We start from the raw sequence: 119,692 nt of genomic DNA on the forward strand, positions 1-119,692 counted from the left end.
GGGATAATAAAAGAAAACAACTTACTTTAACTCTCCCATGGATGTTGAAGAGAATTGGCAAAATCTCTCAAACTATTCTTTATCTCGCCCCAGTTATGGTACAGCTCAGAGGAAACCTTCAATAGGCATTGGTTCTCCTGCCAAAATTGTCCTCTATTTCTTATGTCCAAGCAAATCAGGGGGAAGCCTTTTTCAAACCTAAAGCCATGCTTGCTAATGTTCTGAAGCAGGTCTATGACTGTTCCGTCTGAATTTTCCCTTGCATTGGCTTCCCTTCTCATTGGCTGTAAATTGATATCACTTCCAGTCAAAGCACATTTCACACTGCAGGACTTGGAGTCACAAACAGGTCTGTTAAATATTTCTCTGACATTTGGGCTTCTTTTTAGGTCTTTGAAAATTTACATTTGGAGTATTAAAATGATTGCCTGAACTCTTGGTACAGACATCATGACAACCATTAGGGGCCAAGAGTAAAGTAAAGTGCCCTTTCATTATTAAGGTCTCTCAATGCCACTGCTAGGACCTCCGGTGGGGGTCACAATTGGGCACAACACTGGTACTGCGGTACTGGCCCACTTCAAGCACTGGTATCATGGCTAATGGGCAGCAGTAATTTTTGATATGTAAGGACTGATTTGTGTCGTGTGCATTCAGTTACTGCCATGAATTTGCGTAAATTGTTGTGGAGTGTAGGAAAAAGGTGGACACTGTACAGAGAAGCCATTAACATCATGGGCTGCTGATTTATTTTGGCTGTCTATTTTTAAAATAGAAGTATTGTTTGAAGTGTTGTGTATAGATGTTTTAATTATAAGTTGTGTATGAATTTTGTTTTGGACATACTTTCACTATATCTGCTGCTCCTGTATATTCTGATATTCCTTTTTGTGGTACACCACAACTTAAGTAGTTGAGGACACACCTACGCAAAGTACCAAGCTGTAATACATAACCATAAACAAAGGAATCCAAAGCAAACAGCTAGCAACCTAAGAAAGTCTTTAGAGATGAGTGAAGTAAATGTTAACATCACAGCGGTGCAAGCCTCTGGTTGCTTCAAGGAACAAGGCATCTTGCTTGGAATATGTTAAAGAGCAAGCGTGTTAATAAATTAACTTAATTTGTGGATAAAATTGTTAGATAATACTAAAGTTGAATGGTTGAATTGTCAGTTTTCATGATCAGCAACTGTATCCCTAGCAAAAAGAGAGCCTATGAGAAAAAGAACATGCTGCCAACAGTTAAGCATTGTTAAGTATTGCATCTTTTGGTTGGGATGCAAACTTATAATTTTCTTGGTATAGTTTTCCTATGGTGTTGGAAATGTTTTTGTTGTTGTTGTTGTTTGTTTTGTTTTTTTGTTTTTCCCCAAAGCATTTCACAAACATTAAACAAGCGTTAGAGGTCTGAGAGTGTCTTTTTGGCCATTTTGGGACATTATGGTTCTTGTCCAAATCACATTTTAGTTTGCCTTTTAAGTTAAACGGTACTATGAATGTCACTTCCTATAACGGCATGCAGCTCTGTTGTCCTACCTCAGTCAGTTAATAATGTTTAATGCCTACTAAAAGCTTTAGGAACGTGTCACGAAACTGGAGGTTATAAGAAGCTGAAGTCAAAGACAGTTTTTATAAATAAATGAAATTAACTTGCAGACAAAATGTTTTTCTTTAGAGCAAATGATTGCAAAAATAATAAAATCTAATGGTTGTTGTAATTAATTTTGTAATTTTGTTGCTTAAGCTTAATACTGATTTTTAAATAGTATTTTAATGTTAACATTGTATCCATTGAGTTGAAAAGACTGCAGGAACCACGTGCATACAACTTGCTCTATTTGAACGCAGACCACAGCGTTTAAGATTATGACCGACAATCTCTAACATGTTACTGTCATCTAGTGGTAGCTACGTGTGGCATGCTATTTTTGTAGGTCGATTTGTGTAAGACAAAAACAGTGTAAAGAAAGTCTAAAAAAGGGCAGACTCGAAAGGAAGCCAGTGTGTCACTTGATCTACGAATGCAGATAAAACCTAAAACCATGTTGTGCTTGACTTGCGACATGGCTGCATGCATATACACTGTAACAACAATTTTACAAACTACAGGCCTACGTTCATATACGTGACGCTTTAACTTGATTCCTTTTTCATTTAAATATTGTATTTAATAGCTTTATTATCTTCCTGAAATAAGTTCTAAGATTCGGGCGTGGACATTTCCACGTGCATGCTGGGTGAACTTATAAATATTCATATATGGTCCACCCATTTATCTCAGAAAATCTTAGAAATCTCAGAACACCGGTGTGGACTGCTGTACCATTAAGTGCTGGATTTATGATGGAGTCGGAGGGCATCGCGGGCATTGAGCAGTTTGACAGCCCAGGGAAGGGCAGAGGACTACGGGTGAGCAGAGCGTATGGAGTCGGTGAATTGCTGTTCTCGTGTCCCGCATATTCATACGTACTGTCCGTCAACGAGAGAGGATTCATCTGTGAACAGTGCTTTACAAGGTCTGACTTTCCTTTTATGTGTGCATGTACGTATGCATGTCATGTTGGTACTTTTTTTATTATTTATTTTTTAATTTATCTTATAGACTGCTATGTTAGGCTGCTTATATCCTTATTATCATTATTTTGTAACAAATACTCTCTTGCTGGTTGTATGATATACACTGATAAATTAAAGGGAAAAAAATGTATTTATTGTTTTATTGGAACGTTCTGGTAAAGCTGAATGAATGAGAGGATGTGTAGGGGTTCGAACAAGCTTTGTGATCTACATATCTTTAAGAGTGTGTGTTTGAGTTTATTCTTTGATTTTAGTGTGAAGTATGTCTAAAGCATGGTCTTACATTTTTTTTAAGTTATAAAAGACAGAAATTACATTTAAATAAGCCCTTCTATAGTTTTGTATTTATCTCACTTTTTTGTCATGACCAGCAGATAAACTCTAAAAGGGCACATCTAAAAATACAGCAGCATGTCCAGAAGCAGCTGCCCAAACACAGGACATTTGCTCTGGCTCATGTGTGGTGACACTCATTGTGACAGCTGCCAAAGAGAGATTGCTGCTTTAGAATCTAATACCTGTCTCTATCACATTCTGTTCCAGTCTGTACTAGTTGTAAATGAACCGCAGTTATAGAAATAGAGTGAATTAATGTGTGTCAGTGAATGAATATGGGTAATATTGTCATGTCAGTAATAAACACACATAGTAATTTAGACATGAAACATGCTTACTGCTACATAAAAATATTGCTTGTTTTTTCTCACACACACATACATTTTTTTATCATTAGGATTTTTAATGAACATTGTTGGTTGTTTTTTCTCTTCCTCTCTATCATGTACAGGAAAAAGGGTCTTGCAAAATGTGGAAAGTGCAAAAAAGCATTCTACTGCAATGTGAACTGTCAGGTAACTCACACACTCACACTATGGTTTACATACTAACAGTGATATAAAGAACAAAGAAACAAATTACAAACAAAAGGACTAATAAGAACAATGGAAGAAGTACATTCATTAAGAGGTATCTGACAGCTTTGGAAGCTTGTTTCCACCACAATATTAAAAAAAAAAAATCCTGGGTTGTCTTGCTGTTTCCTCATTGTCTACAAATATATACTTTGGCACACTTTGCTCCCTATGAGACTCTGATTGGTGGAATTTACAGCATCATAGTAGTGTAGTTTTTCACCGCTAATTCTGTCTTAAAGGTTTATCAGTTATTGTTAAAAATCTATTTTCCTATAGAGAAAATGAATGATGAATGAAATATAATGAAATTCTGAAGGTTTTACTTCCAGAACCTGACTGTTGAACTCTATAGAAATTTGTGGCTGTCTTTACAGAGTGCTGACACACATACGCACAGGATTGTTTTAAAGCGGTCACATATCAGATGTGATAGTCGTGAGATGAAAAAGGGTAGTGAAACTGGCGTATAAGCAAAACATTTAACATCGTTGCAATATACACAATATTCCCTAATTTTCTATCATCAGCAAAAATATTGGGATTATATCACTAATATATGTATCGCAAAGCTCTATTATTCATACTACTCTAATAATATTGAGTCAATAACTCAATATTATTTTAATTTCTGAATAAAATAAAAGAAAATGGTATCCTGATGTTTTGTTCATACTGTAAAGTGTACATTAAAGGAGTAGTTCACTTCCAGAACAAATATTTACAGATAATGTACTCACCCCTTTGTTATCCAGGATGTTCATGTATTTCTTTCTTCAGTCGTAAAGAAATTGTGTGTTTTTTGAGGAAAACATTTCAGGATTTCTTTCCATAAAATGGACTTCTGTGGTGCCCCCGAGTTTGAACTTCCAAAATGCAGTTTAAATGCAGCTTCAAAAGGCTTTAAATGATCCCAGCTGAGGAAGAAGGGTCTTATCTAGCGAAACAATCGGTTATTTTCTAAAAAAAAAAGAAAAATTACAATTTATATGCTTTTTAACCTCAAACACTCATTTTGTCTTGGTCTGCATGAACTGTGTATTCCGGTTTATGATAGTGTATGTCGAAACACTCCCATCTTATTTTCTCCTCCAACTTCAAAATCATCCTACATCGCTGCAGAAGTACCGACCCAGTGTTTACAAAGTGAACATGCAAAGAAGACCAAACATCGTTCACAAAAAAAAGGTAAAACAGCGATGTAGGATGATTTTGAAGTTGGAGGAGAAATTAAGATGGGAGTGTTTCAGCAAACCCTAACTATCATGAACCGGAATACACAGTTCACGCAGAGCAAGACAAGAGGAGCATTTGAGGTTTAAAAAGTATATATATTGTACTTTTTGTTTAGAAAATAACCGTTTGACTAGATAAGACCTTGCAAATGCATTTTGGAGGTTCAAACTTGGGGGCACCATAGAAGTTCATTATATGGAAAGCAATCCTGAAATGTTTTCCTCAAAAAACAAAATTTCTTTATGACTGAAGAAAGAAAGAAAGAAAGAAAGAAAGACAAAAACATCTTGGATGACAAAAGGGTGAGTATAATAGCTGTAAATTTTTGTTCTGGAAGTGAACTACTCCTTTAAGTGTGAAATGTAAGAATCCTAACTGATGTTGTTTTCTGATTGCCCTGCAGGTGGCATAGGTTGGGTCCTTTTAATGCATTTTAGCAATCTGGGATTGCTCCAGACTCTAACTTTTGGGATATGTCTCGTAATTCTAAGATTTGAGTGATTGTTTTTTTGCAGTCTTGTTTATTAAAACTTGTTAAAGCTTTAAATAGTTTCCTTTATGATGCAGTGGTTGGCTCATTCCAGACAATTTCATTGGACTGAGTGATTTTTCCCACAATGAGTACTTCAAACAAACACAGACCAAACAAACTCAAAATTGAAGCAAGCTGAAATTACATCAAAAGGTGGTCTGTTTATGGTTTTGTTATAACAAGATGCTTATTTCATGTCTAGAGAGATTGCAGAATATTAAAAAAAAGTTATTTTTATGAAAAAATGGTTACTGATTTTTATGGAATATAATGCACTATAGTATGGACATTCACATGTGTATTGTGTATATGCGTTAGTGAGTGTTTCATGTGTCATTTCTGTGTGTATTTGACAGAAAAAGAACTGGCCCATGCACAAGCTGGAGTGCCATGCCATGTGTGCATTTGGAGAGAACTGGTGCCCCTCAGAGACAGTGCGACTGGTGGCCAGAATCATCGCCAGGCTGGTTAGGAACAAGCACCATTTCATTACTCTCTCTGTAGATACAGAATCAACGAGTGTTTGATTTTATTTATTGATTTATTTACTAATGCAGAGACACCAGAGAGAGAGAAGCCCATCAGAGAAACTGCTCTCACTGAGGGATATGGAATCCCGTAAGTACCAGAAATTATTAAACACATCTGACAGAGAGGGTCTGCTTTGTTTTGCATTTTTAATTTATTTTCTCGAATAAGCTTTCACGTATCGAGTGCCCTTTTGTGATGCTATGGGCATTGCTTTTACTTTATTATTTTTTATTTTGATCAAATTGAAGATTGTAAAAAGTCCTAAATATTGTAAATGGTATAATACAAATCTTAAAGGAGTAATTTACTTCTAGAACAAAAATTTACAGATAATGTACTCACCCCGTTGTCATCCAAGATATTCATGTATTTCTTTCTTCAGTTGTAAAGAAATTATGTTTTTTGAGGAAAACATTTCAGGAATTATCTCCATATAATGGACTTCTATGGTGCCCACGGGTCTGAATGTCCAAAATCCAGTTTCAGTGCAGCTTCAAAGGACTCTAAACAGTCCCAGCTGAGGAATAAGGGTTTTATCTAGCGAAATGATTGGTCATTTTCTAAAAAAAAGTACAAATTTAGATACTTTTTAACCTCATCTTGTCTATTTTATTTTTTGTAAAGGCCGTTTGACCTTCTTTGCATGTTCACTTTGTAAACACTGGGTCGGTACTTCTGCAGTGATGTAGAAGATTTTAAAATTGGAGGAGAGAGAAGGTTTTTTGGCATACCCTTTGATGTTAAAAAGTATATACTTTTTTTTTTTTTTTTTTAGAAAATGACAAATCGTTTCATTAAAAAGACCCTTATTCCTTGGTTGGGACTGTTTAGAGCCCTTTGAAGCTCCATTTAAACTGCATTCAAACTCGCGGGCACCATTGAAGTCCACTATATGTTGATAATTCCTGAAATGTTTTCCTCAAAAAAAATAATTTCTTAAACTGAAGAAAGACATGCACATCTTGGATGACAATGGGGTTAGTACTAGGGATGAGAGGAAAAAAAATGATTCTCCGTTGCTTCGCGATTCTCTCTTCAACGATTCTGAGCTTGTTTTTTTTTTCCCGCACTAGAGACGTGGCAGGCTTCATTGCACAGAATTTGCGCTGTGAGACACGTGCGCATTGCTTGATACCCTTCCACCCACAAACATCTGATATATCGAAATAGATCTGAGCATTAATGTGAATACAGTCTGTAAAAGCTGCCACTGTCCATAATCTCATCAGTAATAATCAAACGGCAATGATGCTGAGGAAAAAAGGAAAACCCATAACTATTGTCTGAAAACTTTCAGATACTTAAAGAACCCTTATTTTAAGTAAGTGATTGTTTTAAAAAGTAGCATGATAAGTAGCATAAAAAAAAAAAAATTGCACAAAATAAATTTAATATAAAATGTATATGAAAATGTAGCCATGTGCAGTAATATTGAAAACTGAGAATGTGACACATAGTGATACTGAGTTGATAATGAAAGTTGTAATTGAATTGTGAAACCAGTAAAGATTCACGCTCCTACTTTTAAGATGGCAGTACTGACATACAGAGATTCCAACTATAAACAAAAAGCAAAAAAACTGCAATTTTGGTTCAAATGTAAGGTTGCAGAGATGTATTTGCACAGCAAAAGAATTAATTTGGGGAAAAAATGTAGATCAAGAATCAGAATCGAATCGTGAAGTGCCTGAAGATTTTGACCCCTAGTGAGTACAGTATCTGTAGATTTTTGCGCACTACTGGAAGTGAAGTGTGGAAGTGAACTACTACTTTAACTACAACTCTTCAGATCTTAAATTTGGGGATAGTAAACTATATGAATGTGATTATTAGACTTTATAAGTTATTTTTCTAAACAAATGTAAGCTACAAGTTCAAAGTAAAAATGTGCCACTATTGCACATTCTACAGGTTTTAATGCAGTTCGCAATCAATGACTAATGCACCTTTATGACAAGCATTTGCTTATGATCTACTGCTGGTTAATTATGACAATGTTTATTTTATTGTTTTTATATTGTAATATGTCGATTTTGTTGTCAGTTCTATTTTATCTCCATCTTTTTTTTAAATGTACAAGCTGTCAACTCTTCTAGCATTTCACATTTCACAATAAATAACATAATTTTAGCTAGTTTCCAAAACAAATTTTCCTCAGTTTTTGTTCTTTTTTTTGTTTTGGTGTTGTCTTACTAATGTGTCTAAACGTATATGTGTTTCTGCCTGTGGAGTGTCTTCTTGTTTTGCTTTATTAAATTTCAAAAGCTGCTATAGGATCCATATCTTATCTTCTTGATCCTACTTCAAATGTGACAACACCAAACCAAAGTGTAGTGGATATGGATCTATATACTGCTGCTTAAGTCCACCCAGGGGACCAGGTTTTGAGCCTGCAGGGGGACATCCTCTTGAAGACAGTGTGGATGAATTTCTAAGCTTGTGTCATCTAGTGACCTGGAATGACAACGTGCTTGAGAGCTGTTTTTGGAGTGGACTCGACAACCATCTCCTCATTATCATGCCAAGGGGGACTCTAGCTACACGCTGCAACAATACATCATTGACTGTGTGGGTGGTTGAAGAAGACTTTGAAACCACAACCTCTGTGCTCACTCTCCACATTCCAGAGCCTGTCCATCCAGGCTCTACAAATACCCATTTTTTCTTTCAGTTTAAAAATGGTATTAGTCCTTAGTTAACACTCAAGAACAATATATTTAAGATGTCTGATTAACATATAGTGTTTTTTTTTTTTTTTTTTTAGTTTCAAATTTAGTAGTAGTAGTACTTTTATTTATCCCCTTGGGGAAATTCTGTTTCAGTCATGCATTTCACAAACAATAGAAAAACATTTCAACAAACACAAAATATAAGTAATAATTTATATTAAAAAATAATAATAATTTGTCAATTTTCTCTAGTTCTTCATTATTATTATTTTTTAATCATCCCAAAATTGGTTGAATTTTATTTTTGGATCAGTTATTGTCAGTTGTTTTTGGGTGTATTGTGCTTTTGAAACATTTAATATAATTCCCAGTGGTTACATTTATTTTTCTCTTGTTTGAATATCATTATCACTTTTTTATGTCATTTGAATATCATTATCAAATATTTTGTCTTCATCTTCTCACAGACATGGAGGATATGGATAATGAGAAAAGAGAGTTGAATGAAGCACATATAGCCGGTCTCCATCACTTCTACTCCAAACACCTGGACTTCCCTGATCATCAGGCCCTGCTCACACTTTTCTCACAGGTAAACACAGAAGTTTTGACTGCTGACCCTTTGCTGTGTTCTTCCTTACTGGATTACTGATCAGTCCTTTTTTAGGAAATAAGAACAGTGTCAGTTCATGTGTGATTTCGCTACTGAGCACAGGTCATGCAACAGAAAGCAGAACGTTTGCAGAGACTATAGATTGCAGGTAACGATGATGTAAATCAGTTTCAGGGTTCGGCACAGACCGGTCTTTTCGCTTCATAAGACCTCAGTATCTTATAAAGAGCTATGAGTGTATAGCAAGTTTTCATTTTGGGTGAACAGTTTATTTAAAGTGTGTTAAAATGTATAAAATTATTTAATATAGTGCAATGTTATTAAGCCCTCAATTAAATAAAATTTGGCCTTTACATTGTCATTGTGCTAAAAAATAATTTAAGTAATATTTGGGAAATATTATTACTAATTCAAAATAATTAATAATTCAAACTTATTTATATATCACTTTTCACAATAAATACTGGTCAATATTGGTAGTAACAAAATCAGACTGAATGTTTTGGAGCATTCTGCAAAACATGTCTAAGCCACTTAATGGTCCAAATGAATGTAAACAATTGTTTAGAGCAATGATACATGATGTGCTCTGTCTGCTTCACACAGGTTCACTGTAACGGCTTCACTGTGGAGGACGAGGAACTCTCGAACTTGGGTTTAGCTATTTTTCCAGAGTAAGCACAAGTAAACATACACATACACAATGTGCTCAATTCACAAGGCTTAATGCTGTTCTTTGTGTGTAAGTGTTTTAAATTAAGAAACTATTGGATGATGAATAATCGCATATGCTGCAGTAATTGGGAACATTAGACGGTCCAAGTCTATTTCTAGCCTCTTTTAGACATGGTTTGTGAGCAGTCCAGAATGCTTATGAAACAGTCTCCAGCGATTTGCATCAGTGACTGTCATTCACTTTGAATGGATTTTGTTCAGAAATGTGTTTGGCTAGATATTCTATCAGCAATATTAGATACAGTTATTCTATCTAATAATAATGTCACAAAATTTTGGCCAGTAAAGACGTGATAAAGTAAATAGTATGCTTAAAAACAAAACAAAACTGCGCTCCTGAAATAACATCCACCTACTGACAATAATTCAGCAAGTTGATATATATTTAAAAAAAGCACTTCATGTTAGTCACTAAATAAATTATTAATTGTTGATGTTATTATCAGTGATATAGTTGATGAACTGATTACTTAAAACAAATACTCACAGATACTTATGCATTTCATTTTGTGTCAGAAATAAATGGATCTTGAAAATGTTTGCATAACTGTGAAGTGTTGCATGTAAATGCAGTATTGCATAAGCCCTGAAGCGTCTACAGCATAAGGTAATATAGTATAATTGTACTGAATTAACCATGTAATTTCCAAATTTACTTTTCTAAGAAAACATTGTTAATGCATTGAAGTAGCTTGTGTTATTTTTGTCATCATATCTACATTAGAAATTCCTGTTTATACTTTTATCTAATCTTCTAATAATGTTGACAAAACAGAAATTGAAACATTTTCATTATTGATTTCATTAACAAAGTGAACACTGGACAAGAAAGATAAAACAGTAAGTAAGTCTGAAAAGTTTATTAATGTTTATTTTAGGACATTGTTGAGGGCTTGATTTTCATTTTCATTACCTTACAAACTCTGTATCCTTAATTAATTACTTTGTCAACAAGGTGGTAACACTCTCCCAGTCCGCTGTTTCACAGTCAAAAAAAGAAACTGATGAGATGGCAAACAACAAACTGGAGATGCAAAACCAACAGATACCTGTGATGACAAGCACTTGTTTGAGGGAATTAAAAAACCTGTGCCATCAAACTTTAGTTTAAATGAGTACAAACATGTTTTCTCTTGTTCACTTCTACTTCCTAACATACAATGGGTTACTGCTTACAGACGATTACCAACCTAAACAGGCACAAAAAAACCCAGCTTCATAACCTAATAGTTTCAACATAGCATTTGGGCTGAAACTGTAATTCACCATTTTGTGTACTTAGAGAAACATATCACAGAAGGTCTGAGTGGTCTACTAGCTCTCTAAACCTTCTGAGGTACTTTCTAACATTCTTTTTATCCACTCTTCACCTCTCACATTCCTGTATTGTGTTTCTGTTGCTCTCGTAGCATTGCCCTCTTGAACCACAGCTGCTGTCCCAACGTCATAGTCACATACAGAGGTATCAACGCTGAAGTGCGGGCTGTACAGGAAATCAGTCAAGGGCAAGAGGTCAGTGTGTCACTGTTTTCTTATAAGTGATAATGTAGTCAGTGAAATTTCTGACAAAGTGTACATTAACAGAGATTTTTTTGTATTATTTTAATTATTTTGTCAATGATAACAAAGACCAGGTGAAAAGGGCACATCATAGTGATAATTAAATTACAGTATTTCAGTTAAATAATACTGATGAAAAATATAACACCCAAGATATTAAAGAAGTCCACTTCCAAAACAAAAATTCACATATAATGTACTCACCCCCTTGTCATCCAAGATGTTCATGTCTTTCTTTCTTCAATCGTAAAGAAATTATGTTTTTACATTTCAGCATTTTTCTCCATATAATGGACTGCTTTGGTGCCCCAATTTTGAACTTCCAAAATGCGGCTTCAAACGATCCCAAATGCGGTTGTAAACGATCCCAGCCGAGTAAGAAGGGTCGTATCTAGCGAAACGATTGGTTATTTTCATTAAAAAACTACAATTTAAATACCTTTTTAATCACAACTCTCCCTCAACTTCAAAAATCATTTCAAAATCATCTTACATCGCTGCAGAAGTACCGACCCAGTCTTTGCAAAGTGACGTAAAGAAGATCAAACACCCTTAACAAAAAAGGTAAAACAGCGATATAGGACACTTTTGAAGTTGAGGGAGAACATGAGATGGGAGTTTTTTGACATACCCTAACTGTCATGAACCAGAAAAAAAAACTGTCCAGGCAGAGTAAGACAAGACCAGTGTTTAACATTAAAAAGTATATAAATTGTATTATTTTTATGAAAATAACAGATCGTTTCACTAGATAAGACCCTTCTTTCCTGTATCTGAGCCCCACAGTACATGCAATTTTTTTTTACAACAAATCATAGCACTAGCAAAGTTTGTCACCCAACAAAAACATTTTGTCACTTATAAAAGAATGATCTAAAAAATGTTTTGGTTACTAATTTAACCCTCATTGCCTGATAGAAGGAACAGAGATGTTGTGTCATATTTCCAGAACTAGGGGTCTCTCTTGGGAGCCTAAATACCTCTGACATATTCAAAAAGGCCACTTAAATTGCAGAGTGAAATTTGCATGCGAGGCCACTCGCTGGACATCCAGGTATAGAAGTTCTCACAGTAGGGGTCCCTATAAATGCCACATCTAATTTGTGGTAGCACAAATACTGCTAACAAGTGCACTAGACAAGCCTGGCCTCACTTCTTTATCGCCTCTAGGAAACTTACCATTACAATGGGAGGGGGTCACCTAGCCACATAGCCTTTTCTATGAGTCTCAAAACAGTTACATTTTTAACAGCTGAGTATATCTAGTTGTTAGCACTGGGAAGAGTTCACCTTCTCTAGTGAGAAAGGGACATAATGGAGACCACATCCCATCCGAAAATGAATCGACCAATAGTTTTTAAAATGGATACTGAACAGAAAATAGTGCTCTACTATTAAAAAAAAGGTAGCTTACTGAACCATACTTTGTAAATGAATAAAAATATTAATATTAATTATATATTGATCATTACAGGTAGTTCACTGTGTTATACTCGTGTTATACTCGTGCTGTATAACAAAGACTATAGGGACTTTTTGCCGATAACTGACAGTTCCGCCAATCAACTCTCTGTGCCGATTAATCGGGAAAACTGATACATCGGTCGACCTTAAGTTAATACCCAGAACCCATGGCGATCCAGATGTATGCATATACATGTCTCTGCAACAAAGACAATGCTGTGTCTCTTATCAGGAGAGATTGCTTTTTTATGGTTACCAATTGATCCCTGAAAGGGGTAGAGGAAACCTTAGACACACAGTCGGCCCGGGGTCTCAGGACCATGTGAGAGCCTCCGGTCCAAACTCTAGGGACGTTTCGTTAATGGAGAGGGCTTGTAGATCCCTACTTCTTTTCTGTGCACCCCTCCAGAAACTAATACTAAAATCATGCTTCTGTACCAATCTGCCATCCACAGTGTCTTGACTATCGTAGTCACGTATACTTTCAAAGGTGCCTTTCTAGGCTGTCCTGGAAGAAGGGAAGCACCACGATTCAATACCACATCTCCAGGGTTTTTCCCAGAGCACCAAGCAACTAACACGTGACACTTGGCAGAGCAGGATCTGATCTGAGTGATTAGTGATTGTGCCTATCATTGCTGGTGATAGCCCCCTGAATTCCTCCTTGTTCCGTACAGGGACCAGCCTTAACGGTTCCAGAGGTCTGGGCACGGGTGCCAAACTGTACCCTGCCTCTAAGAAAAAAGGCCCTTCACCAGGATTCACCAGGAGGGGGCTGATGCGAACAGCATGACCTCAGAGAACCAAGTCTGGTTGGACCAATAAAACAACCATGAGGACCTGTTTTGCATCCTCTCTGATCTTGCACAACAGCTGTGCAATGAGGCTCACTGTGGAAAATGCATACTCGTGCAGATCCCTGGGCCAGTTGTGTGCCAGTGAACAAATGTGCATTTTAATCCTTTTGGAAAGCCAATATTCTGCACAAAGAGAAGTCCATAGAGTACTATGAAATGAGGGGAAAGTCAGAAGGTCCTCCATTGCTACAGTTTCCTCCAGGATGATGCTGAAGTTTAGTCATCTCTTTGTTGTATGTGAGAGGTCATCCTCCATGACTTCAGGGATGCCCAGTTTCACTCCTCTTGCATAATTCTCCTCTAAATCAGTGTCCTAAGAATAATATAAATTTAATGTAAAATGGTTGAGAAAGAGTAAATATAAAAATCAAAGCTCAAATACACCCCTTTAATAGTGCATTATGTGATAATCTGTCGTAAACAAGAACCCACATGGAAACCATGTCAGCATCTTTCTTAAATGTAACCACACATTTCATAAACGAATGGTGACTAATGAAAATATGAGATTAACAATATTTAAAAACCTACCAAACAAATCTTGGATATTGCATCAGGGTAGAACAGAAGTCCCCACAGAGCCGTGTTGTGACTGTGTAATAGGATGTCTGTAGTAGGGGGAAAAAATATTTTTATTCTGATTTAATTCATTATAATTCCTTACAGATCATAATCAAGTGTCACTGAACATAATATTAGAGATGTTCATAGGGTCAGAAATTGCAACAAAAAAAAAAACCTAACTACAAAAAGCTTAAAAAAATTTAATGTAGGGACAGAAAAAATGATTTAGGTTTAATAAGTGTATTAAAATTAGCTGCACTGATTTTTCATGGATTTTTGCTGAGCCAACACAACAAAACTAGTCATTTAAACTTTTTTCAAGTTGGGTTTTTTACAGTGTAATGTGGTCTGATGATTCATGAGTGACCATGCTTTTGGATTACTCAACATGCCCAAAGTCGATATCAGGTAAAATTGCAGCTGTCATGAACCTGATGTCTTATACTCTTCAGTTATTTTCTAGTTACTGACAGCTTTCTCTATATTTTGCTCTGTGTGTGTGTGTAGATATATACCAGCTACATAGACCTGCTGTACCCTACAGAGGACAGGATCGAGAGACTCAGAGACGTCTACTACTTCAGCTGTGACTGCAAAGAGTGCTCAACCAAATCCATGGTGTGTGGAATGGATGGAATATTTTTACTCCTACTTGACTTTGACTTTGCCCCAATTACACAGCAGCCAGATACAAAAACATTTTAAAAAGCAAGGACTCATCAAATTAATCAAAAAGTTACAGTTAAGACAATTACATTATTACAAAAATTTATATTTGAAATAAACAATGTTTTTTTTGCACTTTCTATATATAAATATATATATATATATATATATATATATATATGTATATATATACAGTACTGTGCAAAAGTCTTAGGCCACTAGTATTTTCATCAGCTAAAAATGGTTTAAAGTCAGTTAAAGTCAGTGTGTTGCTGTAGTGTGTCAGTAAGAAATATCAGTTTACATTTCTAAACATTCATTTTGCCATTAATTATAATAATCCAGTGAGATTTTGGTGTGGATCACAGGCTGTTGTCAGACTCCTTGTGCAAACAGAGAGATCTGATCTCTCCATCATTCAATCCAGTCTGTCTTAAGAAACAGAAAAAACTGAGACAGACCAAATCCAGAAGAACTGTGGCAACATCTCCAAGATGCTTTAAGAGACCTATACCTACAAAGCTACATGACTGTTAAAATTTTTAGGCAGTTAGGCACATAAAATGAGGATGCTGTCAAAAACAATGTCATAAATAGATTTTCTTTATCAATGAACTTCTATTAACTAAAATAAATCAGCATTTAATGTGACCATCCTTTGCATTTAAAGTAGCTTTTGCCCTAGGTGCACTTGTGTGAGTTTTTCAGGTAGCTTTGCAGGTAGGTTACGTGAAACATCTTGGAGATGTTGAAACAGTTCTTCTGGATTTAGTCTGTTTCAGTTATTCTGTTTCTTCATGTCATTCCAGAGACAGACTGGATGATGGTGAGATCAGATCTCTGTGTGGAGCACTGGCTGTTGTCAGACTCCTTGTGCAAACAAAAATCTCACTAGATTATTACAATTAATGGCAAACAGAATGTTTGGAAATGTAAAATGATGTTTCCTACTGACATACTGCAGCAAAAGATAGAAATAACTTACTTTAAATCATTTTTTAGCTGGTGAAAACACTAGTGGCCTAAGACTTTTGCACAGTACTGTATATATATAGCAGCACAACTGTTTTCAACATTGATGATGTTTTTGAGCACAAGTCCATAATACTACAATGATTTCTGAAGGATCATGTGACACTGAAAACTGAGAAAAAATCAGATTTGCCATCACAAGAATAAATTGCATTTCTAAATAAAGTCACATGGACAACTTTTATTTTAAATTGAAGCAATATTTCACAGTGTTAGTGTTTTACAAAAGTTCTGTAAAAAATCTAATTCAGAACCTCTCTGGATGCCCCAAAGGCCTTGTTTTCACTACAGGTCTTGATGACCAATTCTGATTTGTTGCCTAAATCAGATTTTTTTGACCGTCCATTTATAATTTTTTTTCAGTTGTGACCCATATCCAGTTTATGTGTTTACAGTTGCCATACATTCTTGCACAACATACTAGCCAAGATGGACGAATGCAAAATGTGCTTGATGCTAGCTCTGCGGTATATGCAAAGTTCACCAAACATCACCATGATGTCATTTAATGCTCCTCACATGCTTCCTCCTGACAATAATATGACGTCATTAAGCCACGGAGTACCAGATTGTTGCAGTTTTAATGACATACAGAACAAAATGCCTCAGAAAATCTGATTTGCCCGTTTACGTGACAGTCGCATTGGCACATATCTGATTTATATCTGATTTATTTCCACATATGAATGAGGCCGAAATATGTGATCTCAAAATATCTGATTGCATGTTTTTATTTTTTTTCTGTTTACATGGTCATAAAACACATCCAATCTGAAACAATTCGACCACATTGTATACACCTTAAAGTGTATATACATCACGTGTACAAAAAAGAGATTGTAGTGAATAGCATATTGTTTTGTTTTGTGATATATAATTATAATATAATATGTAGATCATATAATTTTGCTCTTGTGGTTTTGTAGGATAAGCAGAAGTTGAAGGTGCGGAAACTGAGTGATGAGATCAGTCAAAAGGAGATCAGGGATATGGTGCGTTACGCTCGGAATGCCATGGAAGACTTCCGCAGGGCCAAACCTGAAAAAAATATCCTTTTTTGACCCTTTTGCTTTTTGTAGTGTCCAAAATTAATTGCAATGCTGATTTCTTCATTCATAAACCTGTCAGTTCAATACTCAGATATCCAATATATTATTATTTAGTGTATAATTTAAGCTAAGTCAAGCATCACTATTACTACTGCTTACAGGGTTGTGATTTAGAAGTGATTTAAACTAACCTGTCACTTTTTTAATACCTCAGTGTCTCAAATTATCTGGCTTTTTGACGAAAAGTGTTGCTTTCATTGACCAAAGCCATATCTAGCAAAATATTAAATGAAAAAGTACTTAGATCAGCTTCACAACAAACTAGCAACCACCCAGATCACCTTAGCCCACAGCTGATGTTGTTTAGTCAAAGGTCATTAAATAATTTGAAGCTTTAGTCAAATGTTTATTGAATCTTGACTCGGTCACGTCCTGCTGAGCTGCTAGAGATGTGTGAGCTCAGCATTGATAAGATGAGCACAGTGTTTGATGACTCAAACATCTACATCCTTCATATGATGTACCAGGCCATGGGCATCTGTATTTTCAATGAGGATTATGATGGAGGTGTTAGATATGGAGAAAAAGTCATGAAGCCATACACGTAAGAACATACGCATTCATGTATATAATACATAAATGTGAGATATTTGTGTGTATACCAATATATTAATGTCTGTTTTTTTCTCTAGTGTCCTTTACCCAGCATACTCTCTAAATATTGCATCTATGTATCTGAAGATGGGCAGACTCTACATGGCTCTGGACAAGAAGTCCACTGGCATAAATGCCTTTCAAAAGGTACAAACTCATCCAAAATTGACTGGCCCTTATGTTATTCCAGACCTGTACGGTATTTCTTTTCAAAGGAATTCCCGGCACCATTTTGGAAGCCTGTTTCCTGTTCATTTGTGCATTTAGTTTTCTCCAGCAGACCAACTGTAATCACAGGTCTGTAGAATGATGCAGCAAAAAAAATCATGAATTCATGGCACTCACACAACAGAAGCAATGACAGAGGTCTTGTGCTGCCTTCATATGCTATCGGAATTACTGTAGACTTGAGTTTCTTAGGGGAGAAACATAGCTGTAATGTATTGCTTTCTCCTGCTATTACAGTCATGTATATTTCCATATTTAAATAACCATTTGATGCATACCGTATGTATTGAGCACAGCAAATCTAGCATTTTATTTGACCGAAATTTAAGAATCATCCTGCAGCTTAATATCTAGATAGCGCAGTGAATGTTTATATGGATACCAATAAATGGGACACTACATTCATACACTGTGTGCATAATTATTAGGCATGTTGATAATCTGGTCATATTTTTTTACCAAGCACATTTTACCAATTCCAAACCACAACAATCTTAATAACTACTATTAATTTTGTATTTAATCATTTGTAAGTGATATATAACTGTCTGTGAAGGCTGGAAGTGAAAAAGTCGTTATATTCAGGTGTGCATAATTATTAGGCATGTTTTCTTTTACAGATAAAATGAGCCAAAAAAGATATTTAACCCAGACTGAATAGTCCGAACTATTAAATGCCCATGAGAAGAATGCAATACTAATGCATTACAAGAATTTGCAAAGTTAAGGCTTGACCATTGGACAGCGAAATGCTTGTTGAGTCTGCATGGTCAGAAAAAACAGGTGGAGAAGAAAAGACGCATGTTAACTGCAAAAGAATTAGGAATTAAGGTGAAGAATTAGGTGTGACACCATCAGGAACCGTTTAGTCTCCAGTGCCACCATTTTCCAGAACTACAACCTACCTGGAGTCTTCAGAAGTACAATGTGTCAGGTTCTCAGAGACTTTGCTTGGTAAAAAATCCTAAAAAATGCCCCTGACTTAATAAGAATAACAAGCTGACGTCTTGTGAAATACATGAAGACAGTTTTTTTATATGCTTTAGAGACAGATAAGTTGAGAGTGACTCTTGAAGGACAAGCATCACATTCTCTTGTACCTCTGATTCAAGAATTTATCTTCCAAAATCTGGCAGTACATTTTGGGAGTTCATGTTTAGTCTCCTATCCTGAAAAGTCTGACTTGCAGAGATGGACTAAAATGAACTCCCAAAACATGCGTATTTTCTTCTCCACCTGTTTTTTTCTGACCATGCAGACTCAACAAGCATTTCGCTGTCCAATGGTCAAGCCTTAATGTTGCAAATTCTTGTAATGCATTAGTATTGCATTCTTCTCATGGGCATTTAATAATTTGGACTTTTCAGTCTGGGTTAAATATCTTTTTTGGCTCATTTTATCTGTAAAAGAAAACATGCCTAATAATTATGCACACCTGAATATAAGGACTTTTTCACTTCCAGCCTTCACGGACAGTTATATATCACTTACAAATGATTAAATACAAAATTAATAGTAGTTATTAAGATCGTTGTGGTTTGGAATTGGTAAAATGTGCTTGGTAAAAAAATATGACCAGATTATCGACATGCCTAATAATTATGCACACGGTGTATTTAGTCAATATCATACATATTTAGTCAATATCCAACAAAACCTATTGGATATTGACTAAATATCTTCAATACCTTTTTGGCTTTAATAAGATTTACTCAAGAAACAGGCAAGATTGAACTCTTGAATGGGTCATCCACCATGATTCCTGTTCTTTCTGACAACAAAGCAACTTACAAATTTACAAAAAAAATTACAACTTAAAAAGCTGGAAGTAGGAAGTTTCAGATAGCACGTGAAGACAGCATAAGTCCAGGAGACAGAGGGAAGTTATCAAAGGAAAGGGCATAAAAATGTCAAATTTTTCATTCTATTAAAGTTGATGTTTTCAGTGCCAATGATTTTATATACAATTTTATTCCCTGACTCAGAATTAGTTATAGCCACATATTCAGTGTCATACACTTTAGTAGTTCATTGTGGTATCAACTCACTTTCTGTCAAATGACTACAATTTTGAAACATGTTGGTTTTCTGTTAAGCACATAAACATCTTTGTGGTAGTAGTAGTCACTATGTAGAAAATTTACTTACATTAACTTTAACTTACATTTTTAAATCTACAGCTTAGTGCTAATTCTCTTCAGGGTTTTAGAACTACAGACAAAAGTAACTTTTTTTTTTTTTTTTCTTTCAACTCTGTAAACGCCAGAAGTGAGTGATAATTGTTTTTGTGTTACAGGCTTTGGCCATCATGGAGGTTGTTTATGGAAAGGACCACGCATATGTAACAGAGCTCAAACAGGAAATAAGAGGGGAATAATGTAAATAGTGTGTACTGTTTATGATTGCACTTGAGTTTCACTTTGTAAAAGTAAACAATTGGACAGACTTTCTTCAGTAATATGCTTAAAAAAGGCTGATAAAATATTTCTGTACAAGATATACCTCTCAGAAAGAAGTGCTATTGTAACAAGTGTGCAAAAAGGGGGGGAAACAAAATAATTTATATGAATGGTTCTCAATCCTGGTCCTGGGGGCTCCCTGCTCTGCACATTTTGCATGTCTCCCTTATTTCACACACCTGATTGAGATCATCAACTCATTAGGAGAGAGATCCATGAACTGAACTAATGAGCTGATGATCTCAATCAGGTGTGTTTAATAAGGGAGACATGCAAAATGTGCAGAGCAGGGGGCCCCAGGACCAGGATTGAGAACCACTGATTTATATGATTTAAGCCAGATGTGTGAAACTCTGGTCCTGGAGGGCCGTAGCCCTGCAGAGTTTAGATGCGACCCTAATTAAACACACCTAATCTAACTTATCAAGTCCTTCAGGCTTGACTGAAAACTGCATAGTATGTGTGTTGGAGCAAGGATGGAATAAAACTCTGCAGGGCTGCGGCCCCCCAGGAACTGAGTTTGACACCCCTGATTTAAGCCAAGGGTGTCCAAACTTAGTCCTGGAGGGCTGGTGTCCAGCAGAGTTTAGCTCCAGCTTGCCTCAACACACCTGTTGGAAGTATGCCTAGTAAAAGCTTGATTAGCTGGTTCAGGTGTGTCTAATTGGGGTTGGAACTAAACTCTTCAGAACACCAGCCCTCCAGGACCAAGTTTGGGCACCCCTGATTTAAGCAGTTGGGAAATTAGAGCAGTTATAGCAGGTAAATAGTCAAATATACTGTAGTAATAGAACTGAGCAGACATTGATACACACATCATAAATCACAGGAAAATTAAAGGTGGGATAGACACAAGCAGAATTGGAGACAGGAACAGGAACCAAAAAAAAGAGAGATCTTAAATAGCTCCACTTCAACTCAGTACCTAACTCATAGCCTGGAAAAGAGTAACAAATTGATATAAACGGTAAAATGACAACAGGAAATTTACTTTACTAATCAAAGTTGAGGACTGGAACTATTTTCTGTATAAATGATCTATATACTAATTAGATTTTTTATTACAAATGCTATTTTTTTTTTTTTTTCTGAGATTATTAAATATAGAATGAATCAGTTCTGTTTTATATTGGTGGATGTTCAGTTTACTATTTGACTATTTGTGTTTGTGAATACGATATTTCGCAAAAATAATAAAAAGATAACTTACATTTTTTTATGAAGTGTTCTCATGTATCAGACATGAATTTCGGCAACGGATCAGCACAGGACAGAGCACACAGGGAGGATAACTAGGAAAGCAAAGCAGGTAATGAGGGAGAACTGGTGATGAAAATAAACCAATAATCACGTAACAAAAAGGGTGAGGGTAAAAAACTAGACAGTGAAGCACAAGGCTCAAAAACAAAGAAAACAGGGCCATGTCCTGATACAAAATATAACCCTATTTAGACAGTAATTATTTCACATGGGGACATAACCTATTTTCAGCATTTACAGAGGTTAATCTTTGATTTTATGACCAGGAAATCTGTGCTTTTCTCCCAGCACCATGTGTTAATTTAATTCCCATGCAAATACACATCTCTGTGTTTACACACTGTGTTTCTACACTGTGAATAAATTGGCATCACTGTATAGTTTTATCAGTGAGGTACCATATAAATTAATTTTTACAGATGTCCACATGGAAACAATTACTTTCCGAATAGGGCTTATGACACAAAAACATGCATATCCACAGTAAAAAAGAAAAGAAAGCATGCAGCCAAAGAAGATGTGCTGTGTACAACACAGACAAGAAAGCATGTGGCCAATCATAAACATGTGCTATATAGAACATGACAATACAAGAATGTCTAGCCAATGAAAATTGAAGCCAGGCACTCAACAAAGACACACAAGACAAGTGAACAGTGATAGGCTGATTTCGACAAACCTAAAGAAACATAAAGACAAGCAGATAGTTCAGGGGCTTTTTTTGACCCTAGCTGCAGTTATGAAGGAATTTTGTTCCATCTCTGTGGCAGCGATGAGGGCACATAGATTGCCCTCTATGGCTACATCAGGGCAAACAAGAAATTTGAGCATCTAGACGGACAGGAAACTTGAGAACAACCTCCGTGGTCACATCAGAACAGACAGGAAACTCAGGATTGATCTCCTTGGTCACTTTTAAACAGCCTGAAAACTCAGGAATGACCTTCGTGGAAAGACATCTAGACAGACAGAGGACATGGAAATGACCTCCATGGTCGCATCTGAACAGTGTGGAAACTCAGGAATTACCTCTTTTAGTCCTCTCTGGGCAAACAAGAAACTCGGGAATGACCTCCGTGCTGCATCTAGTCGGACAAAAGGCATGGAAACAGTTTTCATGGTCACATTTAAACAAACTGGAGTTAAACTCCGCAGGACAGTAGCCCTCCAGGACACCCCTGTCCCAGATCCCAACCTTACATGGTGGCATCATAAACACATTTGTATCAGAAGCTTGCCTGAAAAACACAGGTAACTTGGTCATGGCCCAAACAAGCCTCCGCCATGTGTAGAACTGAAACTGTCATCCACGAGAGGATGGAGATGTTCTGGAGTGCAACCTCAGTCTGAACAATACAACTTTTACGTCACTCCATTTTGTTGTCATTCTTTTGTGCATTCAGGTCAGTTCAGGACCGTCATTCATTTACGCCGGAATCTGTTATTAGACACACGTAAAAATGATAATGTGAACAGCCAAAAAAATCAGATCTGAGCAACAAATCAGAAGTGAGCACTTATGTTTGCAGTGTGAACGTAGCCCAAGAGTCTCAGTGCTTCCTAGTCCGGTAGTCCCGAGCCACTCTTAGTGCTTCCAAGCACACACTAACTCCTCCCAAGGCAGCGGCATCCACTACTGGTCCTCCTGAGGCAGCGGTGTTCACTACAGCTCCTCCAGAGGCTGCAGCCATTTCCTTGAATGCCCAGTGGCCACTCCCTGCCTGTTTGAATAGAACTCCAGAGACCTACCCTGACCTCTCTGTGCCTTTTGTTACAGTTCCATGTGCTCCACTGTGATAGTCTTCAGCTCCATTGTGGAAGTCTCCAGTCTGGTCAGTTCTGCTGAAGTGGTCTCCAGTTCTGCCTGAACTACCTTGGGAACTACTCCTGTCTCATCAGCATTAACTAATTCTGCTCCGCTTTCAAATCAAATCAAATAAAAATTTATTTATAAAGCACAATAAAAACAATGGTAGTTGACCACTGTGCTGTATAAAACCATACTAAAATAAACATAAGATGTAAATATGAACAATACAGGCTGCAATAAAATGAGAGGGAGGAGAATATTAAAACACTGAAAAGATGGAGCCTTAGACTCTAGGAACAGTTATAAGCCTGGGGAAATTGATAGGTTAATAACTTAGATTTAAATTCAGATTCTGATGAAATCCTAACCCTAATCTGAGGGAAAGCAGGAGACATTTCCACAGTTTTGGCCTAACAATAGAACAAGCATGATCACCTCTCGACTTTATCTAAATATACATTTACGAGCTGAGATGTTAAGAGCTTTAAAAGCTAAAAGTAAAATTTTAAAATCGATTATGTAGCAGACTGGCAGCTAGTGCAGGTCCACCTGGAGGTCCCGAGTCCCTTCTGATCTGCTGTGGTGGTCAGCTGCACCATCATGGGAATCTTGATTGGGAATCACCCCAGGCCTCCTGTTCTTGCTCTGCCGGCTCCACCTTGATCTCTAGCTCCTCTCTGGTCACCAACTTTTCTAGCTCCACCCTGGAACCCTGTTCCACCTCTGTCTCCAGACCCACTTTATGTTGCATCCCTCACTGTTTCTATTTTCATATGCTCTATTTCAATGGTTCTCAATTTCATTCCTGACAACCCCCCACTCTGCATATTTTGCATGTCTCTCTTATTTAACACACCTGATTCAGATTGCCAGCTCATTAGAAGAGAGCTCCATGCATGAGTGTGTTCCAATTGACAAGGTCCCTACACAGTGTTTGTTGCTCTCTACTCCCTAAGCATGGGAATTCCATTGCAGTTTATTTCACTTAAGAACATTTATTCATGAATTTGCGCTATACCTTTGCCTGCAACATCTTTACAGCGTCTAGACGAAACTTGCTAGAGAATTGTGAAGTGGGACATTCATACCTCTGTAGTCTGTAAATGAATACAATTTAAATTCATAAACACATATACAATCCCTTCAAACTGCAATCATGGCATAATATCCCTGTGAAGTTCACTTCGCAGGGCACTTATGGTCAAATAGAACAAACGTCTGAAGTGGCACAATTCCTACTTTGGAATTAGCCTTATAAGAGCTTCCTTGACTTCACTGGAACATTTCTGGTCCTCACAATGATAAACGACAAATTTTAAACAGTGGGGTACAGAGGAAGGTGGTCACATTTTATTTTAAGGTGGAATTCTTACTATTAACTAACTTTTAACTACAGCTATGAACTATTAACTACCTCAGTACACTAATAATTTGCTGCTTATTGTAGTTAGTAAGGTAGTTGTTAAGTTTAGGTATGGGGTAGAATTAAGGGATCTAAAATATGGTCATGCAGAATAAGGCTCTGTAACTGACAGGAATGTCAGATTCTGTCCTCTCCAGTTGCTAAAGGATGTGTTCCCGGTTGCTATGGCAACTCTACTCTCCTGCCACCAGTGCTATTTCATCAGTATCACATCAGCAAGAGTGCTGTTGTTCCAAATAGACCATTTCGCTAGATGTAAACAACACTGGTCCAGAAGCGCTTCCTGTTTTTTTTTTTTTTTTAATTTCACATATACAAATACATCTTAAAGGTGCTAATGTAACATTTTCATCCAGTCAAATGTTATGTTGGTTGTATTTTTTTGTGATGTTTGTGTAAAGTAAAAAAAAAAAAGAAACAGGAAGTGTATCGGGACCAGTATGTTTACATCTATACCAGTGCAACCATGATTTGACTGTAGGCAACAAGTAAAACGTTTTTGTAATGCCTCTCATTCTTAGTGGTCTGTGTTCAAACTCTTCCTAGAGCTTGTGTAAAAAAATGATTATTCAGTAATAATAATAATAATAATAATAATAATAAAAGATATATATATACTTAATAATAAAAGTTCATTGTTCCTTTACAAACTTAACACATCAGGACATATTAAATATAATTGGGTTAAAGTTTTGGCTGTGTGGACTTTGGAGAGACAGCTGAATGAATGGGTTTGGTGAGTAGGATGAATAAATGACAATTTTCATTTTTGGGTGAACTGAATCTTTAACTTTTAAAATGTTAACAGAGTATTAAACATGTTTAAATAAATTTAAGCTTCTAAAGGTTCATTGCATCCTGGAATACATTACAAACAGTAAGCATAACACTAGACATTCTACATGATTAAGAAAAGATACCAAATAAGGGATGTATTACCAAAACTGCTTTAACCAGAAGATTTTTTTTTAACCAGTTGTGTTTGTTCTGACTTTGTGATAGGCTACTAAGACAGAGCATAATGGTGTACTCTTCAGTTGCTTGAGGTGTTCCTGCTTCAAAACTTGCTTCAAAAGTGCTTATGTGTAACATGATCAACAAATCTTGGCTAAAAGAAACAAATGCTAAAACAAGCTAAACAATAATAATAATAATAATAATAATAATAATAATAATAATAATAATAATAATAATACTTTTCTTGACTGGACTAGACACGTTTTAATTAAACATTCAAAAAAAAAAGGTCATTAGAACTGACTAGGAGACGTAAAATACGTTACGTGGTATCTTGGAACATTATGAGGCCATATTACGACGCTGTGAGTTTGTTTGGTCCTTTGCGTTGGACTCAAGTTTCCACTTCGTAAAGTAATTAAAATGACCAAAATTTCGAATAAATTACTTGTCTTATACTTTGTGCGTAAGCAGGGCTGAGTCTGAGAGTCAGGAGCACAATTTTGTGATGGTTCAGAAATCAACCTGGTTCAAACCAACTACCTTTAGTTATGATTAAGATCCCGAACCACTCTCGCGCGTCTTGCGTCATTGGAGTCTGTGATCTACAGGAGGCGCGATTCATTTCCATCCGCTTTCACTCATTCAACAAGCTGTACGTTTTCTGAGTGGTTTCTGTCAGGTTTGCAGGAGGATTACAGCAATAACACGGGTCAGAAGAAATGGAGTTGCAGAAATTGAACCGAACCGCTGCACCCACACGGTAACGCGAGCATCGATGAGGAGAGGACTGAAGAAGTAAGTTACATAAACAGGAGCACAACCGGCTTTAAATACATCGGATGTGTTTTGTTATGCTTGAGTGTGTATGTGTGTGTGAATGTCTAAGACAGACAGGAGGAGACGATGCGCATGAATTTTAGAATTGATATAGTCTTTGAAATAAAAGCAGGAATAAACAGCATCCTAGATGAATATTAAATGACCACCGTTTCCGTGAATAATTTCCCTGGATCAAAAAGCAGAGCAGTCACATGGGAGAAAAAAACTGCAGCCTACAGAAATGGTTCATAAATTATCAATGTGTTGCGTATAACGAACTGCGTAATACATAGGCTACGCTCGTTTCGTATAATTTCATATCACCTAAACATTGCTCATGTAGATTTGGATAACTGTTTAACAATAGTGTTTATATGAATAAGACATGACTGAAAACAGATCAGATGTTTTGAGTTGAGGTTGCGATTTCCTAGGGCAGGGAGATCTCTTTTAATAGGCAATATTTTTTTTTTTCTAAAAATAAATAAATATATTAAAAACGTGTAGTTTATTTTAAATAATTTCTACATTTTTTATGATATCATTCTTTATAGCACTTAAAAAAATGTATTGGTTCAGCTTAGAAATTGTACTTCATTTGGTAACATCTACAATAACTGGTTTTGTTGATATGAAATAAATGATTTAAGATTACTGATTATAACTGAATTCAACCAACTTGAGAAAAAAAAAAAACATAACAGTCAGTAGATGTAACCTGATTTCTCCATTTAGGTAAAATTGTCACAACTGTTGAGATTCATGCACTGATTCTTGATCTTTGTGTGAGTCAAAAAGACACAACTCAAAACACTTCCTATTAGGGACACAACAATACAGTTAGTCCATAGTTCAGTATATACCTTGGTTTTTAACCACGGTTTTCGGTTCGGTTCTGTGGCATGCCACATCACTGGACACTGGAAAAAAGCATTGATTGTTATATGTCTGCTTAATATTTCTTTTGAGAAAGGTATTATTTTTCCGTTTTTTTACGCAAAATAGGATGGGTTTCATTCATACTAGATGCCAGAGGGCGCCCTCGTGCAGAAAATCCATATATGCGTCAAAGAGATAACACTGATGACGTTCCAGCCAGGAAATCTCTAATATGGGTAAAGGCATCGCTACAGAGGGTATGCATGTGATGTCACCGTCAGCTGGAGTGGCTGCGGCTCCGCCCACTGAGTGGCAAAAAGACTTGAGTGAATGGCAGCATTGGTTTCAATGCGAATGCTGCGACAGAACACACAAAACACAACAAGAATGAGCTTTGCGATTGACTGTAGAAAGAGATTTGACAAGAAACCTGAGGTATATTTTTACAGACTGCTGAAAGCTACTGAAAAGAGAAGCAAATTAATTGCTGCAATTCAAAGAAACAAATGGTCTCCAGGCAGCGAAACACGCATTTGCAGTTATCATTTCATGTTAATATGTTGAATTGTGCAGTAAAATCATATCCTATATATTGTATTGTAATATATCGTATTGACGAGTCATCAACTAAATATTTACCATCTTAAATTCTGCATAACTGGATGTTTTTAAATAAACACTGACAAAAACTATGTTTTATATCATTGATATAAGTGATCACCTAGATTTAGACCAACCTATTTTGTATTTACAAAATGGGTTCACAGGCAAATTTGCTTTATTTATTTCTTCCGGCGTCAAAATCAGACACACATACTGCATTAATGTCCATTGACCGCTGGATATTTGTTAAGTTGTTAGGAACCTTATCAGGTTCAGCAAGCTTTAGTTTAAACTGATTATCATTTGTTTTACTCATGTTTTCACATCTTCCCTGTTAAATCCATTCACGCTGAAAGCTCTTTTGCCACTCAGTCTGGCTTTCCGGCGGGAAAGTGATGTCAGTGCATACCCTCTATTGCTGTAACTGATTAAAAACTAAATGTAACGTTAAATGGTTTGAATGATGAAATGTAAGGACAATAAACACTCGTCTGCAATAATATATGGTTTATCTGTGTTCTTCAAGCCATCTCGGGTATTTTCATAATGATTAAGTATATTTGTAAGCCATTGCTAATCGACATACAGTATAGAATATACTGACTGCCTCATTCTATGATAAGAAGCCAAGTTATTTCAAACACTCAACGGATGCTGTGAAGTAAAAATAAGTTATAATGTTCTCATTTGTTGGACAAGAAGTTTAGAAAGGCTTATCATTGCATTTCATTAGAAGGGAAAATGCTCTGTAAGTGTTGCTTTTTCAAATATAAAGGGGAGGCGTTTCCTCATCTCAGCATGTGAAATCACAGGCACACACACAGCAAATTTAGAGAGAAATAAAACAAGGAAATTATTTAAATGCAAAACCGAAACACCGCAATTCACAAGCGCGTTTTGAACCGTGGATGTTGTACCGAACAGTTCGAAATTATATTGAGTACTGCAAGATCCCTACTTCCTATATAATAAAAGAGAAAAATCACAGTATCTGATTATCATGACATCATGAGACTAACAGCTAACATTCTCAGACATATGACTATTACATGATGACTAGGTCAATAAGTAATTAAGATCTGATCAGTTTCTCTCACAACTGTTGCAATAACAAATGTGCCTTAAAAATACACAGTTGCAGCAATCAGAGAAAAATTGATAAGTATTCAAGAATCAAGAGCCCACTTAAATCAAATGCTTATCTTCACAATGGTGACTTCAAACTTGATCATTTTCAATAAAACATCAACATCTAAACCTCAGTTCTCAATAAGAAGTTTAGTATGAAAGAAAAAAGTCAGACTGGATTGTAAAAAGTGTGAGAGAGAGATATGTTGGTGATTTTTTTTTTTTTTACAGTGGTGCTGAAGATTAGTGCTGTCCATTGAGATTTTCACTTTGCCGCAACTTTAAATATATAATCATTTCAAATAATTTCTTATTAAACCAACATTCACTAATCAGCATGGAGCAGGTGTGCATGTTTTGAATGTGTTTGTTCTGAGCATTATTGGAAGTTGTTGGGTCAATGGATTTAAGTTGAAATAACATTTCTCTAATTTTATGTTACATAACCTTGATTGAACTAGGTTATAACAACAAAACTAGAATTATAGGTAGTATCAGATAGAAATACCTCCTTAAAGCAACAACTGCATAGGTTCACTTTTTACAGTGAGTATGAATTGCACTTAAGAACATTAAAGGATTGTTCAGGCTTCTGAAAAAATACAAATACAAAAGATACAAGTAAAAATACAAATTAACCATTTAAACTTGTATAATTGACAGCATTGGTTAATAGTTGATTATTTGTAAAACATGTTGATTACCATAAAATAATTTCGTCTCTTTTTTAGAGAAATTCCAAGCAGAATATAAAACATGTTCATTAAAGCAGGTACACAAATATTAAAAGGCTTAAAGTCTAGAATTAAAATAATAATAATAATAATAATAAATAAATAAAATACAATAATTTAATAATAATAATAAAAAAAACATTTTAGTATTTAAGGTCTAAAGCTGTTGTCATTGTTTTTACAGTCATGGTGTTTACATTCATTTGCTAAAGTAATGAATCTGTAAAAATGGACAAATGTAACTTTACATAGAAAAAGTTATTAGCATTAAATGGTGTTGACATGCATATTGGACTTGTTTTATTAAAACAGTGAGTATTTCAATATTTATAAATCTGCTTTACTGAAGCCCAGATTTGTGTTTCTTAATCTGCCACAAACGTGGTCAGTTAATCTTAACTTGTACTGAGCCCAGAATATGCGTCACATTACGTGAGAGGAAAGGTACAGCACGATACCATTACCATATATGGGAACGTGAGGGAAAAACCAATACAAATAGTCCAGGGGTGTGACAGTTCTCCCCCCTTCCAGAAGGTGCGACCTCGTGCCATAGAGAAAAAAAAAAAAAAGATGGACGGAGGGGATTTAGGAGGTGAACAAATGAGTGGACATGGGATGGATACAGGAAGTCGGTGCAGGAGGAGGCTCTGGCGGAGGATGGAGGAGAACAGCAAACAAAGTCCATGGTGGTGACGACGGAGGAAGGAGCCAGGGTGGAGACAGAAAGGAACCCGGAGCAGGAGGAGCCAGGTGAGACCCAGGCCGCAGCCATGATGGTGGCCAACGGCAGAGCCGACAGAGGGAGGAGCCATGGTGGAGAAAGGGCTGACGACCCCAGGGGGAGCAAGTGGAGGTGAAGTCTGAGGCGGAGAGCCATCGAGCCCGGGCGACACAGAGGATCCGGAGGGCCAAGGCAGAGTCCAAGGCTCAGACAACCGAGCCGGAGGTCCGCGGCGGAGCCGGTACGACAGAGGACTGAGGTGGAGGGTGGAGGGTGGAGGGTGGAGGGTGGAGGGTGGAGGGTGGAGGGTGGAGGGTGGAGTCCAACGGAGCAGGTGGGATGGAGCAATGAGGCGCAGCTGGAGGAGTGGAGTCCTGAGGCAATGGCGGGATGATGACCGACCAAGGCGGAGCCGGAGGGACGAGGGGGCCGGTGGAGCTGGTGGGCTGATGGCGGACAGTGGAGTCCAGGACTCGGAGGCTGGAGGTGGAGACGAGGGAACCTCCAGCCATGATACCGATGAAAACTGGCAGACCCGTGGCGAACCCACTGCACAGATAGTAGGCTGAGGGTGAGCAGAGGGTCTGTCAGGAGACAGAGGTGGTGCGGCTGAGGCAGGGATGAGTGGATGAGGCAAGAGAGGGAGGGTGGGAAATCCAGGCAGGAAGACAGGTCAGGGCAGACAGAGGGCTCAGGGTAAACTGATAATTCTGATGATGATAAAAGGAGGCATGTCTGCATATATATCCTCAAAGTTTATCAGGTCCTTTTGTCCCAGTTCCAGTTTTTGCTCACCCTCAGTGGAGGTGCAGTGGGCGGGGCCTTCCTCTGCTTTCTTGCACTCCACTGAGACTTCCTCTGTCGCGTGCGACGTTTGCGATGGCTGTCCGTCCGCGGTGGGTGCTCGGTCAGGAGTGGGGCTGGCGTCATCATCCTCTATGTCCACAGTCATCGGTGATCCACAGGACACCAGCACCCACTCCACAAAGACAGTAAGGCTCTCTCGAGGACCTTCCCCGGACAGCTGCGCTCGTGTGATGGTGTTAAGTCCAGTTTGATAGAACAAGCGGAGGCAGCTATCCGGGTAGTGTGTCATGTTGGCCAAAAACACAAAGTCAGCGGTATGGTCCTCAAGAGAGCCATCCCCCTGCTCCAGCAGGAGGACGAGGACGGCCGGGTCATTCATGACAAAAGAAAAAGAAAACACTGATTGAAAATGGAAAATAAAACACAGGGTAACACGCCGCTTTACTGTTTGCAATCACAGTGCTTCTCACTTCTCACGTACTTCTGTCACAGTACGTGAGAGGAAAGGCGCAACACGACAGTGAAATGCAATGAAAAGCCTTTAATATAATCCACACAGGTATATCCACAAAAGGAAGGTAGGAATACACATACTCATAGACAAGACCAGACACCAAACACCGAACTGAATACAACTTATAAAGGTAGGCTAATGATAGACCGACAGGTGCAGGTGATTAACTAATAATGACGATAACAAGGACAGGAACAGGAACACCATATATGGGCACATGAGAGAAGAACCAATACAAATAGTCCAGGGGTGTGAAAATATCGTTTTTAGAATTCAAACTGTTTTTATTTTTTATTTTTTATTGTAAATCACCACATCTTAAAGATAATAAACATATAAATGAGAACAGCCTTGCTTAAAAAGACAGAGCACAATTTGGTTCCCAACACCAGCAGATTTGGGCTTTAATAAATCAAGGACTTGTAGTACTTTGACAGAATATAACTGTGAGTAAGTTAGTAATTGTAAAGGTAATCATGGTTCTGAAAATTTGCTTTTCATGGAAAATTAATAGAATCCAAGCTCTGTTTTATAACATGGTCGAACTGTGAGTTTGAGGTGAGCCACAGATGACCTTGTGCATCAGCATCAATCATGCATGTGTGTTAGCCTAAGGGAACATACTGTATGGCGTAAATCTGTTTTTGAGAACGAAAACATAAAATTTAAAACTGTTTTGTAAAGTATAGATTTATAGCCCACTGACTAAAATCTGTTAAAGGCTGTTTGAAACTGTTAATTTAATTTAAGATGTTATTGCTATATTCCTCCTTTGAATGAACAATCAGTGATTTGAAAGTGTTTTAGCCCTGATTTACTAAATGATTGCATGTATGAAATTGTGGGCACTTTATCCTAATAGCAGCTTGATAGCTTGATTACATCTTTTTAGCATTTCTGTTTAGCTGGTGTTTTTTTTATGGTTCTCATCCTATGTCATGTGCACCTTACCCACAGAGCATGTTGCATGATAGTCTTCTTAATCATGGCAGACAACATATTGTATTTTACACGGATGACAACGAGTAATCACCTGTCATTTTCAAATCTTACAACTTTCAAAACGGTTTTATGGAGACAATATCATCTTAAATCCTTATCATTTTTTCGTGCAAATACATTAAAGTAACTTGACATTATCATTGAAGAGCAGCAATAATCATTTTTATTTTGATTACATAATAATAGGAATATATACATGTCAAAGTCAGACATGCCCCTTTGCCAGCTGTAATGCTGTGATTTTTTGGGTCAGCACACCTTAATAGCTTCGACAATTGATTGCCAATTAAGTTTAGAATACAATGAATTTAGGCCCAGATTATGCAGAGCTGTAATAGCTGCTAATGGTGGATATTTTGATGAATCGAAAATTTAAATTTTTTCTGTGTATAAACTGTTTATGTAATAAAATATGTTTTCATAGTTTGTGTTGTACATTATCAGTGTAAAATTATCACAAATTAAAAAGGATTTATGCCAATATTGTCCAAAACCCAACTTTTCTAGGGCGTTTTTCTAAACTTTTGGAGGGCAGTGTACTTTTCACAGAATAATAATTTTAAAGGGATAGTTTACACAAAAAATTTAATTCTGACCTCTTATGCAGAGTCCAAACTAACATTTTGCTACATAAGCCAATGGCTGTTTTTTTTTTCCTGGCCATAAAACTGGTAATATCACCATTTTATATACTTATATACTTTATATACTTATACTATATATGCTGACTGTGATAAACATTTGATGCTTGGTGAGTGGTGAGTTCTTTCTTCAGTAGAACACAATAAGTAAATTTTTAAAAAGTCTGTTTATTGTTTTCAACAAGCTGTAGAGAACAGTGAGCAAAAGAAGCGATTTTTGCATCAACTCTTAACCTCCTGGGGTCGGCTAACCCGCAGGCGGGAGCACGCGCATATTTTCCAGATGTCAGCAAAAAGACCTTGAATTGCTCCCTCAATTTTAATTGGACACATAAAAGTAATACATCACCTGAATCTGTAGAAAGTTTACTTTTATTTGTGTACGCTCAACATATCAACAAATGTTTGTGGTTTTTGTAAATAAAGAAAATATACAGGGTGTCATTTCAGTCTTCTCAGTCTCCGTGAATATTCAGTTGAAATGCGTATGAAACTGCATAAAATTGCCTCAAACAGCATCACTGGGATGCAAGCTTTCTCACCCATGAGGACTTGAGTCTTGATGGTGAGAGTCTGCCCACATAAAGAAGCCTTCAAACATTTCTTTGTTTATGTTTTTCATTGCATATACACCAAATGACTCCTTCACTTACAGATCGGAACCCAGCGGATGATCTTTTTACCAGGTCTGTGGCTGCATCGCAGCTCACCGGCACTGTATGTTTTTCATTCCTGGTCCTGGGAACACACCGCTCTGCACATTTTGTAGCTCACTCTTATCATTACCCTTACCAAAAAGAATTATACTTTAAGTTTATTTTATTAAGTATACTTAAGTAAAGTTCAAGTATATTTTTAAGTGTGTAGCAAGTATACAAATATCAGTGTACTAGTAGTATACTTGTAAGTGTACACTTAATATTGTAAGTGTACTAAATTGGCCCACTTCCTAGTATATAAAAGTATAGCAGTAGTACACTTTGCGTACACAACTAGTTTACATCTATGTTTTTAGTTTGTACTGCAACTATACTAAAAGTAAACGTATAAGTATACTGATTGTGTTCTAATTAAATACTTGTAGCATTTTAGTACACTTTGAAGTATAGTTTCAGTAAATTACTAGTTTAGTAGTTTTATTTACACTTGAATGTGGGAAAGTTTCATAAATAATTACAAATAAAAGAAGAAATATATAAACAATATTTTGAACAAAAAGCTGAAAAAAGACTATGCATTGGATTCAGAATGATAATCAAAATGTAGATTGAGTCGATCAAGACTCCAAAGCTTGACGGTCATCATTACCTCTTCATGGGTCAACTTTTTATTCCATAAGGTTACACAGTTTTGATGCTGTTTTATATCTGATGATCGTGTTAGTTTAAATGTGGAAGCATCTGTTGTGTCAGTTTCTTCTTTGCTTGTGTTTTGGAAATTCTTTACAGAACATGTGTAATAGCGCCCCCTACCATATAACAATGAAAACATGGATTCTTGGAGCACAAGTGTAGCTCAAATATATTTTGACTTTTTCTAAGTACACTTAAATGTCATTTTAAGTATATTTCTGAGAACTACATAAAGCACTTTTCTGAGAAGTGCATGAAAAGTAGACTGAAAGTATATGTCCCTATTTTTAGTTTAAAAGAAGTATACCAATAGCACACTTGAATAAACTTTTTCGTAAGGGTATCTTGTAGAGATCTCTCCTAATTAGCTGATCAGAAGGGATACAAATGTGCGGTCCAGGATCCTCAACCTGAAGCACACAAGTTCTTTGGACTGGATAATGAAATGATTTCACGCATTCAGCACGCAACAAGTTTTGGTAGCCACATTAATGAAGTCAAGCTTATCTCTGAGTGGTTTCAGGGATTTTCCTACAGCAGAAATGTAGTGATTTTTAAAAGAATGGTTGTAAAGTAAATTCAACCCCCACCAAGGCCGGTTCTACGCAGGGGCAAGAGGGGGCAGTGCCCCCTCAAATAAATGTCTTGCCCCCTCAAATCAAAATTTTGAAAACTTGAGAAAGCACATGTTAATATACTCACAAAATGAATATATTACAAGTTGACAAAATGATCTGCGGTAGCGGAAAAATCCGCCGAAAAAGGTATTAGATTTTCCTCATGTCTCTGTCCCTCCGCTGTGTGTATTCATTCACAGGCTGCAGCGCACGCACACACGCGCACACATTTTTTTTTATTATTCATAAGACAACCTTTCAGTTTTGTAAATATTCTAGTTATAGTGTTAAGTCTTACTTTAGGTTAAACGTTTTTGAGAATTAGACCACCCAGCTAAGATAAATGTTATGTCGTTGATTGATAAAATCTGGATTAAGGATATTTTATTCTATTTTATTTAATTTTTATTTTTCAGTTTCCCCCCCTGAGGGATTGCCACCTTATTGTGGTCAGGGGGTTTGCGTGCTTCAGTGACCTTAAGAGCTATACCAGCAGGAGCTTAGTCTTCAAGTGGGACACCCAAGTTGGACAGGTCTGAAGGTAGAGGCCTGACAAAGTGCAATCCACTTCTCCAGGCTTTGGACACAGCTAACAACACAATTCAGCAAGGAAAATACTGTTACTATAAGCACAGGGAAAAAAACAGTGCTCGAACATGATGTGTACACATGATGCCCCCTTCACATTTCTGACTGCCCCCCCATATGTGCCTGTCTAGAACCGGCCCTGACCCCCACATAACTCACACACGGAAACACGCGTAATGCTAGAGAGAAAAATACATGCTGCTGACTTTAAAGCACTGTAATGACAGAGGTGTTAATTATAATTGCGAGATTAAATGAGTGTCTGCAAGAAAAGTAAAAAATCACTACTTTCAGGGACAGAAAAAAGAAAAATTTATATCGAAGCATTGGAGAACACTTGTAGGACAACACCCTTCAGACATTGCAGTGTGTGGGAGAGAAAAGAGAGACTCACTGCACCCCTGCATGTAACCGATAATAAAAAAGATACAGCAAGCTCATCCTTTAGACATTTAAATTAAATTCAACTTTCACTTTTTTGTGTCATTGTTAAATTGAGGGTTGGAAATGTACACTGATCATTCAGTTGAATGATGACATGCAAAATCTAATTATCTAAATATCTATTACTAAGTGTCTGGATTGTGTTACTTTCGGGTCTAGTTTATTCTAAGATTGGTGACAGAGTTCTGACACTCCTGTCATCTTGTTTTGTGTGAGTGTGTGATTTCAAGCTTGGGCTGTGTCTTCTTTTGTCCTCGTGATACATTGTATGTTTGGAGCCTGATGTTCAGATTCCCTGCACTTCTGTCAGTTTGGTTTCGGTTCAGTGTCAGTTCGGTTTCTAACACTGCCTCTCTTGATAACTGATCATTGGTTAATTTTTCCTACCTGTCTTCCTTTGTTATCCTTACTCTTTGCTTTTCTATGTATTATCCTTGTTTTTCAGTCCTGTGCCAGTTCTTTGTTGTTTATACCTTTGTGTGTGGTGTCTGGGATAGTTTGTTTCTTTTTTGAAATAGCTTAAAAAATGCTCTACACATAAATCCCTTACCTCAAACCTGACAGTCTTCTTCCAAAGCCTTCTTGTTTAAAGAGGATATGGTTCTTTGAAATAGATAGATAACTAGATAGATAGATAGTATAGAATAGTGTAGCTCAAGCAAATGTTCCTGTAGTAGAAGCATCAATGCCAAGGTGTTAGGTTTGAGTCTGGAAAATACATGATAACTGTGTTGTGTATGAATGCAATATAAGTTATTTTGGGTAAAAGTGTCTGCTGAGCATAATAGTAGTTTGAGACTACTACTACTTAAGTACAAGACCTCTGTAACCTTTAGCACACTGAAGGCACATAAATTGACTGCCATTACAGACATTACAGTTTTATTCTGTATGACCTGATTGCACACATACAAAATTTGTTTATTGGTAAAGTACTGCTGGACTACTGATGAGAATGTGTATAATCTTATCTTATGCTCTTTCTTTCTTTTTCTCTTTCTTTCTTTTTCTTACCTTCCTTTCTTCCTTTTCTATCCTGTCTATTAGTGGCTGCTCCTGACCTCCTTGATCCTAAAACAGCCACTCACAACTCCAAACCACGTCTGTCGTTCTCAGCTCAGCCAGTGCTGCGGAAATCTCCAGATGACTTTGAGCCTCGTGTGACTGTTATGCGCTGGAAAACAGTGCTGAGTGTCTTCCTGCTGGTGGTGCTGTACTTGATTCTTGGAGCGACTGTGTTTAAAGAGCTGGAACAGCCTCATGAGACATCCCAGAAACTGGCCATCCTGGTGGAAAAACTGGAATTCCTTGAGCAGCATCCATGTGTCAACTCATCAGACCTGGAAAACTTAGTGAAGGTGAAAGAGCTGACTTGCACACAAACCAAATATTGGACAACTGGATTACGCACTTTAGGTTTCTTATTTATCTATCCCAAATGTCATACTGTTATACTGACTTGATGTGGGGCTCATTTTATACTTATTATTTTCATCTTTAAAATGAAAGACCCAAACATTAAAATGTTGCCTCCTGTCAAACTAGTGTAAGGATCAAGACTTCATACTAGACTGCAGTCAAGGAAACTGTCAATACTACAATTATTTAATACGTTGTGTTGCATACCATTTGTAGCTTGCTTGCATGTACAGTAGTTTGCATGTTTTATATTAAATGAGTGTGCCGATGTTTCTGCAACCTTATTATGATGCTGGTACAGGCACGTATTGCTGGATTTTTATTCCATTGCTTCAGATACTTATTGAAGCGGTCCAGAATTCAAATGTCTCGGGAGTGTCGGTTCACACTGCGCAATTTTAAGATGTGGCGAATCGCTGTTGTTCTCACACTGCACAACAGTCTGAGGTACCGTCTAGTTGCTGTTGTGTGCACACTAAACGATGGATGGGTGTCACACATTAAACACATTAATCACACACTAAACTTTTCAGCAGGAAGAATCTGCAACAACTCTGCATTGTCTACGAACTACATTTCACAACTAAACACGTGATAACTAATATGGAAATAACATAAGCTCACGCAAGACAGAAGAGACTTATTCCTATCAAAAACGGTAGCCCACAAAAAGCTTACAATCCAAGTTGTCAGTACAATGATTTGTAGTAAAAAATAAATAAATAAATAAACAAATAAGAATATGAAGGAGAGAATGATTGCTTGCAGAAGCCATGCGTGTTGATGTTTTGTTGCAGATGCAGATCTATTATGACTCATCCCCCTGAACTTTCCCTTGCCCTGTATCTTGCTCTCTCATTGGCTGTAGGTCGTCAATATACAAAATGTACAACAGTGGAAGTTGACAAGCATGTTGGCCAAGGAAAATGCAACAACACTGACCTATGGACCTGTAGTAAAGGCACTGGTCATCAGTACATAGCACTATTCACTACCTCAAAGGTTGGAAACTTCAGTCACATTGCCTAGGAATTTGTTCCAGAGGACAACACTACAAACAATATTGGGAATTTCTTTTTAAATTAACCCTGAGTCCAACACTGATGATACCAAGAAGGTGGTGGCTTCATCCCAGGTTAAAGGGAGGTTTTTCTGATGACTTTTTAGGCCACAGTCAACTGCTAAACTGGGGAAGGCCCAAAACCCATACAGAGGGATCTGCTTATGCAGAGCAAACCAGCACAACCTATCCTCCTACCTCTGAAAAATAGTGCCAAAGCTTGGCCAAAGCTTCAGAGGGCTGAGAAGGGTAAATGCAGCAGCTCCCTGAAAACAAAGGCTGAAGCTGTACCTTTCTGTGCCACCAATAATGAGTCAGATCCATGTATTGCATCCAGATGCAGTGATGGAGTTGGCAAGCTTAAGAACTACAGACATGTGAAAAAGTTAGGACACCCTATTGAATTCCATGGTTTTTCATATCAGGACATCATTAAAAAAAACGTCCTTGGCTGGTCTTAAATCTTGGAGAATAAAACCTCAGATGAACAACAACACATGACAAATTGCACTGTGTCATTATTTACTGAACAAAAATAAAGCCAAAATGGAAAAGCCATGTGTGACAAAGTTAGGACGCCATTACTGTTAACATTGGAATTAAGAGGGTAAATAACAGTCAAGTACTGCTAATCAAATACCTTTGATTAACTGATCGTCAGCAAGTCTGAGCACCTCTATAAAACATAAGCTTTGGCAGTTTGCTGGTCTGGAGCCTTCAGGTGTGTGTTAACATGATGCCAAGGAGGTAAGACATCAGCAATCATCTTAGAGAAGCAATTGTTGCTGCCATCAATCTAAGAAGAGTAATACGGCCATTTCCAAACAATTTGAAGTTTATTCACAAGTGGAAGACATTTAAAACAGACACCTCTCCTTCCAGGAGTGGACGTCCCAGAAAATTCACCCCAAGATCAGACCGTGTAAAGCTCATAGAAATGGCGGACAACGCAAGAACTACACCTCAGACTCTACAGGCCTCAGTTAACATGTTAAATGATGAAGTTCATGACAATACCATTAGAGAAATATGAGGCAAAAATGACGTGTTTGGAAGGCTTGGCAGAAAATAGCCTCTTCTATCTAAAAAAAAAAAAAAACATTGCAGCACAGTTTAGGTCTGCAAAGTTGCATCTGAACAAAACACAAGTATTCTAGAATAATGTCCTTTGAACAGATGAGACCAAAGTGGAGATGTTTGGCCATAATGTTGTAGCCACAGGACCTGGGCACCTTATAGTCATTGAGTTGGCCATGAACTCCTCTGTATATCAAAGTATTCTAGAGTCAAATATGAGGACATCTGTCCCACATCTAAAGTTGGGCCAAAATTGGGTCATGCAACAGGACAATTATCCCAAGCACACCAGCAAATCTACAACAGAATAGCGGGAAAGAAAAGAATCAAGGTGTTGCAATGGCCCAGTCCAAGTCCAGAGCTCATCCTGACTCAAAAGCTGTGGTGAGATCTGTGTATAAGCAAATGCCCACAAACCTCAATAAACTGGAGCAATGTTGAAAAGAAGAGTGGTCCAAATTCCTCCAGAACAATGTGAGACTGATAAAGTCACACAGAAAACAAATGCTTCAAGTTATTGCTGCTAAATGTGGATCTACAGGCAGTTGACTCATAGGGTGTCCTAACTTTGTCACACATGGCCTTTCTGTCTTGGCTGTATTTTCTTAAATAAATAATGACACTGTGTGATGTGTCAGGTGATGATGTTTATCTGAGGATTTATTTTCCAAATTTTAAGACCTGCCAAGGACCAGATAATTTTTTATTATGTCCTGATACAGAAAACCATAAAATTCAATAGGGTGTCCTAACTTTTTCACATGACTGTACATCATCTTGCTGCTATGGCTCAGAAGTTCCTCTGCGTTGCAGAAACAAGTATTCCTTCAGAGAGCGTATGTAGTGCCAGAGGACAACACTGAAATCTGCATTTTGTAATGATCATAAAAGTCATTGTATACCAAGATAAAAACCATCAATCAAAAATCATGATACAAACATTTGACATGCCTACAACAGTCACAACCAGGGATATAACAACAATTACTAGAAATATAAACCTTGGTTGCTTCCACAGTTGCTTCTAAGAGAAGGTCTTCCTTGGCCCACAATATCTTCACAAGAGTGACACTTTATGTGCCTTTGTATTGGCCTTTCCCTCTTTGATGCAGAGAGACAGGTTACTAGATTCACTAAAGTAACTGTCCAGTCAGGCATGGCACAAAACACCCACAAAGTCTGTGCTGAATGTAATTTGCATGGCGGGGTTCTTGTGGGTGGATTCTGATTACAGTATTTTGGTGGAAGCAGAAGTGCTGTTTCAGTGGGTATTGCACTTAATTCAGCCCTGTGTGTTGCTCAAATAGGTGCAACAGGTAATTCTACCTTGGAAGCAATACTGTCAAATCCTGATGCATCCTGCTGAGGTCTAAGTAGATCGATCTGCCCTGAGTTCACAGGTCGGATATCCAACTTCAAGCTGTGTTCCAGACATTATTTACAAGCAGGAGGTGGGAAAAATCCTAATTTTGAGTCGTCTCCCTCTTTTGAGTCTTAAGTCAGGCACACACTGTATGATTTTGGCCACAATTTGGCCATCTGAGACAAATTTTGCAAATCCTAAAACGTATCTCAGATCCTAGGCAAAAATCTTTGATCGTTAGTTTGACATGTTCACTGATGGTCAATTAATGGCTGTTGCGATCAAATTTTACCTCAGAAGAAATTCTGGCAGTGTCAGAAGGTTTGGTGCATCTACGATGAACATCAAATTGTCATGAGCCATGATCAGAATTAATGCTAGAGATTTCTTCTAACCACCATAAACTCTGCTCACGGAATTTCGATGATATGTTGTTGCCTTTGCTATTATAAAAACCAGTTGCACTGCTGCTTTCATGTGGGTGTTAAGTGCTGCTTACACTGCTTACAGCCGCCGTTCATAGGCTTTTCATGATAGCAACATTACAGCCCCACATGCAGTGCAACTCACAGTCACTGAGTGTGTATGGGTTTATAAGGTAAAACTCTGGACAAGTTTTCTTGTGCGCACCTGTTTGTAACGTATCTTGACTGTACAGTCTAACATTAATGACAACTGAGATCCCACAGTGTGACATGATCATCACGTTTGTACAGTCTGACAAGCAACAATAGTAAAAGCCTATTATAAATTGTGTACCCAGGCATTCAGTCTTTGCTTAAGTGTGCTGCTGATTGCTACTTGATACAGCACACCTGAGCCTCTTTGCCATTTAGGTGATACATCACGTGTCACAGTTGAGCTCTCCATGGCCCTGATCACCTCCATCATCTAGCAATGTACTTAATGGCTCAATCACAAAGTATACTTAGTTTTTTTTCTTTTACACGAGCTAGCATACACTGGAAGAGGGTTTATTTTCCGTGGTGCTGGTGGAGTGATTGAAGCAGGCTGATTACAGGAGATAGGTGTATATATGTATAGAATTTTTTCTTTTTTTTTTTTTTTTCAATTGATGCTACTAGTTTGTCATACAGAGGCAGAAACAGTATTACCTTGAAATGTGTGTGAACATATAAATATTTTTGGAATATGTGTACTTATACAAACCTTTTTCTCTTATCACAGCAAGTGGTTTCAGCATTACGAGCAGGAGTGAACCCTTCAGGAAATTCATCCAATCAGAGCAGTTTATGGGACCTCAGCAACTCCTTCTTCTTCGCTGGAACAGTTATTACAACCATAGGTAGAAAAACACTCACACAAACACATAGGGTACCTAGTGAGCCAGCACACTGTCTGCTACTTATTTAGCTGCAGAATTTTTTAACATAATTTACATTATTACAATACATTTCTCCCAGCCTGGCACATATGGCTTGATTAGTTCCAGGTTTAATGAAGGCCCGCCTTCCGAAAAACGAAATGTGTTGTGATTGGTTAGCTCTCCCACTGCGTTGCGATTGGCGAACAGCTTAGATGGTATTTCAGTACTGCCACGCCCCTTGTCAAAGAAGCAAGATCTGTGTACAACTGTTAGCACAGGCTAGATTAAAATTGATTCTTACGTTTTAAATATGTATATTTTTCTTACAAAAATCGATTCGCTACAGGAGGCCTTTTTTAACCTCCCGGAGCCATGTGAGGCACTTTTTATTACTTGTTTTGGAATGATGAGGAGAAAAACCCATCTATGCCATTCTAAAGCTTGGCAGTGCCAGAATAAATTTTAATATAACTCCGATTGCATTCGTCTGAAAGAAGGAAGTCATATACACCTTGGATGCAAGGAGGGTGAGTAATTAATATGCTACAGTAGTGTTGGGTCCTATCCTCAACCTGCGAGATCGGCAATACATGATATTATCATGCTAATGTATTTACTTATTTACATACTTAGTTTCATTGCCCAAAACCAGATCCAGCATAAGGCTAAAAGCAGCCTAACATTATCAAAGAACATCATCACTGATTAGCCTAGCCTATTCTAGGGCACGTTTATGCATTTTAAAAACTACCTTTTTAAGAAGGGGGACCAGAGGGTGTGTTCTAACTATAGGGGGATCACACTCCTCAGCCTCCCCAGAAAAGTCTATGCCAGGGTACTGTGTGTAGCCCCCTTATCAATTTACCACTGAACTCAAGGTAAATGAACGTGAAAAGGGCCTGAATTCGAAATACTAATTGATCCTGTCGAGCTATCTTCTGAATGAAAGGTATGACTAACTGGTTAATTGTTGATTTAGGTTCACTTCAAATACTTAGTATACAATTCAACCACGCAATGTAACAAAACACAATACACGATTAAGTGAGGGACTTTCCAATTGTATTGGTATTAAAACTTGAAATAGGCAGAAGTCAAAAATCGTATGAATGCTGTAGATGTAGGGTTTTAACAATAAAAATAAACTAAATAAACGGAAAAAGATACAAAACAAAAAATACAGCAATAAAGGAATTTAAGCAACGCTTTATCTGCCTTTTATACTTTTTCTAATCAAATTTCTTTCTCTTCAGTGCTCACTTTCAGGTAATATTCTTTAATGTATCCTGTTTTTCTGTCTTACTCTTAAACTTCTCACACACTGGAAATAGCCTTTCCACGTAACGTGAACGATTAGCTATAGTTAGCTAGGCTTAGTTACAACACTTCAAACTAATACTAAAAATGGTGTTCCTCTGAGCACAAATGTTAACAAACTTAACTTTTACAGTGTCAGTCAAATCAGAAAATACAAGTGAAATACTATATAAAGACCAGTCAGATAAACTAATATGTGGACACTCAAACTCACTCATACACACACTCCCAATAAAGAACCCACCCTGTTGCAGGCCTGAGTTGCTGCTTGCAATTGTTGTGGCCAGTAAATGAACAAAGGCCCCTTCGCTTACCCGAGAAAACAAAATAAAGTCTGTTACCTCAGTGATCCACTATCCAGATCCAGATTGTTTGTGTATGTGCACGTTGATTCAGTCTTCAGTTTGAAGGCCAGAGGGCCTGTTGAGATCACGGTACTCATAGGGCTATCTGGTGATTCGTCAAATTTGTCATCCAATGTTGCCAGAGGACCTGTTGAGCTCACAGGGCTATCTGGTGGCGTACTTCATCCTTCTTGTGCCGAATTACTTCAAACAGTAAACTTTCAGTTCACTGCTACTCAAATGGAGTTTCACAAATAAACTCTGAGTCAACGTTGATCACACAACATACAGGGGTACTCCCATCTGCATAAAACAATAAGCAGCGTACATGCCACAAATCATGTGAAATCACAGATCTTTATAATCGTTCTCACGTCTTTTCACTCTAGCAGCACTAGTAGTACCTCCAGACCAACTGGAACATGAATATCATGGAACACTGGACCAGCTCTATACCCTCACTAGGGTGCTTGAGGGTTCATGTGAGTTCACCTGACCAGTCCAGATGTTTTGTGGAACGTGAAGGCATTTGACCGTGTCCCCCGTAGCATTCTGTGGGGGGTGCTCAGAGAGTATAGGGTCCGAGGTGCTCTGTTAAGAGCTATCTGATCTCTGTACGACTGGAGCAGGAGCTGGCAGTAAATCGGACCTGTTCCTGGTGCATGTTGGACTCCGTCAGGGCTGCCCTTTGTCACTGGTTTTGTTCGTTATTTTTATGGACAGAATTTCTAGGCGCAGCCAGGGGCCGGAGGGGGTCTGGTTCGGGGACCAAAATGATTTCATCTCTGCTATTTGCAGATGATGTTGTCCTATTGGCTTCTTCAGGCCTGGACCTTCAGCGTGCAATGGCATGGTTTGCAGTCGAGTGTGTGCAGCAGGGATGAGAATCAGCACCTCCAAGTCCGAGGCCATGGTGCTCGTGGCTTGCCCTCTCCAGGTTGGAGGAGAGTTTTTGCCTCAGGTGGAGGAGTATTTTGGGAGGGAAGGATGGAACGTGAGACCGATAGACAGATTGGTGCAGCGGCAGCAGCAATGCAGTTCGTGGTAAAGTAGGAGCAGAGCATAAAGGCGAAACTCTTGATCTACCACTCAATCTACGTTCCTATTCTCAGCTATGGTCATGAGCTTCAGGTCATGACCGAAAGGACAAGATCTCGGAAACAAGCGACTGAAATGAGTTTCCTTCTCTGGGTGGCAGGGCGCTCCCTTAAGCTGCGTTCACACTAGCAGCGACTTCTGTCTGTACTGAAGTCTGTCTGGCAACTAGGTTGCTAGTGGGTGTTCTCGCTACTGGTTGCCTTGACAGCGAATCAGGTTTCTTGCCCACTAAATACAAACATTTTGGCGGCAAAAGACTAAGTATAATATAAATATAAATTAAATTAAATCTGTACATACAAAAAAAAAAAAACGAATGAAAAGCAGAGCCTACTTTTTTCCACTGAGTATGTTTATCTATGGCTGAGAGGAGAACGATCACATGAGCTCTACCGTCTTCTTTCCTATTGGCTGTCGCTCCCGAAAGTTGCTCTTCATTTGCATAAAGTTGAGGGATTCTGAACTTTTTCGCGTCGCTGGACACGCCCCATCCGGTTGCCAACGCTTGCTGTAGCTCGATGTCACTCTTGTCGCCGGAAATCGCCAGCTATCCATTGAACTGAATGGGATCGTGTCGCTTTGTCGCTGCCTGTTGCTTGTAGTGTGAATGGGGCTTTAGAGATTCCAAGGAGCTCAGAGTAGAGCCACTGCTCCTCCACATTGAGAGGAACCAGTTGAGGTGGCTCAGACAGCTGTTCGGAATGCCTCCTGGACGTCTACTTGGGGAGGTATTCAGGGCTTGTGCCACCAAGAGGAGGCCATGGGGAAGACCCAGGACACACTGGAGGGACGACGTCTATTAGCTTTCCTGGCAACACCTTGGGGTTCCCCCGGAAGAGCTGGAGGAAGTGTCTGGGGAGAGGGGTTTTAGAGTTTTTTGCTGAGACTGCTGCCCCCGCAACCCAGATCCGGATAAACAGTTGATGATGAATGGATGGACGGATGGATGGGTGTAGGCTATATGACACACTATCAATAGAATATTTGACCAATACCAACACATTTTAAATGATCTATATGTGGCTTCTTTGGATGACCAACTGACCCTTCGCAAAGACCCCGCAAAGGGTCTACTTTTATCTGCGAACACTCACAATAAAACAAAACATTGTGCTTTTGTTAAATAAAGAAAATAAACAGAGTGCACCTGCTGTCTCAGTTTTCCGCAAACATGTTTGTAGAGTGCATCACAGAAACGAGCCAAAATGCTGGCCTACTCACCTGGTCAGATATGTCAATAGGCTTAGGCTTCTGCTTGCACTGGCTCTTCAGCCGCAGTGGTTTCAGGCAGACACTCCGTGCAGCGTGTTGATGGCTGGCTCAGCTCTAGATTGAGGAAAAACACACTCCAGACACCTAATGACAGCCTTCTTCCAGCCAAGTCCTGTGGTGTCTGGGAGGTCTACGGGATGATGGTAATTTGCCCAATCCAGAACAGCGATTTCAGGGTCTCGTCATCATGGTATGCTAAAAATTGTGGAGCTCAATTGAGCCACTGAACTTTGCAGCATATTCTATTATTTGGTCCAGGATTCTGTCACACTGAAGTCCAAAGAAGGCGATGATGAGAGTAAAACAAAGTTTATTAAGAAATCCAAAGAATCCACAATACAACAATACCAACAAGCTGAAACACAAACAAACAAAGGTAAATGAAAAGGAACTTAAATACTATAGGAGCCATGTAAACATTCATATGTGATGTCATGTGACCATGGGAATATTTGGGAGTGTCATTCATTATGTGAGAATTAAAGCACCTGTTGTGGGGAGGGGTTGGCAGGAAAGAAGGGGGTGAGTGTGGGAGCACACATTTGTTTGTTGATCGTAAATTCATCAAAGTTTTGCTTTGATTCAAAATGAACTTCTGATGCTTTAAGAAATGCTTCAAAGTCAAGTATTCAGTGGATAAAATAAACAACAAGATGCAAATGTAATTGATGATTAATGCGTCACAAGTCATTTCCGCACTCAGCTCCTGCGGCTTTGGTTGGCTTTAGGCCGCTAAAAATGCACAGAGATAATGAACTACAAAGACAAACAGCTGTGATGGGTAAAGAGTGTCCGAATTATGCAAAAATCAGAAGACAGTTGGGATATTTACTGTACCTCAGGGTATTTCTTGTTTCAGGCAGAGAGTCATCTCTGGCCAGTGGTGGGGCAGGAATCCCCCCCTTTCATTATTTTCAGTTTGTTGCTATAACAACTAAATTAGCAAACGTTTCCATTTGCATCATCATAATCATCCGGTACATGCCAGTCATCTCTAAATATCCTTTGATGTTTCATAATCATGTGGATCTATGTGAATGACAATCGGTTGTCTGTAATCATTCAGAAAAACACAATGTACCTGTGGGACGCAGAGTCCATGCAGAGTTCCTGTGTTCATAAGTAAAATGGCATATTTTGCACATGGCTGACATTTAAGTAAGGGATAATGTACATCCAGTGGGTTGTTATTAAAAATAAAAATAAACAGGACCCTGACGTGAAATGGAGGGGACTTGCATCACCCTGAAGGGGTTTATTCTGCCATTATCCTGCTTATTACACGGCTGCTTGACACACAATAAATAATTAGACAGGAAATATTAATTTGAGTTGAATATTATATTAGTTCTTTAAATGCAAAGCATCCGAAAAGAATAACCTCCTAACAAACTACTTTGGGTCTAGATGAAGCTCATACAAGACAGATTTTTAAGACATAATGTACAGTCGTATCACTAATTACACAACATTAATAAAGATGGACATAAAATGTCATTTGAGAAAACAGCGTTTTAAAATCTTACCTGTTTATTATCTTAAATCCATTACAGTATACAAAACAACCGTTGTGCAACAATTAGGTTTTTAATCATCACATCTCACCTTATCTCAAGTTACATTATAGTTTTAAACAGTTTTGTGTATGTGTGTGTTTTAAAAAAGCAATTTTTCAAATAGTTCTTAAGTACTTATTATTTTCCTTTATTCATTCCAGGATTTGGGAATATCTCACCTCACACAGAGGGTGGACGCATCTTCTGTATTATCTACGCCCTGTTGGGAATTCCTCTGTTTGGATTTTTGCTGGCAGGAGTCGGAGATCAGCTTGGAACAATCTTTGGAAAAGCAATTGCTAAAGTGGAGGGGATGATTGATGTGAGTTAAAGCAGTTTGTTTTTATATTTACATTGATATTAAATATTAGTTCAGTGAGTACAAAACCATTTTACATGTATGCAATTTACATCAGACATTTATATAAACTACACGTGAACCAGCTAATTAAGATCCTCAGAAGCACTTGATAATTTCAGACAGGTGTGTTGGAATTGGTATTGAAATATTTGATTGTAAGACTTGATGAAAATGGAAAAAGATAGTTTGGTAAGTTTGGAGACGATCTAAAAATCAGTCAAAACACAATTGCAGCAGAAATCAGAAGGTATGAATAAGACGTAGTACCAGTGGTGCCTGGAAAGACGGTATACGCTCCAAATACACAGTAAAAAGAATAACTTGCTGACATCTGGATGTGACTCCATGTAATCTCTGATTAAATCGGTCGTGTTTTCTCTGTATTAGAGCCGTTCTGAACTTACTGTTTAAACGCATTCATTTACTGGATTCTTGGACTGAAAAGTTTACCAGGGTTCACCTGTTTAAGAAATTTCTGATTGTAAAAACCTGCTTCTTTTTATTTTTAAGATATTGTTTTCGTTAAAATGTACTGATTCAAATTAGTAATTAATAATAATTATTATTTTCAAGGGCGTAAATTTCATCTAACAGAACAATAAACAAAAACATTTTTCAAGAGCAAAGGGACACAAATAATACATCCAAAATTGTACTTGTAAGGATAGATATGTGTACACAGCATGTGCACATAATATGGAGATCATTTTTAAATATGAGTTCAGTTCATAGGTTCACCACATAGTCGTATTATAATTATTGAATTATTTTGTGTCCTCCACGTAGTATTTAGCTTTCGTCTGAGACTGACAACATCTCTTATTTAGATAACAAACCGTAGCAAGCCCACTGATCTGCCACTTAACATCATATTGAGCAAAGCCCAGCACATTGGCACTTATTAGCCTAACATCAGTTCACACAAAGGCTTATCGCCATGTTAGTTGTGGTGGGTGACTAGCTAAGCTTGATAATCTTATAGTCGCTCATAGAAAAATACATTGGATATTGTCATTTTTTGTCATGACTCATTTATTAATGATCCAGCATCATCTGTATTAAAGAGACATAATCACTTCACCCAATGTTTTTTTCGTTTATATTGTTTTACTACTTACACAATTATTTTAAGTATATTTCCATTATATTATTTACAACACACATTGTCACTTGTAATGATATTTTTAGGGGGGACAACCCTCAGATAGGGGGGATCCTGTCCCTCCTGTCCACCCCGTGATTTACGCCTATGATTACTTTACCACTCTGCATGCCTCTCCTGACACGCTTTCGTGTATTTATTCACATGTGACTGAATTAGCTTTTCATGTAGTAGACTGTCATGATTTTGGCCAATGCAGGACACTACTGAATGATGAGCATCAGAGGGGATTTAAAAGTGGTTATGCGCAAAGCTGACTGATAAGTATACCCTGCAGTACACCACTGCATAGTACCATTAACCATCCTCCTAACATAATGACACGGGCAGAGAAAAACAGATAGGCAAAAGCTTCAAACCCAGCTCGGGGTTTGTTAGTGGAAATCAGAGTTTCTGCGACAGCTCAGTCAGTGCAAAGAACATTGCGTATATATTCTTCATGTTTTTTTTTTACCTTACTCTGTTGCTTTCCAGAGATTTACAAAGTGCACAAACAGCTACCTGTATATGTCACATCACATTCCCGACACTGCAGACCATCGCAGTCTTCAATCCTTGCTTTGTCCACAGCCCTTCACAGCAGATAAAGTCACTTTCAGCTTTTCTGAACTTGCTTTCTGCTGACTTCTTATTTGTACTGCATGATCAAAGGCAGCACAGATGGAAGCACACTGTCTTCATTAAGTGCTCTTGCTGCTCATTGATCAGACATGTTCCACTTAATTAATTTTATTTTCATTTGGTCTGTTCAGGAGTTCTGGAAAGCCATTTCATTAAAACAGGTCACATTTTTCAAAGTGGATGCTTAGCTGATAGCTTTTTCACTTAATATCTAACACATTAACTACTGAATATTAAACTATAACAATGAATCATAGAATGAAAACCGTCAGAAATATAAATAAAATATAAATCACTTATCGAGATATGACAAAACTTGTCCCACAATTTAATCTACTGTTACTTCAAAAAAAAAAAAAAAAAAAACAGTTTAAAATAACACACTTTAAATTTAACCACACATGATAACTAGAGTGTTCTTAACACTAATGTTCCATTTCGACTTCATTTAATTAAAAATCATGACATTACATTTTTAATTACTCCCTCTAACTCCCCAGACCTGACAGCATAATGCAATACTTGTTAAATATTTATTTAACTTAGGGCGCTGCACGCTCAGGGTCTTCAGTATTCCATATTGCTCATTTACAGTTATATTTATAAATATCTCATGGTTTTGACAACATTTTGACAGGACGAGGCATTTACAGTCTTAATACTGAATATCCTCTGTATTCAAGCGTCACATAGGCTTGCCTTGATTTTAAGTGGATCTTATTAGTAGTTAACAACACCAGGAATACAAAATGCTTACTGCATTGAAATCCTGCTGAAGACAAAATGGGTTTGTTGACATTTATCGCTCATGTGGCCAGTAAACAGTAACAAATGTAGTTTCGGTGTTTTAACAAATGTAGTTTTAGATATTGACCCATGTTGAGTGACACTTTCTCACAATTTTGCTGGAGACAGCAAAAGCAGGTGATTGCAATGGAACATATCTCTTGAACAGATTAATCCCAAATGATTCCCTTTTACATTTATTATTATTATTATTATTATTATTATTATTATTATTATTATTTGTAACTTCAGCTCTTTTGTCCTGCGCACTGTAAAAAAACAATTTGTTGATTCAACTTAAAATAATTTGTTACCCGGCTGCCTTAAAATTTTAAAGGAACACACCACTATTTTTGAAAATAGGCTCATTTACCAACTCCCTTAGAATTAAACAGTTGAGTTTTACCGTTTTCAAAACCATTTAGCCAATCTCTGGGTCTTTTAGCATAGCTTAGCATAGATCATTGAATCTGATTAGGTCATTACCATCTCACTCAAAAATGACCAAAGAGTTTCAATATTTTTCCTATTTAAAACTTGACTCTGCTGTAGTTACAATGTGTACTAAGACTGACGGAAAATGAAAAGTTGCGATTTTACTAGGAACTATACTTTCAGTCCAGCGTAATAATCAAGGAACTTTGCTGCCATGGGTGCAGCAGGCACAATGATATTACGCAGCGCCTGAAAATAGTCTCCCTGTGCAAGCAGGTGGTCACGTTGGTTATGTTGATGGAAGTTTGCCTATTTTCAGGCGCTGCAAAATGTTACGTTTTTGTTTGTTTGTTTGTTTGTTTTTACAGTGTTTTTTTTTTTTTAGTATTTTTTTAAATGTTTTTTATTAGTACTCCTTAATGCAATATTTAAAGCTGCACTCAGTGGGTGCCTCTGCAAATAGATGTTTCCTCTCTCCCCTGGCCTGTGAGTGGAAAATCCATTGTCTGTCATTATGAAGGATGTATTAATTCTATAATTGCACCATTTGCTTAACCATGGCCACTGCTTTTCAAAAGCAGGTACTCAATGTCCATCCCAAAATGATGTCACGGAACAGCTCATTCACTGATGTACCAGATGATTTTGGAATAAATTACTTCAAATGCAGTTTATCATTGCACAAAATAAACAAATAAATCAAAATAAAAAATTCATAAAGCTATATGCTCAAACACTTTCAGAGACAAATGTCCCAGCTATTTGAGGACGTCAGTGATTTGTCATACTGACAACATTCTTGTATTTAGGCAAGACAAAGCTGAACATGACCTGCGCCTGCGCAGGGTATTGACAAAAAATATCTGTCGCTGTTACACTAAATGAAAAATGTTATGTTTGCTAGGATTGTGTACAGATGTACCCTTATAAAAAGAAGTTTGTTCAAATGTGCTATTGGTATACTTCTTTTAAACTAAAAGTATACTATCATTCTACTTTTCAAGTACTTCTCAGAAATTTTTAAGCTATACTATACTAAGAATCCATGTTTTCAATGTTATACAGTAGGGGCACTGTTACATGTCTTCTGTACAGAATTTCCAAAACACAAGTGAAGAAGAAACCAAAACAATAGATGCTTCCACATGTAATCTAACACGATCATCAGACATCACTTAAAGAGAACTTACGAGTATACTTGCAGTTTGAAACTACTAAACTATTAGTTTACTGAGACTATACTTCAAAGTGTACTAAAATGCTACAAGTATTTAATTAGTTATAATCAGTATACCTATAAGTTCACTTTTAGTATTGAGATTATGTTCATGTTCAAATGTCAGAGAGGCCTTTCCCAGGCCGAGAGAGGACCTGGGTTCACCAAAGGTCGCATTCTCTTGTGTGTTAGGTGCTGTGATGACACAGAAACTAAATAATGACACATGGAAACATGTCACATACATATCCAGGAGTCTGATGTATGCTGAGAAGTGCACAAATGCACACATTAAATACAATTAAATCGCACTCTGAGTGGGGATCCCTCACAAGCAGAAAAATATGTAAATGTCTTACAGATGCTGTGTCTTCTCTCTCAGTGACAGACAGCTGTTTTGAGTCGATAAAGAGGGCTCAAACCAATGATGAAATTTGTTAAAAGGTGAAGGGACACTTTTTCTCCAGGTGTCCAGAAAAGCATGATTAAGTAAAGAAGTGACGCCTTATTGACAGATGAGGGAAGAACTGACATTGCCTGATATTCTCCTGCTAAAATGAGAAAGACTTGTAATTCCAGTGACTCTACAGAAAGAGATACTCATGAAAATACATGATAGCCACCAATAAATATTGTGTTGAGAAAGAGCTTGGCACTCAGTGAGGTGGCCTGGTGTATCAACAAACATTTGCCAAATGGTTGAGCAGTAACACACATGTAATCAACACAGACTCCCTCACTGTGAACCACTTTTACCTACCTCTGTTCCAGCACGTCCTTGGCAAAAAAGTGGTCATGGATCTCTTTGAGTGGGAAAATTTTGTTTTGAAGCATGGCAGCTGGTTGAGCTGGTTTAAGCTGGTGATGTCCTGGTGCTAAGCTGGTCCTAAGCAACTAGCTCCTGCTCAGGACCAGGTCATGACCAACTAAGGACGAGCATAAACCAGGTCAAACCAGCTGCCATGCTCAAAACATACCTGATCAGCATATGTTGTTTTTATTTATTTATTTATTTATTTATTTATTTTAACAGTGAAGAAAACATACCTGCTCATATTATTTCTCCAGACATGTAGAAGTTGCACATCAGAACACTAAATCCTCAGAGGTCATGGTAAGAGCAGTCAAAGAAGCTTTTGCATACCATTTCATCCCGGAGGTCATTTTGGACAGTGGACCTCAGTTTGTTTCACACTTATTCAAACAGTTTGCAAAAGACTGCAACTTCAAACACACTACAAGCAGCCTACTCTATCCCCAGGTAAACAGAGAGGCATAGAGGGCTTGTCTCCACACTCAAAGGACTGTGATCTTAGGAATAAGACCAACAACAAAGGGTTGCTGATCTCTACAGCATTGATTTTCCCCATGCACTACATACCAAAACCAAGGGAAGATGGATCCCATGTAGATAAACCTGCCAGAATTCAGAAAAAGGATAAGGAAAGAAGAAAATGCTAGGCAGTGAATTACAATTCATCACAAGCCTTATTCCAGCTGCATCTTATTTGGTACAGAAAGAGAGAGGGTTGCTGCAGAGAAACAGAAAGCAACTCTACCCCATTGAGGGGTAACTAAATCAGGCAAGGTTCACAAACCTCCTGACAGACTTGTTACGAAATTAACTGACAAATAAAAGTAGACCCTTTAGAGATTTGATTGATGTATTGCTCTTTTTTCTTCAATCAAAAATGATGGAGTAACTGAAGTTCCTGTAGGAGTTATCAGAAAAAACTGCCACAAACACTCGGCGGCACGTTTTTCAACCCCAGGGGGTTAAATGAAACTATGGGGGAAAACGGATTTAAGAAGTCTAACTAAATGTTGACAAGACTGTGTTGTGAAGGGGAAAAAAGAATTCGGGTTATGTTAAGAGAGTACAACAGCGTACTACAATCGAAGTAAATGTCCTAAGAAGTAATAGGACTAATATTTCAAGAAGCCGAAATTACACTCTTAAAAATAAAGGTACTTCACAATGCCATATTTAGACTTTGTCCTAATAATATTTTGATTTTATTCTCGTAGTTTCGACTTTATTTTTTTTTTTTACTTTATTCTCGAAATATTACGACTTTAATCTCGAAAATTTTTTTTACTTTATTCTCATAATATTTATATATTCATAATCTCAAAATACTTATTACTTATTCTCAAAATATTATGACTTTAATCTCGTAATCATAGTTTTTTTTGTTGTTGTTTTTTTTGTTGTTTTTTATGTGGCACTAAAACGCTGTCATAAGAAATGTTTGAAAATGAAATTATGTTTAGGGTTACAGTTGCTGTAAATGAAAATAAATGCATTACTTAGATAAGAGTGAGGTGTACTGATAAGACTGCAGTACCCCAAATGTACAGCAAGAAGGTGCCAGGAAAGAGAGAGGAAGAAAAGAATAAACAGTGATCTGGTGTTGGGAGTCTTGCTTAATGTCATAATTGCAGTGATAATACAACCAGCTCCATGTAAAATTAAACCACTTTATTAAAAGATGTCTCAAGTAAGTGTTATTTTTCTCAAAAGTGTTTTTCATTATGCGTAAAACGTTTTTAATTAACAACAAATTAGAGTGCGTCTCAAAATGAGCCGAAAAACATACACTGTACTGCACATACACTCACATTTATTTCAGTTGTACTTAGAGATATTCATCAGGGATAAACTAAAACATTTTCTTTGATTAAAAACAAACATAACTCGGGAGCTACTGCAACAGGCTACATCAGTGTGGCTTAGAAAATTGGTGTGTTCAAGTGTGCAAAGATCTTGCAGGACTCTGGAGGCTCCAGTCATATATCAGCACTAAGATATCGAAGAAACACTTGAGAGGCTTTAATTTTACTGCATTGAGGTCCTATGTGGGGTATCTAAGGCTTTTGGGTGACCAGAGAGGACCGTCAGTATAGCAATATCAACATCATACAGATATGGATGTGGGCTTGGTTCACAAGGAGCAGTGTACTAAAGGTTAATGTGAGACCGCTGGACCCTTGCCATCTCTTCACCAGAACACTGTAGAAGACATAGAGATGGGCTCTTTTTTATTTGGGGCAGTGTACTCAGGCTTTTGGGGCCCATGCTTTATCACAGCATCACTATGTCTAAGACAAGGGTGTCCAGTCCTGCTCTTGGAGGTCAAATGTACTGCAGAGTTTAGTTCCAACTTGCTTGTCTGGAAATTTATAATGCGTTGCCTGTCTTAGACGAAGGGCATGGGATTGTTTTCATTTGCTGCAGTGCACGAACTCTAAAATCCTTAGAGTGTTTTAACAGCAAACACCACTTATATTTTATTTTCAGAATATGTACAAATTGTATCTATATATATTCACTGGATTCTGCAAGTTTACATATATTTATCCATCCATCCATCCATTCATCCATCTGTGGACACCTCCATCTTTCCATCCATGCTTTTTTCTCTCCTCAGAAGTGGAATGTGAGTCAAACCAAGATCCGTGTGATTTCTACCGTTCTTTTCATTTTGTTTGGTTGCCTCCTCTTCGTCACACTACCTGCCATCATATTCAAACACATTGAGGGCTGGAGTGCACTGGAGTCCATCTACTTTGTCGTCATTACCTTGACAACCATCGGCTTTGGAGATTTTGTCGCAGGCGAGGGTGAGCGGCGTCAGCATGAAGAGAACAGTGGTGAGTATAAACACAGGACACATATGCATGTGTGGAAAATAGAGTGGAAAATGGATTCTAGCATTGTGTCTTTTTTTGTTTAGGTGGTTCTGAGTTGGAGTACCTGGACTACTACAAGCCCCTGGTGTGGTTCTGGATCCTGATTGGTTTGGCATACTTCGCTGCTGTTCTCAGCATGATTGGAGACTGGTTTCGTGTCATATCCAAGAAAACAAAAGAAGAGGTGCGTTCCTATTTTATGCAATGAATTATGCAATCTGTAAACAACAGCTGCACCCACACATCTATGCAAGGCTTAAATGCCAACATAAAATTAAAACTGAACCTGTTTACAATCTTAAAGGGACAGTGCACCCCAAAAGAAAAATTCTCTCATTTATTACATTTTTACAAACCCATACAAATTTTTTTTCATCTTCAGTACAAAAATCTGTCAAATAACAAAAGCTAAAACCAGTTTTAGCCAGTTTTAACCTGTTTAGAGACTCCAAAGCACAGATCACATTATTCTCTCGAGACAGAAGGATATTAAAAGTATGTGCATTGATCAATGTTTATATGTGGGAAAAAAAGCCTAAATTAAACCTGTTGGATTATACCACTGAATCCATATGGATTACTTTTATAATCTTTCACTTTATTGATTGGACAAAAATGTTGACAGAATATTATCTTATTTTATCAACTGAATGAAAATCAAAAACTGTCATATTACAGAAGTCAAATGGGTCATAAAAACTAATTCAAAAGCTTGATACTCGATGTAAATAGGATTATTACTTTCATATTTACTATTCATATTCTTAAATACTAATCACATTATTTGTATCACACATTATCTGTTTGAATCAAACAATGCAAAAATGGTTTATATCAGATATATAGAAGTACAAAAAAAATATCAGCAATTGATAGCAACTATCAAATAATTATTGTATTGGTCTTCTCAGAGTTTGTTTCCCTATTTCATAATTCACCATCATGTTGCTCTAAACTAATTGGCTGTGTTTTTTAAACTACTTTTTTCCAGTGTTAGATTGCCATGTCTATCAAGCCCTACAATAAATATGGTAAAACAAAATGTTCCTTTGTTTTTCAAAAATGCACATACCAGGAACAGCAAAAGATTGTAAATGGTGACAGAATATTTGGTGCACTAAACCCAACATAGTTTTTGTAATATCAGTCTATTTGTTTTTGGCATATAGGTAGGAGAATTTCGAGCTCATGCTGCCGAATGGACTGCTAATGTGTCTGCTGAGTTTAAAGAGACACGCCGGCGATTGAGTGTCGACATTTATGACAAATTCCAGCGTGCTGCATCGATTAAGCGCAAACTGTCAGCTGAAATAAACCTCAGCCCACCGGCCAATCACCAGATGACTCCAGGGAAACGTGCACGTTCAGTTAACCTTGGAGATGAGAGAGAGGCGTATCCCTACACATTTGTACGAAACGGAAGCTTATTCCTCAATGGTCTCATCCCGGATTACGCTGACCATCGGGATATCACTAAAATACAAACAAAATGAAAGGGAGCTAAAGATGTTCACAGATAAACTGTGAAAAGATAAGATGTATAAAAAAGAATAAAACAAGAAAAAATAAGGGGGCAAAGAAAAGACTTTAAGATAAAATATGTTCTAACTTTTAATGTGGACAAAAATCATTGTTTTCCATTGACAGCCATGCAAAAGTAGCCATGTATTCTGATTGAATTTTTGTTAGCCACGTATAATAAATTACTTTAATTTATATGATTACAGATTACAGATTAATATACTGTAGATTTTTCACAAGTGTTCTGTGGCAAGGCTCTACATGGCAGTCTTTCTGCTGCAAGAATGGGCTAATATGGACAGCCAAGAAACTGCAACGGAAATGAATGGGAATGCTAATGGGGCGCTCTCTTGAGTTATATTTCTTCCTGAGTGTCTACCACACTACAAGACAAGGTCTACAAAGCCTGACTTTTGGTTCTGACAGTATAGTGAAGTCGCAACCAGAAGAGACACAGTCAACAGGTAGGTAAGTCCTGCCATCAGTCATGTCAAAATGATCATATTTATGAGATGAGCACACATGAACATCAACACAATGTCTTAATTACCAGTGGGAGTAACTCTCCTAAGAAAAAAAGGGTCACACATTAGCTGCTGGGCATTTCTGAAAGTTTATAAGCAAACGTTTGGGACGTCACTACAATAAAAATTTACACTATACTTCTAAAAGTTTAAACCTAAAACAATATGAAAATGTAACATCTGATAAAAAAAAAAATCACATTATGACAGTATAGCATTTCTAGATTTTGTGCTTAAAAATGTATACTTGGATTCTTTGTCATAGACATAAAAGTATTATTTTTTGTTTGTATGGTGAAAAAAAAAAAAACCATTATACACATAAATTTGACAATGCATACAACCAAAGCCAACAATAGCACTCTTTTGAATGTTGATGGTCTCATCCTTTCATTTGTGTGTGTGTGTGTGTTTTGTTTTGTTTTTGTTTGTTCATATTATCTATAAAAAGTCACTACGTTTTGAACCAAGAAAGCAAACAAAAATGACTAAAATTCTTAATGGGCTAAAGCAGACACATTTGATTTGTGACTTGAGGTCTGAAGTGGACTCGAAGGCAGCAAAAGTATCTGAGCGCTGGTTGCTCAAGTGTAGGGGTTATTGTAGAGGCAAGTGCAGGTATAAAAGTGTTCTTCATGTGACATTCACAGAGCAAAACCACTTTTCTCCAAATATAATAAGGAAAGCTTTTAACGCTCCAAGTATTTGTTGTGGCAGTGCAGCTTCAGTTTGAACTGTTTCCATTTTTGACGTGCTGCATGAATACCCCAGGCACTTTTTCCTGTGTCCTTGCTATTTGCTTAAGTCATGATGTATCGAATACGGTTTCTGGGGCCAAGCCTCTACACTATTTTGTAAAGACCACCCGTTGGGCCAACAATGGAATCCAACGGCGTGGGCGAAGGTATTTATAATGTGTGTGGGTCTTTTACTTGCGCTTCTGCAAAGTTCACTTAATTTATCAGGATTTTGTTTAAATTTACTCTAGCTTTGTGTTAAATCTCACTCCAGTTTTCAAGTGATCATTAAATTATCCCATACTTTCAATTTTTTGTTCATCAGGGACCTAATTTAGCATTTGAGTCTCATGCTGGCCGTACATGGCCAACTCTCATGATCACAAACTCACCAGTTTGATTTTAGTCAGAGGGTGTAGGTTCTTGCTAAATCAGTTATAGACAGAAATCAGATGGTCTCGGATGAAGTGCCTACTGCACCATTCATTCAGGAGCTTTTAGTTCATTCTGTCCTGGCTATAATTTTGAGGTAACATCAGCCTATACTAGTCATAATGATTTCAGGAGAGTTCAGAATAAACCACATAGAACATATTATTTGTCAGGTAAAAATGCATCACGCCAGTTGCATAATTAAACAATCAGAAGCCAGTTCAGAAGAGATAATGCAATTGTGAATTAGATTGTAGCCACTTGCCAATTCTATGCTCCAGTACATGGATTACTGTAACTATATGGGAAATGGACAAGTGCTCTACATAGGAGACAAACAAATTCAACAGTCACACATGTAACTTGAAATTGTTAGACAATTTTCTGGACAATTGCTGGACTAGCAATGCTGATTTTTCAGCAGGATTTTTCGCATATTAAAGAATAAACTCAACTAGCCTATATGTACATGTAGTAGCACAAGCAACTATAATGTGTGTTCTGTGAACAGATTGTGTTTAACAAAATTACATATTTGAAAATAAAAGAAATGCATCCCAGACAGCAGAGAGACATGCAATAGCATGTGAGAGTTTTAGTGCAAAGCCCCAGAGACACGCACACACTGCGTTTTCTGGTTACAGAATTCCCAATTAATGTCTTGCCACTTTCCTTATATATCCAGAGCAGAGCAAATATATCTTCCAATCTAAGTTGTAAAAACATTTTGATTGGTCAGCATCTGTGACCCAGCAGTCACACCTGGTTGGAAAACATTCTCACCAGACGCTGAGGGGAGACACTCCTCAAGCAGCAGAACACAATTCTTCAAACGTTTTAAATCTTTCCAATAATATATGTGACTGCTGTGTAACTGAGAGCATTGTACCAATCACACTGAGGCATTTTAAATGATACCAAACAAGAGAACAAGGGAACAACAGCATGCTTTGTGAGAGTTCCTGAACTTTGGTTGGATAATTTAAAGTACGAATCTCAACAGCCGGTTATGCTTTTAAAAAAAAAATCACAGAGTACACAACAGTCTCTGGACTCATGGCACCCAGGACATGCAATTTAACAATTCACAAAGCATTAATCACTGTTTAGTAGATTGAGATTTTGGTTTGAAAATAAAGGTTAGGATAATTTTTTCTGTAGTATTACAGCACAATGTAGGCGTACATTAGGACCATTTATTGTTTGCTTTTTGAATCTGAAGCACCGTTTGGACACAAAACAGTGATGCATGGCATCAGACTTAAGTGAACAGGTGAAGAGCATAAACATTTAACCTTCTCTCTTTTTAAACTTCTAAAATAATTCACACAATTTTGGTGTTTAGTGTTCTCAAATAGCCCTTACAAAATTAGCTTTACTGTGCATAAGAATGGATTCCTTAAAAAATGAAGTAGGATACAAAATTTAATTTTATTGTTGCTGATATATATCCCCCAACTCATAACTGATCCATGGTTAGTGGGCAGCTTCACCATATGCAGATTAGACAAGCTCAAATCATTGACCTTTTCCCATGCGGAGACATTGAAGAATGATATAAGGAGAGTAATTGGGTTTCATTAGCAGAACATACTTACCTTTCTGCTGATGACGATGATGCTACTCCTTATGTATTTAGTTTAATTGGGAACAGGTGCCTTTGGTTCATGGTTAATTATTGTTTCCTATGGCAACCCTGACAGGCTCACAGAAGGCCATCCAGTATGTAATCAACTATAGCTGTTTTGATATTTTCAGAGGATACATTTGAAACTGACTCTTAAAATGGAATGTTTTATTTCAAGTGTATCTTATTAGCCAACCTAAACTACCATTTTACCATTTGCGGGGTTGGTAAAAAAAAATAATAATAAAAAAAAAAATAAGTAAAATCTGTGCTGTTACTGTTGGTCTTTTTTTTTTTTTTTTTTTTTTGTCAAATATTTCTGCTGCCTTGGACTAAAAGTCACCTTGTGCAATCCTGACAAAAACTGCCTAACCCACCCTAACCAATCAGACATCAAAATCCCACTGTAACCAGCAGAGCAGGGTAGAGTACTTACTAAATGTAGTTTATTACTGATTACAGATTACTGAAAATGTCTCGGTGGGAAAATGTCCCTGATGGAGGGAATGGAGATGTTGTGTCTAGTAGTGTACGACACTAGGGGTCGCTCTTGGGAGCCCAAACACCTCTGACAGTTTTGAGAAAGGCCAATGAAATTGGGTGTGCAGATTTTACATAGCTGGCCACCCCCCGGCCATCCGGGTATAAATAGGGCAGCGTGTGCATCTGCTCACTCGTTCTGATCTGAGGAGCCAAGCGTCTCAGCTCACTCAGAGGCGGTCCAGAGTCGTGGCATGGAGGACACAACATCTCTATTCCCTCCATCAGGGAACGAGGGTTACCATACGTAACCGAGACGTTCCCTATCTGTCGTACACTCCGAGTTGTGTCTAGTAGTGTACGATACTATGGTCCCCATAAAAACACGCCACAAGTCTGGCCGCGTCACGAGTGATAAGCGCAGATAGTAACAAGCCAACGTGTTAACATAAGTGCAGCTCACCTCTTTCGTGACCATCCAACGTCCAAGGACTGACCTTTTACAGCAGTGTCCTGTAGCCGGTCCTTCCTCAGTGGAGCGGCTGAGTGTCTTGAGAACGTTGGGAAAGTGCCTGTTTCCCGAAGGAAAAAGGCACTACGGAGATCACAACCTGTCCAGAGGGGGGGTATAAAGTGAACATTACTAGATATGGGACCTGAGGTGGGTCTCACACCAGGGGAAACAACCAAACTCAGACCCTAGAGACAAACCTGTCTTCAGGGGAAAACACCGCACCAAAAAGGGTTATAGGTGGAAATACACACATGGGCCACATAAGGAGCCACTACATATGGGGCACAATCCAACCATGAATAATAAAGTGTGTTCATACCTTGTGTTGGAATTTCGCAGCGAAAATTTCTGCAAAACTCTGCTATGTCCAGAAGTGCCAATGATGGAGATGGTGTCCAGGGTTCACGTTGGGAAACCTACTGAAACTCAAAAGCGTAATCACCATTAGGGGAAGCGCTTAGGCAAGCTCTACACCGACCAGTGTGCTGAGTCAAGAGTTAGTATTCAAGACTTTAGCTGACACTGGTTCCATGCGCAAATTGTAAAATCTGGCAAATGTGTTAGGTGTAGCCCAACCTGCAGCTCTACAGATGTCTGTTAATGAGGTCCCATTAGCAAGAGCTGCCGAGGCAGCGACGCCCCTGGTCGAGTGGGCTCTCACTCCCAGTGGGCAAGGTAGGTCTCTGGCCTGGTAGGCCGTACGGATCGCGTCCACAAGCCAGAGGGAGATCCTCTGTTTGGAGACAGCTTTCCCCTTCTGCTGTCCTCCATAACAGACAAAGAGCTGTTCTGAATCTCTGAAGGGCTGAGTTCGTTCCATGTAAATGCGCAGGGCACGGACTGGGCATAACAAGGTCAGGTTGGGGTCATCTTCCTGAGAAGAAATAGCTTGCAAGTTGTACACCGAGAAAAGAGATTCTCTGTGCCGGGGAGAGTTTGCTCTTTTCCCAGTTGACCCGAAGTCCCAACTGAGCCAGATGGTTGAGAACCATGTCCCTGTGAACGCAAACCAAATCCCACGAGTGAGCTAGGATTAGCCAGTCGTCGAATTAATTGAGAATGCGTATGCCCATTTCCCTGAGGGGGGCAAGGGCAGCCTCTGCTACCTTCGTAAAGACGCGGGGCGACAGGGAGAGGCCGAAGGGGAGAACCTTGTACTGATAAGCCCGACCTTCGAAGGCAAACCGCAGGAACGGCCTGTGTCTTGGAAGGATCGAGACATGAAAGTATGCGTCCTTCAGGTCTATTGCCACAAACCAAGTTGCAGCCGAATCCAGCGCTCGTCCCCTCGTCGAGTGTGGACCCAGACAGGTCAAACGATCCCTCTTCACTGGGCTGCCCGTCTCAGGAACATTTAGAAGCCTGATGAGGGTTCTTAGTAGCCTGAGGACGAGCTGGCGGTCCCACCTTCCTACGAGAACTGGACCATAGGGCGGGTCTAGCTGCAGGACCGGCAGGTTGCGGGGCCTGAGCTGTTCTCGTAGGGGGCCTCCCTGGGTGCGGCGCAGGTGGGGGCCGCTGCTTCGGTGGAGCTGGGCTGGTGCTCGCTGCATGCCGAGGCAGAATGTGTTTAATGGTCTCCGTCTACTGCTTCACCATAGAGAACTGCTGGGCAAATTCCTCCACGGTTTCGCCAAAGAGACCAGCCTGGGAAATGGGAGCGTCAAGAAAGCGAACCTTCTCAACATCTCGCATTTCAGCCAGGTTTAGCCAGAGGTGGCGCTCCTGGACCACCATAGTGGACATCGCCCTTCCCAGAGCCTGTGCCGTGACACTGAGCGCAGTTCCTGCAACAACTCTGGGTCGGGAACACCCTCGTGCAGATCTTTAAGAACCTTGGCTTGATAGACCTGCAGGATAGCCATGGCGTGCAGGGCGGATGCAGCTTGCCCAGAGGCCGCATAAGCCTTCGCTACGAGAGCAGATGAAAACTTACAGGCCCTGGACAGGAGTCTCGGGCGGCCCCTCCAGGAGGCGGCGTTTTGCGGGCACAGGTGCATCACAATCGCTCTCTCCACCTGGGGGACCTCTGTATACCCCTTCGCTGGACCGCCATCGAGGGTGGTGAGGGACGGGGAGTTGACGTATCGAGAAGAAGCCGACAGAGGGGCTTTCCATGATTTTGTCAACTCCTCATGCACTTCTGGAAAAAACGGGACCGGGGGGGAACGTGGCCTTGAGTCACGTCCGCCACCCAGGAACCAGTCATCCAGCCTAGAAGGTTCGGGGCTGGGCGGGGAACCCCACACAACCCCAATCTCACTGGCTACCCGCTGAAGTGATTCGGCCGCCGGAGCGGTGAATTCAGCAGTGACGTCAGCCTCTGACAGCTCACGCTCTCCCTCCGATGCTGCAGAGCCTGCCTCTTCCTCAGCAGGAGGACCGAACAAAAGATCCAGCCCGTACTGGGACAAGCTTTCCAAATCATCCGGACATTCCATCGGTAAGCACGTAGAACGAGCGGCCCGCGGGGACGCACCCGGCGAAGCCTCGCTCAATTCCCCCCGCTCTTCCTCAATGCACATCGCACCAGCCTCGTACCCGGAAGTAGAAGGACCGGAGCGGGAAGCGGTAGAGGTGAGCCGCGGCTTCTCCGAAAAGAATGCGGCTCTCGAACAGAGCGTGCTCAAGGGCATGTCTTCGCAAACCTGACAACCTCCCTCAGCGGGCGCTGTGTCAGCATGTTTACGCCCCGTGCCGATCATTAGAGGAAAGGTGGAAACCGCAACCAGAAGGACACGGACGGAAAGGCATGATGTACACACGCAGACCGTACCGTGTCAGCTCTTTTAGAGAAATTGCTCAATAAAGGAGAATCTTCTCTCATAGATCGCCGTCAACGCACCCAGAGGAGCTCTCACAACACAGTTGTGTTTAGAGATGGGAGAGACCGCTGCCTGTGCTGTAGATCCAACGACGAAGAGGTGAATGATGCCACTTCTCACACAGAGACGTTGCATTCGGCTCCGAAAAACAGAATGAGTCAGCAGATGCACACGCTGCCCTATTTATACCCGGATGGCCAGGGCGTGGCCAGCTATGCAAAATCTGCACACCCAATTTCATTGGCCTTTCTCAAAACTGTCAGAGGTGTTTGGGCTCCCAAGAGCGACCCCTAGTGTCCTACACTACTAGACACAACTGGGAGTGTACGACAGATAGGGAACTGTAGTTAGTAACGTAATGTCTCAGTTACATATGTAATCCTCGTTCCCTGAAGGAGGGAACAGAGATGTTATGTTGACTGATGTCATGGGGTCTCACTTGGGAGCCCAATCACCTCTGAGCTTAGAAGAAACTGGGAGTAAAGCAATGGCACTGCAAGCCAACACCGAGCTGGCCTCCCACAATTTACCTGATGTCACCCAACACACAGGAGGACACAGGCTCCACGCAAAGACTATAAAATATTGCAAAGGTGTTAGGTGTCGCCCAGCCTCCAGCTCTACATATGTCTGCAAGAGAGGCACCGTGCACCAATGCCCAGGAGGAGGCAACACTCCAAGTCACCTTGGGACTGGTACACCAAGGTGATGGCAACCACCACCCAATGAGCCAACCTCTGTTTGAGGACAGCATTCCTCTTTTGCTGGCCTGAAAAGCAGGCAAAGAGCTGCTCGGAGCATCTGAAGCTTGGGGTGCATTCCACGTAAACATGCAAGACATGGATGGGACACAGCAGTGCAAAGGCTGGGTCTGCCTCCACTGGGGGCTGTGCTTGCAGGTTCATCACCTGATCTCGAAATGGAGGGGTGGGAACCTTGGGCACATAACAAGGCACCAGTTTCCACGCTCCTCTCAGGAACCTGACGATTAGGTGATGCTTCCCCTTTGATGAACCTTCTACTGCCGCAATGGCAGCGATGTATACCTTTCAAAGTTGAGGGGGACAGCCTCCGCTCCAACATTTCTTGCAGAAAGGAAAGCACCCATTGCCATGCCCTTCTTGGGATCCAGCCATGCAGCCAGTGCTAAAGTGGTCTCATATGTAACAGGCAGAGTGGCATAACTGCGGCTACAGCTGCCATATGCCCCAGGAGCCTCTGAAAGAATTTTAGAGGAACCGCTGTCTTGCTCTTCTCCCAGCATACCCAAAGCCCCAAATGGCTGAGGTGCTGAAGCACCAGATCCCTGTGCTCGCACAACGATCTCGCGAGTGAGTTAATAAAAGCTAGTCATTGAGATATTTGAGGATCCGGATGCCCTTCTCCCAAAGCGGAGTAGGTAGTTGTTAGTCGGGTATAGAAGTGGGGAGACAGGGATAGTACAAAGGGGAAAACTTTGTACTGATACACCTGACCCTCGAAAGCAAACCGAAGAAACGTTGAGGCAAAATCAAGACATGAAAGTAAACGTCCTTCAGGTCGATGGCTACATACCAATCCTGGTGCCAAACACAAGAAAGAATGTGCTTCTGCGTCAGCATCTTGAACGGTAGCCTGTCAAGGAACCGATTCAAGACTCGAAGATCCTAGATTGGCTGTAACCCACTGCTCTTCTTGGGTATAATGAAATAGAGACTGTAGAAAACCATGTTTGAAGAATTACACTGGGGCAAGATGTGTTTAATGGCCTCCGTCTGTTTTTGTACTGCCGAGAATTACTGAGAAAAAGTCCAAAAAAAGCACTCCTAGACCACCGTTGTGGACATCACTTGACAGAGGGACCACCTCATTGCTCTGAGAGCAAAATCGGTCACCATGCACAGTTCCTGCATCAACCCAGAGTCAGGACTACCCACATGCAGCTTTTTCAAAGCCTTGGCCTGGATGGAGGCAGTCTGGCCTGCAGCACTGTAAGCCTTGGCAGCGATAGCTGACAGCAGCTTACAGGCTTTGGACGGAAGGCACGGAAGGCTGGATTACTCCAGGTAGCGGTGTTTTGAGGGCATAAATTCACCACAACCGCATGCTCCACCTGGGGAATGTCAACATACCCCCTGAAGCAAAAATCTGAATGAGTAGATGGACGCTACCATCTTATATACCCGTATGTATAGGGGAGTGGCTTGGCATGCAAAATCCACTCGCCAATTCTCATTGGCCTTTTCTTCTAAGCTCAGAGGCGATTGGGCTCCGAAGTGAGACCCCATGACATCAGCTGATGTAACGGTGAACATGACTGACTGAAAGGGAATCTGGGTAAATGTCAGTGTCAAATATCTGACATCAAAGAACTGTACACATGCAAATGTGTTGTTAAATTATTTGAAATATTAACTTCCTCTGAGATATTTCAATTAAATATTTTATTTTAAGGTGTCAAACAACAAAAACGTTTGGGAATCCCTGCATTCTGTGAACAAACATTAAATCAGAAAGGAAAATAATTTTTAGTAAGGAACATTTTAAAGAGAAAAAAAGAAGCAGGAGAATCAATCAATTATGAATAATTTACTAAATAATATGTAATCATGTCATCCATAAAAATGTACCTGTAATCTGATTAACAGTACTTAGTTTTTTTGGAATCTGATTACATAAAACAGATTACATATAATCAGTTACAATAAGCAATCACCTACTGTTACTGAACTTACTGGATGCAAAAAATTTGTTTTTCATGAGCGCTCAATGCAGTCCAAATACACATTTTTTTGACATGATGGCTTTTGTGCTGATGCCTCATTACAGCTCAGTTTAATGTAACTGTATTATTTCGCTTAGCGAGAGCTGCAACCTCTGACATCCAGATCGCTGGGCTGAGACAGAGAGATTGCAGTTGCCATGGAGATCTGAGACATGTTTTAAGCCACAGCTCCACTCTGCCGCAAGGAATACTGGAATACTGTGGTTGCCAAGCCATGACCGTAAATTTGTCCTTCTTGTACCCACTTGACACTCTTCAGGGAATGAAGAGAGACAGACAAATCAGACATAAGATTGTTTATATTTGAAATGTGTCCTCAGATGATTTAAAGTTCCAGAGGTCTCACAGGCACTCTAAACGAGACAGGAATTGATTTTTTGTCTTGTAGTAGATTCACAGCTGAAAGCATTCAGAACTGATGTTTAAAAATGAGTTGTACTTGTTCCCCCTAAAATGTCTGTACACTGCAACTAAAAATGCTTTTATCTTGTAAAGGGTAGCTCTGGGTGAACAAAACACACTGATTTCAGTATGATTGTGATCCTAAAGTACTATTCTGTTTCATTTCAGCTTTGATAACAGCACAAAGAAAGAAGCAATTAAGATCTTCAGGCTTTTCAGGCTTAGTGACAAACCCACATTGTATATCATTGTCATAAAGCTGCATCACAATTGGTTTCTCAAGGTTTTTGAGAGCCTTGTTTTATTAGATTGGTTACAAGCTTGAGATGGTTCTAACCCTCACAGTCACAATGATAATGATGAGCATGAAAGAGCAGTTTCAGGCACCAAAAGGTGAAGAGCAGAGTTTAGACAAAGTGTTAATGACTGTTCTTGGATGGAGTTTATTTCAGACTTAATCTTTTATTTACCAAATGTACATCAAGTTTCTGTAAAAGCGCAGTGATTGGGGAATCTATCATATGTAAGCATGCAAATTCTGCAGGTAGAATTTATATTGTATTTCTACACTATAGGAATTTATATTGTATTTCTACACTATAGGATCACTTTAAGGCAAAGGTCAAATGTTTTAGGGGTGAAATAAGAAAAATAATAATGATAGCTGACAAATGATTGTATGTTAGTGTATACTTGCTTTTTGTATATTGGTGCTCTGAATCTTAAAGCCAAAATCTGGGGAGTAAAGCTGTCAATAAGTGTGATTGTTAATGGGTTCTTAACTGCACCAGCCTTTTTGAAATAAACTGAATCACATACATTGGATGTGTTTTCAATGGCTGTGTTTTGTGGCAATAAATTTTGACAGTAAATGGGAATTAATGTGGGTGTTTCATTTTGTGAAAGTTTTTGAATGCATTGTTTTGCTCTTCCTTCTGAATGCACAGATGTGTGCCAGAGTCACTGCAACACTGATGTACAGTATGTCAACACTATGATTACAACATAACTAGATCTAAAGTCCAGAGGATCGCTTGTATCATCCCCATACTGCCCAGAAAATAAAACTTGCTTTGTGGCAAATTATAGACATACTGCTGTGACTTTCTTGGAAGATGCTGTTTCTGACTTGATTGGGAAGCTTACAGATAACAACATTATATCTTAAAGGTACCATCAGTGTAAATGAATTTGTTCCATAACTACAACAGAAATACTGCCTGTTCAGCTCTTTTAAGAATACATTTCACAGTTTTTCAATTACATTTCCCAAATCGAGTTTTAAATAATTGTTTATTATAATGCCAGTACAACAGTACAAAACCAAAATCACATTTATTTAAATTAAATATTCATAATTAAATTGAATTAAATATACATAATATTCATTGGGTTAGAGAAAAAAAAAATACAAAATAAAAGTCTTAACATCCAGCCATATGTAACATTTAATATATTAACATTTCAATATTTCAAGTCATTAAAAAGCTAAGTAACTAAGGTAGGCAATAAAGTTAATCATAAAATTAACATTGACTATATAACTTAAACAAAAATTATATTATGGACTTACATGTGTGTGCGTTTGTGTGTGTGTGTGTGTGTGTGTGTGTATTTCTTTAAGGTTCTTCAATGAAAAAGAACAAATAGGATCTCTGAAGTCCAGGATTTGTAAACTCCATTTGTCTGTCTTATTCATGTGGAAAAATTAAAATATTAATTTTCTAATGTAATGTTCTAATGTTCTCTAGTGTGGCTCTGGGCTCTGGGTGTTCTCTTCAAAAAATCTGGCCCCTTATCAATTGCTAACCTTCCAATCACAATGTCTGAGATAATTTAAGGATAAATATATTCAAAATGCAAAGGGGTTTAAAATTGTTTATCTTCCTTCAAGATAGGTAAGTGTAAGGCAAGTAGTAAAGCAGTATATTTATTAAACCTGAGTATATTCTCAGTAAATAACTTGAGAAATGGAGATATCAGAGACCTCAAGTTGTTCAGAAATCACAATCCCAGCCTGAAAATTCTTCCTCTGCTTGGGTCCTATCATAGGGAAAGCGGTCAAAGTTTATATAGCAGGGACCCTGTAAATCAAAGACCCACAAAGACGTAATCAATGAAACAGACTTTGTTACTTGGTGGCTTGTGATGTACATCTGAGTTTCATACTGAAGCAGATTTTATAAAAGCAGACATTGGATTTGTTTGATTTGCGAGATAAAATCTATTAAAATTTTGACAGTTACCACAATCAAAATGTTTTGCAATTGAGGCAGTGTAAGACACCAGAAAACTACTGTGGTACAACTAATAAGGAAGTATCATTATGAAACAGTAAACATTTTTACTAAAATGTAAGATTTTCAAACTTGTCCACTGGCCTCCGCGGATCATTGAAAATATACTTAAGGGAGTGAAGCTTAAGTCTCACTTTTGTAAGTTGTGTAAAGAATATAGGTCATACTTTTTTAAAGTGGTCATGAACTAAGAAACCAAAATCCCCTTTATCTCATGACATATAAGAGGTTGTTGTACTATAAAAACATCCAGTAAGTTTCAGAACTCAAAACTTTCTTGTTAGTCTAAAAACATCTTATAATGAAGCCAGTCTGCCAACAGGTTGTGGAATGTGCCATTATAAGTGTAGTTGTAGTTAATGGTTTGTAAATAGTGAGAATTGGACTAATTCTCACTATTAACAAAACATTAACTACAACGTTTACCTTAATAAACTCCTTATTTGCTGCTTAATAATAGTAAGGTAATTGTTAAATTTAGGTATTGGATAGGATTAAGGGATGTACAATATGGTCATGCAGAATATGTGCTTTACAAACAGCCAACATGTTAATAATATGCATGCTAATAAGCAACTAGTTGATAGTGAGAATTTGTTACCAGAATAATTGAATATTTAACCAGAATAAATTAATGATTAATTGAATATTTGACCTTTCTTATGAGTCGAACAGTCGGTGCCTCCAGCTGCCCCATTCTTAATTTATGCCAGTTAATGCTGTTAAACCACCTGAGAAATAATAGAGGGAAAATATCAATATACACAATCAACAGACAATAACAATAAATTATGGATAACAATAATAGGGTTTATGTGCAACAGACTTCCGTATTCTGCTAATCAGGTCTCGTTGCTTCCGGTTCACGCGTTTTGCATATGCCTTGTTTAATATGAAGCTGTTTTACTCAAGATGCCTTCAAAATAGACACTAAAGATAATCATAACCAATGTCCATGTAACGTCTTGCCAGCAGATGGAGCTCTCACCTAGTACTGTCTGTTACCGCTTCCTCTGCTTCTTCTATGGTTACTTCCTGTTTGGCAGCCATATAAAGAGGGCCATGCCAAACACACCCTTGTGAAGTGTTGTTTTGCTGTTGTGGTCTCTACCAAGTGTTTTCCTTGTTTCATTGCCTTGTTTCTGTGTAGTTATTTCCATTGTCATTGTTTTGTTTCATTGCCATAGTTTTTGCCTTGTTTCATTGCCTTGTTTATTTTGTCACTTTGGACTGCTCTCTTGGATTTCAACCTTGGACTGTTTTCCCCTGTTTTATGATTGTTTCGCTGCCTGACTCGACCCTCGCCAGTGTTTTGGATTACACTTTTGTCCTGCCCTGGATATCACTGTTTGTTTGGAGATCGACCCTGCCTGTTTAACCATACTGTGTTCTAATAAAGCTCACACTTGGATCTATCCACGCTGTCTGTCGAGTCCTGTTACAGTCCGTCAGATATGTGGACTTATATATTACATATTTTATTTATATGTGATAAATAAAAGTTTTTTTTTTTAAATTCTTTTCACTAACATTTATATATAAAGTCAAATAAAATGTCAGCAATAAAAACAACTAGCTAATTTAACTGATTACCTTAAAAGCCCATTGATATGGGCATTATTTAATACTGCTATTAATACACTCTCGGACAAGAGGAAGCAATGAGACCTGTTTTCCAGGTTTGGTCAGGTGACGTTCGATATATGCCCAATAACAACACAACTGTCACATAAGCATACTCAGTACCATAACCATACTCAACTCAGTACTACTCAGTGTGTATACACACACATACACACACATTTAAACTCAGTTACCACTGAACTAAGCACAATATACGTTCATAAAGTTTACCTGTGATGTCGGACATCTTTGATTCCATTTTTTGTATTGCCCAGCCGCTGTCCAGGACGAAGCCTGCATGCCATGTGAACAAGATTAACAATGTAAACACCTAAAAGATGTTCAGTTCAGTTGTGACATTTACATAAAAAATGTGTAAAACTAAGCAAAAAAGCCTTCATAATAGTTTCACAAATTACCTGCACAATTTACTGATGAGAGACTTGGCACCTTCCCCCATATATGATGGGAAATTCAGCACACCATCCAAGATCTTGGCATAGATCTTCTGTGGGTCTGAACTGGAGAATGGGGGACTTTAGGACAAATAAAACAGTAATATTAATAATAATTCAATTTTGTCCTAAACAAGAAAAGCTAATTTAAACACAAAAAAGGCATTTATTTATTTATTTTCACCCACAAGGTTTTATGGCCCTGATTTAAAGATTTGCATGAAAAGACAAGTACAAACTTGATATGCAAAATATGCAAAAACTGTCTGAACTAAAGACTGCATGCTTGAAATTTGTAAAGCAATGCATCATTTTCCACAGATTTTCTTTGATTTCCTATTATTGTGGGGAGTTCCTCTATAGTTCCTCTCTCGAACTACATTCGCAAGGCACTGAACATCATTGTGAATTGTGACAGAAGAAAATTTGAGAACAGATAATATTGTACTTTGGCACCACAGCCTTATAGGCAGTGCTTATTGATACGGTGCAACAGAAGAAAAAAATACATTAACATAACCAGTGTGACACTGCATTTCTATAAACAAATTATTTTACATAAAATTAAAAAGTTCAAGCTAACCTTATTAGCTTGTTATCCCTTGTGTATATATAGTGTTTCACTTGTTCCTTGTCAGGTGTTGAATGTAATGTCTGCCGTTTTATCAGTGTTTCTGTTTGTTTCTTTATTAAATACTTAGACTTACAATTAAATCCTCTGCCTGCCTTCCCTCTGCCTGCACATTACAATTTTTTGTAAAACAACGCCCTTCACCCAGTTTAACTTCTTTGATAAAAAGAAAATTATGATAATAAATATATATATATATATATATATATATATATATATATATATTACCTGCCCACAAGTAGCTCATAGATTAGAATTCCAAGTGACCAGAAGTCAGCAGCAAAGTCATGACCCTGGTTCTGAATGATCTCTGGAGGAATATACTCAGGAGTACCGCAAAATGAATAAGTCTTTTCACCTCGAGCAAGCTCTTTTGCAAAACCAAAATCAACCTGAAAAGAATACAAGAAGATTAAAAACAGTAAAATGCAAAGTCAGAATATGATGCAAACCTGCAATAATTAACTGTTAACACAAACATCCATTAAGTATTTAATCCCACTTTATTTACCAATATCTTTGCTGCTGATCTGTGATGATCTAATTCAACCATACTATTAAAGCAATAATGACTTAAACATCACATTTGAGTTCCATTGCTATTGTAAGAGTGTTAAACTTTCTTGTCCTATTCTTCATGCAATCCAAAATGGCAGTACAGCAAAAAGGTTTGTTTGAATCCGCTTTTAAATTTGCCAAAAAATATAACATTTTTATATTTAACACAAATAAGCAAGTCTAGCCCACAAAAAAAACTAATTCAAAAGTAATGTAACACATTACCTTCAAATAAAAAGCAACAGTAACAAAATTAGTTACTTTTTAGGGAGTAACACAGTATTGTAATGCATTACTTTTAAAAGTAACTCTCCCCAACTCTGCTCTTAGTTCTATTGTGTTAAAAAGTAAAAATAATTTTTTTATTTTTAAAAAAAGTTATATTAAAATTATATGAAAAGAAAAAGGCTGATAATCTCTAAATACATAAACATTCATTCCCCTAACTCACATTTACTTAATTGCTGTCCACACAAGGGAGTAATTGGAGCCATTTCATTTAGTTTCAGAATAAATACGGTATTTTCTCTGAACATTACCAATTAGTGTTGCTTTTACAAGTATGTTGTTGGTGTCTTATCTTGACACTCAGTTTTGGAGGATGCTCTTTGCATATTGACACAGTATTTTTCCACTTTTGTCAACTTAAAGCTTTAAAGCTACAAATCAGAGTCTGTGCACACCGAAGACTATGTGATTTTCAGTAAAATCTGCTAATTCAAATCTGCAAAAAGTCAGTGTATTCCAGCTTTTACTGGACTAATAGGTGACTATATGCGTTTAATGCCTTTGAATTTGTCTTAGTGTGTCCTTGCCCTTTTTTGCCCTGTTATATTTCTGTATAATCTGCTTTGGTCTGCAGAGCATAATGTCGCCTATAGCAACTATAGGCGTTACAGTTCTCTGAGACAAAAATGAGAGAAATTCAATGACATAACATGCACTAACATGCACAATCCACAAATCTGGCATGTAAAGAAGAAAAAAATCCCAATCACCAAACTTCGCAGTGAATTCCAGATGCCATGTGTAAATTTTAACATCGAACCTAGACTGCAAATCTTGTTGAATTATATCTTGTATACTTCTTAATCCTTTTTTATTAAGGTAATGAGGACCTACAACAGCTTGGCAGCATGAGGATTGATAAAATGTATCTTTTAGTGGGCGTATTAAACTGTCACAGTGACAAATGATCAGCTTATCAATGTAAATGCCTGTAATTGCTCTATTTGTGGAAAAACAGATCCTTGTTTAAATACATCACAGCTGCATGCTGCATCACATTAAAAAAGAGGGACAGGAGAAGAGGAGAAAGGAAATGATTTATGTAATTTGTTTTACCAGTTTCACATATCCTTTGGAGTCCAGAAGGAGGTTTTCTGGTTTCAGGTCTCGATACAGGATCCCTTTGTTGTGGAGGTATGCAAAGGCTTCAACCACACATGCTGTTATGAACACAGCGGTATTCTCCTCAAAGCGTCCACTGCAACATGACAACACATCCGCCCACATCCACACATTCAAACAGCCCTAATTAGGGAATGTGATATTAGTTTTATACATCTGCAGCCAAAAGTTGGAAATAGATTCCAATTAATGGTCTACCATATTATGAGCAACAAAATGAGCAAGAAAGAGTGTCGCTGTGCGTTTTCTAAAATGTTCTGAGTGTTTGTTAATGCACTGCTGCTAGGGATTTCCTGCTAGTTTCTATGAGAGCTCTCATAATGATGCCTGATTCATTTGTGAACGCCTTACGCTTCTTTCAGCTTGGTCCAGACTTCCCCACCAGGGCAAAACTCCATTATCATATAGACGTAGCGAGAATCTTTGAAGGCAGCATGCAGCCTGAACAACACCGGAAATTTTAGATGTGAATGGCTTGAACAAAATACGATATGATTATAGGTTAGGTTGATAGCTGCACTAACCTGACAATGAAGTCACACTGGATTGCAAGGAGAATTTTCTTTTCTAGGAGAATGTGTGCTTCCTGCTTCTTTGCAACAACATGCTGTTTACTGATCTTCTTCATAGCAAAGTACGTTCTGTGCTGCAAGGTGGTTACCTGGTAAACAACCAGTCCAATCAGAACTACATTAATCTGGACCAAACAGTGTTTTGAATTCAGAACTTGTACAGACAAAATATTAAAATGACTCTTAAAATCCATCATCTATGCTGTCCTCTCATACCAGCTCTACTTTTCCAAATCCCCCAACTCCAAGAGTGACAGGCTCTCCTTGATAACTTCCCTCCTGGTACAGTACAGGGACGAGGTCTTTCAGTTTAAGAGATGTTTCTGGCCTGGAGACAGCAATACTCATAATATATAATTTAACTGAAATGACAACATAATGTATAATTCACATTCTAACTTATTTAAAGGCTTTATTTAGCAGTAGACAGGCATCCAGCAGTATGCTTAGAAAAATCCAGATTCATACAAACTCTGAATAATGAAAGGCTAAAAAAAGATTGATAATGGACTGGACAATTATACAAAAACAAACAAACCAAAAAAAAAATAATAATAAAAACTACACTAGCATTCAGAAGTTTGGGATCAGTTATGAAAGATGTTTTTTTAAAGAAATTCTTGTGTTCACCAAGGCTGTATTTATTTGATCAAAAATACAGCAGTAAAACAGTAATATTGTGAAATATTTCTTTACAGTTTAAAAGAACTGCTTTCTATTTGAATATATTTTAAAATGTTATTTATTCAGTGATGGCAAAGCTTAATTTCAGCATCATTACTGCAGTCTTCAGTGTCACATGATCTTTCAGAAATAATTTTATTATGCTGATTTTTTTTGCTCAAGATTCAGTTTTATCACAGTCCAAAAAAAAATCTAGTATTAATATATATGTATGTATATATAGTGATCCCAAAATTTTTAAATAGTTATCTATGTGAAATATATGACTGCGAGTTTGTTGTCAGTCCTGTGTGAAAATATATGAAGAGTTCAGATGCAAAAGCCTCTAAATCCATTTGACGTTTTTCTTTAAAATGAGCTATTTTTTCTGGCTACTTTGTAGGTTTCTATGTAAGTACCGGTACTTCTGATTGGGCTGAGGCTGGAATTTAGCGAGTTTTTAGTATGTTTTTAGTATTTTTAGTTAGTTTTTAGTATTTTAGTATTTGATGGACGTATACTATGTGTCTGGAGCATTCACTCAGTATTATCTCGTCTTTGACCGAGATGGCTTTTAGCTGGTTGTGCATCTGAACTCTTCATATGTTTAAACAATATTATTATAAAATAATAACAAAGTGCCCAACTCACCCAACTTTCTCTGGCTTTACATCCTCCTCCAGTGAATCAGCTCTACAAAAACAATTTTTAACAAAGAACAATATTTCACTACCAAAATAACTTAAACCACCATTGCAAAACACTAGAATAACAATATGCACTTTGCAATCTAAAACATGAAGCCAGAGAGAGAACCGAATGCACAGTGATAGCTGATAATGAGCCACCTGTAAACATGTCAGTGCAGTTGCACAAAATGTTTCTATTGCCTGTCACATATGTCACATTTTATAACCAGTCAGATAACTACTGAAGAAATGCTTTCTGCTTGTGAATCATTTTGTGCAAGAATTGATTTATAGACAAAATAAATAGTTTTTTGGCTACAAATCTGGCAAAATCAGGAAACATCACAGGTGTCATAAAGGTTGTAACAGCAAAGATGCAAGCTCACTACAAACTCAAAAGTCACATCAAGTTCATTTTATTTTATTCTGTAATGAGAAGGTTGTTAACTTTGTAATACCTCCATTCAGTTCCACCAGTTTGGACCTGCATGCAGATTTGTGGACTGTTTGTGATCACAAGCATTGGTTTAATGGAAAGGTAACTGGCCAGTCACAGTGATGTGGAGGCATGCCCTTCTCTCCCTTCATTCATTTTTGTTGGTATTGTCAGTTATTTTCTTCAGCTAGACCAGACAACAGTGTTGCCAAATTAGCAATTTTGTTGCTATATACCTCCTTAAAGTGTGGCATTTAACCTGATACCAATTCACTGTTTAAAACTATAATTGTTAATCACGTGTAGTTTTACTATTTGGAAAACACAAAATGCAATTGTTCAAAAATGTGTAACTTTCCAGTATTCCAATCTTGTACTTAAAAATAAAAATATAATAAAAAATATGTTCATATTGCTTTTACAAATAACATATATTAAATGTTTATTTTCACAAATAAATCTGCATGGACATATTTCAAATAACATTCTCCGCAATGATGCATCATGGTTACATAATAACATCATCATCCAATGACATCACAACGTCATTTAGCAACTTTTAGCAACCAATCGATCTGCCTTTAGCGACTTTTCCTGAAAATTTGTTGGCAACACTGCCAGACAAAGCCAGCACTGTATGGAATCAAAAAAAGAGTATCTGTATTTGATTTTCTGAAGGTAGGTGGTTACAGGTAGAGTAAAAATATTAACTACACATGTTAAAAGTGACTGCCTGGCAGCGGGCAACTCGATATCAATTTGATATTGAATAGTAGTCAAGATTTGCACAAGATGTTACATCATTTTAAATTCAGTTTGGATGGCAATTTCTTCCAGTGGTAATTGGGTGAAAATAGGAAGTTCATACCAAGCTGAAATTGGTCAAATGTATACTATACTTAAGCCAATGTGTTTGACATTCAATTTACATCAAATCAAGGTTTTAACGTCCGTTTGATTTGCATATTTGACATGTGATTTAATGTCAAACTGATGTCTTTTCAACATCATTTGTCCACTTGGTGAGTTGAATACTATATTGAAAATCTTTACAAATGTAGAAGTTACAGAGCAGGAAAACTCACTCGTCATGAAGCTCGAGGCTTTCAAAAGGAATGGTCTCCTCAAAAACCCTGTGAGAAAATAAAGCACAGTGCTCATTTATCAAAAATCCTAAACCAAGGGAATTATGTAATGTTACAAACTATGTAAGGCAATACTGTCATCACTGACATCAAACTTACTCTTTATCAATGGAAAAGCAAGTGACAGCTCCCACCGCTGTGCATGTGGCTGTCCTAAGGATCTCTCTGAGTTATACACAATAGAAGACTGGGTTGACTTTCAGATTTTCAGATTTTCAGATTCAGAACTTTTTATGGTTTACATAACTTACAAAGTTATAGATAATTGCATCTAGAAAACTATGTCTTTAAAAATAAACATTTAAAATAATCAGCTGATGATTAATGATTAACAAATATTTATTCCTGATATTGTACCGCTAATGATTCCATGTTGTCACTAAATAACTGTGATCATAGTTACCGTATCAGAGCCAGTTCTCCAAAGTGTTCCCCTTCACCCATCTTACGAATGATTTTCTGCTGTCCGTTTACTTTTTTTGTCACTAATACCTAATGGGAAATAGACAAACTCTTGACCAGTTGTTTTGAGGAAGATTTTAGTAAATAATATCTGAACAATTTTGACTATTTTGATAAACTATAAACTATTTTGAATAGTTTAGAACAAACATAGACACACTCTGTAGCATCTTTCATAGTATAGCAGAGAAATACATGCACAGTTTGGTTATTGCACATTTTGTAAGTTTATATGTGTGTAAAAGTGCTCAAAACACTCATCAAGTTTTAATGAATTTCTTTTACCTCTCCTCTGAGAATGATATAAAATGTATTGCCCTCTGCTCCTTCTCGGACAATCACTTCATTGTTCTGAAACTTCACCTTGCAGGGGAACAAACACAAACAATAAAGACTTTGAGTCATCATGTCAAGCTTTCTGTGAAAGTAAGATTTATGGCCTGTTCATTGTGACCCTCCTTCCTGAAAAAAAAAAAAAAAACTAAATATGGTATTTGATTTATATTATGGTAAACATACATACATTTGTGGGCTCACGAGACATATTTACTAACATATACAGTTAATATTCAGTAATGCTGCATTATCAATTTGACTGCACTGACACCACCTGACAAGACTAAAACTGACTTAGGCTGCATGATGACATGATTACAGATTACAGATACTGGACTGATTACATTTTAAGGGCTGTTTGTATATTAATTGAACTAATTTCATAATTAATGAACTTCACACTGTTTTTGAGAAGTGCCACACCACGTCTGACAGCAGAAAATTGTTCAGATTTCTGCTGCATGAACTTTTGCCTATATAGCGACTAGATTCACTGTTTTGGACTGTCACTTGAAATTGAGAATGCAAGTACAGAATGATTTGTATGATGTGTGACCGGCTGTCACTAAGTCGTGACTTGATGTCTTGGCTAGCATTTATTGTGCAGCCTGACATGAAAGACTTTACACATAGCCTAGTCTGCCTTATCTCCTTAAGGTTACATTGTGTCAAGGTATTATCTTAAAGGATTCAATAAAGTGCACACGTGCATAGCGGGCTTTACTTAAAGTATAACTTGACAGTCATCTTCAGTTCTATTTTTGATGGAATACTGCAGTTCATTCTCAATGATTTATCTGTGCACATCATAATTTTTTTTAGAATTAGTGTTCCCTCATAATCTTTAATAGTATTTAAAACATAGCTTCTTCTCCACCTTGCAAATGCATCTCTGGTGACATATGTACCCTGAAAAGAATGAAATCTTGTTAGTTAGCCCTAAACATCTTATGTCTACTCAGTCTTTTTAGATATTAACATTATATTTGGCCCTCACTAACCATCAGAAATTTATGAGTGACATTTGATTCCTTGCTTAGTTTTGAATCCCATATTAACAATCTCATGAGCTCCTCATTTTGTTCCCTATTGAAAAAAACAGCATATGCTGGTTAGGTAGGTTTTGAAGCATGGATGCTGGTTTGAGCTGGTTTAAGCTGGTCCTTAGCTGGTCATGTGCTGGTCCTAAACAACTAGCTCCAGCACATGACCAGCTAAGGATCAGCTTAAACTAGCTCAAACCAGCATCCATGCTTCAAAACCTACCTAACCAGCATATAGTATGCTGTTTTTTCAACAGGGTTATCTTAGCAGTTTAGCGTTTCTTTAATCCTATAAATTATTCTTAGTTTGTATTTTTCTTGTAACAGCATGTAGCTAAATATCATCGTAATATTCAGCATTGTGTTTATTCTCTGTATGAGGTTCGACATTTTTTTGCCAAGCTTCTTGTTCATCACCAAGTACACTCTAAAAAGTGATAAACAGACTTAACTTAAGACAAATTGAGAAAACCCCTGCCTTAAAATGATTAAGTAAATGATTTACTTAAAAACAACTTTTTTATTAGCGATTTTAAAATCTAAAAGAAAAATTTTCTGTATCTTTTGCCGCTCCTAGCTGGTCAGTGAGTTAGTAGGATCTCATTTTGCGTTTAGAAATTTTATGATGCAAAGATTTCTCTCAGAAAGGCCTAAGACACTTTGAGCAGGGTGAAGGAGATTTGCCATTTCCATGTAAACAACATGCACTAAATGGGTTAGCAAAATCACATTGCACAAACTCTTTGCAATGATTTATCGATTTATCCCCTTGGGTTCAACTACAACTAAATAAACATATATCTTAATTTGACACAAAGTCTGGTCTATTTTGTCTTCTAAATTTTTTAAAAATGTTCTTCAAGAATACTTAAAGCCTGGCTTACACTACAGGACTTTTAAAATCCTAACCGATTATGAAATCTGGTTGCAGCGCACACATAAGGAGCATCTTTGCAGATTATCTTCCCTGAAATCTTAAACATGCACACACTACAAGATTTGAAAACTGTGGCGCATCACACACTACAAGATATTAAGATTATCATGATGGAAGGAGCACCTCACGTGATCTTATGCAACAGATTGTCATTTCAGAAACTAATGTTTACAAACATTAGTCAGCCTGCTAGCAAACTGAGACGATTTCACTCCAGAGCTTTCCTTGCTCCATGCGGTTGTTGTATGTTTTCAACATATTATACAGACAGTGTTACTACAAAAACACAAGAAGCAGTTTCCTCCATTGCCACTATCCAATGGACCGTACAGCAGCTGTTTTGCGGTCGCGCATTGGCTGTTGTGAAAGTACTGATGTAATCATAGATGATTTGTGTGACGTCTCACATTACCAGATACTGAACCTAACATTGGGACTGATCGAGGTGCTCAACAAGATTTTCTCGGGAGGGGAAAATTGTGGCAAAATTGGGCTAAAAATCCTGTAGTGTGAGCCCGGCTTAAGGCGTCCTTCATTTACAAGATTCCCCTTCATTTACAAATTCATGAGTCTGAGCTCAGACATTTAATCATTTAGCAGACAAGCTGTTAACTATTAAGAGTATAAGAGTAAAATCACACTGACTTCCTCCATGGAATCAATGATCTTTGACAGCTGCACGACGTTCAGGGCTTTCAAAGTGCGAGCCCTGATGGAAACAGTTAAGAACAAAAGTACTTACTGAGCAGTAATACACAAATATATAAAAACAGTGAGAATTCAAAGCACACAACATGTAAACCATCTGATATTTTTAAAATACAGACTATATACTGGCTTGAAGTAAAGTGGTGCTAGAATTAACTTACGTTTTCAGGAAGCCCATGAGTTGCTCTCTTTTCTTCTTGGATTTGTTGGTCATGATGCTTCGATATGTTTGTCTCTCAATACACCATAACTTTACCACAGTGACAGCTGTGAGAAAGAGAGCATCAAAACACGAATGTACCACACCAGCAGAGGGTGACTCAAATCAGTCATATCAGTCCAAAATAATACCTTACCTTTGACAGATGCCGTGCGTTTACAATTGTATAAAATGGCCAGTTCCCCAAACACATTACCAGAGCTTAATGTTCGCAGATCACGTCCAGCCTGAGTAACTTTAACCTCCCCCTCTAGAAAAAATACAATTTAGGCTTATCAGTTCATTCTTTCGCATTTTAAGACTGACCTGTGCTGAAATAAAAAGAATGTTAAAATGTCATGAAATTCAGTAGTATCCCTTGACTTTGAGAGACGTTCCGCTGTATGTTCACATTAAAGTATGTTTCTTTTCTTTTCTGAACAGTTTTAACATTTGCAATAGTTTTCTCTTCTTGAACCCCTAATTAGGCTATCCATCTTATAGTGACAACCATGTAGAAAAGGTTGCCAAGTCTATGGAACAAAACCAGTCCAGTTGCTATTAAAAACTTTAACCTCCCCCTCTAGAAAAAATACAATTTAGGCTTATCAGTTCATTCTTTCGCATTTTAAGACTGACCTGTGCTGAAATAAAAAGAATGTTAAAATGTCATGAAATTCAGTAGTATCCCTTGACTTTGAGAGACGTTCCGCTGTATGTTCACATTAAAGTATGTTTCTTTTCTTTTCTGAACAGTTTTAACATTTAAACATTAAATACTGGTATGTACAAACAATCACATTTAAATGTACCAAAATGTAGCAACAATCAATTTTAAAAATGGTATGGCAAACCATAAAAATAACCTGTAGTCCATCTGAATTTAATAACAAATATAGCTACAAGCAGCGATTACCAAGTGGCAAAGCTCCACCATTTTTGTCCTGTGACCTCAGATTGAGCTCTTACATAAGTGTTCCGAGTTTGGCGAAGTTATCTCATTCTGTTTAGAAGTTATAGGCATTTTACTAAAAGTGGCCCTGCCCCTTTCTAACATTTTTGCGGTGTGATGGTGAGTCGAAAGTTAGACTCTTTTTTTGATAATTATTGATATTCAATCTCCAGAGAATCTTTCTTCACTGGTTTAGTTCCGATCGGGTGAAAAACCTAGGACTAGTTCGCAAAAAAGTGGGTTTTGCAAAAAATCCAAAATACCTTAAAATTTTGCTCACAATCAAAGGCATGCATTTTGTCCAGCGTAAGACAAGGATTTCGTACTTTTGATTGCTGTAGCGCCTCCGTCAAGTCGAATGGGTTTAGCCTTGGTGATGTTGTCAGGGGTGTGAGTACTACCATCCCTCCAAGTTTCAAGTCTCTACAACTTACAGTTTGGTCTTACGTGGAGATTGCTGATCCTTGCCCATTCTAACAATTGCAATAGGGTTTCAGCGCTACATGCTTGAACCCCTAATTAGGCTATCCATCTTATAGTGACAACCATGTAGAAAAGGTTGCCAAGTCTATGGAACAAAACCAGTCCAGTTGCTATTAAAAACTTTAACCTCCCCCTCTAGAAAAAATACAATTTAGGCTTATCAGTTCATTCTTTCGCATTTTAAGACTGACCTGTGCTGAAATAAAAAGAATGTTAAAATGTCATGAAATTCAGTAGTATCCCTTGACTTTGAGAGACGTTCCGCTGTATGTTCACATTAAAGTATGTTTCTTTTCTTTTCTGAACAGTTTTAACATTTAAACATTAAATACTGGTATGTACAAACAATCACATTTAAATGTACCAAAATGTAGCAACAATCAATTTTAAAAATGGTATGGCAAACCATAAAAATAACCTGTAGTCCATCTGAATTTAATAACAAATATAGCTACAAGCAGCGATTACAGGGGTTCAAGCGCATTACGGAATTTAAGCACATATGAAAAAAGACACGTATAAAGACTGTTATAGCGCCAGCTGTTGTCTGATCTCCTTAAAACTTTGTATGCCTTTTTAGAATCACCGGTCGCATGTTCTCACCAGGTTTTGTGAAGTTTTGAGGCCCCTCTCTGGACAATCCGGTTATAGCTTCCCAAAGGGTAAATTTAAATTTTTTTTAGATAATTATTGACCTAGAGAGTCCAGAGAATTGTACTGCAGTGTTTTTTTTTTTTTTTTCAGATTAAGTGAAAAACCTGGCACTAGTTTGCAAAAGTAGGTTTTTTTACATCCTTTCAATCATTTACCAAAGATTTGATTGACAGCAGTGGTTCAGAGGCAAAGTTTTCCAGAATGAGGAGTTTTATCATATGATATGATTATCGTGTGTATGTGCGAAAAAACACACGTCATACAATCGTTTATGCCCTTGAAAAGCCTGGTGCTCAATAGGTGCTCAAAATTCATCGGTCAGTGGTGGCCATGGTTTTTACGTAAATGTCCTTATTGACACTTGTGGCACTTTGGACAAAGACCATGCACAGCGATTTTCATGTTGATAGGACAAATAGTTGCGTAGGTATAGCCATTTTTTTTTCTCTTATAGCACCACCAAGTGGCAAAGCTCCACCATTTTTGTCCTGTGACCTCAGATTGAGCTCTTACATAAGTGTTCCGAGTTTGGCGAAGTTATCTCATTCTGTTTAGAAGTTATAGGCATTTTACTAAAAGTGGCCCTGCCCCTTTCTAACATTTTGGCATGTGATGGTGAGTCGAAAGTTAGACTCTTTTTTTGATAATTATTGATATTCAATCTCCAGAGAATCTTTCTTCACTGGTTTAGTTCCGATCGGGTGAAAAACCTAGGACTAGTTCGCAAAAAAGTGGGTTTTGCAAAAAATCCAAAATACCTTAAAATTTTGCTCACAATCAAAGGCATGCATTTTGTCCAGCGTAAGACAAGGATTTCGTACTTTTGATTGCTGTAGCGCCTCCGTCAAGTCGAATGGGTTTAGCCTTGGTGATGTTGTCAGGGGTGTGAGTACTACCATCCCTCCAAGTTTCAAGTCTCTACAACTTACAGTTTGGTCTTACGTGGAGATTACTGATCCTTGCCCATTCTAACAATTGCAATAGGGTTTCAGCGCTACATGCTTGAACCCCTAATTAGGCTATCCATCTTATAGTGACAACCATGTAGAAAAGGTTGCCAAGTCTATGGAACAAAACCAGTCCAGTTGCTATTAAAAACAAGGCCAAATTTTAAATAGATAATATGTGGCCTTCCAAAGTTTCATTAACAGTATAAATAAAATTTTACTGTACTCTTGAAGTCAGCCTGAGAGAGAAGAGAAATCAGAGAAAAATCAGGCTAGATGGCATAAACATAGTAATGGAAAAAAAAAAAAAAAAACAGTAGTGCAATAAACGGTTTAAACTGGCCTCACTTGACCTCCCAGATCATCATGTCATTCATGTCTGTCATTAGTCTGCTCCTCACAGAGGTTCTCTGCCTCACTGGGTTCACTCTTACTATCATCACTCACATGCACTGGCACCACAGGCTCCTCCCACAAAAGGTCATCATCGCTTCCACCAAAGCATCTGAGATGCAGCATCTTTTGAAGCCGTTGATGTTGCTCACCGGGGGCACTGCAGCACATGCAGGAGGATCCGCTCACAGAGCAGCCTCAATGCAGGCTTTGTTATTTTTCCAAATGGTGTGAATGTGTGACTGTCAGACAGCAGCCACTCTGTGTATCTCTTGTCCGGATTATCTTTGAATGGCTTGTCTATCACTACATCCAACACCTGCAGCTGACTTGTCATCCCCATGGTATGATCACAAGGTCACCGTTTTGACAGGCGCAGTCACGTCTCCACGGAAAGTGCAGCGACAGTTGGCATGTCTCAAAACACGTTTCATCTGCATTCATCTGATCCTGGTGATATAAGAGTCCCCCTCCCCCCTGTCTAGCGTTGAAAAGACAGCCATTTCTTCCATTACACCACATCATTCTTCTTTGAATTTGCTGGTGGGTATGTTCAGATTTTTGGCAACATCCAGGGTCTTCAGTTGAATGATGCCTAAAGCTCAGGGAAGCCCCTTATTTCTTTTTTCGCCTACATGCTGACACACTTGCCTGTCAATTTCTTCAAAGCGACCACTTTAGGACTGTTTTTCTTTGAGTGTTAACATTTTTAACACTGTCATTTCGCCAGATTTGTTTGATGATTCCACTGTGTTTATCACCATGAGCTTAAAGGTGGTATCAGAACCCCTCGACAGTTGCTGGTCCACTTGCTTGACTTCTGCACAGCTCTGTTTAAGATTGTCACTGATCATCATGCAATCCCCTAGTACTGTAAACTAGTTTACAGGGCCAGCTCATTTTAGTCTTGGAGGGCAGGGTTGCCAGGTTTTCACAACAAAACCCGCCCAATTGCTACTCAAAAGCTAGCCCACATTCCGGGGGGGTAAAATACACATTTTTGGCGGGGTTCCCCTGGTAAAATTAGCATTCTAGGGGCTAAACATCATGTTATTGGGATAGCTTCAACCCGCGGCAACAGTATTAAATAGCCCAATTCCGTGGGAAAAAACCACAGACTGGGCAACACTGCTGGGGGGGCACACTTTTTTTTAAATATATGTGGCGCCACCTGTTGTTGCTGATGTTATTGACATGTAAAGGTCTAGCCCTGGGCCCGTATTTATCAAGCTTCTCAAAGTGCCATTTTAGTCTTAAGTGCTGAGAATTCATGAAATTTACTCCCACTTTCAAACTTAAGTATAAAAGCAAGGTATCAAATTTCTTAAAGCTAAGAATCACTCTTAGTCTCCCAGTTATTTAAGACAGCTCGAGAGGTCTCTCAAGTGGTTAGGATTTGCCAGTAGGGGCTTGTAACAGCGCTGAGGAGACAGAGACGTGTGCAAGTCTTTTTAGGAGAGGAATGTTTGACGACGAGCAGTTAATTCCAAACAAGCAAAGAACATTTACATTACCAAAGAACATCATAACCGACTTCAGTCTATTGCGAGTATTATGCTCTTTATAAAACAATCCCGATAAAATCAGTGACGCTATCTGCACTGTATGATGAATAGATCTCTCACACTTTATTTAAACGCACACATCTGCAGCGCATCTTTCAGTTCCGATAGTGGACACTCACCAATGCCACGGCAAAGTTTCTGAAGCGACTCTCTGCACTGCATCAGTAAAGAAAGGTGCATGTTAGGTATTCTCTAGAAAATTCTGTATTGTCAAATTTGTGTTGAATGTAAACAAATATGAGGAATTTAACCATTCAATGTAAATTTATCTGAGAATATTTTTAAATAAGGAAATCTATTCAGTGATTTTTCCATGTGTATTTTGTCATCCAAAATTCCGTTTGTGGCACAACAAAGTGTCGTAAATTATCTCTAAGTTTGACACTTAAGATTTGGTCCTACACTTCGCTTAAATTATGACTGAGATGCTTGATAACTAACTTTTAAGCACAGCTTTGAGCCAAGAATTTTTTTACACTTAAGTCAATTTTTAGCAGTGTTCTTGAGAGTAATTCTTAGAGGCTTGATTAAAACAGGCCCAGGTGTCTCTAAACTCTGCAGGACACTGGCCCTCCAGATCGAGATGTATTTCCAAGAAAAAAACATATTTGGAACAATATGGTAGCATATTGGAATTTCTGTTGGCTCATGTGACACTGAATACTGAATAAATGTTTTTTTTTTTTTAATTCATGTTTTAAAAAAATATATTCCAAAAGAACACAGTTATTTTAAACTGTAACAATTTTTCACAATATCATTATTTTTACTGTACTTTTGATTAAATAAATGCAGACTTGGTGAGCATTTGTTGAGCACTTGGTGAACACTTTAAAAAATAGTATTATACACATGACAGAAATAGTAAGGACGGTATGTTAGTACGCATTTCCGAATTCAGGAACAGTTAACTTTGTTATCTTTTCTTACACATACACACCAGCAACAATGTACATGCTGTCTCCTTCTGTGCCCTCTCGGATGATGTCATCACCAGGACGACATTCCAGAGCCTTCATCAGATCTACCATCATACTGATCTGCTCCTCATCCAGGCGACGGAGGAAGTCATTCTTACCAATGGCCTTCACGATCTGAGCTTTCTCACTGATGGACAGACACATACGAGCAAAGCATAGCTTTTGGGGTTAGGAAAACAAAAGCATTGATCAAGTTATTCTAAGCCTGGACTATACCACTGCTGTTTAATTAGGCCTTGTTCAGACTGTCAGCAAATATCCGATTTTTTGCATATACAGATATCATCCAGGTGGGTTTTTTAAAAGCCTGGACAGCAAAAAAACAAATGGTTTCATAGTATAATATTCTTTTATTTGGTGAGTAATAATAACATAATTTTTGGGGGGGCGGGGGAGGGTGTCTCTTTAATCCGACACACAACGATAACATCAAAACCTGTGATAGAAATGCCAGAGATGGTCATACAGTATTCAGACAAAGCCAAAGCCGGCTGTGACTACAGCACTGAACGTTACCAATCTTTTCCTTCGCTGAGTTTTTCTTGTTCAACAGATGAGTTCTGCAATGTGACTGCAATGTCAAGATTAAATTAATGCACCTCATCTGTTCTGAAAAGCCTCTTCACATATGTGGGTACATACGCACATAAGTTGGCTATATCTTTACACACAAATCTGAGTTGATCACTTGCAATTAATAGTGCAGACAATTTACCTGGAAAGATCTGACTTGAAGAAAAAAAAAAAAATCTGATTTGCCTACAGTCTGAACATAGCCTTAGATTCCCAGGGTTCTTGATTAGTGTGTGTATAAAGTAACCTGGCCGTTTTATTGACTCTGTTGGCACTGATTTCCAGGACTTCTGGTATTTGCTCCGGGGCCATGACGGCTGCCCGACTCTGTCGAACCTCAGGCATTTCATTGCTGTTTCGTTGAGGTGCACAATCTGAAAGACAACATTAGAAGTGGGTGAATGTATAAAACTTATAAAACTTATAAAACCTCATAGACATTAAACATGATGAAAACTCTACTTTAGCTGAATGATTCTAACAATAGGATATACAGAATGGCACGTGCCACACAGCTCTTGTCATTAGTTCTTTATCCATGTTTTTTGATCACCCAAATAGGCGTCACTGATGTGTATTAATATATGAATTGTGCTGGCTTTAGGCAAAAACCTTTGTCATTTGTCATCAAAAAACTGTATGGTTAATGACATATGAAGGAATACAAATGTTCATTAGCCTGTTCTGTCTTACCAGACTTATCCAGTTGTCCTTGCAGCACCTTTAACAATCTCTCTTTCTCTTCAAGCTGTTTCTCTGTAATAAGAAAACAATATTCTAGTGTGCATTAAAATCGCATACAAATGTGCACTTAAAACATCTGAACACTCAAACAGTGAAAAGAAGTCATGGCTCAGATCTCGTCTTACTCAGATCTTTGTTCTGGTTCTGGAGTTCCTGGTTGAGCTGGCATTCTTTCTCCAGCATTTGGCGTAATTTCTTGACTTGGGCTTCCATTGGCCTGATGAGATTCACCTTTACTAGAGCAGCATCACACTGACAGAGAGCGGTAAAAACTCGCACGTCACACTGACAATATTTAACATGTAATTGCAACATTTTTTATTCAAGTTTAAAATGCAGATTCACTGAACCAGTCTTAGAATGATGAATGCCCATCAGTTACAGTGATAAAAACACACACAACAAAACCATTTTAGGAATACAGTGAAATTAAAAAATATTTCACAATATAGATTTTTTTAACCCAGATGTGTTAAATATGGATGGGACTGATACCGAAACACAGATTTAACCTCTTGTTCTGACTCAATAGTGATTTAGCTTCTAAAAGTATTCAATTTGCATCAATTTGTCTTTGCAAAGTAATCATGCCCAACATAAAAACTGATTCATACAGGATTTACCTAAGAGCTCTGACACAATTGAAGTAAACTATACATAGCAAACTACTGTTACTACTTATTATCAGTGTTGGGCAGTAACGCATTACTTTGTAACGCGTTACTGTAATTTGATTATTTTTTCAGTAACAGAGTAATTTAACGAATTATAATTTCCAAATGAGTAATAAGAGTATAGTTATACAAGCATGCGTTACCGTTGCGTTACATCATTGCTGACAGAATGTGTTTTATCATCTAGAATCTAGATTGTAAAAAGGGTGTTGGCTAGAACACATGACGTCTTCTACTTGAGACCTACTTTGATTGGAAAGCACCTGTGAGGCGGATACTACCAATGAAAACAAGTCAGCATGGAGAGAGGAAAGTACGCTTTCTGTAGCTGGAAATGGAATCATTATTTTAAGTTTATTTCTGTCAAAGGCAAGAACATTATTGTGCGTTGTCAATTAGAGGGGAAGAAAATCTTTTCAACCATGAAACGGCACATTAAAACTTCTTGAAAACTTACCAGGTGCGGAGAGCAACGCATCAACTTCTATTGTCTTCACATGAGTCTCTGCCCGCCCGCACCCGCACTCGCCCATCAAGTCTTGTCCCGCGCCGCTCTCTGTTGCGTCGGGTCCAGCGGGAGTGCGGGTCTCTAATCCACTGGCACTGGACTCGACGCAACAGAGAGCGGCGCGGGACAAGACTTGTTGGGCGAGTGCGGGTGCGGGCGGGCAGAGACTTATGTGTGTGCGGGAAGCAACAGAATAAAATGATTTGCGGAACTCCCGCAAAATAGAAATATCTAAACATAAAATATCTAAAACAAGTGTATTGCTATTCATGTATTGCACAAAAGCAACAATAACAACTAATATAAAACAAAAACGATTAACGTGTAAGTATAGGCCGAGTTTCTATTTATAACACGTGTTTGCAGCGTTAAACAGTGTTAATTTCTGGAATGTAATGGACAATCCGAGAATCCACTCACCGCTCGAAATGCTGATGCTTTAACAAATATTTTTTCGGGAGCATTTATGCTGGGATGTTAGGTAACACATAAACTTAATATTTTACGTACATTTCATGGAGGTATAGAAAAAAGTAATGTAACTAGTAATGTAACTAATTACTTTTGAAATAAAGTAATCAGAACAGTAATTTGATTACTTTTAAAAGGAATAATCAGTAATCAGTAATTTAATTACATTTTCAGAGTAACTTGCCCAGCACTGCTTATTATCACTATTGATCAATAATTCCATGAGTTCGATTTCAGACATCTTTGTTGTCAATTAAAACCTTTGGGCTTTAATTCATACTGGTGCTATTATGACATATTTTCAATTAAAATATAGGCAATTAATTCAAAGAATTAATATACCTTACAGATGAATATGTTTTACTGAAATTTTGTTTTGTCTGTCATTGGTTGTTTAATTATTTTTAGATTTTATTTAATTATAAAGTCTCAAAGACACTGCACATTTTAAACTTTTTACAAGTGTCACCAATATAAAATATTAAATCAACTAATAAAAGTGTTAATACAGTTATTTTTCATGCATTCTGTAAAGGTTTACCTATGGGGAGCTTCTTGTAGTGGGCTTCTTTGAGTAATTCCACATTTTGTGCTATGACAACCAAATTAGCCAACATCAGTCAATGTGTCATCAGCCATCAGCCACCAGAAGCCAGTCACAAACAGATACTGTTTTACAATCATTTCAGTGTTTTTCCCCCCCTGTGCAAGTCTATTATCTTCTATTTAAGATAAACTTGTTTCTAAATGTCATGTAAAAACAAAACTAACTGTAAAAGGACACTTTTGGACAGTCTCTTCCTGTTGACGTGGACAATTCATGACAAGAATAACCTACAAAATGGGCCAGATTTTATGCTGTTAGTCAGGCCAACTAGGAATGACCTCCATTCAAATGGCATCCATTTTTTAAAACAGTGTGTTTAATAGTAGCATTCTAAAACTATCGTTAATCTTTGAGGAAATGATTAACTAGCCTTATTACCCTCTATGCTGTACACTTTATGACTGAAGAGGCGGTCAGGGTCTACTGAAATCCTGGTGGTGCCCAGCCATCATTGCTTGCTAAAGGAAATTGGAGGGTTTGGATAGGGTTGGTGGACAACAATATAGATAACACTATTTTTTACACTGGTGCAGAGATATAAAATGATCTTTGGATTAAAGCGCCCTGTCCTGCCAATTGTAAGACGTAAACGATAAATGGAAGGCCCTTGACGGGGCACAGCTACACAGATACACACTGCAAATCCGTGCAAATAATACCAGTTTGTCATCTCTACTGACCATAATCAAATTTGTTTTATTTCTTAGTGAGACCTACCTGAACGTTCACGCTCTCACTCCCTCCAGATCGGTGTGTGTTCTGGCAGAAAGATCAGCTTGACGGATATAAATAATTAACCTGACGCTCCACCCTTCTTCACAGGTAAAAAGGAAAAAGTGGTTATGCTAGGACAGAACCATAAAAAAATATTCATGCTTAAACATCAGCAGATTTATTTTAGCATTCAATTGTTTTATTTATCGACTTCTGATGTGTCTCCTAACATTCCTCATAAGAGAAATAATATACACAACAGGACTCAAAGGAAAGTAATGCAGACTAGTGAGAAAAGCTCTTAATTTGTTATCCATTCCAAATCCTTAGTAGCCTATACTAAACAGTCCTGTGCCAATCCATCAGAGTTCTTACAATGTGCCCACTTCTACATGGCAATACAGGGCTGCTTACACTAAGAGTAAAATACACCAACATCACATCACCCAAAACAGTCTCTCAATCAGTAATGTGAAGGAGAATTTTCAAATGTGCCTAAAACAAAGATTATATAGAAATGAAAGAGAAATAAAGGATGGTTTAAACTTTTGTATAGCACTGAACTCGTCTGAAAATACCTTTGGGTTTCACTGCAGAATCTGATTTATTGGCAGGTCAAAAGTCACTTTATCCACAATGAAAATAGTTTTCCAACTGAACTCTATTCTCTGACCAGTTTTGTCAGAACTGGTGTATTTCTTTTCACAGTGACCAATGGCAAAGTCACATTCTGTTTTTTATACTGCACTGACATATGTAGATAACTCAGCAAGAAATCAGCTCACTTGAGAATGTAGGATAGTTCTGAAATCAGTAATGATGTGCTACAATCATATCCACAACAGCCCCAGCAAAAGCTTACCTTATCTTACCTTAGCAAATAGGGGCTACAGCAAACCCAATGGCCCCCTTCACCGCAGCCTGGGTGCCACGTTTTTTTTTTGTTTTGTTTTGTTTTTTCATTTATTTATTATTATTTAACCAGAGGAACAATTCTTTTTAATAATAGTTTTTTTCTCCAGTATTTTATTTCCAACACCTAAAAATGAAATTAGTATGCATACTAAATATTCCTACAACACATTAAGGCTACTGAAACTCATTAAAAGTATAAATGCATTAACATCAGATATATTAGGTCGAAGCAAACAGGTTTCCAAAACAGCAGCAACTTTTGAGTATACGAGTGCCTTAAGGAATTTACTTTTATTATTAGGTGTTCTTGCTCTGTACAAGGAAAATCTTCAAGGCTGGACTTGGGCAAGAATTGAGCTTATACAGCCCACATGCTCCCATAAATGTTTTGCTTGGTTTAGAGCCTTTAAATTGGAATTAAATAAATGACAAGTAATTGTTTTAAAATAAATTTCTGAATATGCTGCAAATGCATTTAACAATATTATTATGCCATTAAATTGCAGGCAAAATTGCAAATTGTTCAATTAATATTGTACTTAAATTAAAGTTTATTAGAATTATTACACTGACCAAAATTATAAACGCAACGCTTTTGTTTTTGCCCCCATTTTTCATGAGCTGAACTCAAAGATCTAAGACTTTTTTTATGTACACAAAAGGCCTATTTCTCTTTTTCTTATTGTTCACAAATCTGTCTAAATCTGTGTTAGTGAGCACTTCTCTTTTGCCGAGATAATCCTTCCACCTCACAGGTGTGGCATATCAAGATGCTGATTAGAGAGCATGATTACTGCACAGGTGTCACAATAAAAGGTGCATTTTATTGATGGCATTTTGAATGCACAGAGATACCATGACGAGATCCTGAGGCCTATTGTTGTGCCATTCATCCACGACTATCACCTCATGTTGCAGCATGATAATGCACGGCCCCATGTTGCAAGCATCTGTACACAATTCATGGAAGCTGAAAACATCCCAGCTCTTGCATGGCCAACATACTCACTGGACATGTCACTCATTGAGCATGTTTGGGATGCTCTGGATTGGCGTATACAACAGTGTGTTCCAGTTCCTGCCGATATCCAGCAACTTCACACAGCCATTGAAGAGGAGTGGACCAACATTCCACAGGCCACAATCAACAACCTGATCAACTCTATGCGAAGAAGATCTGTTGCACTGCGTGAGGCAAATGGTGGTCACGCCAGATACTGACTGGTTTTCTTTTTGTAGACAGTGCAGAGGATGGGAGAGGGAAGGTGTGCTCTTCTTATCCAAAGCAGATAATAAAGTTTATGTAAATGTAAATATTAATAGACAAACTTTAGAAAAATAAAATTTATTTTAAATTAAAAATAAAATTTTGAAAATTAAAATTTCTGACAACGAGGTGACACTGACTGAAACCTTTGAGTACCTTGGGAATGGTGCTGAAGACACTTGTTGAGGTTGATACACCAATATGTTTTTAAAATATATAATTTTCCGACAAAAATGGCGGACACCCAAAACACCCAATCCTGGAAATGATGTCTGGAAACTGAATCGACTTAAGCTGAAGAAATAAGAGGAAGAAAAAAAAATTGGGCAACACTTTACTTAAAACCTTTAATTATAGTGCATTATAAAAGTATCCATAATGTACATTGTATTGCATAATATCTTTTCATATATAACTGTAACAATAAGTTAAAATGCATTCAAATATTTCAAGGTTTGATTGTTATGTGTTTTAACGCAGTGTACATTCTATGTAACAATGATTAAACAAGTACTATAATTATAACTGGTTGCAATTATTCATGAGATTGTACAATGCATTATAAGGTTTATTATAAGGGCATATTTAGTGTATTAAAACTACTTTTATAATGCATTATATATAGGCATTAACTAAAGTGTCGCTCTCTATCCCTTATTGTTCAAAAGATATACACATAAGTGCAGCATGGACACTTAGGGCTCATCCACATGAAGCCAGAGTTTTCCCTATTCAGTCTTTGTTTTTTCTTTGTTCTTCTGTAAACATAGAGTCATCTCAAGAAATATCTGTGTACACACGAAACCACTGAAACCGACTCCTCTGGATAAAACGCCAATATGATGCAAAACTGTTACATGCAACAAAACACGTCTCTGTGTGGACAGGGCGTCAGTGGTGCTAGAAAGTTTGAGTTAGAGACTCCAAAATTGCTGTGGTTAATGTTCAGACTGTCCTCTATCTATGTGCCAAATTTAGCAACGTTTTACTGTGTGCTTCTAAGGCTGCCATAAACTCGAGAGTGAAAGAAGAAAAAAACACTAACAAGCAAGCTAGATCCCTCCACTCCTCCTATCTGTTCTAAATCACCGAATTTCTAATTATACTCACCTGTTACCGCTTCTCTCGTTATGGACTATATTTAAACACCACTACCCCACATCCTGTCTGGTCTTGTCTGCATCCAGTGACTACAGGATTCATCTGTTCTACTTACCTGCTGTTTCTTCTTCATCTTCCTCAGTGGCCCTTCACCATCTTCTTCAGGCCCACAACCAGTGAAACAGAAGATTCCTTTCAGTTAAGTTGCGGATCTTGCCTTTCTCCATTGTTTATGCTCCTTTTTGGTTCTTACCTCTGATGTTCGTCAGTAATGCTCTGTGTCGATCCTGTCCTCTGTCTGTCCCACATCTCGTGTAACAGAAGATGGATTCAAACAGAGCTACTTCAGCCTATTGATGAACTGGTTCAACAACGTCAACAAACACTTATTCCCCCAAGATTATTCCCCCCTTGATAACTCACCTCAGTCTACCACTTCTCAACCTGTGTAGGCCAGTCCCATGGACAACCCAGTGCCGTATTGGAACAGGATTGCAGCAGCTTCCTTCTCCAGTGCTTTCTCATCTTTAAGATGCAGCTGCATTTAAATCATTTAAATCTGGCATTCACCAGAGTTATTTTACCTCCGTTGACTTGTTTTCTTTTAAATTCAGGTAGTTGCTATTTGTAACGTTAAGAATGGAAGAATGATATGCAGGGCCTGCGGTCCCCACAATGTTAAAAAATTATAGAAATAGTAAATGATGTTTATCTGAAAGCGTAACGATGCAAACATGTTTTCTGTGAGGGCTAGGTTTAGGGTTGGGTTAGGTGATAGACAATATCGTTCAGTCAGTATAAAATCTATAGAAGTCTATGGAAAGTCCCCACAATTCACAAAAACAAACGTGTGTGTTATTATATATATATATATATATATATATATATATATATATGTATGTATCTTTTTATGTATATATGTGTGTGGGTGTGTGTATATGTATGTATGTTGTGTGTGTGTTTTTTTTTTTTTTTTTTTTTTTTTTTTTTTAATCTGACATTCACAAGACCTTTATTTTACCTTAGTTGACCAGCTGTAACAACCAGGTAGTCTTATCTACTCTATCCAATGTCAAAATATATACAGTATCAATTCAAATTACAGGTTGTACAGCGGATAAGCTTTTTAAAAATTACTTGCTTGTGTTTTTCCTCCTAAACTGGCATTCATTAGAGTATAATTTTACCTCAGTTGACTGGCTGCATGTCCTCTTGCAACATCCAGGTAGCAGCCACCCTGACTAACAAAAGATATGTCGTATCAATTACAACAGGTTGTAAAAAAAAAAAAAAAAAAAAAAAAAAAAAGTGAGAACAGAAATGCTTTTAACATTACTCATCTGTGCTTTTTTTATTTGTAATCTGGCATTCACCAGAGTTTTATTTTACCTCATTCGTATGGCTGCATGTCCTTGTGTAACACTTAGGTACTTGCCGTCCCTGCTTACTGAATGTCAAAATATATGTAGTATCGATTCAAACCACAGGTTGTACAACAGAGAAGCTTTTAAAATATTACTCACCTGTGCTTTTTTTTTTATTTTTAGTTTATGAGCTACATTTCCTCTTGTGACACTGAGGTAAGTTTCCATCCCTACTGTAATGAACATCAGAACATATACAGTATCAAATCAAAGTACAAGGTGTACAACAGATAACAGACATGCATTTAAAATATTACTCGCCTGACATTTTTTTTCCAGAAATTTAAATCACCAGAGTTTTATTTTACCTCGGTTGACTCAATGCATTTCCTCTTGCAATATATAGTTTCCATCGTTATACTGTAAAGAATGTCAAAACATATACATCATCATTTCAAAGTACAAGGACTACAGACTACAATGGAGAACAGAAAAGTTTTTAAAATATTACTTGTTCTTTTCTAATATTTTTAATTTGGCATTTATCAATGGCAGTATATACAATATAAGTTCATACTACAGGTTGTACAGCAGAAAACAGAGAAACTTTTGAAATACTACTCACCTGTTCTTTTCTAATATTTCTAATCTGGCATTTATCATATTTTTATTTTACCTATGTTTAGGAACTATGTCTTCTTTTGCAACACTGATTCACCATCCCTACTGTAATGAATGTCAAAACATCAATTTAAAATACGGGGAGTATGGAAAACAGAAATGCTTTTAATTCTTTTTGTGACTTTTAATCTGGCATTCACTAGAGTTTTATTTTACCTCTGTTGACTCGCTGCATCTTTTGCAAAACTGAGGTAGTTTCCATCCCTGCCATGATGAATGTCAAAACATACACACAGCATCAGTTCACATCACAAGGCAAGCAATAGAGAACAAAAATGGTTCAATAAATGCTTCAAATATTACTCACCTGTGCTGGCATTCAGCAGAGCTCCTCTTTCCTCTTGAAATATTGCCGTAGTTCCATTCCTTCTGTACGAAGTGACAAAAGATTAACAGTATCATGTGAAACTACAGAATATTTGTAATGAACAGAGATCCTTTTAAAATATTACTCGATACATTTAAGTGGTGATTTTTACAAGATGAAATTCATACTGCAAAATAAAAATCATTTAAAGATATTGTGGGGATATTGTGTTGTGGGAGAAATACTTAAATACTGGTGCCATTGGCTCTTCTCAGCTGTTTTGATGTAAAATTCAGCTGCTCCTTTTTCAACAGTATTATCATAGTAGGGTAGAGTGGGGGAAAACGCCCATGTGGGGTAAAACTCACCCCCTACTCTTTTTTTGTTTTTTTTCCAAAATAACCACTGGATAAAGTTAAAATACATTTTTGTTGTAACTATGGTTCCCTCTCAGTCAGTCACGTTGGACATTACGTCAACTGATGTCATGGGGTCTTGCTTGGGAGCCCAGTTATCTCTGAGCTTAAGAAGAAAAGGCCAATGTTCCGTCGGGTCAGCCCCGACTTCTCCACCCGCAGCTCCGTGGAGATGCCGAATGACGGCACTGGCACATGCTCGAGGCTGGACAATTGGTTTCTGGGCTCCGGTTATGACTTCCAGCTGCGTTCCGTCCCAGTACCTTTCTTCCCTGAGGTCCATTAAGAGCTCACTAAGTCATGGAAGGCACCTTTCACTGCTCATTCAAGGCCTCCCTTCCAAGGCCTGTAAGCTGTCGTCAGCTCTTGCTGCCAAAGCTTACATTGGTGCAGGCCAGGCTGCCTCCTTTGCCCAGCAGTTCTCGGCAGTACAGAAGCAGATGGAGGCAATCACATCTTGCCCCGGCATAATTCCACCAAGCCGCTGGCCGCCAGGCCTTAATCTGCCTGCTTCTCAGCGTCTGCTAAATCCACCCGCAAGACTGCAAAGACACCCTGAGACAGGCGACCCTAAGATGGGAGATGGCTGCCGCCGCTGACCTCCGGCCTTACCTCGACACAAACTGTTTCTTTGGTTTGCCTTTGAGGGTCAGGCATATCAGTACAAAGTCCTCACCTTTTTTTACCCTGGAGTGTCGCCGCCTATTCAGCCCTTGGTCAGACCCTGCGGAGTGCCCTTAGGCCAGGTGTTGAGGCATGTGGTTGTCAACACGGATGCCTCCAAGACAGGCTGGGGTGCTATATACAATGGGCAGGCAGCCTTGGGCTCCTGGACAGGACCCCGACTGCAGTGGCACATCAATTGCCTCGAGTTGCTGGCAGTGCATCTCGGCCTTTGCCGGTTTCGATCGTTACTGCAGGGGAGGCACATGCTAGTCCATACAGAAAACATAGCAATGGTCGCTTACATCAATCACCAAGGAGGTTTGCGTTCTCCTCCTCTGGAGTCAGATGTGGCTCAAGTCGCTGCGTGCTGTTCACATTCCAGGAGAGCTGAATCATGCAGCTGATGCGCTCTCACGTCAGCTTACCCTCCCAGGAGAATGGAGACTCCATTCCCAGGTGGTCCAGCTCATCTGGAGTCGATTCTGGGAAGCTCAGGTAGACCTGTTTGCTCAAGTATGCCTTTCCTCCTTGCACAGACTCTGTGCAAGATCAGGGAAGACGGGGAACAGGTTCTGTTGGTTGCTCCTTATTGGATCACCCGAACCTGATTTGCCGACCTCATGCTCCTCGCAACAGCCCCTCCCTGGAAGACTTCCCTGAGGATGAGCATGACCTGGCACCTGCGCCCCAATCTGTGGAACCTCCATGTCTAGCTTCTGTGGTAGACCTCTCTAGCCTTCCTCAGGCTGTGGTAGATATTATCACCCAGGCTAGGGCTCCCTCTACGAAGCAGGCCTATGCTCTGAAGTGGGGTCTATTCGTTGAATGGTGTTCCTCTAGGTCAGGGGTGGTGAACGTCGGTCCTGGAGAGCCACAGCCCTGCATAGTTTTGCTTCAACCCTAATCAAACGCACCTGAACAAGCTAATTAAGGTCTGAAGGGTTACAGGCAGGTGAGTTTTAATTAGTGTTGGAGCTGAACTCTGCAGGGCTGCGCCTCTCCAGGACCGGAGTTCGCCACCCCTGTTCTAGGTCTTCGGAGAGATCCCTTTGAGCCGCTTGATCCAGTTGAGCTAAAATACCTGTCGGCTAAGACCTCGCTCCTGATTGTGCTCACTCCTATCAAGCTCACTTCTACCTGCACACATTCTCAGTCAACGAATCTTGCCTTGAGTTTGGCCCAGCTGATTCTCACATGACCTTGAAACCCCAGCCCGGTTATGTGCCCAAGGTTCCCACCACTCCTTTTCGAGATCAGGTTGTAAGCCTGCAAGCACTGTCCCCGAAAGGAGGCAGACCCCGCCTTAGCATTGCTGTGTCCCGTTTGCGCTCTGCGCATATTCATGGAACGCACCTGGAGCTTCAGACGCTCTTTGTCTGCTTTGGAGGTCAGCAGAAGGGGAATGCTGTCTCCAAACAGAGGTTGGCCCATTGGGTGGTAGATACCAACCATACCACAGGTATGCCAAGGTGAGTTGTGCCCCTTGGGAGTTAGAGCTCACTCCACCCGTATTGTTGCCTTCTCCTGGGCTTTGGCGCATGGTGCCTCTCTTGCAGACATTTGTAGAGCTGCGGGCTGGGCGACCCTTAACACAAGATCCATCGTTACAACACAAGATTCTACAACTTTCGCGTAGAGCCTGTATCCTCCCGTGTGTTGGGTAACATCAGGTAATTTGCGAGAGGACGGCTCAATGTCGGCTTGCAGCTCCATTCCCTCATGGATCCATGCGCTTTCTCCTGGTTGCTCCCCCTTGGTGAACTCTGGGACTTCCATTGCTCCACAGTTCGAACTACACTGTAAAAAATAAAAAACACAATTTGTTGAGTCAGCTTAAAATAATTTGTTACCCTGCTGCCTTAAAACTTTAAGTTCAGTCAACTAAAATAAGTCTAGTCAACTTGAAATGTTAAGTTGTACAGTAACAACTTAAATATTTGTGCTTGCTAAGCTTGACAGATGGGTAAGTAACCCAGCTGCCTTAAAATTTTAAGTTGATTCAACTCAAATATCTAAGTTGTCACTTAGTATAATTTAACATTTCAAGTTGAATAAACTTTTTTTGTTGACTGAACTTAAAATTTTAAGGCAGCCAGGTTACAAATTATTTTAAGTTGACTCGACAAATTGTTTTTTACAGTGTAGATGGAGTAGTAGATAGGGAGCATGTGTTATTTAAGAAAAATATAAATATATTTTCAGAACCACATTTTTTTCCTCAAACGTATTCTCTGGGGTAAAACGCCCCCCAGCTAGGTGGGGTAAAATGCCCCCAGGGGGCATGGCTTAATTACTGTAGTTACTCTTTTCTGAACATCAAGTCCTTTGTTTTTCTGTCAAATGTATTGTAACTAGTTGACTGAATAAAAATATTTGGACTTTATATTTAAAAATGACCTCAAGTTAGCATCAGCATTTCCCCACTCTACCCTAAGGCTGAACTGGCACAGATGAGAGCAGGAATACAGAGAGCTTCATGTTTTTAAATGAAAATGCGTCATATTTACACATGGGCATAAAATACCTGGCCCAGTTTTAATAAAACGTAAATTCGTCCCAGGAACATTTTCATTGATCTGTTGATTACAGCCTCACAGCCTCTCCATTTATCCAACGTACAGGATGAGCTAAAGTGCTTTTTTTATGTTTAAGTCAAGTGGATAATTTGCTACATATTTTTTTTGACAGGCTAACAGCAAGTTGTTATAGTAACTTAAATCATTTCAGATTATGAATGGATGGTTGAATGAATAAAAATATTTTTTGTTAATTAATAATTATTTTGTAATTGTTTTAAGTTGTAAATAATGCAATGACTATAATTTTTTAAACATCAAAATACTATTTCATTCAATTTTAAAATGTCTTCAAGTTTAATTACGTGTGCTTGCTGTTTCTTTGTAACTATTTGTGCTCAAATACATAGGAATTTCCATTCAAATTTACATAAGTACTGTTTACTTTGTGTTTTGTCATCTGATCAACTGGTTTCTTAATAAAAAAAAAAAAAAAAAAAAAAAAAAAAAAAAAGCTGTCACTTTCGAAAAGGTGCATTTATGTAGTATTTAGGGATTAATATGTACCTTTTATGTATTAAATATGTTCCATTCAGGGGTAAATAAAATAATGTGCAAGGGTTTATCTTTTTAAAGTGTACCGCCCAAATGGCAGCATTTGTACCTTTTGTCTAACAGTGTATATATGCATACATATATTTGCAGTTGGTGTAGTTAGAAACATCAGGGTCATGCTAACCTTGACCTCTTGAGTTTGACTAACACTTTAGTGCCCCCTGTTGGTGCAACAGTCTACAGTTTACATTCACAGTTAAGTCAGAAAGATAGGGCTTAATGTCTTGCCCTCACTTCTGTCTAGTACTATTTAATGAAGTACATAAGTACATTAATGAAGTACATAACATAAGTAATTGTTCAAACTCAGAAGGGGAACAGCATTTAGCTGAAACAGAAAACTTTTGTGGCATTGTAAATGCTTTTACTGTCGCTTTTGATCAATTTAATGCATTCTTGCTAAAAAGAAAAAAAGAAAAAAAAGAGAAAACTTAAAAAATTTGTACAAAAATTTGAACGGTAGTGTATAAGGAAACAAAAGCTCATTTAAATGCTTTCTGTTCATTAAGGAATACTGAAAAAAAAAAAAATGTACACAACAGTTTTCACATAATAAATGTTTCTTGAACAGCAAATCAACATAAGGATCATGTGACACTGAAGACTGGAGTAATTATGTTGAAAATTCAGCTTTTCCAACAAAGGAATAAAATGAACTTTAAATTATCTTTAAATATATATTTAATTGTTCACAATTAAAAAAAAAAAAAAAACTGACAGAACTGACGAGGGGTTGGGTGAATGGTGGGATCATGGGTGGGCGAGTTTAACAGATTTAGTGTCATCTTTCAGACTGGAGGGTAAGATAATATGTATCGACCATGCTAATCCTCTGATCCCTTACTTCTACCCCTCTTCTTACCTTCATTTAACCCTCTTTTTACCACTTACTGTCTGCCAGTTATAGCAGTTTTTTCTGTTTGGTTTATCCAGATTACAGCTAATGCCCATGTTTGTGTGCTTGTTTTGAGGGTTTCAGGGTCAAACACAGACACTGTCACCAGACAAGGGTAATTAACTCTGGCCAACAGCCCACCTAGACAAAACACAACAAAACTTATCAAGACAAGCATGAAGTAATCTTTTCTTATTTTTGTAAAATTGTGTGCATATCTGTGTGTAAGTTGGAGATTTAGTTGATCAGTTCTTTTTTCCCACTTCAGGTACAACCAGCACATTGAGGGACCACAAATATTTAGATCCAAATTATATCCAGAAATGATTAATTAATTAATTATCTGTAATACTAATTATGTAGTTACAGCTTTGTACCAGTTTTGTAGTTATCATAACCCTAAGCCTAACTCTATAGCTCAACATAATTGTAAAATTTAGTTTTAAAATAAAAAAAAAAAAAAAAAAAAAAAAAAAAAAACTTTGAAAGTTTATCTCAAATTTCCCCCCCTGGAAGATTAAACCAAAATGAAATACAGATAAAGACTGTAAGAGAAATGTACCTCTGTTTGAACCATGTGGTCAAAACTTAATTAAAAAAAAAAATAATAATAATAATGATTTCATTCTCTTAAATATCAGTAATATAATGATTATTTGTTTCACAGAAAGTGTAAAGTATATGTATTTCTCATGCATCTAAAAATGTACATTAAGAATGTACATTACATTATTTTAATTTCTCAATAAAAGCATACATATATGCTGTTCAAAAGCTTGTTTCAGTATAATGTACAGTAGCAGTAAATGACTAAAAAACATCTTTTGTTCATTTGTGCTGTGGATTTTGTGCTGTCATGGCTTAATTCTGTATGTCTTTACACAGGTGGGAGGTGTGTCTACATTACAGACAGTTTACCAGATCAGTCAAATCTGCTAATCTGACACCAGATTACTGTGGTAGAATCAGCCTCTTAATCCAGTGAGTAGTCTGTTAATCACACACAGACATGGCTACATGTCCCATGCACAAACACAGACACATATTTATATTCACATTCATACACATTAACATATAAAACACACACAAAATGCTCTTACACAACGAATAGCTAGAAAATTGCTAAATTGCACTATTTTTGTAAAAAAAAAAAAAAATCACCAAAATGAGACACAAAAAGAGTTACACTAAAAGTTACACTAACAAGTTTATTTGTATAGCGCTTTTCATGATACAAATTGTAGCAAAGCAGCTTTACAGAAAATTAAAGTTTTTACATTATATTTAGTAGTAGCTTATCAGTGGTGACTGTTATGTAAGTTGATATCCATATGTATGACATGTAATCAAACAGATGGTAAACACTATTAACAGCATGTTGAGATCAAACTTATAGCAAAATTTGGTAGTTTTGTATGTTGTTTTAGGTTTGGGCATCATCTGAGGTCCTCGGAGGGGACTGAAGTTTGTGTAATTCCTAGTTACCTCGGGATGCCAATCCCGTGGCAGAAACAGAGAAGCAAACAGAGACAAAGTTAGCATAGCTGCTGTTCCATTCAATTAAAAATTATGTGTTCAACCCAAGAAAAAGAATGACAATGCGCATTTGATCAGATATAACTGAAGTACTAGGTTATGAGATACATTATGTGAATGCTTGGCTAAAGAGATGTGTCCTTGATCTAAATTTAAACGGCGAGAGTGTGTCTGAACCCCGATCGTTATCAGGAAGGCGGTTCCAGAGTTTAGGAGCCAAATGCGAAAAAGCTCTACTTCCTTTAGCGGACTTTGCTATCCTAGATACAACGAAGAGTTCAGAGTTTTGTGACCTTAGCAAGCGTGATGGATTGTAGCGTGATAGAAGACTAGTTAGGTACGCAGGAGCTAAACCATTAAGGGCCTTATAGTAGTAATATGTTGTAACTGATACAGAGCTTAATAGGTAGCTAGTGCAGAGACTGTAAAATTGGGGTAATATAATCATATTTTCTTGACCTGTTATCTGTAGCTTGTTTATTGAAGATGCAGGACAACCACCTAGCAGTGCATTGTAATAGTCCTTCAGACTGACAACAGTTTAGCCAATGTATCATGGGAGTGATGTCTGAGGCTGAGACTACAATAGTCCAGTCTAGAGGTCATGAATGCATGTACTAGTTTTTCTGCATCAGAAATAGGCAGCACATTCTGTAGCTTAGCAATGTTTCTAAGATGAAAGAATGCTGTTTTTGTAACATAGAAAACATGATTTTCAAAAGAAAAGTTGCTGTATAATATAACACCCAGATTTTTGACTGCAGAGGAAGTAACAGTACATCCATCTAGATGCAAATTGTAATCTAAGAGATTCTGTGTGCTGTTTTTTGATCTAATAATTTATATCTCTGTCTTATCCTGAATGGTAGCTATTGATGCTCACTGCAGACACCTTATAGAAAGTTTAAAGGTCTAGTTATTTCTGAAATTTAGTTTGGATGTAATGGCACATAAATGATAATTTAAGACCACTACAAGTTTTCTTAAAAATCATGTGATTACACATTAAAATTTCATAATACATAAAATATAACTGTTAAAATATAAGAGTTAATATGTTGAAAATCTGTTATGATTGATGCAATTATTAATTATTATGAAAATCTAACTATGAATTTGATTCCCAAATCATGAATCCAAAGAACATCCGTTCACAGCAGCAGAAAGAAGGCAAACTTGAACTTTCGATTTCTAGCCGTAAGGGGATAGTGTCAGTAACAGTTCCGTGACTTTTATTACCTATTAGACAGTCATTCCCTCAGCCTGGCTTAGTGGGTATTTGGTTCCCCAAAGTGTCCACTAGAGGATGCAGTGTGAGTTTCCATTCGAAGGGTTACCATGTACTATGTAACCATAGTTCCCAGAGAAGCCATGCTTTGGGCTTTCCTACTCACGTCTCCTTTAGACAAAAAAAAGTTGATGATGTGTACTACAGACACCCTTTTATACCAGTGGTCACACCGGTAGTGATGTCACAGACTGTCATTGGCCAACTTCATTGTTACATTTAAATTATTGCTTTAGATGCTGGTCACACTGAGGCGTTCCCCAAAGTGTTCACTAAAGGACAGTTTCTCATTCACCTTCTAGGGGAACTATGGTTACATATGAAGAGTTCAGATGCAAAACCAGCTAAAAGCCATCTCGGTCAAAAATGAGATAATGATACTGAGTGAACGCTCTTGACACATATAATACGTCCATCAAATACTTTTTCTTCAAACTCGCTAAAATACCAGCCTCAGCCCAATCAGAAGTACCGGTACTTACATAGAAACCTATACATCTGAGCCTGATAAAAATGCATTTTTTAAAGAAAGACGTCAGATGGATTTAGCTGGTTTTGCATCTGAACTCTTCATATGTACCCAGAGATGTTTTGTACCTCAGAAAAACACAATAAAAATTACCAAAATAAAATAAAGTAAAATAAATATATATAATATTATGTTGAAATAAATGCAATATATGCCCTTATTTTATACAGACAACAGTGATAACTGGGCTAGCATGTGCATGTAATTCTGTCTAGGATTAATCCCTATATTTTCTTGGGACGCTGCACCGACTGGGAGTGCTGGATGAAATAGTTAATCTGTAGCTTGTAACAGTGTTAGAGTGGATTAGGACATGTATCTGCAGGATCAGATGAGGACACGGTTGTGAGGTGCTGGAGGGTCTGCTTGCTCACTTTGCTTTAAAATGTATCATTCTAGAGTTCTATGAAAACTAGAAGAAAAATTCCATTCTGACTGGTCAGTTTTGCTTGGCTTTCTCTACTTTGCACAACTTAATCTTTTTATTCAACTTGACCTCATTTGAGTTTATGTTTGTGTTTTGGTTACTGGATATGAAGATTTTGTTGTTTGTTTGTTTGTTTTGTTTTTTGTGAATTTTACTGGAGTACTGCTACTGATGATTTGTTTTTTTTCAAAAGCAGTATTCAAAAATGTATCAGTCACTTTAAAAATTGTAAAAAAAAAAAAAAAAAAAAAAAAAAGATATCAGATCTAAAGATGTTTCCACTGATTATAACAAGAGTTTTCAGCAATCCCTTTTACTAAATGCTGTGTTATGTATAAACAATTTTATAAACCGTTAAATATATCATTTTATTGTAATGTTATTGTAATTTTAAATGTACAGTTTTCAAGAACGTGCTCATTGTGTCAGAGAGATTACATGTCTCACTGTGTGTCTAAATCAGATTTACTCAGACATTATTACCACATTGATTCCTCATCGAGACATTATTAGGACTTCAGATTAACAACTTTAGCCCCCAGGATCACTAAAGTGCTAGTTTAGCAATTTTTCCCCACCACTAACCCTCTGCAATTACATTGTGCTTAACACACCAAGCCACAAAAAAACAAAAGCTTTGTCATGCACAAGACATTGTGTTATTAGGGTACATCGAAATTATTGCGAATCATCAAATATAAACATATATACATTAGATGATGTTTCAACTTAGGACTTTAGATTAAACATGGGTATCATGACTTTCTTGCAGAAAGAATTTATTCCAATATAAGTACAAATTCTGCAATTAGATAGATAGATAGATAGATAGATAGATATAGAGCTGATGTTTCAGTCAGTGCACTAGGTGGCAGCATATAATGACTCTCTGATTATTGTGAACCAAATGAGCTCATCAGTTTGTCTGTTTGCTCTATGAATTTTATAATAAAAATTATTGTGTCAGACATATGTATATGTGGTTACACAAAAACACCTGTAAATTCATGTATAAATTTATTGTGTCTTTTTCAAATAAATTTTCATTGTTTTAAGATTTGGATGTCAACTCTTTTTTTTTTTTTTTTTTTTTTTTTAAATCCAAAGATAATGGGTTTGTAAAAGTCTTTGTGTAGCTGAAAAAAAATCTTTTATACTGTTAGTTTTATAACTATCTTTTGTACATCTTATTTTGGAATTTTACAAGAGAAATTAAAGAAGTGTGCTGCTCATTTTACAGTTTACCGTTTTTAGTACAAGATGATTGGTGGAAAAATGACAGGAGAGAGAGAGAGAGAGAGAGAGAGAGAGAGAGAGAGAGAGAGAGATGGGATAGATGGGGATTTGGAGCGGGGGTCAGAGGGGGGAGGGCTGGGGCACTGTTAGTGGCAATCAGCTCCAAAGTGGCTCACACACACACACACACACACACACACACACCAAACACATGCTCTTACACTGACACACACACACTTATACACACACTGGCAGGAATCAATCTGTCAGTCAATACCTCAGGATGTGTGTGAGCTGTCCACATGAACACACGGTAAGAAATCTAAACATTTAAAAACATTTTTTCTTCTGTTGTCTCTATTTTTCCCTCTGCCACTCTCTAGTCATGCTAGTTTTATCCTGACACTCTTTTTTTATTCTCTTTTGTTCTCTCACTTTTCTATTCCACTCTAAAATCTTGCCTTTCCCCCCGTTTATCTTCTCTTATATTCTTCTTATAATACTAGAAACCATCTGAAACAGTTGAAGGTAAATTGTTCTCTTAGCAGTTATCTAAAATAATGATTTGAATAACGACTGTTAGGACTTGAAAACAGTTTATTGAAAGCCATTTTAATTTTAATATTTATTTAAAGTTGGACTTACCAATGAATGTTTAATAATTAAATGATTTTATATATTAAAACTAATAATTACTAATTAAAACTAGCACTTTTTTCAAGTTTGTAGATTTTTAGAAGTTAGTAGTTTTAGTAGTTTATCATCTAGCCTCTCACTTTTAAGTGTGTCTGCTTTGATCAACATTAAGTGAAACAGATGTATCATTATTAAAATTCAGTACATGTAAATTTCAAATACTGTATGAAAGTTTTTAGTTATTAAAATTAATTCCTGCCTAATCTCAAGATGTTTCTGTACTAAACTGTTTTTAAACTGTTATTTCCTCCGAAATTCAAATTTGAAATTATTTGAAGTTGTAATTAAAATCTTTCTTTATTATTTTATCTTCATATTTGTACTTAAATAAAATAAAATTGTACTTTAGATTTTTTTAAATTAATTAATTTATTTATTTGTAAATTTCAACATATAGAATGTCAGTTTTAAAAATATGTAAACTTGTGTTATCTCAAGATGCCATGGTATTCAGTTTTTAACAAAAAAAAAAAAAATGCTTTAAATGGTTCTTTTCTCTGTAGATAAGATGTGTTTAGTTGTTCTGTGTCTTTTACCCTATAATGAATACTTTGATCTGTATTTCATCAGTCCTAACAACAATAGATATTGTTTGATTTGTACATTATAACACTTACGTTAAGGAGCAACTGTTCAGTGGAATAACTAGATTGATGGATTAAGATTATGGGATTGGATTTAGGCCTTTCCTCTATTAATCTGAAACTGTTTGCAACCCATACATCAACTGGATACATAAATGAGTACCATTTATCACAAATGTTCTGTAATGTTTCATGTAAATCACTGTGATACATTTCGGAATCTTTTGGTCAAATGTGATGTAACCTTTGAGTATGTTCGTCAGTATCTGGTAAAGTAGCCCTGCACTGTATCGATGGAGAAGTCTCTGGCTGTCTAATCACTGTTTTTTCTCTCTCTTTTTTCTTTGCCAGTTTCAGATGATAAAACTGGAAGCCTTTAATTCAAAGAAACAGTAATTTTAAGTCTAATTTGGCATATTATTGTTTCTATCTCTGTGTAAACACCGAAGTCTGTTGTTGTTCGCCTTGAAAACTGAAAGACAACAACTTCCATACTTCCTGTCGACACAGCAATGTCTTCATCTCTGCCGCTGCCCTCTTTGCCCCCAAGTCCCCTGGCCATGGAGTATCTAAACGACTTTGACCTGCTGAAGTTTGAAGTGAAGCCTGACACCCCTCCACCTCCCCAAACCTGCCTATACCCCAAACCAGGTGTCCTTCAAGAGACTGCCGGTTCTCCGTATGCTTCTCGTCCTCCTCCTGACTCCAGCCTCAGCTCCAGTCCCTACACCTCACTTCCTCCATCACCCACGCTCAGTGACGGACACCCACCGCCATCTGCATCCTCCTCTTCCTCCTCTCTCTCTTTCCCGCTGTCCATCTCCACCGGGTACATGTCAGGCCAGAGCTCCGGCTCTCAAGGAAACCTGGACGGGAGCCCAGCCGCTGGAGGCCCCACGCCGTGTTCAAACCCCACCTCCTTGGAGGATCTGCTCTGGTTGGCTGCATTGCAGCAGCAGTTCGGTGGCGAGCCTGGAGGTGCCGCGTCTCTGCTGGGAGCTCTTGGAGGAGTGCCAGACCGAGGGGACCGGGATCGAGGAGGGTTTCTGGGATGTGAGGATGCAGTGGAGGCCCTGCTAAACTCTGCTGCAGCTGCTGTAACTTCACAGGTATGATCTAAGACATTTGGACCATGTATTTGTTTGTCCCAAGCAAGTGAACACTAACACAACTTTGAAGCTCAATTTCAGACCCATTGCATTCCAAAAATTTTTTACAAACACAATTCATAAAGCAATGTGAGTACATGTTACATTCTTAAACCCAAAGTATTCTTCACTTTTGTGTGCATGTGCTAGACTCTCAAAGTTTACATTTACATTTACATTTATTCATTTAGCAGACGCTTTTATCCAAAGCGACTTACAGGTGGAAAGTATATTCCTTATGATAGCATGCGTGAATGCAAGCAGCCGAGACATGCACTCTAGGTTCATTTTAGTCCAGTTATGACCAATGAAAATGTCTTCTATATATTTAAACTAAAGTTATTTCATAACCCCCTTACACACACGCTTGTCAATGCGTTGTTGCAGTCTCTGGTATTGTGTTGTTGTTGTTTCTGCTGTGAAACAATGTCCCAGGCCAGTGTTGCCACCTTGTGGAACAACTTATTAATGCAAAACAAATTCAAAGCGCATGTGCAAAGTATGCATGGTTACAAAATCGGGTGGTGTGCATACAGTACGTGCATACTATTCTGGTGATGACATTTGCATCACACTTACTGTATGCTGGCCCTCGCATACTCAAAAACCAAAGTATACTTTGGGATTAAGCGTTAAATTAGCATTAATTATCTTCTTTGGTCAGGAATTCTTGTTTCTGGTCATATACTGTCATGGCTGAAGAACAGTTTGAAAAGAATCTTTCAAAATCAAAATCTTTCTCCATTGCCACCTTGAGTACAAAGGTTTGTTACCTCTACAGTAACACAAGAAAACATAATTAGTAGGCTATGTACAACATGGCAGCGAGTTTGCAAGGCATTTCTGTTGCATTATGTAAATTCTGCAGTTTTCAGTTGCAATCCTACTCCAACACACCTGCCTATATTTTGTATGTACTCCTGAAGACCTTCATTAACTGATTTAGGTGTATTTGGAGTTGGAGCTGAACTCTCCAGTTCTCCATGAGCAGGTTTGGAGACACTTGCTGTAGAGTTTAGCTCTAACCAAACAAGCACACTTGAACCATCTAATCATAGTCTGCCAATTATAAGCTAAGTTTCCATCCAAAGTTTTGAATTTAACTTAAAACTTATAATTTAATAATTTAACTTAAAAACAAAAGTGTTGATATATATTCCAACCTTTTTTTTTATGAGAGATAGGTACATAACTTATTACAAAAAAAAAAAAAAAAAAAAAAAAAAAGTACACAAACACATTGACAAAACAGATGTACAAATGTCTCTTCTATCGCATTTTTGACCTTTTTTGAACACAAAGAAAATTACGTTTAGTGAACTTAATTGCAATGCTTTAAGTAACAGAAAGTAATGAGTAATGTCAACAGAGCAGAAACAAATAAGATGATTATAATAAAAAGTTAACAAGGCATCATCTTTTACAGTGTTATTAGAAGATAGCATAAAAACATTTGCAAATGAAGCACCGTGTTCATCCCATGTGTTCAGGAGGATGAAATCATCCTGGAATCTTCCTGGAAAACTCTCAAAATAAAAATGAAAGTTAATGCAAGCTGGAAAGTATGTAGCTGTTTTTATACTTGGGCCTCAGAGTGTGCAGACGAAAAGCAATACCAATTGTAGAAGGAAATTATACAAAATGATTTTGATAATGTACTTTCTGGAACTACTGGTTCATCTAGTATTCCAATCATGACCTGTTAAGGCAAAACAAGTTTTTTTGGACTTATTCTGTAAATGTGTTTCCATGCACATATTTTCTTGCAAACGTTTTTTAATGTGCATTAAAACCAGTTCCAATTCTTGCCAATTTTATCAAATTACAAGTTTTGTATTCAAAATTCGTATAAAAATATGAGCATAGCCAATGTCAGCTAGTCTTTAGGGTTACTTTAAAATTACAGACAGATTTGTTCGAGCAGGGTTGGAACTGAACACTTCAGGATGGCAGATCTCCAGGAGCAGGGTTGGAGGCCCCTGCTCTACAGGAAGGTGGCCTTCCAGGTGCAGTGTTTGACACATCTGGTGTTAAGTTGTTTTTTTTTTGGCATAGGCCAGTTGTTTTCAATCATATGACATTTTGAATGTCTCATTTATCTCACACCAATTTCAAGTCTTGGAGTCACTAATGAGCTGATGACCTCAATCAGGTGTGTTTGATTATGGAAATATACAAAAAATGCTTTTTTTTTTCTCCAGTTGAGAACCACTGTCCAATGGAATCCATTGGCCACAAAAACACTGGCAACTCACTTACAAAAATTAACCATATAGTTTTACTACCAAAAAACATGGATACTATAGTTAAACCATGGTAACCACAAATTAGCCATTGTTTTGCTACACTAACCATAGTTTAACCATGATATTTGTAATACAAATTGTAATCAATACACAAATAAACCATGGTTACCAAACTTTTAATATTATAAAACCATAGTTAATTTTCATAAGAGCTATAGCCAAATGTGTTTGTCTAAGTGTACCATTGTCATTGTAATCTCTTTCTAATGTGCTCTTTGTAATCTCTTTGTATTTCCTCCATTCTTTCACAGTTCCCAGTTTTGTCTCAGAGTTCGAGCAGCAGTCACATGGGTGACTCCAGCAGTGACAGCGGTGCTGATGTTGTTCTTAACAAGCCGTCAGACATGTGTCACCGACCTATACTGGTCGTTTCTTCCACCCCTCCATCTCTCTCCAATGTCAACACATCGACCAGTCCCTTCTCACAACCCCTCAGTCCACAGAGCCACCTCCATCACCCACACCATCCAATGCAAGGCCATTATCACCATCATCATCATCACCATCATTTGCAAGTCACCCAGGTACCTGCAGTCATCAATTCATTCTCCCAGAATTGTTGTCAACACAGTCACATTCATGTACGCAACAGGGACTTCTTCAGCAGAACAGTTTCCAAAATTATTTTCAGCTTTTCAGAAAACTCTTTTAAAAATTTATTGGAGTGTTAAGAAACATAGTCACGAAAGTCTATATGTGACCATGGACTACATAGCCAGTCATAAGGGTTATTTTTTTGAAATTGAGATTTATACATTATCTGAAAGTTGAATAAATAAGCTTTCCATTGATGTATATTTGGACAATATTTGGCCGAGATACAACAATGCAAAAATCTGGAATCTGAGGGTACAAAAAAATCAAAATATTGAGAAAATCGCCTTTAAAGTTGTCCAGATAAAGTTCTTAGAAATGCATATTACTCATCAAAAATTAAGTTTTGATATATTTACTGTATGAAATTTACTAAATATCTAAATGGAACATGATCTTTACTTGATATCCGATAATATGTCGATAATTTTGACCTATACAATGTATTTTTGGCTATTGCTACAAATATACTGTACCTATTTACTGTAAGACTGGTTTTGTGGTCCAGGGTCACATATTATTTACATTTAAGTGGTCTTCTATTTCATTAAAGGTATAGTTCACCCAAAAATGAACATTTCAAAGGATGTTGGTAATCAAACAGTTGCTGGTAGCCAGAAATAAATAAATAAAAGTAATTTCTAAATAAAAGATATTAATTTTGAACAACATCAGGAGTAAATGATGTCAAAGTTGTACTTTGAAGTTGAACTGTACTTTTAATTTTATATTTTCTGCAATATTATAGTGTGAAGATCTGTATAGAATTAGGCACACTTCTTTTTCACAAGGGTTTGAACAAGTTCAATAAGAATGCCTTGTTTCACATTTTAAATGATAAATGGTTAGTGATATTCTTTTGAAGTGTGTTGAAGGCAATTTGATGCATGTGGCTGGTAAATATCTGTCTCTAAATGTGGAGCAGTGCTATCAGATTATGGTAATATCTACTATTATTGTGATGTAATCCTGATCACTGTCACTTACACTCAGTCAGATTATGCAGTATGGAAATGTGCTGCTAAAATCACTCTCACACACACACACACACACACACACACACACACACACACACTACACCTCTAACATATGCTAAACTATGTTACACAAAAAGCTCATACATTTTTTGATTTATTATTGTATTATCCAGTATGTCACGTCACAGCACAGTCATATAGAAGTATTAATTATTTTGTTTGGTTGCACCTAAGTATTTGCAGGTAGTTGGTTGCAAGTAGTTAGTAGTTTGATTTGCCTCATTTTTTTGTCACTACCAGCTGAAAAACTACACTGAAAAACTAAATAAATAATACTTCTATATGACTTGTTTTCATCAGACATTTCACCTGCTGTGTATGAATCATTTATCCATTTTGTCTATGTGATTGTTTGATGAAGCTTTGATTATCACTATAACACAGTGTGTCCATTCTGTGTCAAATCTCTCAGACTTATCTCTTATTGTCTCTTTCTCTTTCAGTGTGGGGTGGATGAGCGTTTTTCCGATGAGCAGTTGGTAAGTCTGTCAGTGCGAGAGCTGAACAGACATTTGCGTGGGGTAAGCAAAGATGAGGTGGTCCGTTTGAAACAGAAAAGACGGACGCTGAAGAATCGCGGTTATGCCCAGTCCTGCCGTTACAAACGACTCCAGCACCGGCATGCACTTGAGTCCGAGAAACACATTCTTACACAGCAGGTACACTTAACACACACATTGAGCACTGAATTTTGACAAAAAATAGACAGATACAACCGCAAACAACAAAAGTTATAACCAGTGTTGGGGAAAGTTACTTTTAAAAGTAATGCATTACAGTGTATAAGTAATTGCGTTACTTTGTTACTTTTTAAGGGAAAGTAATGCATTATGTTAATTTTACGTTACTTTTTCTCATCTAGCTTTGGATTGCTTGGTTATTTTTAATATAAAAGTGTTTACTTCTGGCAAACGTAAAAGGCCTTTCACAGACCTTTCAGCTGTGCTGCTATTTTGGATTGCATAAAAACTACAAAAGGGAAGAAGAGAAGAAAGTTCAAAACTTTCATCGTAATCACAAAAAAGAAAAAAAAAAAGTTATGTTTATCTAAAGTAATTTTTGCTTATTGGTATAGTTGAATTCAACAGAGTCAACAAAGTCATTTGTTAAAGGTGCAATAGGTGATTGTCTTCAGAAACACTTTTTGTTATGCTGGTTGAAAGTCTCTTCACATCCCGATAGCAATCATTAAGTTATGTGGTCAAAATGTCTTTATATGTATTTATATATTCTGTGGAAGGCGTAGGATCAAGAAATGTTTGTCCAATCAAAATGTTCGGTCCAACCATTACGATAGGCTGTCCTACCTGCTTGTCAACATGTGTATTTGCATACCTCTGCGCACCCTGTTCACGGAGACAGCATCAACGTCATCAGCGCGTTCACATTGTCTTTGCAGAAAGAGCGAGAATGACAGGCAAACATCAAAAACCTAGGATTGAAAACATAAGATTGTAATACTTTTACTAAAGTGAAGAGATAACTCACTCTACCAACATCTGTTTCTCTTTATTTTATTTGTTTCCTTTCAGTTTGTGACCTGAGTTGGATGCATGTTTGTGTATGTTTTTCCTCACTCGATCCTCATGTATGTGGACGAGTGTGTCGGTGTGTGGGGCGTTTTATTAAACTCAGGGAAAATACACCGTCTTCTTGTCTCCCGTGCATTATTAGCACCACACAGTTTTCCTATTCTGGGCTGTTGAACATTTCAACTCGTTGTAGTAATGCTGTCTCTGGTCGTCTAGTCTGTGTGCGTAGATGCGTTCGGGAGGCGTGGCTTTGGACAGCGATTTGCAGAGAAGGTTTGCTTTCAGTGCTATCAGGCTAAAGTTAGTATTTTCCAAGATCTCCTATTGCACCTTTAATAAAATGGGATTAAATACACGATAAAAAAAAGGATTTTTGTGTTAACATTTAATGATTGCAGGTTTGTGTTATATTCCCAGTTTGAATTTTACTGTTTTTCTATAAAAATATGTTACTTTTAAGTAAAAGATAATGTATTGCTTTTAGTGTTGCACAATATACCGTATTGCGATACCCTGTTTTTAAAAACGGTACTGCTTTTACTAGTACTTTAAGAATGCATTTTAATAAGAGCCGCATTTCTGTGTGTCTGTCTTAGTGAATGACGCAGATGTGCAGTTTTGTTTGCTACACACATATGCGTGACACTCGCTGTGTTTTCAGCCTCTGTCGCCTCAATAAATGAGTACATGAACACAATCTCTAGAACTGCTCTGAGAGTCACTTAATGAGCATTTACCGTTTCTCTTGCGAAAAACAAGAGGGTCATATAGTAAAGAACCTAAAGGTCTTCACTGCAACCCGTCAAAATAAAAGTTTGGTTTAACTTGGCAAAAATATATTAACATATTACTTAATGTAAAGATGAAATAAATAGCCTATAATAAATGAATTCTTTATCAAATTTAATTATATTTATAAATTCATGCAAGAAAATAATAAAACGTAATTCATAGGGCCATAAAAACGTGATTTTGTTAAACTTTTAATAAATTGCTGTTAAATTCTGCAAGTTTCATGATTAGGCATGCTTTTTGGTCATTTTTTATTGTAACCATTAAAATAGAGTCTAGAAAGATTTAAATGGAATTTAGGAAAAAATAAAACGGATTTCATAGGGCCCTATTTATTTAATTTGTGTCTTTGTTTTATTGTAGTTGTCCTTTAGTTTGTTACTTGCATCTAGGTTCTTATTATTATTATTAACAAAGATAAAATAAAAAATGAGTATGTCATGATATAAATTGTTGTTGTGAAATAAAATTACTATATCATGAAATAAGATTTGGCTTTATCCTTTAAGCTAATTTACCAATATACCAAAGATCTCTACACACCTGTAGGCTTGGTAGTTGTTCACCATAATCCTGTGTAGTGGCACTTGCATGTGATTATTATTATTTTTTATTTATTTTAATTTAATTTTTTTTTTTAAAGAGGGGATGAAATGCCTTGTTTTAATTTACTTTTCCTGTTGTTCTATGTTTTTTGCATAGCATTGGTTCGGTAGTAGTATCGTGATATTTTAGTCAGGTACCGTATCGAAGTCAAAATTTAGGTATCGTGACAACACTAGTTGCTTTAGTTACTTAATCTGATTTTGTAACTCACATTAATTGTAATGTGTTACCCCCAACACTGATTATAACAGACATTATAACCGATCTCTCTTCAAAACCTACTCATCTGCCTACAGTGTTTCTATCATTTGGCCAAATTTTGAAGTCATAATGAAATAAATATGTTTTTTTTAAATGAAAATTTTCTGTTTTTATTCTAAATTATTTGTCTGTGTATATCATTATCTTTTTTTTTCATACCCTTTAATCAAAACTATTCAAGTCCAAAGCAAAATCAAGTCCCAGCCTACATTTGTTCTCATTCGAGAAGTTGTTTCACTCAGATATACTTCCCTCCAAAAGTTTGGAAACACCCTAGAAAAGTGGGGTTTTGGACAATATTGGCATGAATCCTTTTTAATTTATGATGATTTTGCACTGATAAGGGACAACACAAACTACGAAAATTTATGCTGATATCGTCCAAAACCACACTTTGCCAGGGGTGTTTGCAAACTTTTGGAGGGCAGTGTATGTCTAACAGTAAAGGAAGGATTAACAGTATTTCTGTTGCATGCCACCTTTCTAAAGCAAAAGTTTCCTTGTGAAGAATCCAATCCAAGAATCACTGTGATAAGAAAGGCAGCTCACTATGTTTTGAAACCAGCATTTTTTTCTCATTATAAAGTTAATCACGATCAACATGATTTTAGTGTTTAAAATCTATGATATCTCTCTGTTTTGGTTCCTCTAGCTGGAGCAGCTGCAGTGTGAGCTGTCTCGTGTGTTGAGAGAGCGAGACACATACAAAGCCCGTTACGAGAAGCTCATCAGTTCAAACGAGACTCAGCCTTCCCATCCCAACACCTCGCCTTCTCCTACTCCTCCGGATTACTTTTTGTGACAAAATCAACATTGTACAGAAGAGAATTGAAGGAGAGCTGATTATTGTGATGGGTGAAAGTAATTCAAAAGAGCTGTGACTACAACTCAACTTAAAATAAGCTATTAAACCAAAGCAGGTTGATTGTGAGGTGGACCTGGATTGCGACATAATGACGCGGCGTCACGCTACTGCTGATGGGATCGCGTTTTTGCCCATTGTGAGCTTATATATCACCAACCCAACATGATTTCATTAGCATTCATAGGTTTTCATACCTAAACGGGTTCTAGCACATTTGTGTACGTTTGGATTGACACTAAAATGTACAGAATCAAAGTAATGACAGTGTTTAAAACATAAAGCATTTCACACATGTAAAATTAAACTTTTGAGGATCAAAAAAGAATGAATGGAGTAGGTGAGTGAGTAGATTTTATTGTTTTTATAATAAACAAAATTTATTAATATGTTGGTTATTTATTAATTTATTGAACACATTAATAGTTTTTGAAAAGATAATGGTTTCATTCTATTCTGTGAGAACCAATAAATGAGTAACATTTTATACTTCTTTATTTTTGATTCAA

General features: G+C 37.6%; 4 protein-coding genes across 10 annotated transcripts in view; 3 read left to right on the forward strand and 1 right to left on the reverse strand.

Moving 5' to 3' along the window:
• The first annotated feature begins 1,936 nt into the window (after positions 1–1,936).
• smyd2b (SET and MYND domain containing 2b) lies at positions 1,937–20,570 on the forward strand. The gene is made up of 12 exons (XM_051104520.1): positions 1,937–2,518; positions 3,367–3,430; positions 5,615–5,725; positions 5,816–5,876; positions 8,926–9,050; positions 9,678–9,745; positions 11,216–11,318; positions 14,759–14,869; positions 16,876–16,996; positions 17,428–17,602; positions 17,691–17,799; positions 20,177–20,570. The coding sequence occupies exons 1-12, from the start codon at positions 2,262–2,264 to the stop codon at positions 20,255–20,257; spliced, it is 1,386 nt and encodes a 461-aa protein (XP_050960477.1). The 5' UTR covers positions 1,937–2,261; the 3' UTR covers positions 20,258–20,570.
• A 5,780-nt stretch (positions 20,571–26,350) lies between these two features.
• kcnk2b (potassium channel, subfamily K, member 2b) lies at positions 26,351–72,262 on the forward strand. 7 transcript variants are annotated; one of them, XR_007827174.1, is made up of 8 exons: positions 26,351–26,587; positions 37,692–38,002; positions 42,752–42,869; positions 48,639–48,799; positions 56,490–56,712; positions 56,796–56,935; positions 57,921–58,736; positions 72,183–72,262. XR_007827174.1 is itself a non-coding variant. In XM_051104499.1 (7 exons), coding segments are annotated over exons 1-7 (1,278 nt in total). In that variant the 5' UTR covers positions 26,351–26,586; the 3' UTR covers positions 58,245–62,072. The 7 variants fall into 7 exon arrangements, 1 of the variants encoding a protein (XP_050960456.1); XR_007827173.1 differs by having other exon boundaries at positions 57,921–58,740; positions 72,183–72,253; XR_007827169.1 differs by lacking the exon at positions 72,183–72,262 and adding an exon at positions 68,253–69,651 and having other exon boundaries at positions 57,921–58,740.
• prkg3 (protein kinase cGMP-dependent 3) lies at positions 69,983–93,084 on the reverse strand. Its single transcript, XM_051104498.1, has 22 exons — positions 93,010–93,084; positions 90,158–90,284; positions 89,982–90,044; positions 89,536–89,662; positions 88,676–88,842; positions 82,899–83,012; positions 82,704–82,809; positions 82,480–82,543; positions 79,804–79,881; positions 79,460–79,548; positions 79,156–79,221; positions 78,997–79,044; positions 77,438–77,479; positions 76,340–76,451; positions 76,076–76,212; positions 75,903–75,992; positions 75,486–75,627; positions 73,812–73,975; positions 72,917–73,033; positions 72,729–72,791; positions 71,530–71,605; positions 69,983–70,661 (listed from the first exon to the last, which is right to left on the reverse strand). Exons 2-22 carry the CDS (start codon positions 90,243–90,245, stop codon positions 70,575–70,577), a joined length of 2,040 nt encoding a protein of 679 aa, XP_050960455.1. The 5' UTR covers positions 90,246–90,284; positions 93,010–93,084; the 3' UTR covers positions 69,983–70,574.
• Positions 93,085–108,969: 15,885 nt separating this feature from the next.
• nrl (neural retina leucine zipper) overlaps positions 108,970–119,692 on the forward strand; it is an 11,618-nt gene continuing 895 nt past the window's right edge. Inside the window, exons 1-5 of the mRNA XM_051104516.1 lie at positions 108,970–109,078; positions 110,397–111,154; positions 113,751–114,023; positions 115,574–115,789; positions 118,974–119,692. The exon at positions 118,974–119,692 is cut by the window's right edge and continues 895 nt beyond it. Coding sequence (XP_050960473.1) covers positions 110,558–111,154; positions 113,751–114,023; positions 115,574–115,789; positions 118,974–119,123 — 1,236 coding nt within the window. The 5' untranslated portion in view covers positions 108,970–109,078; positions 110,397–110,557 and the 3' untranslated portion in view covers positions 119,124–119,692. The remainder of the gene's footprint in view (positions 109,079–110,396; positions 111,155–113,750; positions 114,024–115,573; positions 115,790–118,973) is intronic.

This window comes from Labeo rohita, unplaced genomic scaffold (assembly GCF_022985175.1).
Source record: "Labeo rohita strain BAU-BD-2019 unplaced genomic scaffold, IGBB_LRoh.1.0 scaffold_73, whole genome shotgun sequence".
NCBI classification, from domain to species: Eukaryota; Metazoa; Chordata; class Actinopteri; order Cypriniformes; family Cyprinidae; genus Labeo; species Labeo rohita.

Bases quoted from the DNA above. Each gene is read 5' to 3' on its own strand.
- smyd2b (XM_051104520.1), top strand. From the start codon at position 2,262: ATGGTCCACCCATTTATCTCAGAAAATCTTAGAAATCTCAGAACACCG. The intron at 9,051-9,677 runs GTAAACACAGAA...TGCTTCACACAG, and splicing joins TGCTCACACTTTTCTCACAG to GTTCACTGTAACGGCTTCAC. The intron at 17,603-17,690 runs GTAAGAACATAC...TTTTTTCTCTAG, and splicing joins AAAGTCATGAAGCCATACAC to TGTCCTTTACCCAGCATACT.
- kcnk2b (XM_051104499.1), top strand. The intron at 42,870-48,638 runs GTAGAAAAACAC...TATTCATTCCAG, and splicing joins AACAGTTATTACAACCATAG to GATTTGGGAATATCTCACCT. The intron at 56,713-56,795 runs GTGAGTATAAAC...TTTTTTGTTTAG, and splicing joins TCAGCATGAAGAGAACAGTG to GTGGTTCTGAGTTGGAGTAC.
- prkg3 (XM_051104498.1), bottom strand. From the start codon at position 90,245: ATGGAAGCCCAAGTCAAGAAATTACGCCAAATGCTGGAGAAAGAATGC. The intron at 75,993-76,075 runs GTTAGTGCAGCT...GGTGTTGTTCAG, and splicing joins CAGTGTGACTTCATTGTCAG to GCTGCATGCTGCCTTCAAAG. The intron at 71,606-72,728 runs GTAAACTTTATG...ATTATTTCTCAG, and splicing joins AAAGATGTCCGACATCACAG to GTGGTTTAACAGCATTAACT.